At 45.3% G+C, this 120297-nt stretch overlaps 1 protein-coding gene across 1 annotated transcript; it reads right to left on the reverse strand.

Annotated features, from left to right (window-relative positions):
* Positions 1-9346: 9346 nt before the first annotated feature.
* Actn2 (actinin alpha 2) lies at positions 9347-77026 on the reverse strand. The gene is made up of 21 exons (XM_052157460.1): positions 76813-77026; positions 51569-51683; positions 50314-50433; positions 49577-49663; positions 46982-47069; positions 45069-45147; positions 40927-41008; positions 35487-35572; positions 33267-33359; positions 30666-30896; positions 29806-29953; positions 27670-27820; positions 21398-21506; positions 19915-20055; positions 18466-18648; positions 16977-17111; positions 16094-16273; positions 14878-15024; positions 12358-12423; positions 10951-11109; positions 9347-9557 (listed from the first exon to the last, which is right to left on the reverse strand). The coding sequence occupies exons 1-21, from the start codon at positions 76936-76938 to the stop codon at positions 9399-9401; spliced, it is 2685 nt and encodes an 894-aa protein (XP_052013420.1). The 5' UTR covers positions 76939-77026; the 3' UTR covers positions 9347-9398.
* Between the last annotated feature and the right edge of the window lie 43271 nt (positions 77027-120297).

Below are 120297 nucleotides of genomic sequence, written 5' to 3' on the forward strand. Positions count from 1 at the left end.
TTGGGCATTTTTTAAGCTGCTTCTCAGCCATCCGAAATTCTTCAGGTGAAAATTCTTTGACAGACTTATCCAGGTGTGGTTTAAAATGCAGTTCAAATCTATGAAAGATCAATAAGGCTATGTAGAACTTATAAAGGCATTGAAATTTGGCCTGTCTACTCCATATAGATTTAAAGGGTTGTTTTTTGCTTTACATTCCAATAATTATAAAAGCATTTGCTTCTAACTTTAAAGAAGCAATAAAACAATTTCATTAAAAGGTTTTTCCCTCAAGGAATGGCTAATAGCCTTACCTTATGTGAGAAAAAAATGTTTTGTCTCTATTTCAATACAAGAAGCTAGGATCTTAAATTTTTCAGTGTATAATGTTCATGGAATGTTGTTACAGGCCTTGCTCCTAACTATGGACTTTTAGAATTTTTACGTAAATGATTTTTAAAGGTTGTTAGGATATATTAATTGGCTTTATCTTATATTAACCTCATCTTAAGCTTGCCCATGGAAGACCTAAACCTCTGTTTTCAAGGGAGAAAATGTTTGTTCCTTGTTTCAAACAGCAATCAAATTGGTTATTACAAAACATTGATGGTTGATCTATTACATGACAAGCCGTTTTAGGCAAAATTAATAATTGTTATCTAAAAGATAAATTGTTAAAAATTTGCCTTTATACATGTTTTTATATTGTTATAGATTTATATATACATCCTATAAAATGCATCTACTATGGGAGTAAAGCTCATATAATTAGATCACACGTTTATTCTTCTGAGTGTCCCCTTGCTTCAGCATAGATAATTGAATTGGGTGCTGTAGCTGTTCTTTTTAAAATGTTAAAAATCAAACTTTTGATTTATATATTAATAATATATATATAGCTCATGGCTTACAATTGCTTGAAATTGTTTATTTTTTAATGCTACTAATTCTTAACTTTTACAATTATTTATACAAATACAATTCAAAAAATTAATCAAAAATATACATATGACCATTGACAGCTTTTCAAGCTTTCTAGTTATAACTGTTTTTACATTTGTTATTTTTTTATACTGAATGTTCCAAATCAGATTAAGACAAATATTATAACTGATTATTGTAGTCAGTCATTTGAGATGTTTTAGTAACAATTTGATATTAGTCATATTACTGAGATTCCTCATAATTCGCAAAGACAAGATATTATGGAACAGGCCCATAGAACTTTACAATATTTTTACAATAAAAGAGGGGAGAATTATATCTCTATATACCACAAAAATTTTTAAATTTTAATGCCAGGGATCCCTCTGAGTGTAGAGAAGAGGGCATGTTTGTGTTTTTTCTGCAGGATGCCGAAGGAACATGCTAGCTGCCAGAGTATGCTGATACTGAGACTTCTCCCTGGCTCTCCACCTTGCTCCCCAGCCTTTTGTAATGTTGGAACATTAATTTTTAATATTATTGAATAGTTGAATAGTAATGGCATTTTATCAACTCTGGGAAATTTAAAGTTTAAAATTATAAGACTTTTCAATTTTCTTAAAATTCTTGTCATTTTATTCTGGTTTCTCTTTCCCCATTCTCTGTGCTTACATTTCCCACATCATTTTTTAAGGGTGAAATACAGACTTCTCTGGGATCATTCATCAATCATGAGGGAAACAATTAGAATCCAGGACCAAAAATTATACTCCCATTTGGAGAGGCAAAAGACAGGTATCTTAAATAAAGTAGAAAGGAAGGTTGTGTGCATTATGGGGCTGGGTAAGAACCTGCCTCACCCAGGTATCTTCCTCTGGGTCCACACATGTATATCAATAGCTATGGGTGGCCAGAGAATGAAGAGCAGATAGTGCCATGGCTGTGTTAGGCAAGACAGCTGCTACTGCAGAATGAGGTAGATTAGCTCAAACTTTTAGAGACTTGCTTAACAGAATTGTAAATTCCCCAAAATAATATGATAGTTTATCATGTCTTTGACCTCTATCAGAAGCAAGAATACTTTTGATTCTGCCAATCCAAGTTTCATAGCTGAGATATTTATAATAGGGGACAAGATTAATATTATAAAAAAATCATTGAGCTTTAATTAATTAATTAAATTTTAGAAACAAAGTCTTTCTATATAACCTTGGCCTGCAACTCACTATTCAGACCAAGCTGGACTTAAACTCATAGAGATCATCCTGTTCCTGTCTACCAATTGCTGGAATTAAAGGTGTGAGCCACTACCATGCCCAATCTTACTTTATTTAATTTGCCTATGACACAGAAAAACCTCTTAAAGAAAGAAGACTTCAGTGATCTAAGGTCTGTATTTTTATGGTGGCTTTCATAGGGAGTGGGAATCACAAAGGAATGTGATTAGGGGACAGAAACATGTGCCAGACTGTGATAAAGTGCAGAAATGTAGCCAAGTCCACACGTTCAGAGACTTCTGTGTCCTGGAGTCTTCAGAAGGGATGTGCTTTTTCTCTGGGCATAGGGAAGGGCCCTCTCACAGAAAGGGAGAGGGACTTCTCAAGACCTTCCTATGTCACCTCTAGGAATGCCAAGTTTCCCTGTGTTGGTGTTGTGTGTCCCTTCCATACAGATATAGTATTTGTATTATTTTCTCTCCAGCCCATACTCCTGACGTGGAACAGCTGTAACTCACTCAAATGATATTTTACACCCCTACTATGTGTCAGGGATTAGGATATATTGAATAATTTGTAAAGTTTACAGATAATAATAAAAATATAAGGAATATACTATGCAGTCTTACTAGGTAATAAAAGCATTTTTCTTTCTTTAGAAATCCAGATAAGATTATCAGAGAGGATAAATGTTTGGACATAATATTTAAGGTGAGGAAATCAGTTTACAATATTCAATATGTTGATTAATCTTGGCTTTACTCAGTAGTTAATATTTGCATAATCTTTTAGGTTGGGAGTTTATATAACTTTAAGTTTTAATTTATTAGCATGACAGATACCACATAACAAAATTAAATCAGGATCAAATAGATCACCTAAACAGTCCCATAACTCCTAAAGAAATAGAAGTGGTCACTGAAAGTCTTCCAACTAAAAGAGCACAGGAGGACCCATTTATACCACTCCTGGGCATATACTCAGAGGATTCCCCAGCATGTAATAAAGACACGTGCTCCACTATGTTCATAGAAGCCCTATTTATAATAGCCAGAAGCTGGAAAGAACCCAGATGTCCCTCAGTGAAGGAATGGATACAGAAAATGTCAAATATTTACACTATGGAATACTACTCAGCTATTAAAAATAATGAATTCATGAAATTCATAGGCAAATGGGTAGAACTGGAAAAATATCTTCCTAAATGAGGTAACCCAATCACAAAAGAACACACATGGAATGCACTCACTGATAAGTGGCTATTAGCCCAGAGGCTCGGAATACCCAAGACACAATTCACATATCAAATGATGCCCAAGAAGAAGGAAAGGGAGGCCCCTGGTTCTGGAAAGGCTCAGTGCAGCAGTGTAGGGGATTACCAGGACAGGGAAGCTGGAGGAGGTTGACTGGGGAGCAGGGGAGGGGAGAGGACTTTATGGGACTTTCAGGAGGGGGGAACTAGGAAAGGGAAAATCATTTGAAATGTAAATAAAGAATATATTGAATTTTTAAAAAAGGGAGAAAAAAAGGGGGGGAAAGTGCTGGGAGGAGCCACAGGTACAGAGTGAGCCTTGTTCTGGGTTTCTTTGAAATCTGACCTGTTACAAATCCGTTGGTAGAAACATCAGAAAAGAAGGTTGAGGCTATGTGGGGAAACCTCTGCTGTCTGCCTCAGAGGCTATTTGATGGTATTAGATTTTTGATTGATGGAAGTACATGTTTTGTTAATTTAATACAGTCCTAAAGGTTTTCTAAAGTTGCTTTGGCAACTTTAGTTCTTCTTCACCCTGCTTGATCTGTCCTTATTTTACCCCCACTGGTGCCTGTATTAGTCAGTCTTTCTATTGCCATGATCAAAAAGCATGTTGGGGAAGAAAAAGTTTATTTGGCTTTTACTTCCATAGTACAGTTCATCCTTAAAGGAAGTCAAGACAGGAGCTCAAACAGGGCTGGAACCAGGAGGTAGAAGCTCATACAAAGGCCATTGGTGGGGGGGTGCTGCTTTCTAGCTTGCTACCCCAGTCTGCTCAACCTGCTTTCTTATAGAACCCAGGATGATTAGCCCCTCCCACAGTGGGCGAAGCCTTCTTCCATCAATCCAGTGAAGAAAATGCCTTAGAGCAGGATCTCATGGAGGCATTTTCTTTATTGAGGTTCTCTCAGAAGAGTCTATTTTGTCAAGTTGACATAGCCAGCAGAGCTCATGGCTGCTGCAGGGTCAATGCTGTTGTGTTTTATAAAAAAGAAAAGAAGCCAGGGATATGCTTGGTGGAGGTGTGGTGTGGTGGGGGGAAAGGAGGTTCCTCTGCTGGGCCCATGCTAAGGCAACCCCTCCCACGGAGGTGCCAGCTACGCGGCAGTATAGTATAGATAGAGTTTATTTAGGGAATGAGGAGGGGAGTTGAGCGAGCAGAGAAAGGCACACACACACACACACACAGAGAGGTGGAGACATGAGCAAGGGGAGGGAGATGGGGAGAGAGGGGGTAGAGGGTAAGGGAGCAAGAGCAAGAGGAGAAGGGAAGAGAGTAGGGGCCAGCAGCATCTTTTATAGTGCGTTAGTTGGGCACAACAACAGCTGTTGCCAGGTAACTGTGGGGCAGAGTCTAGAGAAATGCTATCAAATGCTTTGTCCTCTCAGCCTCTGAACCTCTTAGTGATGGCTCCTGCTGAGGATTCACAGGGACTGTCTGCCTCCTGTGTAACCACTGTGAATCTTCTTCCTTCTCTAGTCTTCTCCTGCAAAGGCCCAGAATGACCCACTTCCTATCCATCTGCCCCCATGGCTTCCCTTCCAGGGAGTTCCTAGCCATACAAAAAAGTTACCCATGTCCCTTGATGACCTCCCAAGCACGTTTGTTTTCTCGGTAGAAGCCTAAACTGCTGTGGTGGGGTCTTGTTGAAACAGGGCCTTACACAGACCCAGCCAGCCTGGCTCCCTAACCTAAGGAGCCTGGACTTCTAATCCTCCTGACTCTATCACCCAAGTACTTGCCGCTCAGCAGGTATGAGCCAGCACGCCTGGCTATGGCAAAGACAACACAAAGTCCTGGCCTGGCCACTCTTGTCCAACTCCCTATTAACCTCCTCAACGAGGGCTTTTCGAATTTCTATGATTGTTGATTATCAAATGACCTTTCCTCTAAGCCACAGGCCCTCACTTGGGGTTAAGTAGTATGCCTGTGGAGTATATACAAATAGATGTCTTAGTCATAGCCCAGACGGTCACACTGTGAAACCTGGAAGAACTGGGTATATATATATATATATATATATATATATACACACACACACACACACACACAATTGACAAATGTTTATCTCCAAAGAGTTCTGAACTGACCTGCTGTTTAAACATTCCTCTTAAATCATGTACCACTCAGCCTGAAGTGTGTCAGTTCCAATTCTCCATCACCCATGTACCACACACTATATACAAGTTCCCCCTCCTTCCTTTTTTTGGGGGGAGGGGGATGTAGCGTCTCATTCATGCAACCCAAAGCCATCCTGGAACTCCTTATGTGGGTAAAGAAAATCTTGAACTTCTGGTCCACCTGCTTTCACCTACACAATACTAGGATTATAGGTATCTGCTACCAGACTTGGTTTACACATTGCTGTGGCTAGAAACACAGGGCTTTGTGAATGCTAGGTGGACTGGCTGGTTTTGTGTGTCCACTTAACCCAAGCTGTAGTTATCACAGAGAAAGGAGTCTCAGTTGAGGAAATGCCTCTACAAGATCCAGCTGTAAGGCATTTTCTCAATTAGCGATCAAGGGGGAGGGCCCATTGTGGGTGGTGCCATCCCTGGGCTGGTAGTCTTGGGTTCTATAAGAGAGCAGGCTGAGCAAGCCAGGGGAAGCAAGCCAGTAAGTAACATCCTTCCATATCCTCTGCGTCAGCGCATGCTTCCTGACCAGCTTGAGTTCCAGTCCTGACCTCCTTTGGTCATGAACAGCAGTGTGGAAGTGTAAGCTCAATAAACCCTTTCCTCCCCAACTTGCTTCTTGGTCATGATGTTTGTGCAGGAATAGAAACCCTGACCAAGATACTAGGCCAGTACTCTACCAACTGGGCCACATCATCAACCAGTCTCTGACTCTTTAAGGGAGGAAATACAACACCAACTGAATGTTTCCAAGTATGAGATGTTTGCTTAAAGCTAACCAAATCACCTGTATTTCCTTTTAAATGAGAGAGGAGAGAGAGAGAGAGAGAGGTGCTTTTTCTTCCACAACTCATGATCAGAAATAAAAACAACTTGTAAGATGGCGGTATTAATATTTTATTGGTTTTCATGGCTTATTTCCCTATCTCCTGTATCATTAGATAGGTAGGACTGATCCAATCTCTTGCTGAATATTATAGAGAGGTTAAAAAATTTTAGATGAGTTGCTCATGGCCACCTAAACCACAAGTTCCTAGTTAAGAGGAATACTCCCTGGATTCTCCTTCACAATTCCAGTTGGAGCACAGCACCTGCTTCAAATACAACAGTCAAAAGCTCACCCCCATACCACCCCAAAGCACCTGGTATTAAACTCGAAGGCCTAAGTATTTCAGATACCTTTCAAACTGTCAACTAAATAATTATAAAGCAAATTAAGAAAGAGGACCAAGATGAAATGTCTGTAAGGTTATCAGCAAACATTGTAAATGAAAATGAAAAAATTTCCAGCTGGCTACAGGAACTTATCAAACCCAAGGAAACAGAAGCAGTTAGCAGACACATTGTCCCCTCTCTAGTCACACTTTAATTGCAAATAGCAATTGGTTTTGTTTGCTTGTAGCTCATTTTGTTATCATTAAGGGCCAACATTTAACAGGTGTTTCTACTTCGTTTACTGTAAGCAGGATGGAAACTCTGGAGTGGAGGTGGGGGTGGAGTGACGTGTGTGTGTGTGTGGGGGGGGGGTTGTAATATAGGTTTGGACAACAGGAAATTAACACACACTCATCAGACCAACACACCAAGTAGGAGTATGGACGATATCCTGTGTCCTTGAGGAGAGTGGGGCTTGAAGCAGACAGAGCCAGCCTATGAGTCACTGCCCCATCCAAGGGGTGACGGCGGTCTGTCCTCTAGTACTACTGACTCCCAGGAGGAACGCAGCAAAGGACTGCAAAGAGGCCATGGAGGAAAACCTACCTCCTAGTGTGAGAAGGCAGCCCTCTCCATGCTAAGGCTCAGGAGAGCACCACCAGAGGCCACAGCCTTCTTGTCTCATTGGGAACAACTACGCTTGCTCCTTATTAAAGTACAAAGCACTTAGAGCTGTCTGTCTGTCTGCAACTTTGACAAGCTCTAGGGGGAAAACATGGGTGATCTGAATCAAGAGACAGCAATAGAAACCTCATTTAGCTTCTTGGACTCCACCTTCATCTCTGGCAACTGAACTTGCTTCCCTGTTACTTTAAGTCCCAAGGAAGCTACCACCACCCCCCCCCCCCACACACACACACACCAAATCAGACTGTCCAAGCCTATACAGTGAAGAGATGACTGAAAATTCCATTTCAAAAACATTAATGAAGGGCTGGAGAGATGGTTCAGTGGTTAAGAGCACTGACTGCTCTTCCGAAGGTCCCTAGTTCAAATCCCAGCAACCGCATGGTAGCTCACAACCATCAGTAATGAGATCCGATACCCTCTTCTGAGGTGTCTGAAGACAGCTACAGTGCACTTACATATAATAAATAAATCTTAAAAAACAATGAGGTCTAAAGACAGGCTCTGCAGTTAAGGAGGCCAGGTGCCCTTTCAAAGGACCACAGGCCAGTCTGAGCATCTGCGTCTGGAGACTCCACTCCAGAAGAGCAAGTGCCTCTGACCTCCTGTGCCTACACTCGTGTGAGTACACAGGCCCACACGAAAGCACACACTTACATAATTAAAAGTAATAAAAATTAATTATCCAAAAATGCTAAGGAAGGCCAACAGGAAGGCTCAGGAAGCAAAGGCACCCACCACCAACCCTGATGGCCGGAGTTGGATCCCTGGGACTTAATAGTGGGGCTTAGAACCAGCTCCTAGAAGTTATTCTCTGACCTACACACACACACACACACACACACACACACACACACACACACGTCACTGCATGGCCACATGCACACACAATAACCTAAAATGTAACAATAGAATAATAAAATAATTTTTAGATTTTAATGAGCCTGACTTTGGGCTCTGTAATCTCAGCACTTTGGAGGAAGAAGCAGGGGATCAGGAGTTCAAGGTCATTCTCGACAATATACTGAGTTCAAGGTCAACTTGGGCTACATTACATTCTCAAAAAAACAACAAAAAATTTTTGTTTTGATATTAAAAGGGGGCCATACTGACATATATCCATAATCTCCCTGTAATAGGGAGAAGACTATCAGTTTAAAGCCAGCCTGGGCTACACAGAGAAACAGTCTCAAAAAAAAATGTTTTAATGTTAAACATTTTTTGAGGAATCTGTTTCCCACTGGATAACCATATAATCATAAGAGGCACGGAGATGTATTTTAAACATCAAACCTTCACCAGACCTTCAGAGTACCAATGAGCGATTGCTTCCCCACTCATGAGTCCTGAGAGTTTCGATTTCCACGCTTGCGCTCACTTCTGCCCTAGACCGCCCGCTTCACGGTATGTAAGCCATCTGGCTCACTGAGTCAAAGAAACAAACCAACCTACCCTTTCACTTTACACAGCTAAAAACTCAGAAGGAGACCCTTGGGAAAAGGACCGCTACATCACGTTCATTGAAACTGCTTCTGCCTGACCTAGGCTGGGGTAACGAGCTGCAAGGGAAACCCTCTGAGCATGTGCATGGTCACGCATGTACAGGTGCATATGTGCATATGCATGCAGAAGCCAGAGGAAAACTTGTGGTTCTCTCCTTCTGCCACATGGGATCCAGGGATCAAGCTCAGGCTGTTAGAGTTTTCGGCAAGTGCCTTGACTGCTAAGCCGTCTTCTCGGGGCAAGCACTTTATAGACTGACCTTTCGTCTCGGCCCCTCCCTCGCCCAGGCTCTCTTCTGTTGCTGTTGGTTATTTGTTTTTGAGACAAGTAGCCCTAGCTGGCCTGGAACTTGATAGGTAGACCAGGCCTGTCCTTGAACTCACAGAGAACAGCCTGCCTCTGCCTCCCAAGTGTGGGGGTAAAGGTGAGAACCAACGCATCCTGCTCAGCACACCTCTTAATAAAGCTTGTCAAAGTTTCCAGGTAACGGCCTGTACTTCAGCTTTTATTGCATTCTGATAGGGTCTGAGAGTACAGAAAGAGCATCAGAGGTCGCTCTCCCCGTAGAGGGCAGACGAGAAGGCAGTGTAGTCCAGGGCCCCGGGAACGCTGCCTGGGCCCGAGTAGGGTGGCATTCTCTTGATGCAGTACTGGGCCTGATCCGGAGGTAGCTCGCGGCGAAGCTCCTCTGCCAAGATATAAGGCTAGGAGAGAACACAGGGAGTGCAGATTAAATGCAGAGAACCCAGAACGTAAGCGATCTTAATATCTTCGCATTTCTCACATGGCAAGGGTTACAGGTAAGGAGGCTACTCTGCTCATTTTACCGGTTAATGACCAAAAGCTAGGTTCAGAGAGTGGGTCTGCAAGGTGAGTGGCAGAAAGTCCAGGACGCTTCGTGAGAGCACATGTGCAATTATCACCAATATTTCTCATACTGGGCCAAATGTGAGCGATAAACATTCCAAGTTTAATTCCCCACTTCCTGGGTCAAGTCGGTTCACATCATTAACTGAGGAGAACACAGGAGTGAATCGTTTGACTTCACATAACTGATGTTTTTAGAAAATGGAGACCCTTGGCTGAAGAGATAGAAGGCTTAGCCATTAAAGGTTAGGCTCACAACTAAAAATAAAAGAAAACAGAGACGCTTTCATGCTCTGGTTTTTAAAAATATGAAGATATGTCACTGAGAGGAGAAAAAAAAAACACTTAAAGAGTAGGACTGGCACTGAAGGGCAGAACTTTTAAAAACATACACATGGGAACTCTCCTTCAAGAAGACTTCACCCATGTTCTAGGGTGAGATTCACTCTTTCCCAAGCCTCCATCTCTCTATAACCCCTGCTTAATTTGTATTAAAAATATCCAGCCGGTGAACTGGCCCCACTGGTAAGGGCTACACGAGCCTGAAACTCTTGTAAAGCGGAAGGAGAGGGGGCTGGAGATATGGCTCAGCGGCTAAGAGCACTGACTGCTCTTCCAGAGGTCCTGAGTTCAAGTCTCAGCAGCCACATGGTGGCTCACAACCATCCATAATGAGACTAGATGTCCTCTTCTGGTGCGTCTGAAGAGAATGACAGTATAATCACATAAATAAATAAAAATATCTTTAAAAGTAAAAAAGGATCGGGTGGTGGTGGCGCACGCCTTTAACTCCACCACTTGGTATTTCTGAGTTCGAGGCCAGCCTGGTCTACAGAGTGCATTCCAGGACAGCCAGGGCTACACAGAGAAACCCTGTCTCAAAAAAACCAAAAAAAAAAAAAAAAAAAAAGTAAAAAAAAGTGGGGAGGAGAGAATGGACCACGCTCGCACAGACAAATCATTTTCAAGAGCCCAGACACAACAGCATGCATCTATAATCCCAGCACTCCTATGGTGAAATTCGAGGCAGATACCAGAGAATCCCTGAAAGTTTGCAGAAAGCAAGCCTTGCATATACATACAGCAGGGAACAAGAGGACCCATGTCTCGAACAAAGTGACCTCTGACCCACACACATGCCAAGCCCCACCTGAAAGCGTACTCAATGCCCCAGAGAGTCAACCATCATTTTAAAAGCTTTAAAACAAAAGAAACCCTGTCCCAGCAGACCTTATCAGAAGCCAGAATCCGGAAAGAGGCGATGACCTGCTCCGCTGTGTCCGTGTCTGCAGTCTCTCTAGTCATGAAGTCAATGAAGGACTGGAAGGTGACCCTGCCTTGTCCGTTGGGGTCAACCAGAGTCATGATGCGGGCAAACTCAGCTTCACCCTAAGGGGAGGTGGTACAGAGACTATGTAATTCCACCTTCCAACTCTGGCTGAGTCACTCTTCCTAATTACCTAATTAGGAAGGGCAACATGGGCTACAGGAAGAACACACTTCTGATAGGCAGGAGCCTCTGGCTTGATGCTACAACATTTAAAACATAGCTTTAAAAAAAACAGTGCTTTCTATAGAAGCAAGGTGCACACCAGCAGTTCTGGTTTTTAGGATGTTGAGCAGAAAGGATGGCAAGTTTTTGAGTCTAGCCTGGAGTACACAATGAGTTCCCAGGTAGCCTCTCCTGGGCTACACAAGATACCCTGAGTGCTGGGACAACGGGCATATGTCACCTGGTATTCTGGCTTGTTCTATTAATTTACATATTTAACTTATTCTTACGTTGCTGAGCCTCTAAGCCCCAGGTTAGAGGCAGAGACAGGAGGATCTCAGTAAATTCAAGGCCACCCTGGGCTATCTAACAAAATACTGTTTCAAAAATAGATAAATATGTAACTCATCAAAGGGTAATGCAATGCATTTCTATAATCTGTCTTCTTCTCTCTCTCTCTCTCTCTCTCTCTCTATATATATATATATATATATACATACATATAAGACAATATATAATAATATGAATATAAAAATATAAATATAAAACAAATGAATATAAATATAAATTATATTCTATATAAGTATATAAAATATAATTATAGTATATAATATTATAATTTTATATAATTATATACATATAAATATAAATATATAGTTTTTTGAAACAAAGACTTCCCAATATAGCTCTGGCTGGCCTGGAACTCATAAAGACCTACCTGCCTTTGCCTCTCAAGAGGGGGGATTAAAATCTTGCAATATCATCCCCAGCTGTTAAAAATCTCTGTTCTATCTTCTAAAATATGAAGGGAAAGCACACTTTAAAACTCAGGCAACTACATGCCATTGACATAAACATTTTAAGTGGTTTCACTGAAGTGTGTGAGTTACATCAATGAAGTTTCTAAAAATCACCAGGAAATCCCATGTCCTTAATGTTTTCGCCATAAGGAAACCTTACCAGGTATTGAATAAGATACATTTTTAGCCCTGTAGCATTATTTTTATATAATGATAAGCAAATTTTCAAAAAAGCATTGCCCTATGATTGAAAATGAACTGACTAGGAAAGTATCACATCTAGATCCCGCACCATTGACCTTGGTATGGTAGCAGACCTTTGCAGACTCTTGGCTTGTGTCTTACCAAGTCATAGCCCATGGAAATGAGGCAGGCTCTGAAATCCTCATGATCCATCAGGCCGTTCTTCCTCTGTGCAAACGCAAAGGACAGAGAGAGGACAGTTAGGAAGGCGATGAACAGCTCTGCCTGACCCAGTGCCCAGTGAGCAAGGTGGTAGAGAAGGGGTGACCAGCCAAGATCAGAGGAGAGGTATCTCTGACGTACAGGAAGACAAAGCCACAGTACAAGAATATTATAAGATCGTCTCTCTCTCAGTGGGAGGGTGCTTGCCTAACACACACAAGGACCCTGGCTTGATCCTCAGCGCTGCCAAATGAAATAAAAGGAAGGAAAGGAAAAGGAGACAAGTGCTACAAAGACTAATTAATAATGAAAAGAACCCACATTAAACGCAGCAATGGGAGCCAGTGTTGCGCTCACTACTGCCACCTATTGGTAATGGCATGTATTGCAAACATTTCTAGAGCTGAATGGCTCAAGGCTCAACCAGTCTTGGAAACTACTACCCAGATGAAGCGCTGGGAATGGAACCCAGGGCCAGATGTATTGGCTTCATCTGCAATGACAAGCTCAGCTTCTCCCCAGAACCCAATGGGGCAGTAAAAGCAGGGTATCTGATGGAAAGTCCTGGTCAGGATGGAAAGTGTTCCTATGTACATGTCTGAGTTACAAGAGGGACAGCTAACACTTAAACACTGATTTGTCTTTACTGGCAATTCAATTGGTTTTGTTCACTCAGGAAATGGCCTGTTTAGAAAGGTGGTGGTAGACATTCTGTCCTCTGTGAATGGAACCAGTGTTTTAGGTCTCAGGCCTGAGGGCCTGGCCTTCCCCAATGTCAGGCATTCTGCAGCCCTGCGTTCTGCCTCACAGCTCCCCTGGCCACTGCCCTGCTCTGGCTCTTGCAGATGCTTTGGAGAGGAGCCCTGTGGGCCTGCTCTCTTCCTCTCCGATGGCCACTATGTGCAGACCGCCTGGCTTCCTAAGCTGGCCTCCCACTGCCCAGGGAGGAGAGCGGGCTTCCCTGCAATGGCGCGTGAGCGCTCCTCCTCTTGGAGTCTGGAATAAGTGTGTCACTCATCTCTCTCGCTCTCACGAAGCCCTCAGTCTTGTCACTCCTGTCCCTGAACCCACAGTTCCTTCCTGACCCCCTTCCTTCCTTTGTCCAGGAGCTACATCTGGACTCTGTTCACTCTCTTCACTCCAGTGCCCCCACGCCTCCCATCTGGTGTCTTAATGAACATCTCAGAAACACAGCTCAAGCCATACTGTGCTCTCTGTCAGCAGCTCAGACGGCCATCCACGCCCTCCAGGATTCTGACTGCTTTGTCTCTTTTTCTTTTCATTTTTTTTATGTTTAATTTTTTTATTATTATTATTGGTTTTTCTAGACAGCCCTGGTTGTCCTGGAACTCACTCTGTAGACCAGGCTGGTCTCAAACTCAGAAATCCGCCTGCCTCTGCCTCCCAAATTCTGGGATTAAAGGCGTGCGCCACTACCACCCAGCCATTTTTTTTATTTCTTAAGACAGGGCTTTTCACTATGTACCTTCCTGCCTGAATTCGCTCTGTAGACCAGGCTGGCCTCAAACTCACAGAGCTCTTCCTGTTTCTGCTCCCTGCATACCAAGATTAAAGGTATGCGATACCACACCCAGCCCCATCTTGCGGTCTAGGGAGAACACTGAGCAATCTAAATAGCTGATCTCACCCCAAGAGACCTCAAGAAAACTTTGCATCCAGTGCTTAATGTAAATAAACCTTTTTTACATTTAAAAGTATTTTAGGTTTATGTATTTACTATATGTTTGTACACCTGAGTGGAATGTGGGTATCACATGTACGTATGCATGGAGCCCTGAAGGTCAGAAACCTCAGTTACAGTGACTGTGAACCTCTGAGTGGGTGTTAGGAGCCGAGCCGCGTCCTCTGAGAGAACAGCCAGCCCTCTTTCCCGCCAGGCCAGCTCTGCAGCCCAAGCACGTGCTTCACTAAAGACACCAAGCACGGATATTAACTACTGTGTCCTACTTAAGGGAGCTACAGGAAACAAAGCAAGCTACATTGGTTTTGTTCATTTACTTGTTTCTTTTCGTAGATTTTTGTTCCTTTTTTTCCTTGCTGAGGACCTAACCCAGGGCCTTGTGTTTTGCTAGGCATGCACTCTACCACTGAGCTAAATCTCTAACTCCAGGAAACAAAGCAAAAGCCTTGATGTAAGGCCACTTGAAGGTGACATGGGGACTTACCCGTGCTTGTTTGATAGCTAGTTCCCTTGGTGTCACGCAACCAGATTCCTTGTGAACAGCAAGACCTAAAGTGACCAGCTGGGTATGATGCCAGCCAAGCACCTGCCATCATCCCAGCACTGGGAGTGGGGGAAAGGGGACCAGGAGCTCAAGGTCACCCTCCATTACACAGAGATCTCAAAGCCAGCCTGGAACACGGGTGACTTAAAGGACTCGGAGCAACAGTACACACGTTTTTCCAACTAGTTTCACACAACTAGAGAGAGAGCAGTACCCTGTCAAAGTGGTTGAAGGAGGCTCTGAACTCATTCATCTGTTCCTGGGTGATGCCCTTGGCATCTCTTGTGAGGATCTGGGTCTCCACCTCATTGATGGTTCTGGCGATAGTTGTCAGCAACAACTCCCATCCGACACGGATATGCTACCAAGGAGAAGAACCAGCAATCAGCTAGGTCAAGGAAGCTTCAGTGCATCATGAGCAGGAAATAAGCAGGGCTTGGTATACTGGTTTGCTAGACTTATTCTATCCATCGTCATCATCATCATCATCATCATCATCATCCCCATCCCCATCCTCACCAGTGTGGGGAGTCCATGAACAGAGATCACAGGAAGATTCTGGAGTCAGTTCTGTCCTTTACATAGGTTTCTAGAACTGAACCCTGATTGTCAGGCTTCACAGCAGTGCCTCTACCCACTGAGCCATCTCAGCAGCTCGACTTTCCTGTACTTAAAATTATTTTCACTGTTTCAACTTTCGCAAGATTCTGTAGTATGGGAAATATTGAGGAGTGGGGCCAGAGTTCTACAAACAATCTACAAAGTAGCGCTTTGCATATTAATTCATATTTTTTATTTATGTTACATATACTTGGAACTAAGGGTTAAGCCTAGAGCCTTACACATGCTTGACAAAAAAATCTACAACTACAATACATTTCCAGCCCATACTTTGTAGATTAAATATCCAATATGGGGTCTATTTGTCACTAAAGATATCTTCACACTTACCACATAGCTAGACGGGCACTGGGTTATACCCAAAGGCTCCCAGGGAGATCAGACTGAACCAGACTGGTAGAAATAGGGACAGCCTTGACTTTGTAGACTAATTTTTAAAATAACTAATAAAGAATAGGCATCATGGTACATGCCTGTGATCACAGTGCCTAGGAGGTGGGGGCAGGAGGGTCAGGTCATTCATAGTTAGATAGTCAGATAGTTAGATAGGAGAGTCCGGGGTACACAAGACCATCTATAGCAACAACACTGTGACTTCACTGTGACAATAATGATAACTTTGACAATTAACTATTGTTTGGTGCTTGATACAGTTCCCGATGCTTTTCTACATGCAGTAAATAGAAAGACTTAACTGTCCCCTGCATTCACACCTACAGAATTTACCAGAAACAGAGAGGGAGATGTGTGTAAGGAAACAACCCGAGGAGGTGTCAAGCGAGTCAGGCCTGCCCGCATGCCCTCCATACCTCCATGGTGTAGTTCGTGTGCTTGTTGTCGAAGACCAGGGCTTCCTGGATGAGCTGGTGGTCGCCCTCCAGTTTGTCGATGTTGTTCTTGTAGTTGATGATATTGTGCTCATACTGCTTCAGCTGGTTCATCTGGTCCTCCAGGGCCCCTGTGATCTGGATGGAGCTCCGAGCGATCTCCTGTATGTGGGGGCAAATGGGGCACTCAGTGAGTGGGGCGATCTCCCAGAGAGGCAGCTGAGAGGCAAGTAGCACACAGCGGGATGGGGGTGGGGCCCGGGACACCAGGGAGCAGGGAGACAGAGTGGGCTCTGGCTCTGGGCCAACAGCTACACCTACATCAGGGAGCCCAAGGCACTGGGTGTCCCAGACAGGAGTAAGGAAAGAGTCCTGGTGACACCCGAAGGGAACTAACCTGCTCTGTGCTGTGGGCACGAGGACTGGCAGACATAGGTACAGCTGCCAGAGAGATATCTGACCACTGGGGAGAATTTCTTACCATACCAGGTGTTTGTACCTCTAAGATAAAGTTAATATTTTATCCCAAAGGGGAGACAAAGAATGTCTCTTGGCTATTGTTGAAAGTGATTTAAAAAGCCAGCTCCTCGGAGCCATTCCAATGCCATGTTTCTTGAATGTTTCAGAAACACAGAGGACCTGTGATTATTCACCTGCCCTCATTAAGGACGTTTGGCTTAAAATCTAGCTTCTGATGAGACTAAACCTGAGAAAGCTTTGTCAGTGGAACTGTGCCTCTGAGCCCTCGGCATCCTATACTGTCTATCAGCCGTTGGCATGGAGACATAAAGGCCATAGACAGCAGAGTGGGCGGTGCAGACAGAACCACGGTAGGGATTCCAGACTCCAATAGGGCGCCACCAACCTCCATCTTGTTCTGGATCCAGGGACCAATGGCATTGGCCTGGGCAGCAAACTGGCGCCGCAGGCGCTCATTAGCATGTTGGCGAGCCAGCTCCTCCTGCAGGGACTGATCCCGGACGGGCACCAGCTGCTTCACCTGTCAGAGCCCAAGTAGAGAGAGCGGGGTGAGAGGCCAGCTCTGGTCTCATAGGAGCCACCATGGATGAGCTCACCATCAGAGAGAAGGCCACTGGAGTCTGGAGAGGGAGGGAGGGGCAAGTGGTGGGAAGACAAGGATAGAGGCCTGTGGAACAGAGGGCCAGAGAGTCCTGCTTGAGGGACTAGTTCTGACCTTACAACGCCATGCGACCTGTGAAAGCACAGCTTAGTCAAGGGATTTAAGAGTCTATCCAAGGGCCATTCCTCCATGAGGAGCTCTCTTCCTGCAGCACCAAGCCGCGGGGCTGGGGAGAACCATGAGCTTGAACGTGGGGAAGGCAGACATCTCATTTTCACACTCCCTGATTGAAAGTTAGCATTTCCTTCCTCTATGGATGTGGACATCAGGATTCAGTAGGACCCATGGCTGTCACACAGCCACCAAGCAGTCCCACGCCAGTCAGCCCCCACAGTTATCTCGAGATCACCACACATGCTCAGGTCTACCTCAAGGTCGTGGGGTTGCTATTAGATTCACTCTTCACTGTGCTTGTTCAAAGAGAGCTGGGGCGTGTACTTTCCCATATCCTGACTTTATCTGGTAGTGGAATTAAGCCTATCTCAATCCTTTTTCACTCTAGAATGTGAGTCAAGGGCTGGGTTAGTCTTAAACTTGATCGGTTGCCCAGAATGACCTTGAAATTTTGGTCTCCTGCCTCCCAAACAGGACACACTCTCTCTCTCACTCTTTCTCTCTCTCCCCACCCCAACCCAGCCCCACGTGTGTCTGTGTGTGTGTGTGTGTGTGTGTGTACAGGCTAGAATATTCATATGTTTTTTGTTTTGTTTTTTGTTGGATTTGGGTTTTTTGAGACAGGGTTTCTCTGTGTAGCCCTGGCTGTCCTGGAACTCACTCTGTAGACCAAGCTGGCCTCGAACTCAGAAATCTGCCTGCCTCTGCCTCCCAGAGTGCTGGGATTAAAGTTATGTGCCACCACCACCCAGCTCATTCATATATTTTGTTCTCTCCTTCTAAGTGGGTTCTGGGGATTGGATTTAGGTCCCCAGACTTGCACAGCAAGGACCTTCATGTTTCCCTGACAGTATTAATATCATAATCAATATTTACTTTGCCAAAATGCATAATATTTTCTTTAAGGGAAATAACTTCTATTGTTTTTCCTCAGGAATCACAGAGGTTACCAAACAGCACAATTCAACAAATCTATAAAACCTGGAAGGAAGGGAAGTCTGAGGGTGATGACGGATTAGGTCATCCTCCATCCCACATAACCCTTCCCTCATCCCACCCCCAGCCGCGCCCCCGCCCCCACCGGCCCGCAGCTGCCCACCTTGTCCCACTTGTTGCGCAGCTCATCCATGGTGACAGTGCTGTAGGGGTTGCTGGAGCTGATCCGGATGCTGTAGCTTTGGATCACCTTCTCCACCTCGTTCTGGATGGCCATGATGGACTGTCGCTCCCCATCGGCCTCGGGCAGCGTGGCCTTGAACTGCTCATGCGCGGTGATCAAACTCTACAGTAAGGGGCAGTGCAGAGAAGCAGTTTGACTGGAGCATTAACTATGTGTTTATTTTTAGGTACAGCCTCAAGTAGCCAGACTGGCCTCGAACTTGCCATGTAATCACATATGACCCTGAACTCTGATTCTCCTCCAATCCCAGCTTCTGGGATTACAGGCGTGTATCACCACATCCAGACTTCTAGTGTGGACTTTGTGTGTGTGTTCACCTGTATCTAGAAGCCAGAGGCCCAGCTTGTTTTCCTTGGCAGGGGCTTTCATTACCCTGACCACTCTCTCATTAGCTTCGTCTGGCTGACCAGCTAGGTAGACCCAGTCTGGGACTGCGAGTGTACGCTTTCATGCCCATTTTCTTTTTAATGTAGATTCTTGTGAAGGAGTTTATGACATTGTACCCGCAAGGCAACACTTTACTGACTAAACCCAGGCCTCATGACATATCAGTTTTATTGGAAAAAAAAAAGTAACAAATGTCTATTTTCTTTATAATCTATTGTAGCTCAAATTCACCATAAATGGAATATGAATAAACAGTAATGACAGCAATGTTTCTCCCTAACACTACAGCCAAACCAGTCTGATTTATAGACTCATGTGAATGTTCTGAAGAGCTACACAAGCAAGACCCTTTCGGCTGGCAGGGAGCAGGCACTGTCTCGGAGGTGCTTCTGTGTGACTGTGCTCATACATGCTTTCATGCATATTTGTGTTCATGGGACCCAGAGGTCAACATCAAGTGTCTCCCCCAATCTAGAACCTTATTTTCCTTTTTTAAAGGTGTATTTTACTTGTGCATGTGTTGTATGTGTGTGGTACATCTGTGTATGTGCGTGTGATGTATACATGTGTAGTATGTGTGTGTGTGTGTGTGTGTGTGTGTGTGTGTGTTGATGCATGATATAGAATGCCATGTGGAGGTCAGAGGACAACATGTGGGAGTCAGATCTGCCCTTCCACTTCATAGATTCTGGTGACTGAACTCAGGTCAGCAGGAAGGGGGCAAGTGCCTTTACTAGGGGGCCATCTTACCAGCCCAGAACCTCAGGTGTTATACTCATATGAAGGCATACATATGCACACATATATGTGACATGAAAACAGAAGAGGGGCGATTTAAGAAAAGAAAAGAAATCAGCAGACATGGGGATAAGACAGGGTGGTGCAGAGTAAATCTTCGGTACAGGATACATTTGAACCAAACGCATCACTGCACACAGCAAATACTCACTCACAGGAGGAGGGCAAGCTTGCGCCCCTCACCTGGATCTCCTCGATGCTGTGGACGATGAACATGTCCTGCAGGTCCTCCATGGCGCCCTCCATCCAGTTGTTGAAGGGCGCGGCTCTCTTGGCGAATTCCAGGTGCAACTGGTCGATTGTCTCTAGCAACTTCTCAGTTCTCTGAGGATGGAAGAGAAGCAGGGGCTACCTCAGGATGAAGCACACTGTTTAAAAGTCCTGAGGTGTGCAAACACGGGAGACACGTCTCCAGATCAGTAAGTATTACTTATCCTGTTGCTTATCCTAGCTGCTGGGATGACGGGAAGCCCCACTGGTCTCTGAGACCTTCTGTGTTTGCTTAGTTTTGGTGCTGGGGGTGGAACCCATGGTTTCTGTTACGCCAGGGAAGTAAGTGGCCCACCACTGAGCGTATTCTCCGGAAGCCTTTTGAATTAAAGAAAAAATTAATACCACCCAAAGCAATCTCACACTTAAAGTATCTGAAGTGCTTCCCTTGAAAATCCACAGATATATTTCTTTCAGCTAAAGCAATTATTTATATTTACTTAGACAAAGTCTCATGTATCTGAGCTTTGTTTAAACTTTCTTTCTTTTTTTCCTTTCTCTCTTTCTTTCCTCCTCTTCCTCTTCCTCCTCCTCTTCTTATTTTTTTTAGAAAAGGTCTCATATAGCCTTGGCTATCCTGGAACTCACTATGTAGACCAGGCTGGCTCAACCTAGATCTGTCACCCACGTGATAGGATTAAAAGAGCATGCCAGGATGCCCAGCTTTGCCTTGAACTTTCTACGCAGCTAAGGCTAACCTTAAACTTATGATCCTTCTCCCTCTACCTCCTGACCCTAGGTTTTGTATACAAGACAAGCACTTTACCAACTACAACACATTCTCTGACTTCTTTCCTAGCATGTTTTCCCTTCCATATCTGCTGCCATTTCCCAGGTACACATCTCAAGTTGGGGCTGATACCCTGAGCCAGCTCTTGGCACAGACGAACTTTAGTGGGGCAAGAGATAGGGCTCAGTGGTTATGAGTTCAGACTGTTCCTCCCAGAGGACCTGAGCTTGATCCCCAGTGCACGCGCGCACAAACACACACACACACACAACTCTTTCTTTTGTTCTGCAGAGGTGCCAGGCACAGGGGTGACACACAGGCACACATGCAGGCAAAATGCTTATGTACACAAATTAAAAATAATACATGAGTCTTTGAAAATTTGCAAAAGGACTTTTGGGAAATTTACTGTGATTGCTACTTAACAAACAGGGCTCAGACTATGATCCCCAAACATTTCAAAATTGAAAATTATGTTTTGCTGCTAACTTGTTACGGCACAAAGCTGCCAGTCAGTCTCCCTTGGTCCTGTGAGTCCCACTTTCAACAGTTTTCTATTTCCTGGATAATGTTTGGTTGTCTCCACGTGAGGTCATGGAGAAACACAATTAACACGATTGATTTAATCATGGAGCCTCAAGGCAGGAGGAGCTTCAAGGCTCTCACCTCCAAGGCCTCCCTCCTCTTCTGGGTGAGCGTCCCCAGTCGATCCCACTGGTCGCAGATCTTCTGGCACCGGTCATTGACGTTCACAGCATCGTGATAGTCCAGTTCACTACGAAAGCAAGGAACAGAGGTTAACTCTCCCAGATGGTGTGAGGGAAATGGATACGAGCTAAAAATAAATAGGGAAGAGGTGTGTGTGCGTGCATGTGTGTGCGTGTGTGTGTATATGCGTGCGTGCGTGTGTGTGTGTGTGTGTGTGTATGCGTGCGTGTGTGCATGTGTGTGCATGTGTGTGCGTGTGTGTGTGTGCACGTGCGTGTGTGTGTGTGTATGCGTGTGTGTGTGTGTATGTGTGTGTGTGTATGCGTGTGTGTGTGTGTGTGTATGTACACATACGCACGTGTATAAAATGTATGAGTGGACAAATGTACACTCATATGTGTGCACATGCACTTGGAGACCAGAAGTAAACCCTGGGAATTTATTTTTGTCAGTCATTAAACTCCCACCTTTTTTTTTTTTTTTGAGCTAGAGTCTTCTATTGGCCAGAGCTCTGCATTATTCAGCTACGCTGTCTCCCTGGTGAGCTCTAGGCATCGACCTGTATCTGTCTCCCCAGAGCTGAGATGAAAAGAACACACCCTCATGCTCATTAGAATTACACACACACACACACACACACACACACAATTTGTGTATGAATGTGTGTATGTGCCTGTAGGAGTCAGAAGCGGATGATGGATCCCTGGAGCTGGAGTTATAGGCAGCTGTGAACTGCCTCATGTGGATTCTGGGAACTGAACCTGTGTCCTTGGCAAGGTAGGTCATGAAGCACCCTTAGCCGCTGAGTCATCGCCCCAGCATCTGTGTCGGGGTTTTGAACATGGGCTCTCCGTGATGGAACTTATGTCCTCTACTGGCAGCCATCCCCCATTCTGCAGTCCCTACCCCACCCCCCATGCGTGTTTTTTGTTTTTTGTTTAAGACCCAATAGAAAACCGGGGGGGGGGGGGGGGGGGAGCTAGCGAGATGGCTCAACCACCAAGTTTCACAGCATGAATTCAATCCCTAATATTGTCTTTTGATTTCCTCAGATGTGCTACTATAATTACTACTTAACCCAAACAAGGGGATCCCTGGGGCTCAATAGGCCCCCAGCAGAGCAGAATCATGCAAGATCTTGCCTGTTAGGAAATTCTGTATTTTAAAAAAAAATGTGGAGAGTGATCTGTTGAAAACATTTGAGACTGGCCTCTGACCTCTGACCTTTGGCCTCCACAACACTTCAGGAATTTTGGATTCCTACCTCACACATACACATACACAAAATACAAAAGTAATAGAAAACCACTAGAGCATTTGAGGGTTTCCTGAATTGTCCCTGCTGGAAATATTATCACTTGGGATAAATGATAAGAGTTAATACAAATCCCTTTAGTCAACAGTTTTCAAAACAGAACTGTCTTCTTAAAGCCTCTGGCTAGCTTTCTCTTCCTGTGTCCTCTGAGGTCTCCTGAGAGCATGACTTTTAAATGGAAACAACAGGAAAGCCAACTGTGTGATCCAGGAGGCTGGAACATTAAAATGAGTCATGGGGAAGAGGGTGTCCGCTTGCAGGGTTCTGTGTCCTTGGCTATTCTAGAAGGGCGTGCAGCTGGCTGCCTACTGAGTGACCCGTCCAGGAGAGGGCTGTGACATCATCCAGCAGGCTTCTAAAACTGGGCAGGCTGGAGCTCTTCCATTTAGGGACAACAACTCTTTGGCCTGTTGGACGCCTCCAGTGTGGTAAAAAGAACAAGACAAAGAGCTTGATAAAACTTCACCTCCTCTCAGGATAAATGTCTGAGTCTCGTTTAAAAAGCAACTGCCCTTCCAGGCTTAGAGGAGAGCAAGAACTGTGGAGACAGGAAGGCGTTTGCAGGAGGCTTCTTTGAAAACAGCCTGAGACAAGAGAACTTTCTGGAAGTGCCCTGATCCCCTGAAAACTACTTCCTTGAGGCTTCGGTTTTATTTATTTACTTATTTATAAATAAATGTGTGTGTGTCTGTGTCTGTGTGTGTCTGTGTGTGTGTGCGCGCGCGCGTGTGCAGGCGCACATGCCACAGCAAGTGCACAGAGGTCACAGGAGGACAACTTGCAAGTGTCAGTCTGTCAGTCTTCTTGTGCTGTGTGGGTCCTGGGGATTGAACTCGGGCCATGAGGATCAGCATCAGAAACCATTACCCTCCAGCTCTGAGACCCTCTGCTTTTCCTTTCCTCATATACTTGCTCTTGTTTATTGGCGTTACTATTTCTTGTGCTGAGCAGAGAAAATACATCTGTTAGCTGAGTGTTCTTCCAGAACATTCTGATAAGGACAGAAGCTTCCTGTCACCTCGTTAGACCTTGTCCAGTCCTTAAGAGCAACCACCAGCTACCTACAAACACACGCTTTTCATGTGACCAAAGCTGACTTAGATCTTATGTCTACTCTGAGTATAACCTGGTATAAACCGGAAAACAGACCCAGCCCCTGAGCAGCTATGCTAAGCTGACGTAAAGTGGCAGGGCAGCAGATCTGTAATGTGTACGTCTTCCCCAGAAATGTCTGGATGTTTCCATCTGCTATGTCCCTTGTAGCCTCATGTTTGAATGCTTGCTCCCTGGCTAGTTGCATGAATTTGAAGTAAGTGGAGCACTGTGGTGTAAATGAGCACTGTGGCGGGCCTTCGAGGGTCATGGTGTCTCTTCACAGCAATGAAGCCTTTTCTTTCTTTTTTTCTCTTCCTTCCTTCCTTCCTTATTTGTTTTGTTGTTGATGTTGTTGTTTTTGGATTTGGTTTTTTCGAGACAGGGTTTCTCTGTGTAGCCCTGGCTGTCCTAGAACTCACTCTGTAGACCAGGCTGGCCTCAAACTCAGAAATCCACCTGCCTCTGCCTCCCAAGTGCTGGGATTAAAGGCATGCACCACCACCACCTGGCTTGTTGTTTTTCTGAAAGAGGGTAGAGTGTGTGTGTGTGTGTGTGTGTGTGTGTGTGTGTGTGTGTGTAGTCATGGATGGCTGTCCTGGAACTTACTCTGTAGATCAAGCTAGCCTTAAACATAGAGATCCACCTGCCTCTGCCTCTAGAGTGCTGGGGTAAAGATGTGTACATCTATTGCCCAGCTACATTTTCTTGATTAATAATTGATGTGGGCGGACCCAGCCCATTGTAGGTGGTGATTCTGGGATACAAAACAAACAAACAAACAAACAAACCCCAAAAAACCACTCAGGGGCTGAAGAGACAGCTTAGCCACTAAAAGCACTTGTCACTCTTACAAAGGACCCAGGTTCAAATCCCAGTCCCCACATGGTGGTTCCCAGCCATGCCTAACTCCAGTTCCCAGGGGAGCCCGGGCCCTCTTCTGCTCTCCATGGCTACCAAGCATCCAAGTCGTACACATAAGCGCGCGCACACAGACAAAACTCACACATAAAGGAAAAGATCATGCTAATAAAAAGAAAGCAATTTAAAAGGAAGAAGACAAACTGAGCATGCCAGGGAGGGAGCAGTGGGCAGCCCTCCTCTGCGGCTGCGGCTGCGGCCTCGGCCTCAGTTCCTGTCTCCAGGTTTCTGCCCTGCTTGACTTTCCTTTGTGGCGGCCTGTTATTTCAGGACATGTGGCCTGGACACATAAATGGAAATGAAGTGTCTCCTTCCCAAGGTGTGTTCATCACAACAACAGAAACTCTCAAACACGAGCTCTCCCTGATGCCTGGTCTTCTCTGCCCTGACCACTGAAATCCTTAGGAAACTGTGAACAAAAATCAACGTTTCCCCGCCAGCTGTTTCTGTCAGGTATTCTGGCAACATAAATGAAAAAGTAACTAAGGGGTGGGGAAGATAGCACCTCAGGTAAAAAACGCTAGCTATGTAAGTCTGACAACCCAAGTTCGATCCCCAGAACCCACCTAAAAAGCCAAATGGCACACAACTGTAATCCCAGAACTCATAGCATGATAGGAGGCCGAGGCAGGAGGTAAACCTGGAGGACTGGAGGCCAAGTGCAGCAGCAGGAACTGGACCCCCACTTGGGCAAGGAGGGAGGCAAGGACAGATATGGTACACATATGATGTCATACAGCTCTCGAGAGCCCCTCTGATCTCACACACACATGGTACACATATGATGTCATACAGCTCTCGAGAGCCCCTCTGATCTCACACACACATGGTACACATATGATGTCATACAGCTCTCGAGAGCCCCTCTGATCTCACACACATGGTACACATATGATGTCCTACAGCTCTCAAGAGCCCCTCTGATCTCTCACACACATGGTACACATATGATGTCCTACAGCTCTCAAGAGCCCCTCTGATCTCTCACACACATGGTACACATATGATATCATACAGCTCTCAAGAGTCCCTCTGATCTCACACACATGGTACACATATGATGTCATACAGCTCTCAAGAGCCCCTCTGATCTCTCACACACATGGTACACATATGATGTCCTACAGCTCTCGAGAGCCCCTCTGATCTCACACACACATGGTACACATATGATGTCCTACAGTTCTCGAAAGCCCCTCTGATCTCACACACATGGTACACATATGATGGCCTCCCATCCCCAGACTATGGTTTTTTAAAATTATTATTTAAAAGAGTATATCTGCACTCAGGACACAGAGGCAAGGGGATGTCTGTAAGTTTAAAGCCAGCCTGGTCTACACAGAGTTCTAGGACAGCCAGGACTACACAGAAAGACTCTGTCTCCAAAGTGATTGAATAAAGCAAGAACTCTGTTAAGCCACGATGGAAACACCAGGGCCACCCTCTGCGAATGTCCCTAGGGTTTCTCCACTTTCCATGATTCTTACACAACAGGTCCATGCACACCTGCACTTGAAGTCAGGCTTGTTTGACTATTTTTATGTACTTCTGAGAACTTCCTAAAAACTCTGACTTATTTTTAGGACGAGCAAGAAGGAAAAGAATGTTAGTAAAAGTCAGATAAACACAACCTAAGTACCATGCATGGCTACATCATTACAGCTAAGCAGGGTGTGTGTGTGTGTGTGTGTGTGTGTGTGTGTGTGTGCCTGTGTATGTGTGTGTGCCTGTGTGTGTGTGTGCCTGTGTGTGTGCCTGTGTGTGTGTGTGCCTGTGTGTGTGTGTGTGTGTGTGCCTGTGTGTGTGTGTGTGCCTGTGTGTGTGTGTGCCTGTGTGTGTGTGTGTGCCTGTGTGTGTGTGTGTGCCTGTGTGTGTGTGTGTGCCTGTGTGTGTGTGTGTGTGCCTGTGTGTGTGTGGCAAACAGCACCAAAGATGCCTGGGTAACAGTCACAACGAATTGCTGACCGCTATGGCCGACACTGAAGGCTGCTCCATATTCCTCACGGGAACATTACTGCACACTAAATGATTTGAGTCCTTCTCACGCCCTCATCTTATTGCAGAGTGGCTGTTAATTAGCTAAGAGCCATCATTCAAAAGGCGGAAGACCGCGAGGCTGAGAAAGATGGAGGATTCACATGGGCCAGCCTGAGAGAGAAGTGCTATGTTACGAAGCCCCACCTGTTAATTAAGGGGTTTGTGCTTCCTCAAAAGTGAGGAACCGGGGACTAAGGGATTGAAGTACATTTGAATTACTTTGTTTTTATTGTCAAGTGATAGGCAATAAAACCTCCGCAGATGTGGAGTCAGAAAGATGGCTCAGCAGTTAAGAGCTCTGGTAACTCCTGCAGAGGATCTGGGTTCATCTCCCAGAAACCAGAGTCTCACAACCCTCAGGAACCCCAGGAGATCTGAGCCCCGTGTCTGCCCTCCACACACAGTGTACACATCCCAGGAATCACAGGTATAAAGTAGAAGCAGAAAACATATAAACAGTGACTAGCCTCACACCAGGACATCTGTTCCCACAGAACAAAACTCAAAAGAGTGAGGCAGCCTACTCCTTTAGGGCTGAGATAGTGACCTTGGCCTTTCTCTCTACAGGAACCATGGGTCCTGCCTCCTGCTACAGCTTGAGTCCTGGGCCCCCACACTGGTATCTCATTCCCTTGGAAGCAGAATGGTTTATGTGGGGTCAGGTGTGAAGGATAAGAGAACCTGACAACCCTGGCACACAGCAAGGCTGAACCTGTTTTGACATTTCTAGACACCCAGATCATCATTCCTAGGGGCTCCAGCCTGACTCTTCAAACTCAGCAGGGAAGAGTGCCTGTTCTCTGGAGGCCCTGCACAGGGCCCTTAGCCCAACACGGTCTTCAGCCAGGGCACCAGCACATACTTGAGCTCCTGTGCAATGGCTGCGATCTGTTCCACACGGTCCTGGTGTGCAGCCAGGTCACTCTCAAAGGCCTCATGCTTCCGGAGCAGGGCTCGAACTTCTGTCAGGGACGCAGACTCATAGTCCTTCTGCAGCAAGATCTGTTCTTTGCCTGCAAAGGGGACAGCCAACACCGTTAGGCTGAGACAGCAGAACTAAAGGTTCAAGGCCAGCCTGGGTAGCTCTGTGAGACTTTGTCACAAAATTAAAAGGAAAACAGAAGACTGAGGCTCAGTGGTGGAGGGCTTGCCTAGGATGTACAAAGACAAGCATTGCCTAAATAAATTAATCAATTAAATAAACATAAAATCTCAAAGTCACGCAGCAGTTACCCCATAGCAGTATTGGCTCAGAGAACACTGGGATTTCAAGGGAGAACCAGCGTATAAGCAACACCCAACCCCTCTAGATGCTCACGGAGGAGCTGCCCAGAACAAAAGGTGGTGGAAGACACATGCACTTTACACAGTATGTTCTGCACCATTCTGGGTCACAAGTGTCTACCTTCCCCCCATGACGCCCACTTTGGTTGGAAATTATTTCCACCCATGAGCCACATGGAATGGCTGCACAAAACTCTCGTGTTAGCTGGGCACGATGGTGCACGCCTGTAATCCCAGCTCCCAGGAGGCTGAGACAAGAGCACTGTGAATTCAAGTTGAGTATCAGTGATGTAGCAGGACTCTCACAGAAACATTGCCTGCCAGCAGGTTTCCCTTACACTCTGCTTTGTGTTTGAGAGCTATATATACTCTGGGGTGATTTGTGGCCTACGTTTTGGTTTTTCTGATTCCAAACATTAAACATTTCCCTCTTGGAACCTCCACTAATTCTTCAATAAGCTTTTCTTTATTGTTTGTTTGGACGAGGGGGTCTCTAATTCAGACTGGCCTTGAACTTAGTACTTAAATAAGAATGCCCTTGAACTCCTGATCCATTTGCCTCTACACCCCTGGTGCTGAGACTATAGGTATAACTACCATGCCCAATGCATGCAGTACTGGGGATAGAAACCAGGGTTTTGTTGGTGCATGTTAAGCCTGCACCCCACCAACTAAGCCACATTTCCAGTCCTCTCTAAAAGTATTTCTTTTTTTTTTCTTTTTGGTTTTTTGGATTTTGGTTTTTTTCAGACAGGGTTTCTCTGTTTAGTCCTGGCTGTCCTGGAACTCACTTTGTAGACCAGGCTAGCCTCGAACTCAGAAATCTGCCTGCCTCTGTCTCCCAGAGTGCTGGGATTACAGGCGTGAGCCACCACCGGCCGGCTCTAAAAGTATTTCTTAAATCTCGACACTACTGTGACTGGGTGTCCAGATCCACATTTCCTCTCTGATTCTGCAAAGCTGGAAATGGAAAGCAAACGTCCACATGTCAAAGGGTGGCAACACTGAAGCTAGGGTGTGTCAGGTGAGAAACAGTTACAGGATATCCATTCTTTGTTGTGTGTTTTTAAGATTAATTTTTAATTACATGTTCAGGTATGTCTGTGTCTGGGTGGGGTGTGTGCATGTAAGTGCAGGTACCTGTGGATGCCAGAAAATCACAGCCAGATCCCCTAAAGCTGGGCTTGCAAGGTTAAGAGCTGCCCAATTCAGGTGTCAGAACAAGACCTCATTGTATAGTCCTGTCTAGCTTTGAAGTCAGTAAGCAGTCTAGCGAGGCTCAGCTGGAAATCCTGGTGATCCTCCTGACTCAGCCTACGAGGTGCTGGAATTATATATATATATGTATATATATATATACACATACATATATATACATACATATATATACATACATATATATACATACATATATATACATACATATATATACATACATATATATACATACATATATATACATACATATATATATACATACATATACACACACACACACACACATATATATATATGGGGTGTCTCTGTGTGTGTGTGTGTGTGCTGAGTTGCACATGCATACCACATTGTGTATATGGAAGACAGAGGACAACCTGCAGGAATTGGTTCAAACTCAGGGTGTCCGGCTTGGCAGCCAGCATCTTTACCACCGAGCCATGTCACTGGCACACAACCCAGATGCTGTAGCATCGGAACTGGACTCTCACGACCTCACCATAAGCCCACGTCTCGTGAGTGGAGGCCTTCTGCCTGAACTTCTCAGCCAGGTGCTCCAAGCGCTCCAGTCTTCGGATCTCATTCAACAACCACTCCTCATAGCCCTTCTCGGCCTGCTCCAGCCTCTGCCAGGCCCCTGCGATGTCCTGAGGAATGAAAGACATTTGAGAGCGCAGATGTGACGAGTGGCCTTCTAGGTTCCACTGATCCACCAGCGTGTGTCCGACAGTGGCTGTCCTCTGGTCACGCTTCCCCTTGCCTCTTCTGTACAACTACCCATCCCACCAGTTGCTTTCCAAGTGTCCAAGTCACCACAGTGGCCTTTTAAATTAGCATAGCTGTTCTCGTCAGCCTCGCAGACCTCTCCAGATGTGGACCACGTTCGACAAGGTGGGAAGGACAGCAGGAAGGTGAGCACACAGGGAAGATCTAGCATTGTAAATTATAAAGAAATCTCAGCAAGGTCAAGAGCACACGTCTGCAAGGGGAGGAAGTGGCATCTTGAAGAGCCTTTGCTGGAAGCCTACATCTCAAACCCACCACACCAAGAACTGCATAAAGGAAGGGAACAGAGGATCAGAAATGGAACCAGGTATGATAATCCCACGCTGATAATCCCAGTGGCTCGGGAGGTTGAAGCAGGAGGAATTCAAGTTTGAGTACAGCCTGAATGAATTCAAGGTCAGCCCAGAGACTTTGTAAGACCATTTCTCAAAAGAAAAGAATTGAGAAAGAGTGGGGAGGTAGCGGAGTGGTGGTCTGATACGTGCACAGCCCTGGAGTGGTTATGGGGCCATTGATGATTACATCCTCAGCAGACCAAGGGGAATGGGGACAATGGGGAAGGCAGCCACTCACCGACACCATCTTGCCCTCGGAGGGCATGAAGGCCGGCCGGTTGCTGATGCGCAGCTTGGTCTGCAGTGTGTTGAAGTTGATCTCCAGCTGGCACTTCTCCTGCACCTTCGGGGGCTTGTGCTTGCGGCGGTAGTCCCGGAAGTCCTCCAGCTTCTTCTGCATGGCCTGCATGGTCTTCTCTGGTGTCCGGTTCTCCAGCCAGGGGATTGTGCGCCGGATCCATTCCAACAGCTATTTCCAAACATGAAAGTGGGGCTGAAGAGACCAGCAAACTGTTTCCAGTTCAAGAACAAGGGGCCCAGTAACTGGAACCAGTCCCTCCCAGATGACTGAGCGTGGCTGCGGCTGTTCTGACTTCACGTGGGGGCTACAGCCCTATGCATGGTGCAGTGAATGATGGTGTCCACCCAGGGCCATGGTAACCACCCCAATGAGACCACACAAGGTTTAACTCGAACTTCAGGTCAGCATACAGAGTTATGTTTAACAAAAATGTGACATTTACAAGAAACGAAGCAACCAGACATTAGCAGACAAATGCCGGATGGAGTCTCCAAACTCTAAGAGGGAAAATAAAATTAAAAGATTAATAAAAGAAAAAAAAAACAAGAAGAATGGAGTTGATGCACTCAGCAAGGAACTGGGTCGAATTTCAAATGTGTCCTTGAAAAAAACAAACCTCAGATCTAATGAGTTTACCCACTAGGGAATTGTACTACGCGCCTAGGGTGAACTCTGGGCCAGGGTAGTTTATCATTGTTTTTTAGCAACTCCACAGGCAGTGAGTGAAATCCTAGTGTCTGCCCTTGTCCTGAGTCAGTATCCAGGTCTCAGAGATGACCTGCTGGACACCTAGCCACTCAATTTATTCTTTTAGTTTTTAATTTGTTTAGAAATTTTACATTTTATTTTATGTACATGGGCATTTTGCCTGAATGTGTATCTGTGCACCACATGCATGAAGTGCCTTCAGGGGCCAGAAGAGGGTGTCAAGTCCTCCTGGAACTGGAGTTACAGACAGTTGTTAACTACCATGTGGGTGCAGGGACTCAAACCCAGGTCCTGGGAGAAAGCAGTCAGACTGCTGAGCCATCTCTCAGCCTCTCTCCAGCTCCTCTTTTATTTACTCTTATGCCTTCTTATGCCCACTGATGCCGTGGGAAGCTGGGATGAAAGCAAGTTTCACTGACGATGCTCCACAGTCAGCACTGAATGGGAGTGTCGCTCAGAGGCGTATGTCTGAACACTTGCTTCCCAGCAGGTGGCGCTGTTTGGGACGTTATTACAGCCTGGCCCTGCTTCCAGCTTTCTCTCTCTTCTTCACTGTGGATACAAAGTGACCACCTTGCCTCAGGATTCTGTAATTGCCTTGCCTCCTTTGCCATAACGGACCTTGGAACTGTTTGTTAGGATAAACCACCTCTCCCACACGTTGTGGACTCGTGGGTGTCCACATTGAGGGTGGAACTAAGTTTAGGACAAGTAAGAAAATTCTTGGCAATTAGCTATCTTTCTGTGCTGAATAGACTTCCCTCTTAAAATCTAAGACTCCTTGATGTCAACAAATGAGATTTTGTTTTGGTTTGTTTGTTTTTGTTTTTTGTTTGTTTGGCTTTTTTGCACAGCAATAGTAACAATTACAAAAGAAAAAAAAAAAGAGTGGTAGGGAATCAACTAAACTTCCCCACAGCAGCAGCACGAAGGTAGACATACAGTTTCTTCTGATTGAATCACCATCAAGTAAGCATTTGGGATGATTTACCTCTCACCTATGCTGATCATTTATTTTCACAGCACAGAGCAAATATTGGTTGAATCAAATTAACACAAAAACTATTTAGTCTTGCATTTATTCTTTTCTAACCTTTTAAACTATTTTTAAAATTTAATTTTAGTTATCTGGTCTTGACTATAGACCTGTACTTGAGTTCCATCTCAGAAGACACAGCTCTTGGATCCCTCAGCCTGGACTTGTGTTACAAAAATAACACAGGGTTAGTGACAAGGGTGCCCTAGATGCTCTACGCTATGATAAGGACAAAAATAAATAAATAAAAATAAGTGAAAGAACTGTAAATGCATTGCTCAAATCAAGAGTCTGGTTGAGGAGCTACAAAAATCCATCCCTAAGGCTCAAAAGGCTTGGGAGGTGAGCGGTCACCCCAGATCCCTCTCTGGGCCTGTGTGCGTGCCCGTGTGCACACACACATGCATACCATACCCAAAAGGCTTTGCAAATTCCTTTCACATAAGGTCACAAAGAGCACCCTACATGATGTCAGTAGCTCACAAGCTACAAGTTACAGGATTCTGACCTCGCAAGGGCAGAGCTAAGACTAGATCCCCTTCCTACCACATCAACACAGGTAGCTTTGGAGTCTTTGCAAAGGTCAGGGTGGGGGCAGGGGCAGGGGCAGGGACAGGGGCGCTGCACCAGGCACCAGGCATGTTGCTTTAGGATAAGCAGCCTCTGAGACCAGATGTCTTCTGCTCTCACTCTCTCTGAGATGAAAAGTGCAAAGATAAACATGGATAGTCTGTTTGCAGTCTGCCTCACCCCTGGCTGCAGGTGGACGGACGGAGCTGCCCCATTTCCTTTACCTCACTCGCTAGCCTCTCATATTCTTCCATCAGCCTCTCATTCTCTTGATTCACAGCAAGAACCTTACATATTCTGTTAGCTGCTGTCTCGGCCTGCAAAACACAATAGGTAAACAGGATGGCTGGGCGACAAGGGTATGCACGCAAACACACGTAAAGCCAGACGTGGCGGGGATGAAGGAGAGGCGTGTTGAAGATGGTGCAGTCTGGGTCAGGGTAGGGAAGATAGAGGGATGAATCAGTTCACACTTTTTTTTTTTAGTTTTCACACAGACTTACACGGTAGGCTGAATATACTGTAGGGAATAATGGGGAGATATCATTAGTCTAAATACAAACTTTATAAAACATCAAGCAAGTTAGTAACAGAAATATGTGGGTCGAGGAAACCAAGATCTCAGGTCCCTGACTGTCCAGCTCAATGCTCCTGAATAGACCCTACAGCTACGGGGTAGAAAGACCCTGCCCTTCAGAAACCAAAGCTGAAGAGGCTAGGTCCTGAGTGTATCCGAGTCATTGACCTTGAATCCATGGAAGACCTTTCTATCTGGGATTCTGGAGACGAGTTTGCCTTAAGTTGTTATTTCATTGTTTAATCGACAAGAGGAATCACTGAAGCAATAAATAATCCTCTGTCATTATCTTGAAGGGAACTTGGGTCACATGCCTCTTAACATGTTCCTGCAATGGACCAAGAGGAAGTATGTGCCTGTTCCAAAGCAGAGGTGTCCAACTTACGACCCAGGTGCCACATGTAACCAGGATAGTAATGAGTATATCCCAACACCAAGTACTATATTATTTGAATTCTTTGATGTTTTTGGAGGGAGGTGTTTGTTTTCAAACAGAGTCTCACTATGTAGTCCTGGCTGGCCTGGAACTCAATATATAAACCAGGCTGGCCTCAAATTTACAGAAATCTGCCTGCCTCTGTTTCCCAAGATATGAGATTAAAGGAGTGCACCCCCATGCCTGGCTTTATTTGTTGTTGTTTTTACATTTTCTTTTCTGTGTGTGTGTGTGTGTGTGTGTGTGTGTGTGTGTACAGAGGCTGGGCACAAGTGCAGATATATGTGTATTGAGACACATATGTGGACATCAGGACAATTTGTAGTTTCTTCTCTTCTTTTTTCTACCATGTGGATCCTGGAGGCTGAACTCAGGATGTTAGGCTTAGAAGCAAGTGCCTTTATTGTCTAAGACATCCCACCAATCCTACTTAAGTGTGTATGTGTGTGTGTGTGTGTGTGTGTGTGTGTGTGTGTATGTGTGTGTGTGTGTGTGTGTGTGTGTATGAGAGAGAGAGAGAGAGAGAGAGAGAGAGAGAGAGAGAGAGAGACTTGATTACACAGTTCTTGAGTGTGAACTTTGTAGGTGACAATATCACGTTTCAATGTCAGGTCAAGTAAATACACACATGCTTTTGCAACCTGTGGCTACAGATTGGACACCCCTGTGCAGCCCAGGACAATCCAAAACATGGCCCAGAGAAGCCACTGGACACTTTCCCCCCAAGTCCAGCCCCGAAAGCCATAATTCTCTAGAGCACAATGATCCTGATTACCATCATCTCTCAGTGGTGGGCTTTACAAAGATGGCAAAAATGGGGCACATTTTATCCGTCAGTCCATAAGAGTTCCCCACGTACAGAGGTGAGACAGATGAATCTGCAGGAGGGGTGGATAACTGTTCTCGCATAGCTTCCCTCAGCCTGCTCTGAGGCACACGAATGCTTCTGAGGTTGTGACCCTTTAGTTCCGTTGACTAAAACTACAGTTAGTCTGTTCTGATGGAGCAAACCACTGAATAGAGGTCGTTTCCAGGCAACTGAGGGCAACAAACACGTGGAGGCACTGAGTCTCCTGGTCGCCTGTCCGTTGACACTCAATGCATGCAGCACACTCTTCAAGGCACTCTGCTCCCAGAATGTACAAATGTTTCTAACAGTTTTCTAAAAAATAGAAGACATTTCTTGGGAGGAGAAAAAATAGAGAAAAACACTTTGGTTATTGTCTAAAAGTTTTTTTGTTTGTTTGATTGATTGATTGGTTTTTTTTAGATGCCTAGCAATCGGGAACTTGCTGTGTTAGGTTGTTATGAAACACTGATATTCCAAGGTCAGATGTGAAGCACACAGACACACATCCAGAAATACACACACACGCGTGCGCGCACACACAGAGGAGCAGCGCGGTCCGCTGCGTGCACGGGGAGGAGTACCTGCTCCGCTCCCGCGAAAGCATGGTAGAAGCAGGAAACGTAAGTCATGATGGCCCTTTCATCGGGTTTGGGAGTGTTGACAATGTCTGGGGGAAGAAAATAACACGGGACACGGACACACACAGGCGGAGAGGAGAAACCGCGGTGAACGGAGGGAGGAACTCATCAGCTTACACCGACCACTCTGCTTCATGTCTCAAGGACCCATGACCCTGAACCTCAGGGCAGCTAGCCAGCACTGACACGATTCCAGAATAGTTATTTTAGGATTACATTTTACCCATTTATTCAGTATGTGAATGTGTGTGTTTGTGCACGCACATACATGTGCCCCCCCCCCACACACACACACACGCTCTATGGAATGCATGTGGTTGTCAGAGGAAATTCCTGAGAGTCAATTCTCTCCTTCTACCAGGTGGAGCCAAGAGATGGAACTCAGGGCAGCAGGCTTGTTGGAAAGCCTGAGTGAGCCTCTATCCTGATGTACAGCCATCTTGCCAGGCCTAGGATCAGATATGTGAATGGTCCAACCGAGGGCTTGTCCTCCGCCTCCTTCAGTGGCCTTTTACAGTCAGTCCTATGGCTTGGACCCGGATCGGATCACAACCCCATTTTTGTTAGTCTTGTTTTGTGACTCTCACAACTTTGTCTCTGAGAAAGATAGGTTCCTTGACGAGCTGTACCACCCAGAGAGAGTGGTGAAACTCGCTGTGTGGGGTAAGGGTTGTCCTTAACACCCTCAAAACATACTTACCTTCCCACGAAGAGTAACAAAGCATCTAAAGAAAGGGGTGGTGTATAGGCTGTGCTTCTTGCTGCTACTTTGTTAGCGCTGCGAGACCAATCAGAAGAGAAAAGGACCCTGGTAACCACACACGCTTTTCTCCTGTATCAGGTTTGTAAGTGGGTTTTTGTTTGTTTGTTTGTTTGTTTGTTTGACCTGCCCATGAGCTTGGTTAGGTCAGTGAACAAGGGGGCCAAAATAATACTCTGTCATTCATGCCAGTGAATGTGGAATCCTGTATGCCTCCTTTAGAAAACAGAAACACCATGCGAGCAGAAAGTTTCACACTTGATCTTAGCCAAAAGGCCGAGAAGCAATGAGCAGAAAGTTTCAAAGAAAACTAGACTAAAAAAAGCAAAACAACAACCAAGGACTGCCTCCTCAGAACCAGTCTCCCTATTGAGGAGGCAGGACAGGAAAGGACGCTTGAATGATTAATAAACCAAGTCGCAGAAAGTGAGGGGTGAGCAGAGACTTCTGTTCCACACCCTCCCCTCTGTGCACCAGGAAAAGCAATATAGTAACAAGACATGTGAGTTACCCCAGCTCTTTCATCAGGGAGGGTCTGCCCATGTGTACTAAATCTGTGTGGAGAAATGAGGGTTAAGGGCTTGGATACGCCAACAGTGAGCTAGCTTCTGATAACAGCTTCCTCTGAGAGGTCTCTAAGGGAGCCTGCCCCGCCACGCAGCTGAGTCTGAGTCTTGCTCAAATCAGAGAAGCCATACTCCAAAAGTCTCTGTCCAGTGCTTGTGAGAACCGGGAAAGGAAAGGAAGGGAAGGGGGGAGGGGAGGGGAGGGGAGGAGAGGGGAGGGGAGGGGAAAGGGAAGGAGGAAAAAGAATTGCAAAGAGGAGGGGACAGCTGGTGAGGAGAAGTCTAAATTACAAGACAAGCACCCAAGGCTCCTAGAACTCTAGCACATTCGCAGGTTTTCTATCACCTGGAGGGCTGAGGTCAACAAGATCCCTTCTACAAGTCTACAAGAAGCTCACAGACCTAAATCTCAGAGCTCACCTCCAAACAGGTTCAAGGTGGATACAGTTTCTACCACCTGTTGAAAGTGTGTGGTAGACAGATAGGGAAGAATGTTTCCAGTTTCCATCCCAAGGAAAGTCCGTTGCTAAGGAGTCAGCCTCAGGATAGCCCATACCTGAATTCAGAAACCAACACAAATATCACAGTAGGAGGGGGACAGAAGCAGGGGCTTTGACACAAGGATTTACCAAGAGTCATCACTAAGCTGACAGCAGGTTATGTGAGTCTGTCAGGACAGCGAATGAGCAGATCCCTCTATGGGAAAGCTGCCAGGGCAGCGAGGCTGAGAGCAGACACAACTATAGTGATGGAAATGCAGCATGCATTGTCCCAGCATGCGCTGCACCCAAGACCATCACAATCTCAACAGTTATGAGGTTCCTGCACAAGGCTCTTCTACAGCCATGGCTAATACAGTGTGTAAGCATTCTGGATCTTTAAAAGAGAAGAGGAGGAAAGGGAATACTCAGGCAGAGTGCCTCGTGCCCGTGCCTCCAGTGCTTGGGAGGTCGAGGAGGGGATTACCCCTGGTTCTGGGCCAGCCTGGATTATAAAGTAGATTCAAGGTCAGTATGGAAAGTATAGAAAAGACCTTGATCAGAGAACTGGAAGGAAGAGTGAGGGGTGGCCGGGGGGGAGGGGGATCAGGACAGGAGGGGAGGGAGAAGGAAGGGAGGAATGGAGAAAACAGCAGTGCTAAAGCCTGCCTTCAGCTAGAAGGACAAGGTGAGGGGCAACTGCATACCCAGCCCAGGACCCAGACACTAAGGCGAAACCTACAAACAGAGGAGTATGTGAGGGCCAGGGTGGCCATGGTGGTGATCCTGCAGACAGCCATGAATACATTTGAAAGCGACCCTGGCCTTCCATTTGGGCCAGGTGTTAAAGAACCGAGATATGAATCTATTAATCCACACTGGATTAACCCACACTGGATATTAATCCAAGAGTTCTGTGCAGTTCATTACCACATGGAAAGGTCCACAGAGATACTACACGAATTTGGCAAGGACAGCTGGAAAGGGGCATTGCTACACTCCCTCTAGAGATCTTGGGAGAAAGCAGAAAGAGGGTTTCCTGCCGGGCGGTAGTGGCGCACACCTGTAATCCCAGAACTCTGGGAGGCAGAGGCAGGCGGATTTCTGAGTTCAAGGCCAGCCTGGTCTACAGATTGAGTTCCAGGACAGCCAGGGCTACACAGAGAAACCCTGTCTAGGGAAAAAAAAAAAAAAAAAAAAAAAAAAAAAGAGGGTTTTCTTTTCTCTTTGAGGGATAGCACTACACAGGGTTTGGATTAGTAAATGGCCGGTATTGCTAACTGAAAGATTGCTGCTGTGGGCTGAATGGCCGATACACTCATTTCCTAAAGCTGTGACTGGACCTTATGCAGAAGGATCTTCCTAGAAGGGTACAAAGAAAGGTGAGATCACCCTGCAGTAAGCAGATCTCTTAGCCCAGCAGGACTCAAGACCCTGTGAAGACAGAGGCTGAACTTGATCAATGCTGCCACAGGGTGAGGAATGCCCTAAAAAACAAAACAAAACAAAACAAAAAAAAAACAAAAACAAAAAACAAAAAACAAAAACAAAAACAAAAAACAAAAAACAAGGAAAGATCTTTGGCCAGACCAACACACTGAGGCCATTCTTAGAGCTGTGAGGAGAAAGTCTCTGCTTGTTTAGCTCCCAAAGAACTGACTGATGACTTAATAAACATTCCTCTTAGAGAATAATGATACTAACAGAAACAAAGTAAAAGACAAACAGAACTCAGGATCCTGCAGTTCCAGCAGGGAGGATCTTGCTCAAGGTAAGTGTTCAAGAAATATCTCTGAGGGTAACTGCTCACAGACACATGAACTCTCCAAAAGCCTGTGTTCTAAACAGTGGGCCACAGATACACACAGCCACCTGAATTCACCGCGCACAGGGGCACAGAAGGGTTGGAAGGAGCACGGGCAGTGAGCCAGCTGTAGAAACTATAGAAACGTCTTCTCAGGTCTGTCAGCATTAGGTTTCACTTAGATAAATTACAAACAAAATTGTGAAAGTCTGGTTAGTACACTGATGGCCCAATGTTCTATATTTTAAATTTAATTCTACAGCTTTTAGCTGGAAAGACTGCTTTTCTCTTAAATGGTAATTTCACAAAGAGATTTATTTGCTAAGCTTACATAGAGAAGAAAGAAAAAAAAAAAAAGCATGATGCTACCAAAACCAAAACAAAGCACAGAAAGTATGTTTTAGAAAACAGTAAACCCACAAAGCCTGGTGATACAGACATGCAGTCTCCATTACTGGAGAGGTCGAGACTATAAGAGCAAAAGTTCAAAACCTGGCTAGACTATACAGTGAGTTCAAGGACAGCCTGGTTTACCGAATGAGACTTGAGACTCTGACTCAAAAATAGAAAGTAAAAGAGAGCCGTGGACAGAGTACAAAGGTAGAGTGCTTGAATAGATAATTTCCAGTGCCGTGGTACTATCTGTGTGATGTGTACATATTTATACACATGGGATATTCATTCATATGTGTGTATATGTATGTATACACACAATCACATACTCACACACAATCACACACTGCTGTCTAGATCTCAAGCTATGAACCAAAACACTCTGCTTCTTAGCAAAGACTGAGATTTCCATCAAATCCTCTTTCTACAGTTCTGTTGGCCCAATCTTTAGCAAGATCATTATGAGCGAGATAGACACAGACCTCTACTACTCAAGTGTGGAGGGGCAGAGCCTCATCAGCATCCTGGGTACTTGAGATGCAGCATGCCCATAGCTGTGCAGCACGCTTCCTTCCACGCCACAGCCCTTCTACGCCACAGACCTTCCACGTCACGGCCCTTCCTTCCACACCATGGCCCTTCCACACCACGGCCCTTCCTTCCACACCACGGCCCTTCCTTCCACACCACGGCCCTTCCATGCCACTGCCCTTCCTTCCACATCACCGCCCTTCCTTCCACACCACAGCCCTTCCTTCCACACCACCGCCCTTCCTTCCACACCACAGCCCTTCCTTCCACACCATTGCCCTTCCTTCCACACCACGGCCCTTCCTTCCACACCACAGCCCTTCCTTCCACACCACCGCCCTTCCTTCCACACCACCGCCCTTCCTTCCACACCACAGCCCTTCCTTCCACACCACGGCCCTTCCTTCCACACCACGGCCCTTCCTTCCACACCACGGCCCTTCCTTCCACACCACGGCCCTTCCTTCCACACCACGGCCCTTCCTTCCACACCACCGCCCTTCCTTCCACACCACAGCCCTTCCTTCCACACCACGGCCCTTCCTTCCACGCCACCGCCCTTCCTTCCACACCACGGCCCTTCCTTCCACACCATGGCCCTTCCTTCCACACCACAGCCCTTCCTTCCACACCAGGGCCCTTCCTTCCACACCACAGCCCTTCCTTCCACACCACAGCCCTTCCTTCCACACCACAGCCCTTCCTTCCACACCACAGCCCTTCCTTCCACACCACAGCCCTTCCTTCCACACCACGGCCCTTCCTTCCACACCACGGCCCTTCCTTCCACACCACGGCCCTTCCACACCACGGCTGTTTCTGTGACTGGCAGACACCCTTTCCACCTCACCTTCAGCATCCAACATCTTAGGGATATCCAAGTGCTTCTCTGCTATTTCCATGGCCAGGTTAATGTTTCCGATGGGGTCATCCTGTGTGGAAAACAACACAGCCAGTTTTTCAGAACACCAAAGCAAAGAGAAGCCAAACACCTTGCTTCTGGAAGGAAGGACACACTCCCACTCACACGGGATTAGAACTATACAACGTTCCTTCTTAGTAGACACGGAGAGAAACCTCAGACTTCGCAGAAACACAGGACGCATGCAGCTGAACCTCACATGATGTAAGCAAAAGGGTGAAGAGGGCAAATGCTGGATTAGGAGGTGAGCAGACAGACATTTTGTCATTGGTCAGGAAGGACACACCCGATACATATTAGGGCTTAGTTTTCACTCTGTAGGGGGAACAAAAAAACTTCAACCACTCTAAATCAGTAAAGCATTTTCCAGATGTGAAAGGTGATCCTGGAGATGCTTACTTGGATTATATTGGAATATTTGTTTGTTTGTTTGTTTGACACATCTCAAAAGCCCTACCTTGAACTGATCCTCCTTTGTCTACTTTACACGTGCCAGGACTGCAGGTGTGTACTACCACACCCAGCTTACTATGTTAGTTCAGAATGGGGTGGGGGGAGTGATGCTGGGTGAAATGCTTAGCTCACTAGAGAGGTTATAAGGTGGTTATGAAAAACAGAAATGATGCTTCTATTAGGCTAAACATGAGAAAATGAGAGTATTAAGATCTCAAGTGAGTTCACAATGGTCAATTTTTACAGGAAATCATGTTTTCTACCCTGTGAGATTGACTTAGCATGCATAACAAGGTTAGCTACACATGAGGAATTGAAATACTGAAAACCTGAAGACAACATAACCTGTTCTAATCTATTAAAGTGACGAACTCTGATGAATCTGAAATGGAGGGAGGGAAGAGACAAAAACAAAGAACGTTGCTGGTTCGGGGACAACTTTAGTGCAATGTCCTTCCACCACGGGTCTAGGGACTGAACTTGGGCTGGCAGGTTTGGCCACAAGCACCTGTGCCTGCTGATTCATCTCATCTGGCCCATTTGAGCATCTTAAAAACTGCACTGTTCTGCAGAATATACAGTCTCCCTACTACAGGGGGATAACCGAAAGCCTTGGACTTCAAAAATGAAAAAAATTTCCAGATGTGCCCAAGGAGAACCACAGGGTCGTCTCCTCTACCTCACAGAACACATGAGGCAAAGAAAAAAAAAAAGGTCTTTTAACTAAATATTGCTTTAATAAGGCATAGAGACATTTGTTTAATCTCATTAATTAAATCTTACTAGCCTGATTTATGTGCTGTGCTTATGAAAATTACTAGTTGGGTGAAAAACTTTTTTTTTCAAAAAATATGTAAGAAAGATTCTGGTGCCTAAAATGGGGTGGTAATTCTGAGACTCTGTGACATGCATTGGTTTAGACTGCCATTTAAAGAGATGAAATGTAGCAATGTATTTCTAGTACAGGCAGGAAGTCATGTGATCTGGGTATGCCCCGGGTCTCCCTCTTTCTAGGTCTACAAAACTAGAATAAGAACTGAAGCCACGGGCTGGAGAGATGGCTCAGCGGGTAAGAGCAACGACTGTTCTTCCAAAGGTCATGAGTTCAAATCCCAGGATCCACATGGTGGCTCACAACCATCCGTAAAGAGATCTGACACCCTTTTCTGGAGTGTCTGAGGACAGCTACAGTGTACTTACATATAATAAATAAATAAATATTAAAAAAAAAATAAAAAAAAAAAAAGAATGACTAGCCCAGTTAAAAAAAAAAAAAAAAAGAACTGAAGCCAGGTGATGGTTCATGCCTATAATCCCAGGACTCAAGAGGCAGAGGCAGGAGAATCGCCATGAGTTCAAGGTTAGCCTGGGCTACAGGGCCAGACCTTGTATCAAACAAACTAACAAAATCTTTAGTGTGAGGCTTCAATGAATATGTATGTTTATTTTACGTGCATGCTTACCTATATAGAGAATATATGCATATACACATTTATTTATTTATGTATTTATTTGTTTGTTTATTTATTTATTTACTTTTGGCTTTTTGGATTTGTTTTTTTCGAGACAGGGTTTCTCTGTGTAGCCCTGGCTGTCCTGGAACTCACTCTGTAGACCAGGCTGGCCTCGAACTCAGAAATCCACCTGCCTCTGCCTCCCAGAGTGCTGGGATTACAGGCGTGCACCACCACTGCCTGGCTCACACATTTATTTATAATAGATTCTGATCTAACAGAATATAAAATACTAGTTGTCATTATGTTACCAACTTTGTATCCATGATAGGTGACTAATTTAAGAAATCTATTCACTTTTTTTTAAGATTTATTTACTTTTTAATTTTTTTAAGATTTATTTATTTACTTTCTTTTAAATGTGCGTACACTGTAGCTGTTTTCAGACACTAGAAGAAAGAGGGTGTCAGATCTCATAACAGATGGTTGTGAGCCACCATGTGGTTGCCAGGATTTGAACTCAGGACCTTCAGAAGAGCAGTCAGTGCTCTTAACCGCTGAGCCATCTCTCCAGTCCCCCTATTCACTTTCAAAATAAAAACTGATCACTCTAAATTGATAGGGGAACAATGTATTTAGAGCAAGTTCTTCATTTTATAAATTCAATAAATATTCATGGAGAACTATGCATAAGCCTTAAGTATTTGAAGGTGACTCAGAGGACAAGAGAGTATGTGCACCGGTGAGCCTGAAGAGCCCTGCATTCTACTATGGTGCCTCCTTCCTCAGCTGCAGAACAAACCAACCTTCACAGGCTCCGAATCACTGAAGACAGACGGGGTGGGGGTGGGGACATGGAGGGCAGGTGAGAAGTAACAAGACTGGTGGAAGCCAAGGAGTGCTTGCCCCACCACTGAACATGCGCGCGAGAGGGTAGCATGCAACAGAGCCAGCTTCCAGATCAAGACACAGCACCGAGAATGGCCAGCTCAGCACTCCAGCACCCAGGAGGAAGCTACAGCCCACAACCTACAGCAAGCATGTCAGAGTTTGCCACACTCAGTCCCAAATCTTCCTGGGTCATCATTCTGAAACATGGAAGTTTCAGAGAAGGCCTGATTTCTCTTTGTAAACCTACATTGTAAAACAACCTTCTTGTTTCTTATGAGACAAGAGTCTGGCTGGACAGTCCAGGCTGCCCCAAATTCCCTACTCTCCTGCCTCACCCTCCCAAATGCTGGGCATCACACCTGGCTCTCAATCTACTTTTCTACTCTCTCTCTCTCTCTCTCTCTCTCTCTCTCTCTCTCTCTCTCTCTCTCTCTTCCCTCCTTCCCTTCCTCCTCTCCTTCTCTCTCCCTCCCCCCCCTCTCTCCTCCCCCCACCCCCACCCCCATTTTTTTTAAAAAGGTTTGTTTATTTTATGTATATGAGTACACTGTCTCTGTCTTCAGACACACCAGAAGAGGGTGTCAGATCCAATTACAGGTAGCTGTGAGCCACCATGTGGCTGCGGGGAATTGCTCCTACTCTTGTAAGTGCTCTTTACTGCTGAGCCACCTCTCCAGCCGTAAAACTACTTTTAAAAATGGAATTGGAAGAGGAGCACTCCTGCAATCACAATACTTAAGATATGGAGGCAGGATAATCAGGAGTTCAAAGCCAGCCTCGGCTACAAGAGCCCCTGTTGCTGCACTACTCCATCCAACCCCGCCCTCAGCCTAAAAGCCAGTAAATTGAATTATTTTCTAAGATAGCTCCCTCAGTCCCCCCCCCCCAAAGATCTCCAAAGCTTCTTTTGTAAGATAAATGAGCAGTTCCTGCCTGCCGTCAACAATGACATAGCTGTGATGAGCCTTTGTGTGAGGAAATAGTAAATCAGTTCTCAACAGGTAGATGAGAATCTTCCAGAAAGGTGAGGGGAATGTCAGGGGTAGGGATATGGCTCAGCAGTAAACTCTTCATTAGCACACACAATCTCCACATTGAAGGGGGGCAACTGAACCTTTCTTATTCGCCCAAGCCCTAGACACGTTGTAATCCTTATGTGAAGCCTCCTGGGCAGCCCACATCCCTGCCAGCCAGTGCTGATGGGCTCATTCTCAGGGTGACATGCTCGGCGTGATGGGTGGAGCACACTGAAAGCCACCCCAAACAAATGACCTTGTTGAGCTTGGAGTAGTCAATGAGGTCGGGCCGGTGTCTGTGGATGAGGGCACAGAGTCCAAGGCCATCTTTCCAGCTTCACAACGCAGAGGAGAAGAATGTGGGTTAATGGAGACACCCCAGGTTGCCCTGGGTGAGACACGTCTGTTCCCATTTAGTGTCACATCCCTCCCCCCGTGAGTAACGCCAATGGCTCTTGGATGGTCCAGCCTTGTACTTTCCCAGACACACTTCCATTCCCTGCCCCCTTCCTTTCTGTTTTGAGCAGGTGACTCAGCCTTGCCAGGGACCCTAACCCTGGCACTGACAGCAATGGGAAAGAAGACCAATCTACCATCGCTCCTACTCTTGTAAGCCTGGGGTTTCCCACTCACTCTTTACCCAGCCTCCATTCTGGTCCTTACACAATACTGCCCAGTAACCCCTTCCCCTACGGATCCTGGCCCCAGGTGTATCCCAGCTGGGGGAGGGGTGTTTTTATTGACTTATTTATTATTATTTTGGAACAGGGTCCTTCAGCACGACTCAGGCTGGTCTCTCAACTCTCCAGTCTCAGACTCCTAAATGCTGGGACTGCAGGCTGGGGACACCATTCTGAGTCTACTTTTATTTTTTATTTTTATTTTTTAGAAGGCTAGGGTCATGGGGCACACTTGGATGTCAGCTGAGACACAGACAACACTTCTGCTGGGCCCTGGGATGCTCAGCTCTAAGTGTGCTGCCGACAGCAGGGCCAATGAGTGGGGAATGGGAAGTCTCCCCCAAAAGTTAGAAATGGAAGATGGCCCTGAGGAAAGCATCTCTTGGAAAGGCGCGGACCCGTCAGGAGGAGAGAGGCCCGCGCTGGCAAACATGGGAACTTGACCTTCACCCTGGCTGGCTCTCTCTCTCTCTCTCTCTCTCTCTCTCTCTCTCTCTCTCCCTCACTTCTTTGGGACAGGGAGTGCTTCTTTTCTCCTATGCTTGCTAAGCCTAGCTTATTCTTTAACATATTTTTAAATATATATATTTTTAAAATATTTGAGAGTTTCATGTAAGTATACAGTACACTTTAATCATACTCTCAATTGTCTCCACTCCTTTTTCCTCCTCTTCTGTCTCTGCCTCTCTGTCTCTCTGTCTCTAAATAGTCAACTCCAATTTGTGTTGTCCATATACTCATGGGTATATCCCATCCAATGGATGTAGGCCATCCACTAGAGCATGGTTAACATACCGACGGTCACACCCTTAAAGAAAATGGACTCTCCCTCTCCCAACAGCCATTAACCTGATAATGGTCTAGCCAGAAGTACCTCCCAATTTGTGGCTGTGCTGTAACTTTTTCCTTCCTTTATCTCATTACCTACAGACTCAAAGGAACTCACCATCCAAAGATGAAGTGTGACCAAGCCTCTGCCCACACAGGACAGTGCTAGCAAAGCCCTAGGAGCCAAGCTCTCACAACAAGCCTGGGCTTCCTTTGTCCTGTTCCCTGCCATTTTTACAATGTGACTTTCCTATTTCTCTTCGATTTAAAACTGATGGCATAAGAAGGAAGAGGCTAGGGTGTTGGAATGCCCAGAGTAGTTGTAGAGCCTGCTGGGTCCCACCATCCCAGATAAGAGGCTACGTAACCTCTTAAGGTTAGGTTAAGAGGTTCCTGTCATCTTCTCCTAGTGTGGGGGCAAGGAGCAACCAGCTGGGAAGGGCTCTGGCACAACACAGCCTCTACTTAACAAACAGGAGTACATGGCTGCAAACCCTAATGGGTGGTCTCCTGGAGAGGCTCTGAGCACTGGGAAAATACAGCTTCCCTTCTCTCCTGTGTAAAGCCGGCGCTGGACAGGAGAGCTACTAGTCTAAGCCACATGGTTGTCCAGGCCTTCCTGGGCTGGGGGCAGGCAGGGCCTGAGGGCCCGAGCGCTTACCTGGTGTGGAAGTTCTGGATGTTCACATTTCGGTATGGAGCGGTCTTCCTCTGACACCACAGCAGCAGGCCTTCTTTGGCAGATGTTTCTATAATGACAGCAAGAAAAGGTGTGCATGTGTGTGTGTGAGTGCGTGTGCCTCTGTGTGTGTGTTTGTGTGTGTGTATGTATGTGCATGTACACACGCACATGTGCCACAGTGCACATGTGCAGGCCAGAGAACAATTGTCAGGAATCAGTACTCTTTTCTCCACCTTGTGGGTCCTAGAAATCCACTCAGGTTGTCAGGGAGGACTCACAGCTACATCATCTCAGCAGCACCTCTTGTAAATAACTCTGAATTTAGTGCTGTTGACAAGTGTCAAACTCGATGTCCTGAGAATCAGAAGTGCCTATTTATCTCTCAAATCACAGCATGCAGATGGGTGTAAGGGCAAGCGGGGCTGCCAATTAGTCAGCCTCCTTTAACTCGGTCACCGACAGCTAACCTGGCCTGAGTGGAGAAGTGAGGCGTTTCTTATCATCTTCCCAGGAAGGCAGAGGCTCGGGTGCTAGTATTTCTGGTGGTTTTAGTGACTCATCAGCCAGTAATCACTAAAACCCGCCCACTGTGGTCAATGCCCCAGTGTAGGGGAATGCGGGGATGGGAGTGGGTGGGTAGGGGAGCACCCTCAGAGAGGCAGGGGGAGGGGCTGGAAAGGGGAAATCATTTGGAATGGAAAAAAAATGGAAAAAAAACCCCTCCCACTGGGACTGGAGAGTAGAGAAGGCTCAGTAGTCAATCATTAAGACCCGCCCACTGGGGGGCTGGAGAGCAGAGAAGGCTCAAGTAGTCAATCATTAAGACCCGCCCACTGGGGCTGGAGAGCAGAGAAGGCTCAGTAGTCAATCATTAAGACCCGCCCACTGGGGGCTGGAGAGCAGAGAAGGCTCAGTAGTCAATCATTAAGACCCGCCCACTGGGGCTGGAGAGCAGAGAAGGCTCAGTAGTCAATCATTAAGACCCGCCCACTGGGGCTGGAGAGCAGAGAAGGCTCAGTAGTCAATCATTAAGACCCGCCCACTGGGGCTGGAGAGCAGAGAAGGCTCAGTAGTCAATCATTAAGACCCGCCTACTGGGGCTGGAGAGCAGAGAGGCCCAGTAGCCAAGAGCTCACACTGCACAGGAAGAGGATCTGTTTCAATTCCCAGCACCCAGCACCCTGGGAAGCTCATAACTACGTATAATTCCAGCACCAGGGAATCTGACTTCCTCTCCTGGCCTCCAAGAACACCTGCACTCATGAGCAAATGCATATACATAATTAAAATAAATCGTTTTAACAAGTCACGTCCCTGCTTACTTACTGTACGAGGTGACAAAAAGCCCGCAGCATATGCCCTTAGAGAACTTTCTAACTCACTTAAGTGATTCCCTTTTTAGAACACCAAACCCATTTATGTCATCTAAAACGTCAAACCAAGATATAATGACATTTAAACCTCAATTCGGGCTCAGAAATGACAGCCAGTTTGAAGAACACACAGTCTGCATCTGAAAACTCCTGCACAAGGTGATTCTATTACAGTGCATTTCTTCATGCTAATGAAAGTAACAGGATGCTTCCTGAAGGTTCCCAATTTATTGAAAAACAGTAACTTGTCATAATCGTGTCAATTTTTATCCACTAAATTTAACTACCTAAATAGTTAAACCCACTCATAAAGTCAACTCTGTTTTGAAGACTGATTCACACTGTAGCTGCGCTAGGAAATCCTGTTTGTTTGTTTCTTCTTCTTTTTTGGAGGGAATGTGAAGAATGTTTTCGGGATAGAACAGGGACGACACAGCCCCCGATGGCCTAGCACTCTGAAGCCTGAGGCATTTTCAAACCTGTGGTCCTCCCGTCTTAGCTTCCTGAGTGCTAGGTTTATAGCTATCAATCACCATGCCCAACTTTTATTATTAATATCAATATTACTAAAGTTTTAGCTGAAAGCCTAAAGAACTTTGCCCTGGGGGGTTGGGGGGGATGGCTCTGTGGTGAAACATGTGTTTAGCATGTGGTGAAACGTGTGTTTAGCATGTGGTGAAACATGTGTTTAGCATGTGGTGAAACATGTGTTTAGCATGTGGTGAAACATGTGTTTAGCATGTGCAAGGCCCTATTTTAATCCCCAGTGAAGGGAGAAAGAGAAGGAAGAAGAAATAAGGAGGAAAGGAGGGGGAGAGAAAGGGGGAAGGGAGGGAGGGAAGGAGGGAGGGAGGGAAGGAGGGAAGGATGGAGAATACAAAGAAGAAAGAAAACCCTCTGCCTATTGCATTAGCACGTTTGCGAACTTCCTAGTACAATATGCAGTAAAGACACTTATGTTAAAAACACCGTCTGGCCGGACATGTGTTCATCTCTTGCAAAGTGATTCCACCCCAAGAATAGAACAGCGCTGCCACGGTCTTTTCCCATATAAATATAAAATTTCTGAAGACTCAGTTTAGATGCCTCTCGTTTGATCGTGCAAGTGACTGCTCAGTGTCACAATATCCTACTCAAAGTTTAATTTATAAGCTCATCGATTCCCAAATGAGGCAACTGGATCACCAGCCACGAATTTTACCTTCCACTGAGATGTCCTGAATGGCGAAGCGGAGGATGATGGTCCAGATCATACCCAGGGTCATTTTCACATTGCCATCGACTATTTCTGTGGGTGAGAAAAACAAGTTAATGGGCAGATGACAAAGAGCTGACAATTAGCTCTTCTAAGGCAATCAGTGCACAGCTCGCTGGCAAGGATACACAGGAGCGGACAGGCTGTTTAAACAGGCAGTGTCAAGCATCTGGTTGTGCGGCATTTATAAGCAAATGGCTTCGGTTTCTGTGACTTCTGAGTTAGTGATAAGTACCAGTCTTGAGAATACTGTCAATGCAGACCACCTCAGGAGTTCTGAGACTCCATCAGAGGGCAGGCATCCTAGCCTCGGCCCTGGCCTCTCTTGCAGTCTTCCCTAAACGACAGTGGGAGGACTCAGCACGCAGCACAGCGAAAGCTCCTGGACGTGAACTCCTTATGTAGTCCAGACTGAACTCAGAAGGTTCTAGAATGACGGGTTTTTCTCAGCACCACAGTCCATACTGATCAGTTCCTAACCTGGAGTCATTCAAACTTGAATCTTTAGTAACTCATCTGAGGAAGACAAGGTGCCACAGTTGATGTTATTATTTTTTAACCAGTAAGTCTAGAACCTGGTGCCCATTCCTGATACATGTCTGTAGCTGGTACCTAGGAGGGGGCATGATACAGGCAACAATGGAGCATGTAGGAGGGAGGAGAGGAGGCTACCTGTCACCTACCTTCAGCCCCAATAGATACCAGTTTCACTCCCTTGCTGGCTATGTAATCCAAAGCCTTGTTGACATTCGCAATCTTGTGGAACCGCATTTTGCCCCGGTCAGGTTTGGGCAGCCTTTCCCCTGAAGGAAGAAAGGAGAATCATGCAGAGAATAACGTCTTAGTTCTGAGTGGGTTGAATACTAGAGTCTAGGCTTTCCTTCAGAGGAGGTCATCTCTCTACTGCTTCTGGCATGTTTCTGGTTTCCCCGGAAGGGAACACGTCAAGGCCAACGTGACTAAGAGAACAGGTAGGCCACCACATAACCTTTGCAGACATACCAGTGCTGGATTTGGCCATGAGCCAGCCTTCACACTAGTAACGAAAGAAGCCAGTTAGTGGCCCTGGAGCATTCAGAGTTGCTGGCTAGCTATTAGAGATGCCTAAGTCACAGAAGTGATTGCCCAAGCTCTTCTAAGACATCTGTCTAGTCCTGATGCTCTCTAGATCTGAGCAGGCATACCATTCTCCTTTCCACGTACATCTCCTCGAGGGCCCCCCAGCCTGCCCAGTCTCCACCAGCTGACAAGCCCGGGGGTTATCTCTACACATTTCAGAGTCCTGTGAAACATGCAGTAGCCCAGACCAGAGGTCATTTATTCCTGGAATCCACATTAAAGATGGCCTAACGATGAGGCGAGCAGTGTGGCGGGTGGCACGCTCGCACGCTCACACACACCCGTCCTTCTCACGCTCGCACACACCCGTCCTTCTCACGCTCACACTTTGAGATGTGCGGGTATGCTATTTTGTTTTACTGGTTTGTTTGTTTTGTTTTTTTAAAGAAGGGATCTTACCATGTACCCTAGGCTGGCCTGCAGTTCCCTATGTAACCAGGCTGGCCTCAACTCATGGTGATTCTTTTGACTCAGACTGAAATTATAGAGAAGCACTGTCATATCCAGTGCTGAACATTTTAAGTCCATTCTATATGGAAGCCATTCAGGAATAAACAAACAAATACACAAACAGGTAGACTGCTCTTTGAGAAGTTTTCTTTGGCCTTGTTTTTTGATGCAAAGGTCTTACTGTGTAGCCCTAGCTGGCCTGTAACCTGCTGTGTACATCTAGGCTGGCCAAGACCTCACAGATAGACAGACCCCCCTGTCTCCCCAGGGCTGAACCCAGTTTTTGCCGCGTTGTAGCCAGCCGAGGTCGAAGGGTAAGACAGTGCCCTGCAGATCACGTTAGACGCCGCCTGGAGCCAGCACACCCACCTGAGATAACTTCGAGAAGCAGCATGAGCTTCAGGCCATTCCTAAAATCCTCCTCTATGTTCTCGATCTGGGTCCCAGCTTTCCGCAGGTGCGAGTTGCACCAGGCAGTGAAAGTCTGCAAGGAAAAACAGACATGGTAAGCACAGGCCAGGTGCCTGGGAAGGCCTCCTCTTCATGGACAGCACCTGGAACCTTCTAAGAGGTCTCTCAGAGCCCACAGCTCCCTGGGCCTTCCACAGGAAGCAGAATTTGATGTAGAGAGGAATTGTAGACACCAAGGTGAGCACATGGCAAAATCTCTTTAGGGACAAAATTAATCTATTTGCAACTACAACTTGAAGAACTTAAAAAATTTTTTAACATTTATTTATTTTTGTGTGGGAGAGATGCACTTGTGGAAATCAGAGAACCACCTATAGGAAGTCTTACAGGAATCCTATAGGACAACCTATAAGAGTCTGTTCTGTCCTTCCACTGTGTGGTCCCAGGAACAGAGCCAAGGTTGTCAGGCTTGGCAAAAAGTGCTTTTATCTGCTGAGCTAGTAAAGCTCTCCCTCCTCCTGAGGAGTATTTACTGTCAGGGAAAAGTGGCTCCCCATTAACAGCCATACTCGTACCTGTTGAAAAACTCTTACTTTGAAGCAAAGAGAATAAATACAAAACATATTTTTATTCCTTGCATTCAGCAAAAGTAAGTGTGCTTGCCAAATATCTGCATAAGTTATGCTGAAGGAATGTGGAAGCAGCTTTCTGTAGAGGGTGGGTGACACTGTAGCTCAGAGCAGAGGGGGAGGAAACCCTAAGCACTAATTATCAATGAGTAGTTTATCTTGAAAGAACAATAATTTTGAGTTCTTGGCTAAATCAATTAAAACAAATTTGTAGCATATCATTTACATAATAAAAATAGTAATAACCTCCTCCGAGCCTATTCTAAGACTTGAGTGAGATTCTGTGTTTACTAAAGATTAATTTTATGTTTAAGTGTGTGCATGTGGAGGGATGTGGGTGTAGGTGCCCATGGAGCCCAGAAGGCATCAGATTGGCTAGAGCTGGAGTCACAGACAGTTGTGAGCCACCAGTGGGTGTGATGGACACTGAACCTGGGTCCCCTTGAAGAGTAAGTAGTACATGGTCTTAACCTTGAAGTTGTCTCCAGTGCCTAGATTCTGGATTTTAAACTTGATCACACATGGCCCACGCGGAGTGCCTCTGGGCCCTGTCATGTTAATGAATCACTAGTACAATCTGCAGAGGAAACCCGACCATACATTGGTGTCGCCCTAAGTTACTCTGTTACTTTTCAAGCTTCTTTTAATTTGGCTTTCACTTGTGTGCTATTTCCTGCCAAAACCAGATTAGAAATGCTTTGGGCAGCTGCTGGCTAAGAATGCAAGCTGTCCCCTGTCACAACAGCTGCTGGGCTTAGGAACAGAGGCCTAGCCCCTGGGGGTGGGGGTGGGGAGGCAGGCAGGGGACACACAAGGAGACTTGGTATTCACGAGACAAATCAGTCTCTCCCAAACAGGGCCAGTAAAAGCATGGTGCCCATACAAACAATTTTCCCAGGTAATAAAGAGGACTTTTGAATTTAGCAGTCACTCGGTTCAAGAACTACTATGAAACTGATAAATTCAATGGCAAAACGTGTAAGTTTTTTCTCAGATTTAGAGACATCAAATTGTCCTAAGTGTCTAAATGAATAATTACTTCTACTAACACAATTGAGCTTTAGGAATAAACATAGAAGCCCCTGCAGACCTAGAACCCGACAATGGGGCCTTCTCTAGTTCCAAGTAGCCACTGAAACTTCAGCTGACTAAGGAAGAGCAAACCCAAATGCGGCTCTCAGTTACACCAGCACATTTCAAGTACTCAGTACGGAGGGGTTCAGCCATGGAGCGTCTGTCTCCAGCACGTTCTAGACAATAAACCTGACTACAGACTTAAGATGACTCCAAGAGCACTGCTTAAGAGCAATCCAATTAATTATATGCACTCAGGGCACTGGAGGGTGTAGTTCATTTGGTGGAGTGCTCGCCTGGCACACATTAGCTGTGAGTTCGGTCTCCAGTACTAAACAAAAGCAGGGTCTAACCCCAGCAACTGGGAGGCAGAAGCAGGAGAATATGGAGTTCAAGGTCATTAACGGCTACAGAGTTTGAGGCCAGCCTGGACTAAAAGAGACTCTATCAAAAAATAAACAAACAAAAAATAAACAAACAACAACAGAAATCAGGGGCAGTTATATGGCTCAGTAGGAAAGGAGTTTGCCATCAAGCCTGAAGACTTAAATTTTCTGAGATTTCTGAGACTCATGTGGTAGGAGAAAATCAATTCCTGCAAGATGCCCTTTGACCTCCATATATATATATATATATATATATATATCATGGTTGTGCATGTTCGTGCTCACACACACACACACACACACACACACACAAACTTCAAAAATTTAAAGAATTTTAAAGAAGCAACATTACAGAACAACAAAACTACCCAAAAGGTGCTCTTATTTAACTGATAACATCAAGATTAATTACATATGTGTGTGATCTTATAGAATACCAAGTCTTGAGAGGTGTACAGAGCCATATTGGGGCGGTCTTGCACTTGGTCAGAGTTTGACTTTGGTCAAGGTTAACTTCTCCCAGTTAGCCAGGATTCTGCTCCACTTAGGGTGGAGCGCACGTAGTAAAGGTTAAGTTCATTGTTCTTCCTGGTATAGGGATTCCTGAATTAAACAGGTGACCCACCCAGCTGCCGGAGCAGTCAAGACGAAGACCTCCAAGAGAAGCTAGACAACTTCCACCGGAACTCAGCCTGGAGTCTGGGGGGAGGGTTTGCCCAAACTGTTAAAAGGTCCGGCGCCATTAAAGTTTACGGCTTTGATCAGTGAACATTGACTTAGCCGTACGGTCTTTTCGCCGCTCTTCCCTATGACCCCAAAATTCTCTCAACAGGTAACCCGGTTTACATGTAGCTGCTGGCGGCTACAGAGAGGAAAATATAACAATGTACATATTTATATAGTTGCTTTTATTTAGGCTCTACTTTAAAAAGAACAGGCTGTGGTACTTGGTATCTTATCACTTACTTCCTTTAACAGTTGGAGTGTCAGAAGCACTTCTGAAGATAGCCCCAAGTGGCCATGACATCAGCACAGCTTTCTAATCCCCTCTGGAATGCTGTGAAAACCACTCTGATAAGCCTTTTTCTTGGGCATAGCTATCAGTGGAAGTTTCCTATCTTATATACTACTCAGTGTGTGAGTCCAGAGAATGAGTGTAATCTAAGCAATGTGTTCAGCAGGGCGCAGCCCCAGGAAACAGCACCGTCTTAGAAGAGTTCCCCACAGCACCTAGAAGCCAGCAGCAAGAACGGAGGCACAGAAAGGGGGCTCAGACGGCTCCAGGGTGATTGCAAGGAAACCGGCTTCTTACAATATTTAACTGCCATTCTATTTACAGTTTTAATTGTCACAGACTAGAAACGCTGTTTCTATGTCTTTCTATCACAGAGGCTTCTAGGAAAAGTGTTTGGATCCTTAGGATTCACAAGACAGCATCAAGGCTCCGCAACCTTCAGAAGCTTCCCTTGTAGGCACTCTCATTTCCGTACACTAATATACGGCAGCATATATATTTAAAGCCCATGGGAATGGGACAGCATGGTACAGAGGGACGTGGTCAGGAACCAAGAAAGCCTGCCTCGACCTGAGTTTACCTGTCCTCATCTGGGGGGCTGGGGGAGGTTGGGGGGAGTGGTCAAGAAGCACACACTGTGTCTTCGAAGCCTGCCCTGACACTTGCCCTGGCCTGAAACCTTCAGGTGGGATGGCCAAAATTTCCCAAAAAGGAGCAGGGAGGATGGGCAGGGAGCTGAATCCAGCCTGACGTCACCATTCAGAACACACATTCTATTTCTGACTGTGACACTGTGTAATGATTTGTCCTTCACATCATAATAGTTGCCAGCTATAAAATAGGTTTAGCCTCTGCCATGATCAGCATCATGAAACAGTTAAAATGGTTTTCAGGAGAAGAAATACAGGGTGGGCATGCTACCTGGCAGGCTGAAGCTAAATACATTCTAATAAAAAAAAAAAAGTATTTTAAAACATATATATTAAAAACACAATTTTGTTAAGCTGATTTTTAAATGTTCCATTTACCACATAAAACCAGACACACTGAAACTAATAAAAAAGAAACTGGGAAAGAGCCTTGAGCACATGGGCACAGGGGAAATTTTCCTGAAAGAACACCAATAGCGTATGCTCTAAGATCAAGAATTGACAAATGGGAACTCATAAAATTACAAAATTTCTGTAAGGCAAAGGACACTGACAATAGGACAAAACAGCAACCAACAGATTGGGAAAAGATTTTTATCAACCCTACATCCATCCAACAGAGGGCTAATATCCAATATATACAAAGAACTCAAGAAGTTAGACTCTAGAGAGCCAAATAACCCTATTTAAAAAAATGGGGAACAGAGCTAAACAAAGAATTTTCACCTGAGAAATATCAAATGGCTGAGAAGCAACTAAAGAAATGTTCAACATCCTTAGTCATCAGGGAAATGCAAATCAAAACAACCCTGAGCTTTCACCTCACTCCAGTCAGAATGACTAAGATCAAAAACTGAGGAGACAACAGGTGCTGGCGAGGATGTGGAGAAAGAGGAACATTCCTCCACTGCTGGTGGGGTTGCAAGCTGATACAACCACTATGGAAATCAGTCTGGCGGTTCCTCAGAAAACTGGGCATGGCACTACCTTAGGACCCTGTTATACCACTCCTGGGCATATACCCAGAGGATTCCCCAGCATGTAATAAAGACACATGCCCAGAAGCTCGGAATACCCAAGACACAATTCATATATATCAAATGATGCCCAAGAAGGAAGGAAGGGGAGGCCCCTGGCCCTGGAAAGGCTCAGTGCAGCAGTGTAGGGGAAGACCAGGACAGGGAAGCTGGAAGGGCTTGACTGGGGAACAGGAAGAGGGAAGAGGACTTATGGGACTTTCCGGGAGGGGGCACCAGGAAAGGGGAAATCATTTTAGATGTAAATAAAGAATATATCTAATAAATATATTAAAAACACAATTTTGTTAAGTTGATTTTTAAATGTTCCATTTACCTTTCTTTTTATAACAACTGCTTTAATAGTGTCTTCTTTTCTACTTCATAATTTCCTAATCTTCCAAGATTACTTCTGATCAGCTTCTAGGTTCCTGATATTGCAGAAGGAAAGGTTCTAGAGAGCTGCCTGTGTGTCTAGCATATCTGAAGGTAGAGGTTGGATGTACAGAGCCTTATTGGGACAGTCGGTTTGAGTTTGACTTTGGTCAAGGACAATCCCTGGCTTCAGGCAGGAATCTGCCTTTAGGACATAATAGGGAAGTAGGTTAAAGCAGGAATTTTTATCCTGTGGTGGAGAAGCTCAGCAACGGTTAAGTTCATTGTTCCTCCAGGTCTAGGAATTCCTGAATTAAGCAGGTGACCCACCCAGCTGCCGGGAGCAGTCAAGGCGAGGACCTCCAAGAGAAGCTAGACAACTTCCACCGGAACTCAGCCCAGAGTCTGGGGGGGGGGGGGGGAAGGGTTTGCCCAAACTGTTAAAAGGTCTGGCGCCATTAAAGTTTCCGGCCTCGATCAGTGAAACATTGTCCTGGCCGTTTTTCTTTTCGCCCCTTCCCCATCCATCCCTCACCTTCTGTTCCAGCTACCCACTTCGTAATAGCTGCAGGCAGCTATGGAACCCGGCAGTTGGAGGGTAGAGTTCACTCTCCAAAGGGTATGTTTGTTTAGCACTGCCATTGATAAGGACAGACTGCCCCTTCAGAGAGCCGGTGGCCTAGCCCTCTGAGGGTGGAAACTCCTGACACCCATCCTTGTGGCTGCGGCCAGGAGAAGGGCCCACCTCACGATGAACCTTCCTGACCCTGTGATAGAAACGCCTTGAGAGTGTATATACCACACAGAGAGTGACACTGTGTGGTCTGTATGAATGCTACAGTGCTAACCACAGCCAGTAAGGATCTGAAGAGCCACATTAGAAACCAACAGTGTAGCTGTTGAAGAGACATGTGAGATTGACCCTGGAGCAGACACATGCATGCACAGAAGTGTAGACACACACACACACACACCAAGAAGCTAATGTGGCCTTAAATTTAAATATCCAGCAAGGTGTGGTGGCATATATCTTTAATTCCAGTATTTGGGAGACAGAAGTGGGGATCTCTTCAAGTTCATGGCCAGTTTGGTCTAATCAAAAGTTCCAGGACAGCCAAGTCTACACAGAGAGAGTCTCTCTCTCTCTCTCTCAAAAGAAAAAAAATTAAATATCTAAACAATCTACCATCTTGGAAAATATCAAGGAAAGTATTTCACTGGCTTCTATTTCATTCAAGAAGTCTCTGGATCCAGAAGGCACTCACAACAGTGACAACACATTACCCATGAGACTCAATAATCATACAACTGAAAAAAAATCATAACTTCAAGGTTGTACACTTTTCTACTCTTCATAGAATCTTAAAACGTCACCAAAGCAGGATGAAGCTTAGTGGGAGAGCGATTAGTTTAATTTAGCTTAGCTTAGCGTAGTTTAGTTTAGCTTAGCTTAGTTTAGCTTAGTTTAGCTTAGCTTAGTTTAGCTTAGTTTAGTTTAGCTTAGTTTAGTTTAGTTTAGCTTAGTTTAGTTTAACTTAGCTTAATTTAGCTTAGTTTAGTTTAGTTTAGTTTAGTTTAGCTTAGGTTAGCTTAGCTTAGCTTAGAATGCACCCCTGGGTTCCATCCCTGGGGTGAAAATAGGTAAATTAAAGCAAAGACTGTATAACATGAGGAACATTGACCCTAAGAATCCTGCAAGACACTATCAATCACCAAGATGTCTTCAGGTCCATTCAGAACCTTGATGTTCTCATAATTTATAGCCAGGCATCTAGCTATACAGTATGCAGGTATTGAATTCTCTGCCCACCAACCTCTGATTAATCTCCAAGATCCTGTTAGACACTGGCATGGGGGAACACAGGTCAGCCACCCCTGACTACAGAGTGAATTCCTCACTCTAGCCTAAGCTACAGGGAGACCTTGTCTTATAAAAGAAAGAGAAGGAGGAAAGGAAGTCAGGGAGAGAGAGAGGAGGAAGGGAAGGAAGGAGAGGAGGGGGGAAGAGAATGAATGAGTGGATGAATGAATGAATGAATGAATGAATGAATATGAATCAAGCCACGTTAGACTCTTGCTCAGGTAGGGAAAGGTGTCTCGGAGAAACAACCCCTAGAAGTGATTTAAGATTGCCTGAGGCTGGGAGATATCCACCTCTGATATCAGGCCCCCTAAGTCTTCAGAATAGCAATACCAGCAAATGTCTCAAGGGCTTCTAGAAGACTGTTGTCTTCATTCAAAAACACTCAGGAGAGGCTGGTGAAACAAACAGTGCAGGAAAGCAGGGCTCACTGATCTCAGTTGGGCAGTCGTTGGAGGATGGTGGCCGGCCACAACCATTTATTGCCCGGGGGTTTGTTTGTGACAGGGTCTCAGGCTGGTCTCAAAGCCCCTAGGTCCTCCAAACCAAACCCCGACCCTCTTGCTTCCTCCACCTCCTGAGTGAGGGTTGGGATTAAAGTAAATCCCATGTATGAAGTTCTGGAGATGGCGCTCAAGGCCTCCTGCACGCAAAGCATCACTCTGACCACCGGAGATATACCCCTAGCCCATGCTTTTCTTTGAGACAAGGTTTCACTCTGTACCCCAGGCTGACTTCAGATTTGCAGTCCTCTGGCCCCAGCTTGCCTGTGCTTGGATCTCAGGCATGAGCTACCACCATGCCTGAGACTGTTCCTGAATATGACCGTACTCGGCAAACTTCCAAGGTATAATCAAGTTGGTTTTCTGTTTGGTTGGTTTGTTTGAATTAAAAATGGTAAAGACATTTATCTGTACAAGTCCTATATTTAAAAAAAAATCTATACCAAGCTTAACTGCAGAGTTCACAGACATTAAGAAAGAATATGTAAGCTGAGAGAGAGGAGAGAAGGAAGAGAGAAAGAGGGAGAGGGAGAGAACAAAAATAACAGGCAACCCCATGGGGGGGGGGTCTGTAAAAATAGAATGCACTCCTGGGTGATCAGATGGGTAGGCCAGCCATGGCTTCCCAAGCACTTAGAGAGACAGTCTTATCCAGACCTGGCCTTAATCAGAAATTCTGCACTGAGAACTTGAGGCTTCAACTACCAGACTCACGAGTGGCCTTCTGTCCAGCCCACAGGCTGCTCAAACATTCAGAAATGCAAGTGCTAAGAAGTTGTATAGCAGGAGATAATGCTTTCCAGGTTTTTCATCAAAACTGGATCTAGCCTGGAAGAATGAAGGTTTGAGGAATGACCTCTCTGATATGTGGGAATCGTCTAAAAAACACCCTGAAGATGGGAGTAGGGGGAAGGTTCAGTGGATAAAGCAGACGTGACAACAATGAGAACTTGCCTGTCTAAGCTGCCCATGGTTACTCACACCTGAACTTAGGAGGCTGAGGCAGGCAGGGGGGCCCCTAGCTCAAGGCCAGTGACTGTCGGTATCATGGGCTCCCCCTTATGTGGTATTATTTAAGAACAGTCTTTATTAATAGAGTCCTTCTTGTAAAGATGTGCAGACACAAGCTAACCACTCACTACTCTAGTCTAAAGTGTAATCCTTCCTTAAGATTTATTCTATTATTAAATTGTGGGTATATGTCTAAATGAGGAAGTATACATGCGAAGCTAGAATGGCAGGCGGTGTCAGCCAACCAACATGGATGCTGGGAACTGAACTTGGAACCTGGTCCTCCGCAAGAGCAACAAGTGCTCTTTACCCCTTGAGCCCTAATTTTAAATGTATAAGATGGATCCCTGTCCGGTTAATGTGTGTGTGTGGAGGATTGCCTGCCAGAGGAGAACGCTGGGTGTCCTTCTCTGTCTCTCTTTCCCTTGCTCCTTTCAGACAGGGTTTTTCACTAAACTTGGAGCTGGGCTGACAGACAGACAGCCCCTGCAGTCCTCCCATCTCCATCCCCACACACTGCCGGGGTTAGAGGGCTGCAGTCACACCCAGCTTTCACATGGGTGCAGGGGATTTGAACTTGCGTCCTCGACCTCATGCTTGCACATCAAGTGCTCTTACCCAAGGATCCACTTCTCCCAGCTTAAACTTGATTTTGATGAAGGTAAACAACGATTAATACAGGAGGAAGGTATCTAGTACTTGGCGATCTTACATTGGAGTACACCTCTTTTGTCCCACGAAGCCAATAACTGTCTTCAATTATGGTTTTCTACATCCTTTTTCCATGTCAAACTTTTCCCTTGAAAGATAACATGGAGGCTGGAGAGATGGCTCAGCGGTTAAGAGCACTAACTGTTCTTCCAGAGGTCCTGAGTTCAATTCCCAGCAACCACATGGTGGCTCACAACCATCTGTAATGGGATCTGACGCCTTCTTCTGGTGTGTCTGAAGAGAGCATTGATGTACTCATATACATAAAATAAATAAATAAATCTATTTGAAAAAAAAAAAGACTTCATGGCAGGGATAGTGGTGCATGCCTGACATCCTAAAATAAGGGACAAAGGCAGGACAATCAGGGGTTCAAGGTCCAGCCTGGACTACGCAGTGATTTCCAGGCTAGCCTGGATTACACAATGTGTTCTAGCCTATACAGTGAGGCCAGTCTCAAAAAGGCAGAACTCCGTGAAAGCTGCTCTGTGCTCCCCGTGCTCCCTCTGACACTGAGCTGACACCGTGCTGCCTTTAGGCTGAGTCACTTAGCCTTTGCCTTTGTGAGGCTAAGCAATTTCCATCTGTCAATTTCCTCCCTGCTCAGGAGAATTCCCCATAACACTTCTTTCCAGAAGTCCGCTGCTCACGCTCCCGAGTCTTATTTTTCAGCCAGTGTTACTCATCTCTACCTCAGTCATCCTCCCCTGGAGGTAAACTATCTAGAGAGAACAAACACGGCAACACTCCAAGAGCTGGCTCACAACGCAAGCTCACTCAAGGAATGTCCTGAAAATTCCTCAAACAACTTTTAAATTTTGTTTATTTTTATTTTATTTTACGGATATGAGTGTTCTGCCTGTGTGTATGTCTGTTCATCCTGTATGTGTTCCGTGTTCATGGAGGTCAGAGGAGGGAATTAGATACAGTTGTGAGCCACTATGCGGACGCTGGGAATTAAACCAGGGTCCTCTGGAAGAGCAGCCAGGAACTCAGTAGGAAGCCCTCGCTGGCCCTGGACTCACAGAGATTCAGCCTCCTGCTCATGTGCCACCACACCTGGCTCAAAACAACATTTAACTAGAAGGAAAAAAAAAAAACCAAAACAGAAGCTGGTGATATAGCTCAGCCAGCAGGCAAAGGGGCTGGCCACCAAGCCTGACAACCGAAGTTTGACCCCCAGACCCTACATGGTAGAAGGAAAGAACTGACTTCTGAAAGCTGTCCTCTGATCCTCTGACCTCCATAAGCACACCCTGGTACAAGTACACCTGCTTGCAAGTGCACACACACACACACACACACACACACACACAATAAATAAATGAATAAGTAAACAGAAAAAAGCCATAAGCTGCTATATATCATCTCTTCTGTGACTTCTGTGATTTTTTTAGTGCTGAGGACAGAGCCCAGGACCCTGGCACACCTAGGTAAAGTGTTCTGTCTCTGAGCCACACCCCAGGCCCATGCTTTTCTAAGGGTGGGTCCCAGCTGATCTTGGGGCTGCCTTTCCTTTTAACTGTCGCCAGTGAAGACAAGAACTGTATATTCGTCCCCTGATTATCTTAAATCAGGGACGTAGGTTACACTAAGCAAACTAGGCATCTTCACAATGACAGTCTAACTCATTTTCTTTGTAAAAGACTAAAGGGCGGGGGGTTTGGAGCTTGCACTGAAGATCACACAGGACCTACTGGGGTCTAATCACATGAGCTTCAGTGTTGTGCTAGGCCAGGGACCCAGCTCAGCTACTAACGTGGTGTTCCGTGGGGTCACCCGCCTCCCCATTCTGGCATGGAATGGGTGAAGCATTCCTCTACGGACTTACTGGTAAGCAACCCTATCAAGGCTCCATCTGATCAATCCTGAGCTGTGCTTCCCAAAATAACTTGTTCCCTAAGAGCCTGGGAACGGCGCATGACAAGCAGCTCCCAGCAGGGCAGGCCCAACTGTTGCTCAGTCTCTTCCTGAGGATGAATGTGAAGCTTAAAGAAAAGCACACTGATGCCCCCGCCCCGCCCCGTAACCCATCCAGCAACTGGGGAAACAGCTTGCACCACATAGACAACAAAACAAAGGCTCTTTAATTCAAGTTCACCATACTGTTACTATTTTGGGGGACCCAAATAAGTGGCTGCCTACACAGAGGGTTGAAAGCGCTCACTGGGGAGGAGGCCGCTTTCTGGAATACGCCATACTGTCTGCACTGATGCCCCAGACCTCAGGCAGGTGCAGATGCAGCTTTCCTCACATATGGCAAAACCACAGGGAAGTCGGGCATCTCCAGCATCCCGTGGACTCCGATGCACAGCAGGTACCCAGGCTGGGATGGAGAGACGGCTTGGGAGGGTAAGAGCACTGACTACTCTTCCAGGCGACCCGGGTTCACTCCCCAGCACTCACATGGTGTCTTCAAACAGTCTGTAGCTCTAGTCCCAGAAGACCCTGATGGCTTCCTCTGCCCTTCACAGGCACCAGGTACACAACCTGGCACACAGGCCTACATGCAGGCAAAACACCCACATGCATCAAATATTTTGTATTTTAATTTTAAAGAGAGTTTCCTAGAAATGCTTATGAAAGTGCAGAATGAACTTTTTGTGGTTTTGGCCATTTCAGACAATTCCACATTGCAATATAAAAGATAAGCACATGTCTCTACACCACTGCTCACAGCAGTCTCCGAGACATGGAGACAAATGTTTTCAGCTTCTCTCTGATGTATGTGCCTTTTAACTTTTTCTTCCCTTTGTATTTAACAATGAACATATATTACTTATGCAAGTACTTTGAAATAGCTTAGAAAACTAACTCAGAGGGCCAGGAAGCTACTGGGCTCAGTGGGTGAAGGTGCTTACCCTAAGCCTGTTGACCTGAGTTCAGTCCTTGAAACTCACAGGAAGACAACGGATCCCTGCAAGTTGTCCTCTGACCTTCACAGTACATGAGTTTGCACATACATGCAAATACAAAATACATTTTAAAAGTTAAAAAAAATTAAAGTAACTCGGAGTGCTGAGATGGAGCTCGGCGGCACACCATGTGCCTTGGATATATCAGGCACGAGCTAGCTCAAAGTCAGCACCCCTCTCATAAACGAGAGGGGAAACAAGTGGAGTCAGGAAATGCAAACATTTTGAGAGTCTCTAATCTCCAGGCTGGCCTTAAATTCCCTGTGTAGCAGAGGGTGGCCCTGGCCCAATCCCTAACCCTTTACTTTCCACCCAGGGCACAGCATATACCACCAAGCTAGGGTACCAGGATACAGCATATACCACCAAGCCAGGGTACCAGGTTACAGCATATACCACCAAGCCAGGGTACCAGGTTACAGCATATACCACCAAGCCAGGGTACCAGGTTACAGCATAATACCACCAAGCCAGGGTACCAGGTTACAGCATATACCACCAAGCCAGGGTACCAGGTTACAGCATATACCACCAAGCCAGGGTACCAGGTTACAGCATATACCACCAAGCTAGGGTACCAGGTTACAGCATATACCACCAAGCCAGAGTACCAGGTTACAGCATATACCACCAAGCCAGGGTACCAGGTTACAGCATAATACCACCAAGCCAGGGTACCAGGTTACAGCATATACCACCAAGCTAGGGTACCAGGATACAGTATATACCACCAAGCCAGGGTACCAGGTTACAGCATATACCACCAAGCCAGGGTACCAGGTTACAGTATATACCACCAAGCCAGGGTACCAGGTTACAGCATATACCACCAAGCCAGGGTACCAGGTTACAGCATATACCACCAAGCCAGGGTACCAGGTTACAGCATAATACCACCAAGCCAGGGTACCAGGTTACAGCATATACCACCAAGCCAGGGTACCAGGTTACAGCATATACCACCAAGCCAGGGTACCAGGTTACAGCATATACCACCAAGCTAGGGTACCAGGTTACAGCATATACCACCAAGCCAGAGTACCAGGTTACAGCATATACCACCAAGCCAGGGTACCAGGTTACAGCATAATACCACCAAGCCAGGGTACCAGGTTACAGCATATACCACCAAGCCAGGGTACCAGGATACAGTATATACCACCAAGCCAGGGTACCAGGTTACAGCATATACCACCAAGCCAGGGTACCAGGTTACAGCATATACCACCAAGCCAGGGTACCAGGTTACAGCATATACCACCAAGCCAGGGTACCAGGTTACAGCATATACCACCAAGCTAGGGTACCAGGTTACAGCATATACCACCAAGCCAGGGTACCAGGTTACAGCATATACCACCAAGCTAGGGTACCAGGTTACAGCATATACCACAAAGCCAGGGTACCAGGTTACAGCATATACCACCAAGCCAGGGTACCAGGTTACAGCATATACCACCAAGCCAGGGTACCAGGTTACAGCATATACCACAAAGCCAGGGTACCAGGTTACAGCATATACCACCAAGCCAGGGTACCAGGTTACAGCATATACCACAAAGTCAGGGTACCAGGTTACAGCATATACCACCAAGCCAGGGTACCAGGTTACAGCATATACCACAAAGTCAGGGTACCAGGTTACAGCATATACCACCAAGCCAGGGTACCAGGTTACAGCATATACCACCAAGCCAGGGTATCAGGTTACAGCATATACCACCAAGCCAGGGTACCAGGATACAGCATATACCACCAAGCCAGGGTACCAGGTTACAGCATATACCACCAAGCTCGAAGATCAAACCTAGGGCTTCAGGTATAACTGGCCAATCTACCAGCTGAGCTTTAACTCCAACCTCACAATGGCATACAATCTGCTGGCCTAGATTTGCAACTTTCCCTCCTTATCTGTAATTATGCTAATTCATTTAACTGTCAATTAACTAGTCTTCTATATTCCTGAACTAGTTAAAATCCAGAAACTTTAGCTTTCTAAGCAGACTTTTTCTTTCTTTTGCTAGTCTTAATGCAGTCCAGGCTGGCCTTGGACTAGATAAGTAGCCCATGATGACCTTGAGCTTCTGATCCCACAGGCGGGTCCCACCCTGCCCAGATGAAGGCCTGAGGAAAATGAATCCTCTGGAATCCTGCAGATCCAGTTACCAGATGTAGCTCTAGCAATAGAGGCCATGGTCACACACTAGGCATCTCTGACATGCTTTTTCCTGCTTCCTAACCAAGTCCTTAAAGGGCTCAAACAGAGACACACAACCTGGGTCTCATTAGAGAATTAAGGGGAAATGCCTCCGTACACATGAATTTAGAACACAGTCAATATGCCCATCCCCATTGTCTGTCTACTTTCAAGCATTCAAACTTCGAAATAAATTCCTGAAACTCTGAGAAAAGTCTTGAACTATTAGAAAAACAGGGCAAGATGTTTGACATTGCTGTTGATTTAGTGTGTGTGTGTGTGTGTGTGTGTGTGTGTGTGTGTGTGTGTGTGTGTTGAGTGCAGTTGCCTAAGGAGGCCAAAAGATGGAGATGGCATCTGATCCCCTTGAGCTGTGGCTACAGATAACTGAAAGACACCCAAAATGGGTACTCAGAATTGAACTCAGGTCTTCAGGAAGAACAGCCAGGTGTCTTTAACAGAGTCTTCTCTCTAGCAACCTGGTTGATATTTTTAAGTAATATTTAACTTTTAGCTCTTAAAATATACAAGTAAGCATCCTTAATACATAGCACAGATTAATATCAAATTGTCTAAAGTATGAGAATAAACACTTATGAAACCAGATATACAGCATATAACATGACCGAAAAGTAATAATGGCACCCATTTCAGAGCTCAGCTGGTACCAGCGCGAGGACTGACTGCTCCTGTAGAGGACCTGGGTTCAGATCCCAGCATCCACGTGGCAGTTTCTAACGGTCTACAGCTCCAGTTCAACAGGATCTAACTCCTTCTGGCCTCCTTGGGAACCGGACACCCATAGGGCACACAGGCATGCACATAGGCAAAGCAGCTATATGTAGAAAGTAATTTTTAAAAATAAAACAAAATATTGGTTATCCCAGAATGATAGGTCTTAGGAACTCTCTTCTTTTTTTTTCCATGAATAAAATATTCTGTCAAATTCATAAGAAATTATAATTTGGGACTTAGGGGTAGTGACAGAGTAAGCCCCACTGCGACCCAGGATCTTCAGGAGGGAGGAGGACCCCCAAACCGGGAGAGAGCAGTGGGGCCTATTGAATGGCATGTGCCTGTTCTTCCATCTACTTGGGAAGCTGAGGCAGGAGAATCATGAGTTCAAAGCTAAGCTGAGGTACAGAGTGAGCTCCAGACTCTTCTGGACAATTTATGGAGACACTGTGTTAAAATATAATGTAAACAGAGGGTTGTGGACATAGCTCGGTGGGTGAAGCTCTTGATTCAATTCCCAGTACTGAAAAAAAAAATCCAAGTAAAAATAAAATGAACAATACACACTGGGCAAATCACCAGTGCTCATTACCTAGCATTTAACTGTTTTCCTACAAAGTATTTATAACCATGAATATCTGCTTCCCTTTTCACACCAGACAGCCCGTATTTGTGAAACGTGGCTGTTCCCTGCGATGGGAAAGATGGGTGTATTTTATTCTCTGTTTCTGCAGTTTTGAAAAATTTCATAACAAGAAGTCAAATAAATAAGAAAAAGGTTTACTTAAACATAATGTGATTCTCTATACTATCACTTTCTAACAATTAAGGCTGAATTTCCAGGGAGCTCTGACCTCAAAATGTGCTCCTGCAGAAGACAGACATCTGTGGGAGGGCAGCTCTAACCTTCCCTCTTGGCTTTGAACACAGCACACTTTGCTTCCCTGAGAAAGGCAACTCCACATGGTAATTCTGTATTACTGACCAAGGACCTTGACACCAGACCAGTGGCAAAGCAGTGTCTCCCTGAATTAGAAGCCAGGCATGGTGGCACCAGTCTTCAACCCTGACCCCGAGGCTGAGATGGGAAAATTTTGAGTTCAAAAATAGCCTCGGTACCTAGCAAGATGCTATGGAAAAAAGTGGGGGTGGGGTGGGGCTGAAGGCAACGGCTCAGTCTCTGAGTTAAATTCTCTCTCTCTCTCTCTCTCTCTCTCTCTCTCTCTCTCTCTCTCTCTCTCATGCACGCACATACACACTCACACACACACACACATACACACACACACGCACATTCACACACACGCACATTCACACACACTGCAGTTTTAGGAGTCGGCATTGATAGTTTCGTGTGTGTACGGCTGTACACACGCCACAGTTCAGCCGTGGACGTCAGGGGACAGCATTATTCAGGAACGGGTTCTCTCCTCCCACTAGTTGGGTCCCAAGGATAAACTCAGGTTGTCAAGCTCAGTGGCAACCTCTGAGCCATCTCGCCAGCCTGAACTCATGTGGTTCACCTAATCCATGCACGTGCTCAGATGCTTGCTTAGGCCTGGCTTCCCGTCTTCAGGAAACAAGTCAAACACAGAAGCAGTTAACCACACTCATGGCTGTATGCAGGATATCCTTGAAAACTGCACAAGCCGGCTTTTCTGGGGCCCCTTCCTCCCACTGTGGCATTGCTGTTGGAAAAGCAACCTTTAGAGTTCTGCGTGAGGAAAGCCTTAGAGCTTAAAACGCAGGATTTTTTTTCTCATCAGATGGTCCTAATTTGTAAGCTTAGAAATAAAAGATTCACAGACACACAGGCCTTCCCACAGAAGAAGGTTTCAGTTAAGTGAAACACCAGACATGCTGAATACTAGTCTGTGAGTCATATGACTCAGGCTGGCCTTGAACTCTCAGTGCAGCTGAGGATGACTTTCTGAGTCCTAAGTGCTGGGATTATGGGCGCCATCACAGTGGGTTTATAGTGTGTTGGGGAACACACCTGGGGCTTCGTGCACAGAGCCAGGCAGTGTACAAACTGTGCTGTGACCCCAGCAAAAAATCTTCGCTTTTGCTCTCGGTTGTTGGTTATAGATCTAAGCAGAGAGCAACAGAAGCAAGGGCAGCAGAGCATCTTTCTCTCTCCTCTGTAATGTGGATGTGTCTCTTGCCTTCGGGCCTGCCTGGGTACCACCTGAGTGCCTGGTGCCCACAGAGCCCAGGAGGAGTTCAGGTTCCTTAAACTGCAGTTGTGGGTGGCTGTAACCTGCCACGTGGGTGCTAGGAATCACACCTGGGTGTTTAGTGAGAGCAGCCAGTGTCTTCCACTGTGGTTAAGATGACTTACCCATCAAGTCATCTCTCTGGCATCCCAACTCCATTTTGCCTACCCTTACAGTTAAGAAGCCTGGATCTAAAATCTAGATTTACTACTTATAGACCAAAACTATGCAATCAAGTGACCGGAAATTCTGTTCAGTTACAAAATTTCAATTGTGAGACAAAACACATCTTTTTTTCATTCAGACAGAGTTCTATGAATTTTCCAGTCACCATTTCATCACCTTCAGCAACTGTTCGACAGGCAACATCTCAACATCTCTGACTAAAAGCTGAAGATGAAATGGGTGTCTTCTGCAGCTTTTGTGAAATCGAGCAGTGTTTTATATATGGTTAAAATGGTGTCTAGAAATTCTCATAACAGTTGCTCCTCCTCTTCATATGGTGAAGACTTTAGGGTACCAGGAATGATGTGCCAAATCCCTTCCCACACACACCTTTTAAAAACCCACTGGCAAAAAGAAAAGAAAATCCATATATTAAAATATCACTTTTTCTGCCTACTTGGGTTTTGTTTTCAATTTGGGGAATTACTGTCATATTGAAAGAAAAGGAAAATGTCCCTTTTCTCCAAAAATCTAAGCTATCTGGCCAAAATATTCAACAGAATCACCAATCACCTCAAATTGCATAAAACTGAAATAGCAGACTAGATAGATCAGTGTGCAAAATGCACACCCACAGCTTGTGTCTTTCCAACGTCTCTGTTCTGTGCATTTGTTTCCCTTTAAAAAAACAATTTTAAAATTGCATTTATATATTTATGCACAGGTATGTATGCTACTGCGCTATATGTGGGCGTCAGAGTACAACTGTGGGAGCTAGTTCTCTCCTATTACGTAAATCCAAGGAATCAAACTCAAGTTGTTACTCTTAGTGAGAAGTGCCTTTCCCACTGAGCCATCTTGCTGGCCCAATGTGTTTGTTTTCAAACACACACGCATACACACACACACACCTACACTAAAACTTCCTGGGGCTTCTCTGGAAAGACCACATTCTAGGGCTGGCAAGAGAGCTTGCTGCTTGAACAAGAGGATCTGAGTTCAGGTGCCTAGCATATACATAAGAAGTTAGTTGTAGATGCATGTGTCTGTAAAACCAGCACTGGGGAGGCTGAGTCAGGGGGGCCTTTGGTACAGACCAGGCACTCGAGCTAAATCAGTAAGCTTCAGTTCTCTCACTGATAAAAGACCCTGCCTCAAAATATAAGGTGCAAAGAGACTTGAGAAGAAGCCTAACATCAACTGCTCCCCGACACACACACCCAAGTGCACCCGCACTAGCTGAACACACACCTTCCTGCATTGTAGAGCTCCCTTCTTTGAAATCGGCAGAGCGTAGCATTTAAATTTACCTCCCTACCATTTGCTTTCTCTTCTTTCTGGAAGAACTAGTCCTGTTCCCAGGGAAACGGAGGCAGAGTTCTGACTGTCCTCCAACGGATTCTGGATTCTGTACCAACTCCTCTGCAAGGCACGGTGGCTCCCCGCCTCCTCCAGCCTTCGCCTTTTCCGTGGGTGTCTCCTAGCTGCAGCAACCAACTGCAAGGCTTTCTGACAGCTCTCTGATGCTGAGTTAATTGAGGTTCCCAGTTAAGACTTCTCTTCCTCCTCCCACATGCATAGGAAACCAAATTTGGGGCTCACGTTTCTTGGTGAATCTGATTGCAAGGACAGGGCACATCCTATTCCCAATGAATGTTTTTTGAATACAAAAAAACAGTGACGTGGGGCATCTTGAACAGCTCAGGTAAACTAAGTAAACTGCAAGAACTGTTCCCTTGGTGGAGTGTGTGATTTTCCTAAACCTCAGAGAAGATTCTGTCCTCACCTCTTCCTTTATCCTTTTACTCCCAAAGCATTCTCTGACCATGTTAGCCTATCTAGAACTACAATTTCTCCCCTCTAGACATGGGAGCTAGCCACTTTGGGCACAGCTGTTCATGCCCTGTGCAGAACGATGATACATGCTGTAAGTAGCTTCTCATCCAGACAGTCTTCTTTCTGGTTGATCTAATGAAGAGCGTCTCCATTAGATGCAGCTATCAGTGGTGCCTGTCTCCAGTTGCAGGTACAGCTGGGAAGATCACATCTGCTTAATTAGACTTGTCCAACAGCTTACCAGTGTTCAGGAGGGTATGCGGCCCTTTCTAGCATCCCTCCCTATGTCTATCAGATACCTTCCAAGACTATCCATTTGTCCATTCTAACCCTCACCACTCTATGCCCCCCTCCACTTCCACCTCAGACCCTCCCAATCTGAATGAACCCTGAAGTAGGAAGCTTGCATAAGCAAGACTCCTCCTTGTCAGACATCCTAAGCTGTTACCTCAGAATGAAATCCACATCACCCTGGCACCCGAGGAATGCTACCATCCATTTGACCACATTTTCCCTCTCCAACTTTGTATCTGCATTTGTCTGGGCATCTTCAGCTTTGGAAGCGTGTCTGCCTTCACGTTTCCCCACACAATGAGCTCTACAACACACAGCTAGACTTCCAGGACCAAGTTGGTGTTGCCCCTTGATTACAGCCCCTCTCTGTATGCTTACCCCGAAACTGTTCCCTGTTGCTCTACAACGGGGTTAAGAGAGGCGCTCTCCCTTGTTAGTGCTAAAGGGCTGCGTAAAACTCAATTATATTCCACTGATTGTCCCTCCTTATCTCTCCTCTAAAACCTGCAACAGGGCTTCACACCATTTCCCCACTCAGGCCTGTTTCTCCCCCCCGCCCCACTCAGCTAACAGTGATGACTTCTGCGCAGCCCAGTTCAACTTCTGCCTTTCATAAAGGCTCAGCTCATTTCCCCACCCACAATGAGTCTCCTTGTTTCACCTCCTACAAGTCCTAAGCTTTAGATGAGCATCCAACATTTAATATTAAACAGCTAACAGGCTCTAAATAGTCACTCAAGCAAATCTCATCTTTAAAAGAACTCCAGGGGCCGGGCATATGGGAAGCAGGCACAGAAAGGCGAGAGTTTCTGGATGAAGTGACAGAAAAGGTTGGCAGTTAATAGTGCATGTGTGTGTACAGAACACCTCTGAACTGTGTCCTTAAGATGGTGAAAGTTGGGCGCTAGTGACATAGTTCAGCGGGTAAAAGTCCTTGTCTCTAAGGTGTGTGGTGCACGTTTGGATCCCCATAATCTATGTCATGAAAGGAGAGAACAGACTCCACAGGTTATCCTCCAACATCCACAGCATGCATAGACATGGTAAAATGTGCCTATACACATACAGGAAGTGTTAAATTTGTAAAAATAGTTATACTGGTATGTTTTAAACAAATAAATGTTAAAAATAAGGTGGTATATTTATAGTATATATATTTTATTCTGTGGTTGTGTTTGTGAGTGGGGGGCATGTGTGCACATGTATGGGGGTGTATGTATATATGTATATGTGTGTGTATATATGTATGTATGTGTGTATGTATATGTATGCACATGTATATATGTGTGTGTATATGTGTATATATGGATATGTGAATGTGCATGTCTGTGTGTATATATGTGTATGTATATGTATGTATATGTATGTATGTCTCTGTGTATGCATGTATGTGTGTATATGTGTATATGTATGCAAGTGTATATGAGTATATATGTGTTATATGTGTATTCATGTATGTGTGTGTATGTATGTATGTATGTGTATGTATGTGTATGTGTATATGTGGTGTTAGGGATGGAACCTACAGCTTTGCTATACTAAGCAAGTGCTCTTCCACTGAGTTACATGCCCAACTCATGTTGTATATATATTTTACTACTATCAAAGATAGTACCTCCTCGCCGGGAGGTGGTGGCACACACCCTTAATCTCAGCACTTGGGTGGCAGAGGCAGGTGGATTTCTGAGTTTTCTGGATTTCTGAGGTCAGCCTGGTCTACAGAGTGAGTTCTAGGACAGTCAGGGCTACACAGAGAAACCCTGTCTCGGAAAAAAAAAAAGTACATCCCAATGCCAAAGATTTCCTCTTATACTTCATTCTCCCTCCCAAGTATAAGCATAACGCTGATGACCATCAGATCATTGGTAAATCAACAGTTCTGCCTTACAAGGCTGGCAGTAGGATTCAACACACAGGGATCACTGTGCTGCAAAGACCCTTCACCCCAACTCAGGTCAAGGCTGTGACTGAGGCACAACCCAATGATGCATGAAAGAAGTTTATCTTTGTTTCATAAATGAAGATACAGGGACTCAACTGCAGTTCGATAGAAAGAAAGAACTAAGCAGGGCTGAGGACCGTCAGGGTCTCCCAGAGAAAAGCCTCCCAGCTGGGGACACACCTCAGGGACAGAGCACTTGCCTAATAGGTGTGAAGCTACAGGTTCAGTCCCCAATACTGAAAACAAACAAACAGGGCCTGGGCTTCCCGTGCTAAAGTGGCCTGGCCCACAGAGAACACAGGAGGGGCAGTCCAAAGGCTCCTGACCTCTCAGACCCACCCGCATCCTGTAGCCAGCTGCTTCCACACACATCACTCCAGGCTGCCTGACCCAACAACAGGGCCACGTGTTAGGGGAGGCCAGGCTGACAGTTCCATGGAGAACAGGTCCATCTAAACTGGAAAGAATGCAGATTGGAACGTCTGCAGATAAGAAAAGTCTGCCGATCATGGACAGGAGTACAGGTTAAGGAGAGAAAGTCCCTTTAGGTATGGAAGCCGATAAGTCTTCTCTGTAAAGACCGACTCTCACCTCCTGAGGTTAAAGACAGCTGCCCTGCGCCTTCAGGGACACTGCACATCCGGGATTGCTGCTCTACAAGTTTCCATCTGCCTAGGCCTCCCAGGGAAGGGTTAAGACTGAGCACACTCCTTGATCCAGAGGAAGCCGGTTTTACACTCCCTTGGGAGACCATCTTTGTAAAAGGGTTTGATAGCCCCAGGAAGCAGCTTAACGTGCCTTGGAAATGAGAGTCCCTAAACTGTCCTGTATAGCAAAGTTTCTCTCTAACTCCAGGTATAAACCTGATACATTACTGCTTCCTGTTTTGTTTTGTTGTTGTTGTTGTTGTTGTTTTTGTTGTTGGGGGTTTTTTGTTTTGTTTTGGTTTGGGTTTTTGAGACAGAATTTCAGACATCCCAGGTTGGCCTCAAATTCATTCTGCAGCTAAGGATGACACTGAACTTCTGATCCTCTTTTCTCCACTTTCCATGTGCTGGGATTAAAGAAATATTACCAATATACTCAGCGTACGTAACACTGGGGACTGAACCTAGGACCTTCTGGGTGACAGACAAACACTCTACCAATTGAGCTACATTCATAGCCTTTATTACTATTTTAAATATCCCATCTCTGATACTACAGGAGCAATCCACCTATCCTTGAGTTGTACTTAAATTTAAAACACACTCTTCTTTATAGATCATGTAGTGTCTACACCAAGGACCCAATATGCCCTTACAGATAACGTGGGGGTGCCAGCACATACACACTCTAAGTCTAACATCTACTGAGTGACCTTTAAAAAAAGCACTCTCCTGTTCCTGCAGCAAGGCATTCCACACCAGGGGGCAGGGATTACCACAGTCCCAAGCCTCTGAACTGTGGGTATAATTAGGCACCACATCCATTAGTGTGCCACCAATGTCACTGAGAGCCACCAGCATCTGTTGACAGGTCACATACCCAGCATATCACTGAAATGGCAAGTGCAGAGAAGGTGGCCCACAATAGAAACAATGGCATCTTGTCCATTGCTGGTTCCAACAGTGGCTCATAGGACAAATATAGAGGCCACTTCTCTGGCTGCACTGAGCTCATGGTTACACACAATTTACTGACTGCAGCAGGTTCCCTACCAAAAGTGGAAAGAACTGTGTGCACATCCACTCAGGTCTGTGTTCTGAGGAAGCTGTGGCTTTGCTTCCCTGGCATCTCAAACACCCGAGCTATCTTTTTTTTTTCTTTTTCTGTTTTTTCAATGTGTATTCCTGGCTGGCCTCCAACTTGTAGCAAGCCTCCTGGCTCAGCCTCTTGCATGCTGAGATTATGAGCATGTGATGCTCAATATATCTTAGGGGGAAAATAATGATTGTTTTACACTTTTCAGAATTTTTTTAACTGGGTCAATTAAAATTTCAGCTTTTGAATAACATACTTCATGTGGTATGAATAATTGTAATAGTTGCTCATAGAGGGATCTTAAAAAATTTAGGCCACTTACATAAAAATATTACAAATATGTTTTTTTTAATTAAATATGTCACAAAGCATAAAGATCTGGCCTCGGAAACTGAGGGTGTCTATACCTTCTTTGTACCGTATTTTCTTAGAATCAACATAAACTTCTAGAATCAGACTTTGGCTTTCTAAAATGATGGGTAATCTTCTTGTTTCATCCCTAAGCTACGTTATTGTTTCTCATAAAAAATGACCAATCTTCAAAGCAAAAACATAGAAGCAGAGTTTTTGAATCCATGAAAAAAATGTAATCAAACTTGCTGAGAACATTTTTAAAAAGAGACACTCGTTGCTATAATTAAAACCACTCTTCCACTTCTTACCAAGTGGTTACGGGCAGATGGCACAAGTATAACCCTTAGGGCCGTGGGCATCCCTCTTGGTAAGCCCTTTAACTAGACTCTATTTCTAAATATATCAGTCTCGATCCTTTGTTCCCAAGAAAGGGAGTGATGACAGACACTTCAAGAAGCAAGGTGGGGGTGGGAAAGTCGCATCACCAGAGGTTTATAGCAATAGTAGGAACAGAACTGTTACTGAGAATTTAAGAGAGAATAGACAAGAAAAGAGAAATCCTGATAAAAGGTGGTGAGTGCTTGATTATTTGATAATTAATGCAAGCATAAAGCCTTTTTCTTTCTTGTTAACACCACCATAGATTTCCAACATTATACACTCACTGTCACACACTCACTCACAGGAGGAGCTACAGAAACTCCCCTGCACCCGTACACTCACACTTAACATCCACTTAAAAGTAGGCTCTTAGAAGGGAAATCCACCTTGCTCATGCCCAGAAAACGTAAGAAGGTAAGGCATTAAGCACTGGCTTGGGGAACTGGCTTTTGTCGGAATGTTGGGTTAGTCTGTTGACTTGCCTAACCACCCAGGCTCTGTGCCCAGGCAAACAGAGGTGGAACTGAAGCTCCTGGTTAGCACCCCTATTTGTTTTAGCCAAGAGGATCAAGAAGAAACCCTGAAATAATGGAATGTTCCATTAGGCCCCATAGAGCACCAGCCAAGATGGGGAGGGAGCTCTTGGAAGCTGGCTGTCCCCTTCATCCCTGTGTGCTTACCTCAATGAACTATAAATAGCGTGTGAAATAATTATTACTTTGTAGGTGCATGTCTAGGGTTCTACAGCATCCCTCTCTAAGGAGCCTAACATGTTTCAAATTATTTTTGGGCCAGACCTAGGGAAGTTGGGATAGTGTGGGTTTTCATCTTGGGTCTTAGTGAGGAGACACTCTGGGCAAATGAAGACAGCAGGGTCTGTCACAAAACAACTTTAGGGCAAGGTCGCAGGCAAAAGGAGAGTGGAGACTCTCAGATTCTAGTCTAAAAGCCTTTTGAACACCATTCGTTTTCCATCTTACGTTAACTTACAGACACACACACACACATGCACACGCACACACATACCCCGGGTGTCCTGCCTGTCCCTGGGTGTGCTGTCCTTTCTGATGGTGGGGTGGAAGCCTGGGAGAACAACAGGACCTCCACCAGGGGCCCTCTCCTATTGGCCACAGTCGGAGACGCCCCCACCCCACAGCGACCCAGGCACAGACTTGCGTGAGGGACCTGCTGACCTTCCTCTGCTGCTTCTCCCAGGCCGGGTCGAGGAGCAGGTCGCGGTCCCACTCCTCCTCCTGGATCATGTACTCATCTTCGTCGTAGACATAGTTGTACTGCACACCGGGCTCTATCTGATTCATGGCGCTGGTGGCTGGGGCGGCTGGGGAGCAAGTGCAGCGCGAGGGATGGACAGACGGACGGAGAAACGGATGGATGGATGGATGGATGGATGGATGGATGGATGGATGGATAGGCGGCGGGCGGCGGTGACCTTCTCTCGTTCCCTGGGACAGCACGCCTGGATGCAGAGTCTCCGGCGAAGCACCAGCACGCCGGCAGGCAGCGCCGCGCGGATTAATAGCCGGCTGAGGGTCACGTGCCACCGGCCCCGCCCACTCCTGCCGTGACTCCGCCCACCCCTGCTCTCTGCTGGCTTCCAGGGATGACCTAAGGCACCTCGGACAGCGACCTGGAGGGACGAGGTGGGGGCTGGAGGCCGAGAACTGAGGGAGAGGACACCTGTGGATCTGGTCCCACCTCGCACAGCGCACACACCGGTTCCAAAGACCCGCTGCAAAGTCACGTTTTCCGTGTCTTCACAAGTTAGCTGAAAAATCTCCCTCACCCCTCTTTTTCCTCCCCAATTCCCACTTCTCTGTCTCTGTCTGTCTGTTTGTCTGTCTGTCTGTCTCTCTCTCTCTCTCTCTCTCTCTCACACACACACACACACACACACACTCCTCCGCTCCTTTCCCCTCCCCTCCTACTCCTTCTGTCCACTCCTCCTCCTCTTTGTCTCTCTTCCCTTTTCCTCCTCTTCAGTTCTCTGTCTGCCCCTCTGCCTCTCTGCCTTTCCTCCACTCCCTGTTCACTCTTTCCTCCGCATCCCTTCTCTCAATTCCTCTAAAGCATCTCTGTCTTTCTCAGTTCTCTTTATTCATCGTTCCCTCTCGTAACCCTCAGTTTTCTCTACCCCTCCCATCCCATCCTTTCTCTCTTCATTTAAAAAACCCTGAACACCCTCACCTGAAGAACTCAAGCCATATGTCTTGAACCAACTGTATCAAAATGTCAGGAACCAAGCCAAAGCAGGAAGTGTCTAGCGCCCACCTGCCAGCCATAAATTCAGAGAACTGACAGTGACCAGTTTCTCCTTACATTTCCATTTCTCCCCACAGTGCTGCACTTGTGACCTCTCATTCACTAGTCCTGCTTAGCTGCTCCCCAGGAATTATCCACCCAAGGACAGAAAGCCTTGGGGCCAGAGAGCTGCAATTTCACATCAGTCACGTAACAGCCACCTGCTATAAGCTGAATACAGCATTAGGTGCCCAAGACATCGGAGAGGATGGGGTGCCCCCAGTTCAGTTTGCATCCTAATTTAGTAAAGGTTGCCAGCAGGTGCTACAGTACTATTTGTGGCACAAGGCTGCCAATCTGCTGTCATGTTGCAAGAGAAACTATGTATACTTAGAATTGCCAAGTTCCTTCAACATCTACTGGTTTTTTTGTAGAAAAACATATACAATCAACAAATGCAATGTATTATTGTTTTTTTCTTTTAAGTCTCACCCCAGGCAAGCTTTGATTTTTCCCTATTGTTGGTTGTTCTCCGCAGTAATATCATCCCCTGTAGCCCAGGTTAGTCTAGAATGGGCTGTGTAGCAAAGGATAGTCTTGAACTCCTGAATGTTGGGGCCATAAACACGCACCGCTACATCTGGTATACGTGATGCTGAGGATCAAAGCTAGGGGGTTGCATTTTACATTTTAAAGTTCTCTTTAGATTAAAACCAACTCTCTGAACAAATTTATCAAAGTGCAACATTGCTTGTTCTTGAAAATTAACCACAGACTTCTGATTCCAGACCAAGAGGGGGAAAAAAAACCAGAGCCGTAATCCAAAAAGTCAACATCTGGGTGAAAAACCATGGAAGCAGAGGCAGCGCTCAGAGCTTTGTCTCTATCAAAGAACTACAACGATCACCATAAGTAAAAGCTTTGATGGCATAACTTTCCTGGGGGGGGGGGGTCAAGAGAGCACAGACACAGCTCATTGGACTTCCTAAACTGGGAGGGAGGGCAGCGAGAGAGTAGAAGGTTAATAGAATTTGCAAGGCCAATTACAGAAAGGGAGTTGAGAAGGCAGAAGACTCGGGAGATTCTCAGAGTCCCCCAGTGTCCAATCGGGATCAGAAGAAATAAATACTGGGGCTCGCAAAGGGCAAGTGGAAATGGTTCCTGCTTTCCACAGAGTGAAAAACTGACAGTCTCAGAGCATCAGAGAACTCGGAAATGGCAATATATTAGTTCTTGATTAAATGTACTGAAAAACTTTAAAAGGGAAATAAGAAAGAATAAAATAGTTTCCAGGGATTTAACCATGTCCCCAGTGAAACACAAAAATGTCTACAGCATTTTAAAAACATCTGACGTCCACCAAGGAGAGGTGGGACTGGCAAATATAGGACAATAAACACTCTCCTAGTATGCCCAAGGTTCAGTCCCAAGAGCCATGAGAACTAAGACAAACCGATCTGTAATACAGACAGAATACAACCTGAAAAAGAGGGAATGGTTTCCAGGTTGCTCCATACGGTGACCAGTGGCAGCCTAAGGAGAGAAAACTCTGGATAAGAAGCTGAGAACTCATCTGCTTATTGCTGGTGGAATGCAAAACGTCAGCTGCTATAGAAATCAGTATGGAGGGCTTTCAGAAAAACAAAAAATAGATCTACCACGAAACCCAACTCTCTCAGTCCTGGGTGTGCATTTGAAAAACTCCACATCAGCACAAAGATGCTTGCACACCAGAAAGGCACATCACATGTCTCCTCCCATCTGAGAATCCCAGATTTCACACAAATCTATAAAACCGTGTGTGCATATAGGACACAAAAGTAGAGGGAAACTGCCTGGGGATGAAGGGACGAATAAAGGAGAGTGTGCAGTGGGGAGAATGGAAGCTCTGGGGCAAATGAGTTCAAAGGGCATTATATACTTGCCCTTAGACAACCCAGTACTGCACATGTATGTCCCTAATTGCTCAATACTGTATATGGTATATATATATATATATATATATATATATATATATATATGTGTGTGTGTGTGTGTGTGTGTGTGTGTGTCTGTGTCTGTGTGTATGATGCCCTTATACAACCTACACACATATATGTGTGCCCCCAAATTGTGTATACACACACACACACACACACACACACACACATATGTATAGGCTCCTAAAGTCCTTCAAGAAAATTTTAACACAGTTTTAGTAAACTGAATCCATGATCATCAAATGCATTTATTCCATAAGTGAAGTATGGATTTAATATTTAAAAAAATCAATAAATTTAATCTGCCATGTTAACGGATGAATACAATACGATCTAGAAAACAATAGAGCCACAGTTGACAGAGCTCAGTATATTATAGACACAGCTTTAGGAAAGAAACTAGGGGGAGACTTTCTGAGCCCTATAAAGAGAATCTTACTAATAGCAGCAGCAGCAGCAGCAGCAGCAACAAAAACCCCTTAACACTGATAGGACTGTCGGCTGTCAGCTTCTATTCAACTTTACACTGGAGGCTCTAGCCAGACAACAAAATAGAAGAAAAATCTGTCATTTATGGAGGAAAGGAAGACTAAAACTGAAACTGTGGTCTTTTATGTAGAAACACTGATGGAATCTTCAAAGAACCTACCAGAACTAGCTAAGGTGGCTTCTCAAGGACACAGTATACTAACAAGGTCAATATACAAAAGTCTACTGTATTAAATCTCCTGCTTAGAGGGCTTCTCCATCAAGACCCACCAGACAATTAGAAAAGTAAAAACAAAATAACAAACCTATAATTCTACACAAGTTTTCTTAGAAAACAGCTTTCTAACTAATTTATGAGACCAGCATTATCTTTACACCTAAACCAAGGACAGTCTCAAAAAAGAAATGCTGTATCACAAGTTCCTCTCAACAGACATGCAAAAGAATCCACAGAGATGCTAGCAAACTGAATTCAGTAATATGTAAAAACAATTTTAAATCTTGCAAATCATATTTCCAACAAAGTATTTATATCCAAAATATACCCGGGTATGGTGGCGCATGGTTGTGATTAAGCACTTGGGAGACGGGGGCAGGGGGATTGTTGCAAGTTTCAGGCTAGTCTTTTTTTTTAATTTAGTTATTATTCTAAGTACCCTGTTGCTGTCTTCAGACACACCAGAAGAGGGCGTCAGATCCCATTACAGATGGTTTTGAGCCACCATGTGGGTGCTGGGAATTGAACTCAGGACCTCAGGAAGAGCAGTCAGTGCTCTTTACTGCTGAGCCATCTCTCCAGCCCTGAGGCTATGCTTACCAACCAAGTGAGTTCCAGGACAGCCTGGGCTACATACACAGACTGTAGCAAACAATACATATAAACAAGTTCTCCAGATGCAACAATGGAGAAGCAGTAGGTCTACTATACAGACAGTGCAGGGGGGCTGACAGCAGCCTAACGTTCTAGCAGATGCTCAGTGGCAGCAGTCATCAGGAAAAATGCAGATTCTTATACACTCTGGTGGGAACTTAAAATAATACAACAGGGGCATGAGATAGCTCAGCACATAAAAGCATTCAACACCCAAGATAGATGACCTGAGTTCAATTCCCAAGAAAGCACACAAAAAAACAGATACAGTGGTATGCATCTATAATCCCATCACTCCTTCAATGAGACCAGAATTAGCTGGAAGTCTATATACACATCTCAGCAAAAATAAGAGACCCTGTTCCCAAAACTGGTGGGAAGAGAAACTCCAGAGAACTTGTCTTACCTCTTCATGTGTATGTACGTGTGTGCATGTGCGATAGAGAGAGAGAGAGAGAGAGAGAGAGAGAGAGAGAGAGAGAGAGAGAGAGTCTGTGTGTATAAACATAATAAAAGAAATTTAAAGAAAATGTTTGAGGGTGACAGATGTATTCATTATCTTGCTCTTACTGATGGCTTCACAGGTGCATGTGTGTATCAAAATTTAACAGATCATGCATTTTAAATATGCAGAGCTCATTTTGCACTGATTATACCTCAACAAAGCTGTTGAAAAAAAAACCCGTGTATTCTCTGTTTGGATGGGCTCACACCCACCGATGGTGGCTTCTTCAGCATGTCTTACAAATTCCAGTATTTAACATTCTGCCCATGTTTAAAGCTTTAACACGACCCCTGATGATGTCACTCACTTCCATAAACCAAAATCATTTAATATCTGTAAGCAGAGCTTTGAGGGCAAAAGTCAGGACTCCAGCTGCTGTCCCAAAGCCAGGCTTGGGCCAAAGGCATCAGATCCCCTGGGGGGTGCAGTTACAGGCAGCTGTAAAACAACTACCTGATGTGGGTTCTGGGGACTGACTCAAGACCCCTAGAACAGCATCAAGTGCTCTCAATTGCTAAGCCCTCTCCAGTCTCTGGACACAGTGTTTTTTGTTTTGCATTTGTTTTAATTAATAAGTATAGTCGACACATATTGAACACCAATTTTGTGCCACATTCACCTGGGAATGTGTTGGATGTTAACTAGTTTAATCTCACAACAAGTTTATCTTTTCAGTAAGATAACCAACCCTGGTTACACAGGACAGAAGTCAAACATAAAGAAATTAATCAATTTCCCCCACAATCATCCAACTAGCAGTCGATGAGTTGTCCAATTTTGGTTGTCAGCTTGACCAGATGCAAGGAAGCCTAGACAATCAGTAAAGCCCACATCTTCTATGTGTGGCCCTAAAATTGAGTGGCGCCTCTGTATCATCCAAGAGGCTGGGGGCCAAGCAGAAGGGAAAAGGACAAGCTGGAGACGTGTACATGCGCACACTCAGGCTAGTGTAGGTTCTAGCCTGTTTTGTTTTTTGTTTTGTTTTGTTTTTTGTTTTTTGTTTTTGAGATTGTCCCCAGTGGTTCGCCAACCTTGGGATAGGGACTCGTGTCAGTGGCTCTGTAGGGGCTTCCAGGGCTCCAGTCTCTGACTGGAATGGCACCTTTGATCCTCTAGTCCAATTGAGCTGCAAGTTTCTCCTGCCCGTAACTCTACGAGCAGCTGCTCAGTCTCTGACCCTAAGGATCCTGACTGGTAGAATTGGTAATACCTAAAACCTGCCCCCAGGACTGTTATTAGTCACTGCTAAGGAACCAGGGGCCTAGTTTGGACCTAGGAACAGATAATTAGAAGTTACTTCTGTATTTCCACAGGCATAATCTCCACGCCATTTTTATTTAGGCCAAGTGCCAAGCCGCCACCTAGGGTGGTGGAAAAATTCTACCATTGGGTTGACAAAACGGTTCCGAGTGAAGGCACCTGCGGTCAAGCCTGACAAGCTGTGACTGACCCCAGAGTCCACAGGGTAAAAAGGATCCACTCTTTTACATTAAATTCAAATTTTAATAATTGGACAACTGCAATGTCTCCTTACTCCTCTGAAAGACCCCTTACCATGTACACAAATCCTAAGTTCAGCCTCACGTGTTCCCAACAGCCTTCCTTCTCCCAGTGTCTCAGCCCCCTCTTGTCTCTCCCAGGTTCTCCCAGCCTCCTTTCTCGATTTCCTCTGCACTGCCATTTTGCAGTTCTCCTTCCTAAGAAAAACTTCAAGTTACTGACTATTTAAGGAATATTAACTCATGTCCTAACTGATTTATCCTTTCTTCTTCAGGAAGATATTTTGATACATAGTAACAGATGTCAGACCCAGGGGAACTGAGGCTTTAGGAGCTATTGAAGGTTATCTGTATGCTTGTATCACTCTCCTCAGTAATGCAGTGATGCAAGCAGCTGCCCCAAGCTCCTGCTGCCTTGACTTCTTCCCCGTGAAGGACTGTGCCTTGAATTATGTGCTTCCTTAAGACAAACAAACAAACAGACAAACACCACATGGCCTGAGGCTGGTGAGCTGCTTCGGGGATTGAGAGCACTTACTGTTCTTCTACAGGACCTGAGTTCAGTTCCCAGCGCTCACATCAGATAGCTCACAAACAGTTATAACTCTAGGTCCAGAGAATCTACCAGCTCCTTGTCAACACCTGCATGTATGTGTACACAGAAACAATCACATGAATAAAATAAAACATTTTAAAGGTAGGGCTGGAGAGATCACTCAGAAGCTAAGAGCATGTGTTGCTTTTGCAGGGGGCATGGGTTATGTTCCCAGATCCCACATGGTGGCTTCCTATGTGTGGAGCACTGGAGTAAGGTGGTGCATGGGTTACCTCATTTAACACTTGTCACCTCCTAGGAGGAAGGAGCTGGGACTCCCAGGTTTTTAATGCAGTGAACTGACACTGAAGAAATGTTGAACATGACATGCCCAAAGTCACTGATCAGATATGAAACAGATTATTTTAAACCCACATCCGCAGTCAAGAGTCATGTCATACTGCTTTCTTTTTCTTCTAGACTCACTTCCTGTTTGTATAGCTAAGTTTTCTATAATGTGGTTTCCACACAACCTTTTTATAAAAGTTTTTTTACTGCTTTCTCCAGATTCCAATTGCCCCCTTTGATCCAGGAACTCTGGTTTTTGTTGTTGTTGTTGTTGTTAGTTAGTTAGTTTGTTTGTTTGTTTGTTTTGGCTTTTCAAAACAGGGTTTCTCTGTGTAACAGAGCCCTGACTGTCCTGGAACTTGCTTTGTAGACCAGGATGGCCTCAAACTCATAGAGATCCACCTGCCTCTTCTACTGGAATTAAAGGCAGATGCCCTGTCAAGAACTCTTTTTTAAATCTACACAACAAATACAGCAAATTTTCACATGTAAAGGGACAATAAAGGAATTTATAGAACATAGAAAATCTCTAAACTTAGACATCAATGACTTAGAAATGAAAATTAAATTGTAAAAATAATTTCTTGTATCACTTACATGTTCACATATGAACATATACATCAGTCACATAATCACTTGATTATATCCATCAGCTCGGGCATATTAGCTCATGTCTGTAAACTTGAAGGCTGAGGCTGGAGGATTGCCATGGGTTCCAGACCGGCCTGGACCTCAGTGAACTCTAGGTCAGCTTGAGTGAGACCTTGTCTCAAAAGAAAGAAAAAAAGGAGGGGAAGTTAAGATAAAGAACAGAGAGGGCAGAGAGAAGGAGTAAGAAGGAAAGAAGGGTGATGTAATAAGATTATATCCATCTATAAATAAATCTGTGTTTGGAAGAAAACATCCCATCTTCAACAAACCCTGGGGATTAGGTAGAGGGGTGACAGGTGCTGGGATTTCACCACTGATGTACAACTGTCTTCACCGGTTCTTCTGTGGTGACAGCCAGGTGCATTTATACTAAATGGCAGCACTTCTTTCTCCATCTGTGGCCCCGCCAGTCACCAAACAATGTTTTCATCAGAACGGAACAAGCATTTATCCGAGTAGTTCAAGTTTGCACTTGGTATTCATCCACCCACCGCAGCTTCTATTGAACTCCCTGTCAGCTACGACACCTGGGTCCTTTTCCCAAACCCAGAAAGAGCGTGGGTAAAGTAACAAAAGGTAAAACCAATTCAATTATTGTTCCTCGCTGTTGCAAACAACCTTAAAAAAATAGGAAATCCTTGACATTTCCTCAGCCTTTGCCACGTCAACCCACTTTCTCTTTTCTGTAGATGATGTTTATGATTTTTCTCAAGTTACTTCTGGGTTCACAAATCCCTTTTTCAAAGCAAGAAAGTCTAGGTGGGTGGTGTGCAGACCCGATTTTCATTGCGTTTGGAGGTTCTTTAATTTGTCTGTTTTTTTTTTCCCCTAACCTTACAAACATTCAATGTTAACAGAGACTTGTGACTGCCTCCAGATTTTTCTCTATAAATATTCAGGCATAAATATTATTTTTGTAAAATAAATGAGCTTAAACAATATTCACTATTGTGCAATTTTCTTTTTTGGATGTGACTGTGTATTGGAGGCATTCTTTCATCCTACACAGGCAATTATAGTTTGTAAAATATGCTGAATGGGTTTATCATGTGTTTTAGGACTTGGCCCACACATGATGTGGTTTAGAGAAAACCCATGAGGTAGAGTCTCGCTGGAGGAAGTGAGTCACTGGAGGGGTGGGCTTTGAAGGCTATAGCGCAGCCCCACTTCCGGTCCTGTGGTTCTGCGGCCAATACACCAGAGTACAAGCTACTGCCCCTCATGCTTTCCCCCCCTGGATGGATTGGTATTCCACGAACCCACACCGTGGAATAAATTCTTACTCCCTTGCTTCCCTTACTTTGATAAGGTCCATAATCCACTTATGATCGCAGTCCAACTCTGAGGGAAGTTAGGGCAAGAACTCTGGAGGAACACTTACTGACCTCCTCTCCAGCTCATAGTATCTACCATCAATTAGCAATGAAGAAAACGCCACGCAGGTCAACCACTAGAGGCAATCCATTAACCGAGAGGCTCTCTCTTCCCAGGTGTGTCATGCTGACAACAAGGTTAGCTATCAGAGTCTCAGATGCCTGGCTAGCTGTCTGAATCAATAGATTCTTCACAAAGAACACTGCCATTGTTTCTGCAGGTGTCCTTAGCATCTGAGCAAAGGTCTACGCCGATACTTCCAGAAACTTCCTCCACTTGCTTAGCCCATCCAAGTACTAGCCCCATATCCTGGGTCTCTGTATTCCTTGCATCCCCTAACTATGTCTAGTCTAGAATCTGTTTAGTCTACCAAAGCTGTTGAACTCCTCATCTTCATCTTCACCTATTTCCTTGGTTGACAATTTTAGCAAACTTGAATCTTTTGTCCTTGCTGGAGCCATTTAAGATGCAGCCTGGGCAGGAAAGCCAAAGAGAGGGTGCTTGCTCCTGTGGACTTGGGATAAACCACTCAAAACCAGCTGTATTCAGTACCGTTGTTACCTTGATAAACACCACGACCAAGGCAACCTAGAGCGGGCCACTTATTTGGGCTTATGGTTCCCGAGGGATAAGAGTCCACTGTGGCAGCAAGCAACAGGCACGGCAGCAGGAACAGAAGCTAAGCTCCTATCTTGAATTGAGAGCGAAAAGCTGAGAGCAAATTAGAAATGACACAAAGCTTCTAACCTCGGTCTGCCTCTGGTGACACACTTTCTGCAGTTCATCCCAGGGAAGGCACGGCAGTGTGGCTCACGGTATGGCAGCAGGAGCATGAGGCCACTTGTTCACGTCTTAGCAGGCCAGAAGGAAAGTGCACCAGAAGCATCCTGGCCGACAAACCTCAAGGCCCACCTTTATAGATCCACTTCCGTCTGCTAGGCCCCACCTACTAAACATCCCATTGTCTCCTAAAAATAAGCACCACTACCTAAGGACTAAGTGTTCAAACAGGAACCTGTGAGGGCATTTCACACCAAACCATGACCAGTCCAGCCTTAACTAGGAGAGCAAGTGGGCAAGAATGAAGGACTGGATTAGAGAGCATCTGGCCTGGTAGAGATGAGATTGATCATTGAGTACAGGCTGTTTGGGTATGCCCACATGTGTGAAACTGCATGCTCAGGGCACACTTGTCAGTGGCAGAGATTAAAAACTGTTATCACTTGTTCCAATTATAAACAGAACACACACACTACTGAGTGTGCAGGAAGGGTTGCTGCTTCTTTTTGGCAAGAGGTCTGAAATTTTACTTTTCTTTGTGAGTGGCTGTGTGTGTGTGTGTGTGTGTGTGTGCTACACGTGTGCCTAGTATCCTCAGAAGAGATTCCCTGGAACTGGAGTTATAGATGGTTGCGAGCTGCCCTACAGAGCTGAGAACTGAACCCAGGCCTTTTGCAAAAGCAGCCAGTGCTCTTGACTACTGCACCGGCTCTCCAGCTCCTTTTCTGGTTTGTTGTGGCTTGACAGAGACTCTTAGGTATACTAGACAAGCCTCAAAATCCATACGCAGCTGAGGATGACTCTGAACTCTTCGTCCTCCTGCCCCTGTCTCCTGAGTGCTGGGTTAGAGGCACGGATCACCACATCCAGTTATGAAGTGTTGGGGATTAAACCCTGACATCTTACATTCCAGACAAGCCTACTCTCTGGCTCCCCAGCCCCGAGCCCTCTGCTTTGTCTTTTTCCCTACTGTACTGGCTGGTTCTGTGTGTCAACGTGACACAGGCTGGAGTTATCACAGAGAAAGGAGCTTCCGTTGGGGAAGTGCCTCCATGAGATCCAGCTGTGGGGCATTTTCTCAATTAGTGATCAAGTGGTGAGGGCCCCTTGTGGGTGGTGCCATCCCTGGGCTGGTAGTCTTGGGTTCTATAAGAAAGCAGGCTGAGCAAGCCAGGGGAAGCAAGCCAGTAAGGAACATCCCTCCATGGCCTCTGCATCAGCTCCTGCTTCCTGACCTGCTTGAGTTCCAGTCCTGACTTCCTTTTGTGATGAACAGCAATGCAGAAGTGTAAGCTGAATAAACCCTTTCCTCCCCATTGGTCATGATGTTTGTGCAGGAATAGAAACCCTGACTAACATACCTACCTTTAAAAAAATAATTTTCAAATATATGCTTTCATTGTCCATATTTTATTTGTATATGAATATGTGGGCTCTCTCTTGAGTGATAAAATTCTTAGCAACTTTATTTCCCTTTTCCTAGAGGAATGCTCAAACACATCTTTCGAAAAGATCAGTTACACCATGTGTCCTTTCGGCATCTCTCCCTAAGAACCTGGGATTCTACGTGGAAAGAAGCCAGGTGGTAAAGGAGCTCTGGAGAACAGTAAAGGGCTATTAAAGTTTGTTAAAGTCTGGGGAGATTTAGCAACAATAAAGATCCAGATACATACGATGATTCTGGTTTGAAGCCACCTTCCAAGTCCCCCTTATAATTTAGTCCTTAAGTCACTTCAACCAAAAATATGACAAGAGCTCAGAAGCGAAAGGCTTGCTAGAATATGAAAGCAAGAGGACTCTTCTAGCAGTGGACAGGGTATAGTTCCATTTGAAATTTTACTTTATTTCTGAGGATGAAAATCATGCTTTATGTATAGCAATGTAACCTACAAATTAAATAATATAATAGGATGACTGGGTATATTTTAAAACAGAAAAAAAAAAGAGAAAAAATTTCAGGTTACAAAACCCCTCCTCCAAATAACAGATTTTTAAAAAATCACTGTTTCTAGCTGAATCAGTGTGACAAATGAATCCAGTGACTAGTCACATCTAATTTCTTTTGCACTAATGACTGATGGGATTGCAAAGAGCATCCACCTTGAATAGCCACTGCTTCAAAGGATAACACATGTTGGGCTCTTTTGGAAATTTGGAAATATTTCTAACTGCTTCAATACACAGAAAGTTGAACTGACATATCCAACGTGGGCAAGGAGGAGAAAAGGGGGGAGGAGGAGGAAGGGGAGGAGAAAGAGGAAGGGGAAGAGGAAAAGGAAGGGGAGGAGTGGAGAGAAGAAACAATGACCGAGCCAACTGCTTCCTTCAAAAGATCAGTGAATGAGAAAAACACTCAATTTCCCCAATGTCACTCAATGACCACCCTGTCTCTGTCTCTGTCTGTCTGTCTCTCTCTCTCTCCCTCTCTCTCTCTCTCTCTCTCACACACACACACACACACACACACACACAGACACACAAAACCACTTCAAACCCGTGTGTATTCTGTTCTTTCCCCATCACCTTATAATACCCTCTCACAGACACCTTTCTAAATTTTCCTTTTTTCACATTTGCAGTATTTATAAATGGCATAGGCTAGGATCCACATATGAGGGGGACATGCAGTGTTTTTCTTTCTGAGTATGGGTCATCTTGTTCAACCTTATACTTTGACCTTCACAGAAACAGCACTTTGCACTTGGGTTAACTGCCTTGGGTCCAAAGTTCTCTGACAGCCACGTGGCCTACTTTTGCCATTCACTAGCCTTTTCTGGAGTTAGAAAGCAAGATACTTTGTACATTTCCTGTCTCTGGGACAAAACAATGTAGGGAGAGATTTCTTCTAGTTCATGGTTTCAAAGTGGTAGTGGTGGTGGTGGTGATGGTGGTGGTGGTGATGGTGGTGGTGGTGGTGGTGATGGTGGTGGTGGTGAGTGGTGGTGGTGGTGAGTAGTGGTGAGTGGTAGTGGTGGTGGTGAATGGTGGTGAGTGGTAGTGAGTGGTGGTGGTGGTGGTGAGTGGTGGTGAGTGGTGGTGGTGGTGGTGGTGAGTGGTGGTGGTGGTGAGTGGTGGTGGTGAGTGGTGGTGAGTGGTGATGGTGGTGGTGGTGAGTGGTGGTGAGTGGTGGTGGTGGTGGTGGTGGTGGTGAGTGGTGGTGAGTGGTGGTGAGTGGTGGTGAGTGGTGGTGAGTGGTGGTGGTGAGTGGTGGTGAGTGGTGGTGAGTGGTGGTGAGTGGTGGTGAGTGGTGGTGAGTGGTGAGTGGTGGTGAGTGGTGAGTGGTGGTGAGTGGTGGTGAGTGGTGGTGGTGAGTGGTGGTGAGTGGTGGTGAGTGGTGCTGAGTGGTGCTGAGTGGTGGTGAGTGGTGGTGGTGGTGGTGAGTGGTGGTGGTGAGTGGTGGTGAGTGGTGATGGTGGTGGTGGTGAGTGGTGGTGGTGGTGGTGGTGAGTGGTGGTGGTGGTGGTGGTGGTGGTGAGTGGTGGTGAGTGGTGGTGAGTGGTGGTGGTGAGTGGTGGTAAGTGGTGAGTGGTGGTGAGTGGTGGTGAGTGGTGGTGAGTGGTGGTGGTGAGTGGTGGTGAGTGGTGGTGGTGGTGAGTGGTGGTGAGTGGTGGTGGTGAGTGGTGGTGGTGGTGGTGGTGAGTGGTGGTGAGTGGTGGTGAGTGGTGGTGAGTGGTGATGGTAGCAGTGGCGGTGGCGGGTGGCGGTGGTAAGATGTGGCAGCATTTACAACAATAGTGGCTCACAGGTGTGGTGGCATCAGGAATCCGAGGCTGCCAGCTCCACTTCACAGTGGGCCAGAGGATGAGAAAGACCCAGCTGTCCCTTGTGGCCAAGCTGTAAGCCCCTAGCCTCACCGACCACCTCAACAATCTACCTCCTTCAACTAGATTATCCTTCTCAATGGTCCCACAACTTCCTCAAACTGCGCCACCATCTGGGGGCCAAGTGAGTCGGTCTGTGGGGGACATTTCACATTCAGAGCACAGCAGAGCTGTAACTTTTAGGTTATATTTGAGGAATCTTGGGGATACATCCAGCTCTCACTGTTAAGATAAGGATTCTGAGGCTGTCTTAAGGGGGCTTCTTCCAGCTCTAACCAGGAATAGGAGAGGCAGGATCTGGTGGCAGAAAAGAATTGGCATTAAAGCCAGGCTGACTCAGTGCCTGGTCCTTCTGGTGGCAAGATTTCAGACAGCTTCTGGTCACACTCTGGGCTAGTGTAGAAAGTAAAAACCTCAGGCTTGAAAAATTTCTAATACTGCTTGAAGTTCTAGCAACCTGAAGGCCTTTTGTGAGGATTAATGATCATTCCCCAAGTAATTACATTTATATATTAATTCATTTAGTGTGTGTGTGTGTGTGTGAGAGAGAGAGAGAGAGAGAGAGAGAATGCATATGCGTGTGGACAACTTTCTAGGGGTTGAGTCTACTCTTCCATCATATGGGTTTCAGAGATCAGAGACAGGTTGTTTAAGTTGGCCACAAATACCTTTACTCACTGAGTCACTCACCAATCCAAACCTGATCCTTAATTCAAAAGTGTGTGTGTGTGTGTGTGTGTGCTCATTCAATGTGGCGGTCAGAGGACAATTGTGGGAGTGGACTCTCCTCCTACCATGTAGGTCCTGGGAATCAAACTCAGGTCCATCAGGTTGGCAGCAAATCGCCTTTATAGGCTGAGCCATCACCACAGCCCCCACTTGCTTTTGAGATGCACACTTTGCAAATATTTTCTCCTACTGGCCGGCTCATCTTCTCTGTGCCTTTCACAGAACAAAGGTGCTTAAATTTTAATAAGGCTCAGCTTATTTTTTTCTCCAGTTGTTTACAATTGTGGTGATCTATCTAAAAATGAATCCTCAAAGCCAATATCACCTAGATTTTCCCCTACTGTATCTTTTAGAAATTTTGTAGTTTAATATTTTACTCTTAAGTACTTGCTACATTTCATTATTGCTGACTAACATTCACCACAATGTCCCTTATTAATTGTTTCATTGGTGATTTTTTAAAGCATTTTATACTGTGTGACACTGTGAAAATCAGGCTTTCCTCTTATTTTTAGTCTGGCATGCTTTTATTTTTTTATTACTTTCCTATAGCTATTTGTTTGATAGAAAGCTACTGTAGCATCTGCACTATTGGCTGCTTACAGTGACTTTAATCATGAACATATTATGCAATTAGTAAGTGATCACTACTACATTCCTCATTTACACATGGGAGTAGCTCAGGCCGTGATCGAAACGAACTCACTTGCTGTGTATCTGACTCAAGGCAGCCAGCACAGCTGAGAATCTGTGAAGATTCATCCAGGGTCCCTGGGATGGAGCCCTCAGAGAAAGCATGGTGTTCCCGGCGAGTTTGTGCTGGTCTTAGGCTATTAATGAAGCTGCCCTCGGCCTCTTTCGGACTAACACATATGGTGACAGCTGGAGGAACTACAAATAGCCTTGGCCTGAGAATGGAAAAAATGATAAGCCATGGCCAAGGCCTTCAAAGTGACTTCTTGACAGGAATGCAAGAGGCAGACATGGGGCTGCAGAGCAGCCGGCCTCCCATAGAGCAGAGTCCTCCGGGCTGATCCAACCTCTGCCCTGGCATAGATGATCTCAGGATGCGAGCCATGGGGTGCTGAGTTCAATGTGATTATACTCTTTAAAGCAACATGTTCCTAAATCCCTGTGGTTCTACCAAATTAATCAGTGTGTGTGTGTGTGTGTGTGTGTGTGTGTGTGCGTGCAGGCACTCATGCATATTGCACCTCAGATGCCAGCCATCTTTGTTTTTCTTTATTTTTACTCTTTCTTTATTGAGGTATACTCTCTTACTGGCCTCGAGCTCACATATTAGGCTGAATTGGTAGCTAGTAAGATCTGGGACCCATCTGCCCTTTCCTCTTTAGCCCTGGGATTGTAAGCACAAGCCACCTTGTCAGGGCAGGGATTTCTGTTTTTTGTTTGCTTGCTTGCTTGTTTGCTTGCTGTGTGGGGTTTTTGTACATTATTTATTTATTTATTTATTTATTTATTTACTTACTTACTTACTTAGTTGGTGTGTTATGTGTGTAGGTCAGACAACAACTTGCAAATGTTGATTCTCTTCCAGCTTGCGGGCTCTGGGGATCAAACTCAGGTAATCAGGCTTGGTGGCAAGCACCTTTCCCTCTTGAGCTGTTTCTCCAGTCTCATCCACCTTTAGCCATGGGTTTTGTGGGCAGAACTCAGGTCCTCATGCTTGCAAGTCAAGTATGAGACCTATTGGGCCTCCCCGTCCCTAAATGAGCCACTCTGAACAGTTCATTTCCTAAGATAACCAGCCTGGCTGCCTAGAACTGGCCTTTGAGACTTCAAAAGCCCACGGTGGAGTACAGCTCCACCCACCTGTCAGCCAGCTCATGATACCTGGGTGACAGGGGTGGGGGTGGGGTGGGGGAGTGGAGTGGGGGGGGGTGGAGAGGGCATTTAGGAACTGTGAGTTTAAATCTCCACTCGTCAGCTCACTGAACACTTCTGGCATTGAATTTTTTCATTTTTAAAAGCGGGATAAGATCTGGCTTTACAGGGTGGCTGTGAGTGGTTAGCCATTGCAGATGGAACCACTGGTACCTTCTTGGTAGGAAGAAGAGCTGAGTACAATCCCAGTCCCTCTGCCTCGGGATGCGCCAGTTTCCTCATCGCTAAAGGCATCTTTATGTGTTTCTGCCATGATACCAAAGCCTGATTCCATTCTGAAATCCATCACACTAGTTGTTGGCTGTGGCAGGGATTATCCAACCTGAACACGAGACAGGATGACACGGGAAAGAGGAAGTCAACTTGCTAAGACATAGGTAGAGATCTTCCTGTGTATATCTGCATATTTGTAAGGGACCACGTGCGTGAGTGGGTGGACATGCATGGCAGTGCACACACGTGTGGAGGCCAGAGGTCAACCTCTTGTTTTTCAGGACCTGTCCAAAGTTTTGCTATTCATGTATTTTTATTAGTGTTCATGTATGGTTTGAGCGTGTGAAGATCAGAGGAAACTTTGCAAAGTTGGGGGAGAAGAGCTTTGCCCACCTGTCAGCCAGCTCGTGTTACCTGAAGGCTGGATGAAGACAGGAAAGGGGACTTAGGAACCCATGTTTGTGTGGGTTCCTGGGAATGACTTGGTTCACTGGGTTTGTACAGTAGGCCACTGGGCATCCTGCTGGTCATGTCCACACCTGGCTTTTATGTATGTGAAAACAGGAGAGCCAACCTTGAGTCTTCAAGCTCGTAGAGCAAGCATTTTGCCAATGGGATCCCACCCAAAACTGCGCACTTCTGTTAAGTTCCCAATCTGGTCCATACTCCTGTCCTGGAATCTGCCTTGAGTGCCAGTAGATTGGGGGGGTGGGTGGGATACTAATCAAAGGAGAGATGCCTTAGGGTGCTTACTCCTGTTCCTTGTGTGTGCAGCTGGTGCAGGTTCACAGATCCCTCTGTCCCAGTGACACAGGACATTCTACTGTAACAAATAACTTGAAGTCGTCCTTCCAGCCCCAGGACCAGACTCTGTAGCCAGGCTTCTCTCAAAACTCACTTAATAACCCAGGCTGTTATCTTCCTGCCTTACCCTCCTGACTGCATCCTCCCCACCTCAACACTAAAATTCTTAATCATTAAATCCTTCAAAGAAGGCAGACTATATTTCTATTTTGCACTGCCCTGACAACTAGATAGCTGGTCCTACTGGAAGTTTTAACGACTAAAACAAAACAAATAACATAAACCAAAACAATAACAACAAAAACCCAACAACAACAACAACAACAACAATAACAACCCTTAAGGAGAATGCTATTTTCCAAAGGATCCTTAAATACATCTAAGAACCTTCAAGCTACTTCTACACCCAATGAAACCAGCTTTCTTGGAAATGGTTCTTTACTTCACCAGTGCCTTAGCTTCTACTAATCCACCAGGCCAAGCCCTGGAAGAAAACAGAACAGCTTGTAACCTAGTGAGCTAGCCCCACCCCCTCCTCTCTCTGCCCCCTTAAATACCTAATGGACCCATCTTCCTTCTTCACGTCCTCTGCCAACAGTATCTGAGCAACCTTTTCTCAGGATTTCTAGCAGAGATGTCTGCATTTTAAAATAGAACACCCCCAGGAAGGAAGCCATAGTATTTATAGTTGAAGGCAGGGGTTTCACCCTCTGACTATAGAACACTGTCCGCCCAACCTCTCTCTTTCCTGGCCACAATCCTGCCCTTCAGAGTCAAGAGCCTCAGTGCTTAACCTGGAAACACACCAAGGAAAACTCTCGCAGCATGGCTGAGCTGACGTGAGCAGTCAAGATTGGAGACTCTTACCAGCAAACTGAAGACATCCTTATCTTTTTTTAGGATGGGTTTTCCTACACTGGCACACCTCTCTGGCTTGTTTTCCCTTCAGTCAGAGCTGATAATAGCACTTGGTTTTATATAGGCCCTTGGTTGTGTCGACAGCATAAGGAACTATAAAGCGAAAATCCACTTATATTGCTTCTCTCTGGTGATTGGAAAAGCACATATGGACATAGGCAACATAGTCAAGTTTGCCCAAAAATATATAAGGGACAGGAAATGCATGGGCCATCACCCAAGGTAACATTTATTACATGGAATGAGGAACAATCTGATATGATAGCCAAGAGTCACCAGGACGCATTGAACACTAGTGAATATGCTAGTGTGGGGGGATTCTGAGTCTAGCCAAGACTGCTGGAAAAATGGGGTATCAGCAGACTAGAGAGGAAAGGATGTTAGCTATCATCCACCCAGAGAAGAACTAATGATGGAGCTCTCTTTCCCCAGAGTTTACAGTTTGCATCTAGGGGGACAGTGTAACTAGAGTAGGAAGCCCCTTCCTTAGGATGCTTCACAGCCACAAGCCAGAAAGTTGCCATCATCCCTATATAAAACCACAATGTCCCTGAAGCAAACAGTGTGCCCTGGAGCTGTGCAGCCTTTATAGAAAGGCTGCTGTTCCTAAGGACTCACGGTGGAGGGAGCTTGGGCAGATCTGTCACATAGTTGCTGTCTCCTTTCAGAAAGCTGCTACAGACTATTGTCAAGAATTAACACATGTTCGGACTAGAGAGATGGCTTAGCAATTAAGAACACTTGTTACTCTTCCAGTGAACCTGGATTTAATTCTCAGTATCCACACGGTGGCTCACAGCCATCTGTATGTAACTCAACCTCTTCTGGTGTCCACTGTCAGCAAGCTTATATGTATATATGCACACACATATATACATTTGTGTGTGCAAGGGTACACACACACACACACATCACCTTGGGGATGTCACCACATGTTTCACAATCGCCTTGGCAGGATTATGGCGGGATTTAAAGATCGAAGAAGTGCTAGTCACTGCCATTTTCCTGAACTGTCAACTGAAATTCCCCGAGGAACTGATATCTGTGGGGTAGGTGGGAGTGGGTTGGGTGGAGGGGCATATTCTAGGAAGTAGGGGGTGGGAGGATGGATTGGGGGTTTTCTGGGAGGGGGGAAACTGGGAAAGGGTATAACATTTGAAATGTAAATGAAGAATATATTCAATTAAAAATGTGGAAAAAAATTAAATTGTGATTTATCACTGTCTTAGTTGAAATTTTACTGCTATGAACAGATACCAGGACCAAGGCAACTCTTATAAGGACAACAGTTAATTGGGGCTGGCTTACAGGTTCAGAGGTTCAGATCATTTTTGTTGTTGTTGTTGTTGTTGTTGTTGTTTTGGTTTTTTTTTCTTTTTTTTTTTTGTGGATTTGGTTTTTTCGAGACAGGGTTTCTCTGTATAACCTTGGCTGTCCTGGAACTCACTCTGCAGACCAGGCTGGCCTCAAACTCAGAAATCTGCCTGCCTCTGCCTCCCAAAGTGCTGGGATTACAGGCATGCACCACCACTACCCAGCGGTTCCGACCATTATCATCAAGGCAGGAACATGGCAGAGTTCAGGCAGGTATGGTATTGGAGGAGATGAGAGTTTTACATCTTGTTACAAAGGCAAACAGAAGTCTGATTTCTAGGCATCTAGAAGACTTTCTAGGATGAGGGTCTTAAAGCCCACACCCATGATGACACACTTCCTGCAACAAGGCCACACCTCTTAATAGTGCCACTCCCTGGGCCAACTATATTCAAACCATCACATTCTTTCCCTGCCCCCCCCCATAGGCATGTCCAAACATTTGAGTCTATGGGGTCCATACCCAGTCATAGCAAAATGCAAAATACATTTAGTCCAGCTTCCAAAGTCACATAGTCTATAATAGTCTCAACAATGTTAAAAGTTCAAAATTCAGTCTCTTCTGAGATGCATACAATCTCTTAACTGTAATCCACAAAGCAAGACAGGAAACCAGCTGGGCAAAGTCCATTCTCTTCATGTCCTTGTCTGATGTCAAAATTGTCTTCCGATCTCCAACTCCTTTTTCATCTTTGTAGACTGTTACAAACGTCTTTCTTCTCCTGTGCTGGTTCCACTCCCTGTTAGCAGCTTTCCTCAGCAGATAGTCCCCAGCTCTGGCATCTTGAACATCTTGGGGCCTCCAAGGCAACTTCAGTGTTACATCTTCTTGTTCCAATGTCTGGGATACCCACCCGTAATCTTCTGGGCTCCTCCAAAGGAAGGAACTCTGCTCTCTGTAGCACTCCAGGTTCTGGTTGACTCCACTCCACTGCTGCTGCTGTTCTTGGTGATCATCCTATGGTACTAGCATCTTCAATACACTGGAGTCTTCCTCTGCAATTAGGCTTCACCAATAGCCTCTCATAGGTCTCTTTGTGATCCCAAGACTCAACTTCTTTGCATGACCCCTTCAGTCCTGGGCCATCAAATGCAACTGAGACTGCAGTCTATAGAAGCCTTCTATAGCCTTTCACAGTGCCAAGCCTCAGCTGCTCTTCATGGTCCCCTCATACCTTCAAAACCAGTACCACTGGAGTGCTCTTACATGTCACCAAGTACAGCTGCAGCATGAGGTACAACTGTGTCTATCTCTGGAACACAGCTTCTCTGTGCCCTCAGAAAATACTTCCTAGTAGACTTCACATCAGTGACTCTGGTCTCTTCTTAATCACTATTAATTTCTTAGCTCCAGCTAACCAGCATCAATTGTCCCAGTAGTCTCCTTCTCCTCTTGACTATAAAGCCAGAGCCACATGGCCAAAGCTGCTGAGTCCTGCTGCTTGCTGGGGCTGGAACATGGCCCCCTTGTTCTATTACATTATCACCAGCTTTCTGTTTTCTAATTACTTAACTACCTAAGCTTGGCTGTCCTGGAACTTGCTCTGTAGACTGACTTTGAACTCAGAGATCTGTCTGCCTGTCTCCTACACACTGGGATTAAAGATGTGGTCCACTACACCTGGATTTAAGTTCTTTTGAACCTGGAACTTGCTCTGGACCAGCCAGGCCTTGAACTCAGAGATCTGCTTGCCTTTGCTCCCGGGATTAAAGGCTTGGGCTTTATGCCGAGCCTGACTTTAGCTGGGAGGGATCTCAGTTGCCCCAAGGTCACCACTCCCTTAATTCAATTTGATATTCTTTTGTTTTGTTTTGTTTTGTTTTGTTTTGTTTTGTTTCAAGACAGGATTTCTCTGTATAGCCCTGGCTGTCCTGGAACTCACTTTGTAGACCAGGCTGGCCTCAAACTCAGAAATCCCTGCCTCTGCTTCCCAAGTGCTGGGATTAAAGGTGTGCGCCACCACCGCCCGGCTCAATTGAATATTCTTGAACATATTCAGTTCCATTTCACTTCCTTGTACCCCTTTGATGCTCGAACCATGTATTTTATATTTTTTCTTTCTAAGCTTTGTGTTCTTGTTCCAAACACTCTTCATGAGACTTAACCAGAGAATAAAGTTTCTGCCGGGACTTTTTGAGACTTCTTTTGTCAATGCAATTAATATAAATCTCTTTACTTTAGTCTCATGTAGACTCTTCGGACAAGGGCAAAAAGCAGCCACATTCTTCACCAAAATACCACAAGAACAGTCTAAGCCACATACTGGAATTATTCTCCACTGAAACCTCTTAGACCAGTTCTGCACAGTTCAAATCACTCTCAGCAACAAAGTCTTCCATCTTACTACAAGGATAGCCCATTTAGCCCAACTTAATGCATTCTACTGCTGTCCAAATCCAAAGTCCCAAAATCCACATTCTTCCAAACAAAAGATTGGTCAGGCCTATTGCAGTAATACCCCAGTCCCAACTTCTGTCTTAGTTAGGGTTTTACTGCTGTGAAGGAGATACCATGACCAAGGCAACTCTTAAAATGACAACATTAATTGGGGCTGGCTTAAGGTTCACAGGTTCAGTCCATTATCATCAAGTCTGGAACATGGCAGAGTCCAGGCAAGCATGATGCAGGAGGAGCTGAGAGTTCTACATCTTGTTACAAAGGCAAACAAGTCAAGACTGACTTCTAGGCAGCTAGGATGAGGGTCTTAAAGCCCACACCGATGATAACGCACTTCCTCCAACAAGGCCACCCACTTCTATTCTAACAAGGTCACCCCTCCTAAGTAGTGCCACTCCGTGGGCCAACCATATTTAAATCATCACAATCACTGTGTGTGTGTGTGTGTGTGTGTGTGTGTGTGTGTGTGTGTGTGTATAGTGTTTATGTGGATATATACAGTTGTCTTTGAGTGCACCCACACGTATACACATGTGTATAGAGGCCAAGGTTGGCATCTATACACATACTTGGCTGCTCACTACTGCTTTTTGAAACAGGGTCTCTCCCTGAACTGGGAGCTCCCCAATTAGCTAGAACAGCTGGCCAACAGATTCCAGGAATCCATCTGTCTCCCCTCTTCCCAGAGGTAGGATTACAGACATGTACCATGACTTTTATGTGGATTTTAGAGGTTGAACTCAGGACTCTGTCCTTGCGCCTAGACACTTTACTGACGGAACCATGTTGGCAGCCCCTCCAATCTCTTTCATCTTCTTGGCCATCCCTGTTCTGATGACATGGCTGATGACGTTGGAGTTTACAGCCGGGCTCTCGCCAGCGTTTAATTATGTGCACATTATTCGCCTTTACTCTCAGCCCTTTGACTGCTTCTTGTTAACTGTGAGAAAGTTCACAGGGGCAGCACTGGGGCCTGTGGCCAAGAACTTGTGACATGTCCCAGTCTGATTTTCCCTGAGAGCATCTAGGCTCCTCTCAAAATGTCAGGGGCACAGTGAGCACAGAGGCAAAGCATCCTCTGGGACTTGGCAATCCTGAACCTCTCAGTGGCTCCTTCCTCCAACCCGCAGAGCTGCATCTCCCTCCGCCCCACCCTGCTTGAAACCCCCTGATCCCTGTTGTTAGGAAAGAGCGTAATGAAATTTAAATTTAGCATGTGAGGCTGCGGATCACCCTATCTCTGTTTCTGAGAAACAACTGTTTACTATTCTAACACTCCAGAAACCTGGCAACGGCTCATGGCTGGCAAGGGCAGGCTCCTGAGCTCTGGAGCAGCTGTGCTTGCAAGCGACCCCTGCCCCACGCCCCCCCCCCCCACACACACACCAGCGGCATATCTGAGTTAGGAGGAGCCAGACCTAGAACTTTGCAGAGCCGTGGAAAGCCGTGGAAAGCAGACAGACCCTATTTTTGATGATCCTGTGGATTATTGAGAAAGGAAATTCCTAACAGTCCATGGAGCTCTGAAGAAGCATTCTGTCGCCCTGCCTTCTCTCCTTGTCTCTCTGATTCTATTTTTGTATCTCCCTCTGACGGGAGGTTTATGAGGCTGAAACAGAAAGCCACGAAATGGAAGTGGTAGTCCTAAAGAGATGTTCCTGGGTGGAAAAATGGGAGCTGCCGTTCCAGCTTCCGCCACTCAGTGGGTGAGAACTCCAAGCACCAGAACTCCTTATGCTTGGAAACTGGAATCGAAATACTATTGTTATTTGCTGCAGGGACCGCCGCGTGGAGACTAATGCTAAGCTTGCTGCTGAGCACAAGAAACTGCCTTGTTTGCATTTTCTGTTGGCTACATCAGCCCCAAGCAAAGCACTCTACGTTCATCCTCAAGTCGCACGCACGGCAGGCACGTGATGCCTGGCGCTGGAGCAGGGTCACTGGGCAGTAGGGGTGAACAGTAACGTTATCTCCACAAGTGACATTCAGAACACTCCATGCCTCGTGATCCGGAGGCTAAAGTGAGACTCCAGCACTGGGAGGGAATGGAAAGTGGTGACGTGAGCCACCCGAGTGACATTGTAACCTCAGAAGATGCCGGTGGCCCCGGACTATATAAGCTGAAGAGAAAGGCCTGAATGCGTATGCTGTCGTCATGAGCTGAGGATGCTGGGAAATCGCGTATGGACACTCTGCTTGGAGTGTCCTTTCTAGCAAGCCTCATCATGAAAAAAGTGAAGTAAAGGTTGCATCAGCATCGTTTGATGTAGTAAATATGCTTTGGAGGAAAAATGCTTATGCATTTAAAGGGTGAATTAGTTTTGGCAAAACTTGTCCAGCTCAGCTATCTGTGGTCATCGTGAATGTTTGCATACAGCTGACTGGCCAACACACATTCACTGTCAGACTTAACTATGATGAAGTCACTGAGAGAGGATCAGACAGGTACACAACACAAACATAGACCTGAAATCGTTTCAAAGAAGGCTCATACGCTAGTGAGAGGATAAACATGTGAAGAGTCGTTTCACACACACACACACACACACACACACCACATAAACACACACACACATGAGTATTTGCAGGCTTGTCTTGCAGAAGAGGGGAAAACATTAAGGGATACCTATATGAACTGTTTCACAGGAAGATCTATAATAGCATTCTACTAGCACCATTTCCTCTCCAAATTCTGAGAACCAAGTAGGATTCTAGCACCTTCTCTTTAATAGGCAGACATTAATTGTTAATATAACAAAACAACACAAAACAAAACTAAGGGATGTAGAGATGGCTCAGTGGTTAGAACTAGCTTCTTCTCTTCCTGAGGACCCATGTTTGTTTTCTAGCACCCACATGGTGACTCACCATCATCCGTAAACCAGGAGCTCCTATGCCCTCTTCTGTTCTATATAAGCATCATGCACTCATGTGGAACATAGATGTACATGCAGGCAAAATATCCAAACACATACAATTATATATATATATATATATATATATATGTGTGTGTGTGTGTGTGTGTGTGTGTGTGTGTATAACAGAACACTGTTATATGTTTGTATATATGTAACAAAGAACAGTGAAATATATTTAAAAATTAATGAATTCTGTAAGTTTGTTTATAAGTTTTTATGTAACTAAAGGAATGATTTAAAAATACATTATTTATTTGTGTGTGTGTGTGCATGCACACACACACACACACACACACACACACACACACGCAGGTATACCATGGTAGGTATAGGTCAGAGGACAAATTGTGGTAGTTCATCCTCTCCTTCCATCATGTGGATTGAATCCTGGATTGAGATTAGGCTGTCAAGCTTGTCAACCAGTGCTATTTCCCTGCCCATGACTGATATATTTACTTTTTTTTAAAAAAACACCTTACATTTATTTATTTATTTCATGGGGGTATGCGTGGAGGTTAGAAGACAACTTGTAAGAGACCCACCACCTGGGTTCCTGAAATCAAACTCAGGCCATCAAGGTTGGCAGCAATTCCCTTTACCCAATGAGCCATCTCCCTGGCCCACGGATATTTTTATCAGACATTTGATTAAGGTCAGAAGACAATATTGTCTTGTTTCACAATAAATTCCACAAGGATAACATTTGTGATTCTTTGCCCCTGCATGGTTTATCTTCCACCGCGCCCTTCCCAGGTTTACCTGGGTCTGGGCAGGGAGGCTAAGTGGGAATTATACACAGCGAGAGTACAGTGCAGGGGACAGTGAAAAGTGGGTTGCCATGACAACACCCCAGAAGGAAAGGAGAAGTGTGTTGGCTGCTCTTATCACTAAGACCAACTACCTCACAGAAGCAACCTTAGGAGAGGAACCACTTTGGCTCATAGTTCAGACGGGCTTCAATATGAAATGTCCTCCACAGGCCCATGTGTTAGGTGGGACACTTGATCTCTAGCTGGTCGTGCTGCTTTGAGATGTTGGGGCTGAGCCGGTGGAAGAGCTGGAAGCCCTTGTGCCAGTGGCAATCCTCATGCCTGGCCTTAGTGCTCTCTGCTTTCTGGTTTTCTGGGGTGTGAGGAGCACTTTTTGCATGCTCCTGCCACCCTGAATCCCAGCATGTCAAAGTCCTTCTTCCAGTAAGGTGCTTCTGTCAGATATTCTGTGACCGACATAACTAACACACACGGTCCATCGGGATCTAGAAGGTATGGTGACCAGGGCTTATCCGGGGCGCTCACGGCTCAGATTACTTCATCTTGGAGAATCAGAGGAGAGAAGTGATGCTGGCCTGTACCTCTCACAGCCTGCGTCCGGTCTCGGGATTATTACATGATCCTATCTCCTTTCTCAGCCCTTCCTCTTTGAGATCCCATGTCTTTGTTCCCCACGTCGTCTAGCCCCCAAGAGTCGCTAGCTTCTTCTTTAGTCGTGGAAGGCTAGCTAGTGGATAAAGTCGTCTGTGTGACCGGCTGTGATCCAGCCTTTGGACTGCAGAAACAGAGACATGGGTTTTTCATTCCTAGTGTTGAGGTCGTTTTGGTGGGCCTCCCTCCTGCTTCTGCAATGCATCTAGTGCCCCGTTTCATTGTGCCTACACCCTTTATAATCTAGGTTCATTTTCCCACGCAGCTTTCTCATCTGGCACCTCCCACCACTTAAATGTGTGTTCATGCTAGTTCTATCAATTTTCAACTTTTTAAATTGTAGTAATATGTACGTAACAAAACCTTAACCATTTCAAGCATAGCTTGGTGATATTAAGTGTGTTCATGCTCTGTATCCATTGCCACCACCTATCTTAAAACTTGTGTGTTTTAAAACCAAAATTTAGTGTCCCTTAAAACATACCCTGAGCTGAAGCAGTGGCTCATGATAAGAGCCCCGAGGACCACTATTTGGGTCTCAGCAACCAGAGGTGGCTTACAAACATCTATAACTCCAGCTCTAGAGAATCTAGTGCTCTCTTCTGACCTCCACAGGCTTTGGATACATGGTGCAGCTAAATTCATACAGGCACAAACATATACACATAAAATAAATGAATCAAAATTTAAATAATAACTAATTTCTCTTTCCTCCCCAGACCCTGTCAACCCCCCACCGCATCTTTACCTGCCTTCTCTCAATGAGTCTGATTCCTGCAGGTGATCTTGTGCATGGGATCACAAAATATTTTTCCCTCTGTGACTGGCTTATTTCATGTAGCACAGTGTAGTGGTTTGAATGTGAAATGTCTCCCATAGCCTCAAGGGTTTAGGCCCTTGGAAGCCACCAAGTGACAGACAGCTTTGGAAGGGTCTGTCTGCAGTGGAGGCTCAGTGGAGAAAATGGGTTACTTCAGGTGACCCTTGAGATTAATTTCAGCTCAATCTCACTTCCTGTCCACTTTCTACTTTCTGTTCTGGCAACGTGTGAGGAGGTAAAGAGGGCCAGATGCGTGCTCCTGCCACTGCGGAGCTACTGTCACTGCGCCCTCCCTGCAGATGTCAGCCAGGAGGAGCCTCCCTTGACTTGACTCTTGTCAGACATTGATCACAGTAGCAAGGCAGTTCTTACTTGAGCTTATCTCTCTCCTTTGTTTTATCCTGGGCAGTCCACCGGCCAGCTTCCCTTCTTCCAGCCTCTAATGTTGTCCTGTCATTTGTTCATCTCTTCTTCACCGTTCTGCCATCCCCTCCTCCCTGACCCCACAGCCATTCACTGTGAGCCGCTCATTTTGATAGCAGTTAACTATGGAAGTTGTCTTGCCTTTCTGTTGCATGGGTAAAGTGGCCTGGCAAAAAGCAGCTTAAGGGAGACAGGGTTAGTTTTAGCTGACACATTTTGTCTTGTTTTGTTTTTCGAGACAGGGTTTCTCTGTGTAGCCCTGGCTGTCCTGGAGCTCACTCTGTAGACCAGGCTGGCCTCGAACTCAGAAATCTGCCTGCCTCTGCCTCCCAAGTGCTGGGATTAAAGGCGTGAGCCACCACTGCCCGGCTTGCTGACACTTTTAAGGTCCAGTTCATCACAGCAAGGTAGGAGCTTGAAGCAGCTGATCCTATTATGTCCACAGTTAGAAGAGAGGCGAGAATCCATGCCAAAGCTTAACTTCTTTTCTCCATTTATATGCTCAGGTTCTTGGCCAGGGAATGATGCCACCCATGGGCAATTTCTTTCACCTCAATGGAATACAATCAAGGCAGTACCTCACAAACCCACCCAAAGGCCCATTTTCCAGGTGATTGTAGATTAATTCTGTCAAGCTGACATTAACCACCCAACATAACATTACAAACCAACTTTAAACCTAACATAGCAACTACATATTATTTCTTATGCTCCTGTGAGTTGCCCATAAATGTGACACATAATGCTTTTTCCTGACGTGTCGTGCTTCTCTTCCCATCCTCTCCTCTGTCCTGATACCTCTGAAGAGTCTCTATCTTAAACTTAGAGCATCGTAAGTCCAGGAGTCAGAAACACACTTGAGCCCCTCTTAAAGTGTCTTCAGCTTTACCTTTGACCCCTGTTCTATGTGTACAGGTTTCCATATTGTTCATGGGACCAACACTTGACCTCTTGTCTCTGTTGAAGTAAAGTGACAATTGTTATAGTTAATGCTTAGTAGACCCAATCTCCGTATCAGAAAAAAATCTTCGGAGCTCTATATTATTTCTGTTTTGCAACCAAGGTAGCTGAGATCTAAGACATGCTGTTGAGGGGCAGGGACAGAAACGGTAGATGGTAGCTTTATAACCTGAGTTGCTTGTCTTGTTAAATTCATTTGCTCTGTTCTCCAAAATGATGTCTTTTCCCCTGGGCTATGGTACTGTGTAACTCTCATTGGTCACTTTTGCCTGAGGCTACTTTTCATTCCTGGGCTTTCTGCTTGGCATCTGAGTCTTGCTATTTACAAAAGACTACCTAAGACTGGCTCTGTCTTCTTTCTTTTTAAATAAGTAAATAAAAGTATTCTACTAGGATATACCTTGTGTACAGAAAAGTAGAATGCATAGCTTGAAGATTTTTTTCACAAAATGAGCACACTTTATCATCCAAATCTAGAAATAGACTATCACATGAGCCCAGAACCCCCTCACCATGCCCAGTATCTTCCTATCCCTGCTGCACATGTTAGTTCCTTTATGAGGCATTAATTCTAGCAACCTTTGACTGCATCATATGTGTAAAATCACAGCATGTGCATTCTTCTGTATCTGGCACCTGCTGGTCACCAGGATGCTGTGGAAGTCTTTTTATAGTGCAGAGTGAGAGTGCGGGTTCACTGCTGAGCAGGATTCCAGTGAGTGGCATTCCCAGCACGTGTTCATTCTTCTGCTGGACATCTGGCTTGGCTCTGGGTTAAGATGTTACAAACAAGGCTCCGTGGGTCTTCTTGGGCACTTCTGTTCTGAACAGTGCACCTGAGAGTTTAAATAATTGTGAAATAACAATTTAACGGAGTAATTGTCCTAATAGCATATTGTACCAGCAGTATAATAGGTGGTTTTTGTTGTCTTTTTTTTTCTTTCTTTCTTTCTTTCTTTCTTTCTTTCTTTCTTTCTTTCTTTCTTTCTTTCTTTCTTTCTTTCTTTCTTTCTTTCTTCCTCTCTCTCTCTCTCTGTCTCTGTCTCTCTCCCTCCCTTCCTCCCTCCCCTCCTGTTTCCCTCTCTCCCCTCTTCTTTCTTTTTCCCCCCTGGGGATGAAACCCAAGGTTTTCTGCACGCTAGATGGGCACTGAGGTCCATCCTCAGGCCCTGACAGTGTCTCTTGTGTCGGCCTCACTGGTACGGTGTAGTGAAACCTCACAGTGGCTTTGATTGATGGGCTACCCCTAATGTGGGTAACATCACTGCTGTTGCTTTAGTGACTGTTCATGTTTCCGCTCATTTTTCTACTGGTGTAGAAATGAGCATGCTTGATTAGGTCTCTGGAAACACATATATGCAGAAATGAGCTCAAGATGGACCGTAGAAGGATTTCTGATGGTTTGTTAAAAACCAGCATTCTAACTGACAAAAGGAGTCACTTTCCTCGATTCTGGCAGAGGACACTTACGGCTCCCTAGTGACATATAACTATGGCCCTCTCAGGCTCCTGTGGCCCTGTTCACCCAGCCTCCCCACCCAGCCTCCCCACTCCAGCCTCCCCACCCAGCCTCCCTACCCAGCCTCCCCACTCCAGCCTCCCCACTCCAGCCTCTCCACTCCAGCCTCCCCACTCCAGCCTCCCCACCCAGCCTCCCCACTCCAGCCTCCTACTCCAGCCTCCCCACCCAGCCTCCCTACCCAGCCTCCCCACTCCAGCCTCCCCACTCCAGCCTCTCCACCCAGCCTCCCCACTCCAGCCTCCCCACCCAGCCTCCCCACTCCAGCCTCCTACTCCAGCCTCCCCACTCCAGCCTCCCCACCCAGCCTCCCCACTCCAGCCTCCCCATCCAGCCTCCCCACTCCAGCCTCGCCACTCCAGCCTCGCCACTCCAGCCTCCCCACTCCAGCCTCCCCACTCCAGCCTCCCCACTCCAGCCTCCCCACTCCAGCCTCCCCACTCCTTTCCTGTACTCCCAGACCTGCCCCAGCTCACAGGCTTCCCTCCCCACAGCTGCTCACCTGCCTTATACCCCACATGACTTTCCCATGTCCCACTTTCCTAGCCCTAGCCATTCCAGTCTGGTTTTACTTTTCTTTTTTAATTCTCTCTTACAATAAAACCTTCTACCCTAATAATGGAGTAGCCATTTTGGTAGTAGTCTTTTCTGCACCCCCTTGCATACATACACATATACATACATGCATATATGTGCATACACAAACATACTGTCATGGTTTGAATATGCGTGGCCTAGGGAGTGACACTATTAGGAGGTGCGGCCTTGTTGGAGTGGGTGTGTCACTCTGAGGCTGGGCTTTAAGACCTTCATCCTAGCTGCATGGAGTCAGACTTCCACAATCCGCCTTCAGATGAAGACGAAGAACTCTCAGCTCCTCCTGCACCATGCCTGCCTGGACTCTACCATGCTCCTGCCTTGACAATAGTGGACTGAACCTCTGAACCTGTGAGCCAGCCCCAATTAAATGTTGTCCTTATAAGAGTTGCCTTGGTCATGGTGTCTGTTCACAGCAGTAACACCCTAATGAATAAACATACACTTACTTCAGATCGTCCTGCCTTTATCTCCCAAGTGCTGGATTTTAGGTGTGCGTTTAACATGCCTGCTAATGTGCTGGATTTTAGGTGTTCCTTTAACATGCCTGCTAGATGCAGGGACGGGGCTGTATCCTGAGTCTCACACATGCTAGGCAAGCACTCTACCAATAGAGCCACATCCTTAGCATCCTCTCTTTATGTCTCTTTTTGGTGTTTTTCACAAGCTTGTCTTCTAAGTATCATTACTCTTAAATTGTGAGTACTTGATGTCTACTTCCCAACAGTTACGTCATTTCCTCTGGGCTCCCTGAAACACTCTCTAATGCCCCTGTCTTCAGAACAACATCCCCTCAGATGCACCGAATGCCCTTGGCATTCAAAGTACCTGTCCCTGTCCTTCCAGGGCCGGCCTTTCCCATGGGGCCGATCTGGTTTCAGGCTCTGGCACCTTGGGGTCTTCTCAGGCTTCTCTGAGGCTGCCCCTTTGTACCCAGTGGCGCTCTGAAAGTAACTTTAGGAGGTTCCATCAACCGACTTCTAAGTGAACTTGTGCAATCTTTGACTGTGCATTGGGTCCCCAGGGTTTTTCTAGCTCTTTCTATCTTACTCTCCTAGCACCGAGAACTTGCTGCTAAAAGGGCTGAAACATTAAGGCAGAACGGTGAGTTATCTCTATAATTTAGTGCCATCTTGTCAATCTGGAAAGAGTATCAGGGGATTGTTCTATGGAAAAATGAAACACTTTTGTCAAACTGATGTGAAATCCAAAGAATAATTATTGAGTACCTGATATATGTCAGTCCATGTTCCAGACATTGCAGAAGTAACACAAGAAAAAGGCAGACATCAATCTCTGCATGCACAGAACTTATATTTTGTATTGAACAGATGGTAAATGAGTAAGATAGTTACATTTAGCATGTTGAATAACAGGTGCTAAAGGAATAAAAGAAGGTGTCTCAGGGTTTTGCTGCTGTGAACAGACCATGACCAAGGCAATCCTCATAAGGACAGTGTTTAACTGGGGCTGGCTTACAGGTTCTGAGGTTCAGTCCATGATCATCAAGGCTGGAGCAGGGCAGCATCCAGGCAGGCAAAGTGAAGGAGGAGCTGAGAGTTCTATATCTTCATCTGAAGGCTGCTAGCAGAATACTGCTTCCAGGCAGCTAGGATGAGGGTCTTAAAGCCCACACCCACAGTAGCACATTTACTCCAACAAGGCCACACCTGCCCCGGTGGCCCATTGATGTCTGTAAAAAATGATATTTTACAGACAGAGACGGAAAAGAAATGTCTCCTGGGAATAACGGAACTCTCTGGAAGCTGTGGAAGCTGATAATCTCACCTGGCAATTTACTGTACTCTCTTTCTAGCTATTTAACATGGGCCCTTAGTTCTCAAGTAGCAGTTTGCCCTGACTTCCTCCTTTTCTCTCTTTACCAGGATTCCTAAGGCCTGGCTGATAATCCGGTCTTTGAAGTCAACTCACTGACCCGCCAACCCCCCTTTTCAGAATTGCAATACCTTGTTTCATAGTTGTTTACATAATTACTACCTGCCAACCACATGCAGGTTTTTATGGCTGTGCGTATGTGTATGAGGATGGCTCTGGCACTACTGGTACTGAAAGCATTGATTTACTCAGGAAGTTTTGTTTTACAAGGTAGAAGGCTAAATGTTAGATAAGGATTTCTCCCAAGAACTTGTTAAGACCCAGGTGGTATAAAAAACTTCAAACTCTTTGAAGATTTACTGTAAACTATGAGTGACTCTGTATTCTAATCAGGAAGTTTGATGGCGTCTGTAAATTGATCTTCTATATCTGTTACTTGAGAAACTTTGGACCTGAGTGATTTTGAATTTCCTTGTACCAAATGGCTATGATAATTGTGCCTGCCTCACTGGCTACATCTTTTGAAATGGTAATACCAACTCTTCCTGTATAAAAATCCTTGCCTTAGAGCTCCAAAATACATTTAGTTCAAACAGCCTCTGTGTGTGTGTGGTTTGTTCTGTCTGTCATCTCAGCCGGACCTGTGCTTTCCTGAACCAGAGGACCCTGGTTATCCCACAGCAGACCCACGGTCTGTAGCAACACCTACTCCAACAAGGCCACACCTACTCCAAGTCCACACCTACTCCAACAGGGCCACACCTTCTAATAGTTCCACTCCCTGGGCCAAGCATATACAAACCATTACAGGAGTGTTATGATAGTGCTGATGGATTTTAGCTTTTTGTGAAATCTTCAGGCCAGGGCTCACTAAAAATGAGTGTGGATACAGGCCTGTCTGATGTTCCATTATTTCTGACGAAGAAACCCATTTAATAGCTGAAGAAGGGCATCAGGAACCATAGAGAACTATGCTTGCTGGCTAGAGGCATACTCAGCTAACTTTCTTGTTTAGGTCAGGACCGTCTGTCTAGGGAATGATGCTACTTACAGTGGGCTGGGCCCTCCTTTTTCAACTAGCAATCAAGGGACTCCCCCTAGAGACATACCTACAGGCAATTTTTCTACTGAGGCTTTCTTCCCAGATAATTCTAGGTTGGGTCAGGTTGACAGTTGAAGCTAACCAGGATAGGGGCAAGAACCAAGAGAAAAGGACAGTAAACACAAAGAACTTGAAGTGGAAATATATCTCACAGTTAGAGTGGCTCACAGTGAGGAAGAAAGGCAGGAGAAATGTGAAACAGGTCAGAAGGTACCAAGGGTCCTTGAACTACACACATTGTGGCGTAAGGCTGCACCAGTTTAGACTGGTGATACTCAAAGGTCAAGTTCACATCTGTATACATGAGGATGGATATAACATAGAAGCTGTTAAGATCAGGACACTGTAAAATATCAATCTGGATGTTTTTAATCACAATTTTTATATGTAAACAATGTCTAAAGAAAGGCGGCTGGTTTTGTGTGTCAACTTGACACAAGCTGGAGTTATCACAGAGAAAGGAGCCGCTCTTGAGAACATGCCTCCATGAGATCAAGCTATAAGGCATTTTCTCAGTTAGTGATCAAGGGTGTGATGGCCCATTGTGGGTGCTGCCATCCATGTGTTAGTAGTCCTGTGTTCTATAAGAAAGCAAGCTGAGAAAGCCAAGGACGCAATCCAGTAAAAAGCACCTTTCCGTGGCCTCTGCATCAGCTCCTACCTCCAGTCCCTGCCCTGTGTGATGATGTCAACAGAAACCACAATTCATAAGCCTGACTGTTTTCTTCAGAGAGTGCCAGGTGAGCAGGCCATCCACATAAGTACCAGTCAATGTCATTTAAAGGGAAAGCTGTTTTCTGCTATTTTAACTAAAGGGGGAAAAATAATAAAAAACAACTTTAAAAAGTGACCCAGGTGGTAGTGGCACACACCTTTAATCCCAGCACTTGGGAGGCAGAGGCAGGCAGATTTCTGAGTTTGAGGCCAGCCTGATCTACAGAGTGAGTTCCAGGACAGCCAGAGCTATGCAGAGAAACCCTGTCTCAAAAAACAAACAAACAAATAAAACAACAACAACAAAAACCACTTTAAAAAGTGTAAAATATCTGGGGGATAGGGTGCAGTAGAGGAGTCCTATGGAGGGAACTGGTTGGGTTTGGGGAAGGGCTTGGAGGACAGTTGTAGAGGGAATAAATTACAACCAAGAATGCATGACTGTAGGTATGAAAGCAATCTTTGTATGTTAATCTAAAAATCAGTTTTAAGGAAGAAAAAATTTATCCCTTCTTTTCTGTTTATTATGCAGAAAAAGGCAAACCTCACATACAAATCTCACTGAAGAGGCATGGCTTTGCAAAATCTAGCACTTGCCAGAGACTCGGTTAAAAATTTTAGTAAGTATTCCTAAGAAGCCATGTCTTCTGGCCCATTCTAATGCTGGTCAAACTTCCCGTTAACCTGAGAGAGAGAAAAGATCATGACATCATGATGGAAAGTCTGCCAGGAGAAGATGATTTTGATTGATGGGTCCTGCTGGCATTAGCCTCTGATCTTCCATTTGGATTTGCAGGTCTGTTGATTCACACTATGAAGCCAGAGCCCTCTCCTGTAAGTACAGGCACCAGGGAGTGACCTCCATAACTCTCAGAGATTTGTTATTTCCCAGTAGTTTTTGTTTCATGTCGCCCTTTCTGGTATTTTTTAGGATGTATAAAATCTTTACATAAAATCTTTAAATTCTTCTTTTAAAAAGTGATTTGTCAGCAGGGCAGTTATGGTGATTGCCTCTGATCCCAGCATTCGGGAGGCAGCGGCAGAGGGATCTCTGAATTTGAGGCCAGCCTGATCTACAGAGTGAGTTCTAGGAGAGCCAGGGCTAGACGGAGAAACACCATCTTGAAAATCAAAAACAAACAAATGAACAAACAAACAAGAAAAAACAAATTAATTAATTATTTACTTACTTACCTTTTAAGACAGAGTCTCATTATATATAGCTTTAGCTGGCCTTGAACTCACAGAGATCTGAAGTGGAAATTTCTGGTTTCTTTGGAGACCCAGTTGTGTCATGTGGTGTTTTTCTGGAAACTATCTTATGAGAGGGAGTTTTTGCTGAAGCAGACACGTGGGAGAATGTTTGGCTTAGAACAGACACGTGGTGTTTTTCTGGAAGCAGCCTGAAAAGAGGGCATGTGATGTTTTGCTAGGGCATATGGTTGCGGGAACACATGCTGTTTGGCAAGGATATAAATATAACCCAACAGACAGTGGCTGATACAGTGTGGCTGTGTTGATGACAGCGGCTGGCAATGCTGTGGTGTTGGTTCGCCTTGCCTCCTTTTATGATCATCGTTTGTCATGACCGTGTAGAGAGAAGGCCGCCAAAGACCTTCTAGTGGGTTCCGGCAGCTTCTTGACACTTTCTTGGACTCAGGGTGATTGGAAGAGCCTTTCGGTTTCTTCTAGACTGAACTGCCATTGCCTGCCTGCAAGTGGATCACGCTGAACTGAACTGTTGCTATACTGACCGTGAAGATTGGAATAGTCACAAAGAACTATTTCTAAACAGGTCCACATCTGGATACCTGGAAAAGAATCTGGGGACGCATGGGAAGGTGGCGGAAAGAAAGGGAGCCAGGGCGACATTTGCCGGTCGAGGCCGAAGTTTTTACATCCTTTCACTAGGACAGTCAGGGCTACAGAGGAAAACTCTGTCCGTCCCCAAAAAGAAAGGAAATCTGTATTTCTGTTACCTATATTTATACTTAACAATATATAACTGTAATTTAAATTTTCATTTTATTATGTGTATGAGCATTTTGCCGTGTGTGTGTGTGTGTGTGTGTGTGTGTGTGTACCAATTGTATGCCTGGAGCCTAAAAAGGCCATAAGATAGTGTTGGATCCCCTGAAACTAGAGTTGCAGAAGGTTGTGTGCTGCCATTTGGGTTCTGGGGAACCCAGTTCTGTGAAAAAGTAGCTAGTGCTCTTAGCCACCGAGTCCTCTCTTCAACCCCTATAATTAAAAAAAATATCTGTCATCCCACATGATAGGATGATAATGGTCTGTTCCTGGCTCTGGAATGTCAACTTGTTAAAGACTTCCAGAAATAGAATTAGTGCATTAACTGCAACGCACATATATCAAGTTCCAGACACGTGCTTCCAAATTGCTTCCTACAGGGAGGTAATGCCTAAAACATCATTGGTAAGGTCTTAAAATGTTTTTGTAGGAACAAGTAATATTACTTTGAATAATATTATTAAATAGTAAATGATTAATAAATACTACTTAAACACTTTCTTACTTTAACAGTTTCTTTTTTCTTTTTCTAGTTTTCTTTGAAATAAGGTTTCTCTGTGTAGCCCTGGCTGTCTTGGAATTCACTCTGAATCCAGGCTGGTCTGGAATTCACAGAGCTCTGCCTGCCTTTGCTTCCCTCGTGCTGGGATTAAGGGTGTGTGCCACCACTGCCAGCTACTTAAATATTTTCTAGTTTAGTATATACATGCTATGTACATAAGATGCATATCTTTCACACCTATTATGTATGTATGAATATGTATATGCATGTATGTGAGTGTATGTGTGAGTGTGTGGATGTGAATGTGTGTGGATGTGGATGTGTGTGTATGAGTGTGTATGAATGTGTGTGAGTGTGTGTGTATGTATGTATGTGAGTGTATTTGTGAGTGTGTATGTATGTGTGATTGTATATGTATGTGTGTATGTGAGTGTATGTGTGACTGTGTGTATGTATGTGTGTGAGTGTGTATGTATGTGAGTGTATGTGTGCGTGTGTGTACGTATGTGTGCGTGAGTGTGTATGTATATGAGTGTGTGAGTGTGTGTGTACGTATGTGTGACTGAGTGTGTATGTATGTGAGTGTGTGAGTGTGTGTGTGTAGGGCAGAGGAGGAGATGCAGTGTCCTGCTCTGTCACTCTGCCTTATCTCCTTGAGACAGGGTCTCTCACTGAATCTGGAGCTAGGCCAGCAGACAGCAGGCCCAGTGATTCTCCTATCTACACTGACTGTGTCCTGGTTAAAAGGCCACACACAGCTTTTTTTTTTTTTTACATGGGTTCTGGGAATTTAGACTCAAGTCCTCACATATACACAGTAAGCATTTTTCCCTATCAAACTTCCCCCTCAGTCCTGTATTTAACTTTTAAAGAAATGGCATACAGATCAAACAAACCATTTATTATCTGTAGATGCCAGTTCTAAAATTCATGTTAGTTCTCAATACTGGAAGTGGCAAATATTCAACAAACAAGCATACCATGAGGCAGAGAGAAGAGGCGGGGCCTGTGCTAGCCACACCTCTCATGTACCGGTTTATAAGCAGATCACTGAATGGGTCTCACTGGCTAAGACCACTAAATGTCTTTACGTTCTCTAGCTCCCCAGAGCATTTGGGCATTTTTTAGTACATTTTAAAATATGTTTAGGGTTAATGAATCAGTATTTAGACAACAAACAGTATGTATATTTCTAGTGCTATGGACTACCTGGACAACCAGGGAAGGTGCTTCAGTGCCACCTGCTGGTCTCCAGAGGGATAACAGGTACTCTTGCCATTGTGTATTTCCAAATCCTTTTCTTAAAAAAACCAAACAACAAACTCAAAACTTAAAATATTTATTTTGAAAGTAAAATATTATGTGGGTGTGGCAGAAACGCCTTTAGTCCCAGAGCTCTGGAGATGGAGGCAGGAAGATCAAGAATTCAAGGCCAGTATGGGGCTACGTAAGACTGGGGATTTGTTTTGTTAAAGTGAAATATTCTTAAAGTTGGGGAAGAATTTTTTTTGGCCTTTCCATTTTCAATTCTTCTTATCGATATTAGGAAATTCCCACAACAACAAGTAATCAGGCTTTTTTTTCGAGACAGGGTTTCTCTGTGTAGTCCTGGCTGTCCTGGAACTCACTCTGTAGACCAGGCTGGCCTCGAACTTAGAAATCTGCCTGCCTCTACCTCCCAAGTGCTGGGATTAAAGGTGTGTACCACCACTGCCCAACAGGATACATTTTTAATACACAATCAATATCATTCCTATAGACAAATAAACTGAGAAATAAATCAGGGAAACAGCACTCTTCACAACAGCCATAAATAACATAAACTACCTTGGTGTGACTCTAACCAAGGAAGTGAAAGACCTGTATGACAAGGACTCCAAGTCCCTGAAAAAAGAAATTGAGGTAGATATCAGAAGATGGAAAGATCTCCCTTGCTCATGAATTTGTACGATTAACACAGTGAAAATAGGTATCCCACCAAAAGCAATCTACAGATTCAACACAATCTCCATCAAGACTCCAACACAATTTTCCACAGAACTGGAAAGGGGGAATTTTCAGCTTTATGTGGAAACACACTCACACACACACACACACACACTCACACACACACACACACACACTCACTCACACACACATACACACACTCACACACACACACACACACACACACACACACACACACACGATAGTTAAAACACCCTTGAATAAGAAAAGAACTGCTGGAGGGCTCCCTATCCTTAACCTCAGATTGTATTACAGAGTAACAGTAATAAAAACAGCATGAGGGGCTGGAGAGATGGCTCAGCTGTTAATAGCACCAGTTGCTCTTCCAGGGGTCCTGAGTTCAAATCCCAGCACCCACATGGTGGCTCACAACCATCTGTAATGGGATCTGATGCCCTTTTCCGGTGTGTGTGAAGACAATGGTATACTCTTATAATAAATAAATAATTTTTAAAAAACAGCATGATATTGGCCCAAAAAAGAAAACAATGATCAATGGAATTGGATTAAAGACCCAGACATAAATTTACACATCAACTCATACATGATTTTTGGTAAAGAAGCCAGAACAATGCTAGAAAAAAGTATAGCATCATCAACAAATGGCGCTGGTCACACTGGATGGCTGAAAATGAATTCATACTTACCACCTTGCACAAAGCTCAACTCTGAGTGAATCAAAGGCCTTGACATTAGGCTAAATACAGCAAACCCGAGAGAAGACAAGGGGGGTAGCCTTGAACCCACCGGCACAGGGAAAGACTTCCTGAACACTGAAAGCAGCACAAGCAGCAAGAAAAACAGGGAGACCACATGAAACTGAAACCCTCCTGTGTGTCAAAGGACACTAGCGATCAAACGAAGCAGCCGGCTACAAATGGAAAAGATCTTTGCCAACTACATGTCTGATAGAGTGCTAATTTCTAAACATATCTAAAATATATAAAGAATTAAAAATCTGGACATTGCTGGGCAGTGGTGGCACACACCTTTAATCCCAGCACTTGGGAGGCAGAGGCAGGCAGATTTCTGAGTTGGAGGCTAGTCTGGTCTACAGAGTGAGTTCCAGGACAGCCAGGGCTACACAGAGAAACCCTGTCTCAAAAAAACCAAAAATCAAAAAAAACAAAAAAAACAAAAAAACAAAAAACAAAAAACAAAAAAAAGAAAAAAACCTCAAAAAACAAAAAACAAAAAACAGTGTTAAGAGTGAGTTCCAGGACAGCCAGGGCTACACAGAGAAACCCTGTCTCAAAAAGCAAAAACAAACAAACAAACAAACAAAACAAATCTGGACATCAAGAAAACAACCCAATTTACAGATGTAAAGAGAAGTCTTAAAATCAGAAATATAAATGGCTGAGAAGCACTGATTGATGCTCAACATCCTTAGCCATCAGGGAATGGGAAATGTAAGTCAAAACTACTTTGAGATTTCATCTTACACCAATCAGATTGGCCCAGGTCAGTAAAACAAATGATAGCTCATGCGGGTGAGGATGTGGACCCTCCTCTATTGCTGGTGGGAGTGCAGACCTGTACAGCCAACATGGCCATCAGTGTGGCTGCCTTCCGGGAAGCTGGGGATAGACCTATCTCCAAGATCCAGTTATAACATTCTTGCACATACCCATAGGACTTGATATCCTACTACAGAGACACTCGCTCAGCTATGTTTATTGTGGGTCTATTTATAATAGCCAGAAATTGAAAACACACTACACTATTGTTTGATGTCAGTTGTAGATGCCCTAGTAGAGAGGGAAGCTTACCAAGATGCCAAGCCTTCATTTTCTGAAGGAGCAGAGGGGTACAGCCTCTCAGGGAAGACTGAAACCCAGCTAGCTCACTCCAGTTAGTTTGTGTAAACATCATACAAGGTTAATTGGGCCTGGGAGAGGTTCCACCTTCCAAACTTATCTTGCCCTTGCAGCCCGAGAGAGCAGACAACCCATATAAATCTCAGTCCCTTTGGATCGAGGCTACCCATAATCAAAAGTAAGAACTCCGGGTCTGCCAGGAGTGTCTCAGGACCAAGGTTGGTGCAGTGGGAAGCTCTCACACGACACCAAGTGCAGACTCCCAGATGGACAACATTTCTTCAAGATTCACACAGTCCCAAAACAATTCTCAGCCTCTACTGATTCGTCCAGATATAGCAAAGGCTTGGCTGGAACATTTCACTCAAAGCCAGACTCAAAGACTTCTCTATGTTTTCACTTAAAGCCAGATATAAAGACTACTCTGTACATATTACTACACTAGGTGCCTCTCAATGGATGAATAGGATAAAGAAAACATGGTATATTTACACATCAGAATATTACTCAGTGGTTAAACAAATGAAATCATGAAATTCTCAAGTAAATACATGGAACTAGAAAAAAAAATTATCCTGAGCAAGGGAACCCAGACTCCCAAAGACAAAAATGGTAAATAATCACTTATATGTGGCTGTTAGCTGTTAATTTTTCTTTTTTTTTTTTGTTTTTTGTTTTTTCGGTTTTGTTTTGTTTTTTTCTCAAGACAAGGTTTCTCTGTATAGCCCTGGCTGTCCTGGAACTCACTCTGTAGACCAGGCTGGCCTTGAACTCAGAAATCTGCCTGCCTCTGCCTCCCAAGTGCTGGAATTAAAGGCGTGCGCCACCACTGCCCAGCTGTTAATTTTTCAATAAGCAGGCTACCAGCTATACAAACACAGAGGTTAGGTATAGAGTAAGGGATTGAGGGGTTGGCTGTCTCTAGGAAGGGGGAATAGAACAGACAGTTATGGAAGACTGGGGTGGGGTGGGGCTGGAACAGGAGGATCAAAAAAGAGAGAGGGAGAGAAGAAAGGGGTGAGAGGAAATACAGAGAGGGACAGCTAAAACTAAGGGCCGTTTGACAGGTCACATGGAACCTACTACAGAGGAAACCTCTAAAATATATACATATATGAAGGTGCTCCAAATGGAATTGCCAAATAATGGGGGAAACGGAGCCCCAATGGTCTTTCATTACCAAAGGAAGCCTCCAGTCCCAGAAATGGATTACATCTAACCAAGCTGTTAGCCAAAGGGGCCCCATAGGAAGCCCCAGACAACCCCGGCTATTGCCAAAGCTGTTGATGGCTCTCCACAAACCGACAGTAAGGCCCCACTGCTGAAGACGAGGCCTACACAAGTCACTAAACATGGAGAAGTTGGGCTGGAGCCCACCTGGGGCCTTCACACCCACTGACTAGTGCTCATGGTCCTGGAAGGTGCTCTGTATGCTACAAGAGAACAAAGGGAAAGACCTCTGATCTACTAATGATAACCTGCCTGCTGGTACAATAAGTGCACAAAGTTTAGGAGTAACCAATAAATACCTGGTTGGATTTAAGGGCCAGTCCATGAGATGGATCCCATGCCTTACACTGCTCAGTGGCCAAGAATCTGAGACCAGATAGGCCAGGGAACCAGGGAAACCCAACTACTATTGTTCTAATGTGTGTGTGTGTGTGTGTGTGTGTGACTCTTAAATATATACATATACATACACACAAATACATAACTTTTAAATACATACATACATAGATACACACACACAGACACACATATGACTCTATACTCATATCAGAATTTTTTGCTTAGCTGCCACCAGAGAAACTTCCTCCTGCAGCAGAAGAGAATAAATGCAGAGACCCACAGCCGGGCAATTTGTAGAGAGGGAGAGACCTCAAATACTCCTAAATCTAAATATGATGTCTCCATCAAATCCCTCCCCTGAGGAAGGCAAACTGGAGGCCAAAAAGGAAGGTAAGAGAGGAAGGCAAAAAGATAGTAAGAGCCAGTGGCGATGGAGGACACCAAGAAAACAGGATTTCCAAACACAGTGGAAGAAGCTGGCAGCGTGCACAGGGCCTGCACAGGGCTGGGCCAGACAGGCTTCCAGCGCAGAGAGAGAAGGAACACAAGCCCCTGTTCCTAACCCAGAGGTATCTCCCATTGAGAATCACTCACAAAGCACTTTCTCTAACGGAGCTAACTCACTGCACAAACCTAAGGGCAGGTCCCATGCCCAATCAGCATATGGATGCCGTAAGATGAACTCTGTAGCATTTTTGGACAACCTTTGCCTTGTGATTCTTTGCCAGGGCCTTTTTTCTCCTTATAGGTCCTTTGTGTATAGATTTCTGTTTCTGGTTTTGCATTTTTATGAGATTTCTGTGTGTATAAGCAAGCATGTTTCTGTATTTCTTGAGCTTTTCCTTTGGCTTTTTTTCCTGTTTCTTTGTTTTGTCTTATTCTGATTTGTTTGTTTTTATTTTACCTATCGTCATCATAGTATGTTTGTATTCTAATAAGAGAGAACAAATGTGGATTTTGGTGGGTGAGGAAGTGTTGGAGGATCTAGGG

The sequence above is a fragment of the Apodemus sylvaticus genome, chromosome 14 (genome assembly GCF_947179515.1).
Source record: "Apodemus sylvaticus chromosome 14, mApoSyl1.1, whole genome shotgun sequence".
NCBI classification, from domain to species: domain Eukaryota; kingdom Metazoa; phylum Chordata; class Mammalia; order Rodentia; family Muridae; genus Apodemus; species Apodemus sylvaticus.

What these genes read in the sequence shown, in the direction of transcription:
- Actn2 (XM_052157460.1), bottom strand. Translation starts at nt 76,938, where the DNA reads ATGAATCAGATAGAGCCCGGTGTGCAGTACAACTATGTCTACGACGAA. An exon ending in CTTTCGCGGGAGCGGAGCAG is followed by an intron (nt 33,360 to 35,486) that starts GTACTCCTCCCC and finishes TGTGTTTTGCAG; the next exon opens with GCCGAGACAGCAGCTAACAG. An exon ending in AGAGGAGGGAGGCCTTGGAG is followed by an intron (nt 20,056 to 21,397) that starts GTGAGAGCCTTG and finishes TTCCATCCTCAG; the next exon opens with AGAACTGAGAAGTTGCTAGA.